Raw genomic sequence first — 144,179 nt, 5'->3', positions numbered from 1 at the left:
CAAGGAGGTAAGAAGATGGAAAACAGGTATAAGAGGCACTCAGTGTTATAGAAAGATAAAAACAGTGGTTTAAAACAACTGGGCTTTTGGCAACCAGAAAAAAATCTCAGATAATAACAGGTATGATAAACACAAAGCTTAAAATGAATGTCTGTTCACATACTACTTGTGACCCACTGAAGCAGTTAATTTACACGAGATTTGAACATCTGAGAGAAAATTGAAGCCATTGTACACAAAGGACTTTTTTCAATAGTCCATTATGATTATTTACTTTGTGGTATAACATATAAAACTATTATAAACTATGGCAGGGGCACCTGGGTGTCTCAGTCAGTTGAGGGTCCGACTTTGGCTCAGGTCATGATCTCATGGTTCATGAGTTCGAGCCCCGCGTCGGGCTCTGGGCTGAAAGGTCAGAGCCTGGAGCCTGCTTCAGATTCTGTGTCTCCCTCTCTCTGCCCCGCCCCTGCTTGTACTCTAGCTCTCTCTCAAAAATAAACATTAAAAAAAAATTTATAAACTATGGCAACAATTTCCCTCAAAATTTTGTATGAATTACTTTAATCTACATAAAAGCAGGTCAGATCCCAACCCCCCAGCCCCCAATCCTAATTCTCTTCCTTCAGGATCAGCTAAGAAGTGATATTTTCTACATAAGAAATAGAAGTTTGGGATTTTATTGAAAAGAGAGGCAATTTGGGAGCTGGGTGATGGGTGATGCAGATGGAGGGTCGGAGGCGAAGCAGGCATCAAATACAGAAAAGGCGATGGAACATCTCTGGTTGTGGAGAGAGGAGCTAGTGAAGAGAAATGTAAGGAGATCCAAAGAAGCCTGACGCTACCTGACAACTTGTCTAGGGTTCTGGTGTTGGGCTACCAACATGTGCCACTAAAATTCTAGAGGAACTGATACATAGTTTACCTTCAGCAAACTATAATTTTAAAGATTTACAGACAGTAGTTTTTACATTTAATCCCATCCACAGTCCAAAAATACTGTACCTAAATACATTTATCTACTGTGTCTTAGGCCTTGCCAAACAGTGTCAGACCTGGCCCTAACTGTCAAATACATGACATTTTCAAAAACTGGTATTTTATTTCCGTTGTAGGACGAATACCTAACAGATTTTTAATAAAACATAAGATTTTCTTACTTTTACAATATAGTATTTTCCCCAAAGCTCTGAAGAGAAAGAGTGAAACATCTTTGCCACCAATAGCTTGGACCTCCTGGTTTTCAAAAACCCTATCTGTTTTTTTTCTTTGTTTTGATTTTGACAGCGCAGCATCTGATTTTAATGAAGATGTTCCTTTTTTCCTTGGCCAAAAACGGTTTTCTCCTAAATAATATACACCCAAGAGACAATATTGGAAATAAAATTAAAATATGAAAAATAAAACTGAGAACATTTTAGGTACAGTTACACTAAATATTCTAATTAAAATATACTTTTCTAATACACAATACTGTAAAATCTGTGAACTAAGTAACAGTCCTCTTTGGGTTACTAAACTATTAAAATGAAATAAAATGTCATCTAAAAGTATCTCATGACAAAAATTTCAAATTTTCACACATTGAAATGACACTAATACAGGCCTATCATCTTGATTTCTCACAGTACTGCCTGTGCAAGGTCCTATCCTTGGTTCATATGTACTAACCAATTTAATCCTCAAAACACTTGAGATTAGGGGAGAACTACTATTATACACATTGAAGATAGGACATATAGGGGCGCCTGGGTGGCTCGGTCAGTTAAGCCTCCGACCTCAGCTCAGGTCATGATCTTGTGGTCCATGAGTTCTAGCCCCACGTCGGGCTCTGTGATGACAGCTCAGAGCTTGGAGCCTGCTTCGGATTCTGTGTCTCCCTCTCTCTGTCCCTCCCCTGCTCATGCTCTGTCTTGCTCGGTCTCTCAAAAATAAATACATGTTAAAAAAAGAAAAAAAAAAGATAGGACATATAAAGAGTTTAAGTTACTAGCTCGAGGTCATCATCTGGTAAGTGATTTGAAACCAGGCAGTATGGTTCTGCAGTGGATGCTTAACACTGATTTGGGCAGTCTTCAATTTACGAATATGCCTGTGTTGAAATTTCATTGGTAAATCTGTTCAAAACTCAGAATGCATCACTTAAGAAAAGTAGCCTGAGGGGTGTGTAGGTGGCTCAGTTAGTTAAGCATCCAACTCTTTTTTTTTTTTTTAAATTTTTTTTTCAACGTTTTTTATTTATTTTTGGGATGAGAGAGACAGAGCATGAACGGGGGAGGGGCAGAGAGAGAGGGAGACACAGAATCGGAAACAGGCTCCAGGCCCCGAGCCATCAGCCCAGAGCCTGACTCGGGGCTCGAACTCACAGACCGTGAGATCGTGACCTGGCTGAAGTCGGACGCTTAACCGACTGCGCCACCCAGGCGCCCCAAGCATCCAACTCTTGATATCAGCTCAAGTCAAGATTTCACAGTGGTGAGATTGAGCCTTGCATCAGCTCAGAGCCTGTCAGCACAGAGCCTTCTTGGATTCTCTCTCCCTCTCTCTCTGCCGCACCCCACAACCAGTGCACTCACTCTCAAAACAAATAAATAAACTTAAAAAAAAAAAAAAAAAAAGTAGCCTGGAAGAGCAGGAAAAACATAGGATCTGGAATTGATTTATTATTGTCTATCTCATTAGGCTGGTCAAAAATTAAATGTAAAAATATATGATTGCTCATACAGTTCCTGACCCATTCAAAAAATATTATTTTCTTCCCTTTAAAATTTCTGAGCTCAGAATAATAATGGTATAAATGGTAGTCAGGATCTCAAACTGGCCTACCTCAACCTTCCCAACCTGTAATTCCTAAGTGAACCTAAGTGAACCTAAGCACCATTTACATTTCTACAGGAATAAGCAGAATTCTACTTTCAGCTGTATTAGGCTGCCTATTTACTTTTCTCTATTGTTATTTTGAAAAACAAAGATGTAGGGGTGCCTGGGTGGCTCAGTTGTTTGAGTCAGTTCAGTGACATCGGCTCAGGTCACGATCTCAGTTTGTGAGTTCGAGCCCTGCATTAGGCTTGCCGCTGTCAGCAAAGAGCCTGCTTCAGATCTTCTGTTCCCCTCTCTCTCTGTCCCTCCCCTGCTCCAACTCTCACTCTCAAAAATAAATAAAACATTGAAAAAAGAAATTAAAAAGAAAAACAGAGATGTAAACTAATGAACAGGCTACACTTGTAGGTAGATACTAGGATTTCAGGTGGATTGAGAGCTCCAAAGATGCCTTTTAAATATTCAAGGTCAATTCCTCAATGTGGTGACTTATTATAATGTTTTCTGATGAAAGACCACGCACAATAAATCATGTACTCTCTTTTTTTTTCTTTAGACTGAGCCGGGGAGGGGCAAAGAGAGAGAGAGAGGGAGAGAGAATCCAAAGCAGGCTCCGCACAGCCTGACAAAGGGCTCAAACTCACGAACCAAACCGTGAGATCATGACCTAAGCAAAACTCAAGAGTCAGATGCTGAACTGAATGAGCCAACCAGGTGCCCCATGTGCTATCTCTTTTAATGTAGCATGACTATGCACCGTTTTTAAAATGAAGTAAATCAATTTATTAAATGTATCTTACATAAATTAAAAATCAAAAGTAAGGGCGTCTGGGTGGCTTGGTCAGTTAAGCGTCCAACTCTGGCTCAGGTCATGATTTCATGGTTTGTGGGTTCGAGCCCCACATAGGGCTCTGTGCTGACAGCTCAGAGCCTGGAGCCTAGTCCAGATTCTGTGTCTCCCTCTCTCAGCCCTCTCCTGCTTATGCGCACGCTCTTTCTCTCTTAAAAATAAACATTAAAAAAAAATTTTTTTTAAGTAATTTAAAAATCAAAAGTAATTGATTACTTTTGTGATCAGCACAATATTATTAAATTCATTAACAGCTGACCATTTATTGATCCCTTAATATGTATCAAGCACTGGAATAAACACTCTACAAGTGCGACCTCACTTATTCTTCACACAACTCTGTAAGAGAGGTTCTCATATAAAAGGTAAGAATATGCAAGCACAAAATGATTGTCATTTGCAAGACTAAGTCACTGGCAAATGGCAGAACAAGGAAGTCTCATCCAAATTAACTTTAAAGGGGCGCCTGGGTGGCTCAGTCGGTTGAGCGTCCAACTTCAGCTCAGGTCATGATTTTGCAGTTTGTGAGTTCAAGCCCTGTGTCGGGCTCTGTGTTGACAGCTCAGAGCCTAGAGCCTGCTTTGGATTCTATGTCTCCCTCTCTCTCTGCCCCTCCCTGGCTCACACTGTCTTTCTCTCTCAAAAATAAACATTAAAATTAAAACAAAACAAAAAAACCAATTAAAAAGTAAAGTAGTAAACCACATAAATAAATCAGGTTTTGTCTCAGGTATATGGATACATACAATGACATATTCACAGGGGTGTGTTTATTGTATGCACATGTACATACATGATTTTATGAAACAATCTCAAAAAAGATAGGTGGAGATAGACATGTATCAGTTGTTAAAATATATTTAGTTTGATTTCATCTCATGAACAATTAAGAGTAAATCACCTAATATAATGCTGTAAGAATTTATCTTTCATAGTTACCTTTTGAAGAAGAAAACTGGAGGCTGTTTATTGCACTTCTGATATCACCAGAACATCCTTGACAGAGCAACTCTAGGGAAGTTTTGTCAGGGACAGTAATATTTCTTCCATTCTAAAATGAAAAAATTACAGTTTAAAAAACTCTTTTCTAAAACAAACCCCCCCCCCCGCCCCACCACCCATTCTCTAAACTAAATGAAAATAAATTAGAATCTTTCAAAGCTGGAGGCTAAAAAGCTTCCTTGTTAAACACCAGTCTGCTCAGGAAGGTCAATGACTTATCATAGATTAAGGTAAATTTTCAAGAGTATAAAATAATTTTACTTGTTTATTTGGGCTAGATTGTATTTTGAGATTCTCTCCAACTATATGTACATACATATATACAAATATCACTCCCTTGTCAGGCCAAGTATAAGACCAGAAAAATTTATCTTTCCTTCTCACCTTAAGAAACCCTGATGGTTTACTGATAACAAGACTTAAGTTGAATTCATGTGACGGCTCATATATCACCCATTTCAGATTTTGTAAAAACTGATTAAAACACAAAAAATAGTACTTTCCTATTGTCTTTGAATATATTTTTATGAATCAAAGCTGTTTCAGAAGTCTTTATGAAAAATTTACTGTTCTAGGTTAGTCTCCCCATATCCTAAACTTTGTCACAATTGTTCATATTCTAGTGAGTATTTTTCCAGACTACTTTCTGTGTAAAAATATCTCTAAGTACATATAGAACCTAAAAGTATGTAAAGACATAGTTAACTTTTTAAAGTTTTTGTTTTTTTGACAGAGAGCGAGCAACGAGCTCATGCAGGGGAGGGGCAATGAGAGAGAGGGAGAGGGAGAATCTCAAGTAGGCTCCATGCAGTATGGCACCCAATGTGGGGCTCAATCCCATGAACCATGAGATCATGACCTGAGCCAAAATCAAAAGCTGTACGCTTAAATGACTGAGCCACCCAGGTACACCCACATAGTTAACTTTTAAATACAAGTAGGGTCATATTACATGTATTATTATTATTATTATTATTATTATTATTATTACCATCATCATCTTTGAGAGAGAGAGTGCCCAAGTGCGGGAGAGGGGCAGAAGGAGAGTGAGAATCTTAAGCAGGTTCCACGCCTGACACAGGGCTCGATCCCACAACCCTGCGATCATGACCTGAGCCAAAATCACGAGTCAGATACTGAACTGACTGAATCACCCAGGTGCCCCTACATGTATTATTCTATGACATGACTTTTTACTTAATACCATTCTCTGCAATCTATAATAGCACCTTTAACTGTACTTCACTTTAAAAAAACATTATGAGTATATTATAATTTACCAGTTTCCCCAATGAGGGACATTACGTTGTTTCCCATTTTTCACCACAAATTTATCTTTGTCAGCAGCACAAATATTTCTGTAAAAGGAGAGTGCCTTTGGGGCGCCTGGGTGGCTCAGTCGGTTAAGCATCTGACTTCAGCTTAGGTCATGATCTTGCGCTCCGTGTCAGGCTCTGTGCTGACAGCTCAGAGCCTTGAGCCTGTTTCAGATTCTGTGTCAGTCCCTCTCTCTCTGATCCTCCCCTCGTACATGCTCTGTCTCTCTCTGTCTCAAAAATAAATACACGTTAAAAAAAAAAAAAAAAAAGCAGAGTGCCTTCAAAAGTCTCTCAAACAGTTACCAATTTTATTTTTTCTACCAATGGTATATGAGAGTGCCTCTTTTCTCCTTCTCTGGCAATCCTTTTTGTTGATTTCTTAAATGTTTTGCAAACTGATACATGAAAAATGGTATCTGGTTTAAATATGAATTTCTTTGGGGCACCTGGGTGGCTCGGTCGGTTAAGCATCTGACTCTTGATTTTGATTTTTAAAAATTTTTAAATGTTTTATTTTTTGAGAGAAAGCATAAGCGGGGGAGGGTCAGAAATAGAGGGGAACAGAGGATCCAAAGTGGACTCTATACTGATAGGCTAACAGCAGTGAGCCCAATGTGGAGCTCGAACCCACAAACCATGAGGTCATGACCTGACCTGAAGTCAGACACTCAGCTGACTGAGCCACCTAGGTGCCCCTTGATTTTGACTTTGGCTCAAGTCATGATCTCACAACTGTGGAATCAAATCCTGTGTCAGGCTCTGCGCAGAGTGTGGGGTCTGCTTGGGATTGTCTCTCTTCCTCTCTCTCTCTGCTCCTCCCACACTCATGCTTTCTCTCTCAAAATAAATTAATAAACATTTAAAAATATATTTAAATATTAATTTCTTTGATTACTAGTAGGGCTAAACACCTCTCATGTTTATTAGCTATTTGTAGTACTCTGAGTATTGGCTTCTGTTCTTAACCTTTTTTTGGAGGCATATATATATATATATATATATATACACATACATATAATTTTATATATTAATACAATATATATTGCATTATATGTATATATGTTACATATAAAGTACATACTATATTCAGCTGTTAATGCTTTATCTCTTACATAAATTGCAAATATTTTCTTCCATTCCCAGGCTTGTATTTTAACTTAGCTTATCATGCCTTCTGTCATCTCCTAAGTGCTTTTTTTTTTTTTTTAATGTTTATTTTTGAGAGAGACAGAGCATGAGCAGGGGAGGCGCAGAGAGAGAGAGAGGAAGACACAGAATCTGAAGCAGGCTCCAGGCTCTGAGCTGTCAGAACAGAGCCCTCCACGGGGCTCGAACTCACGGACCATGAGATCATGACCTGAGCCGAAGTCTGATGCTTAATCAATTGAGCCACTCAGGAGCCCCTCTCCTAAGCTTTGTGAAGTAAATCCAGTGTTTTTAGGACTTCTGTTTCTTGCTTAGGAATACTTTCCTCCAAACCAAAGTCAGTATTTTTTCTTTTTCTTTGATTTTAGAGAGACAGATGCAGGGGAGAGAGGGATGCACATGCAGGGGAGGGAGAGAGGGAGAGAGGGAGAGAGAGAGAGGGAGAGAGAGAGAGGGAGAGAGAGAGAGAGAGGGAGAGAGAGAGAGAGAGAGAGAGGGAGAGAGAGAGAGAGAGGGAGAGAGAGAGAGAGAGGGAGAGAGAGAGGGAGAGAGAGAGGGAGAGAGAGAGGGAGAGAGAGAGGGAGAGAGAGAGGGAGAGAGAGAGGGAGAGAGAGAGGGAGAGAGGGAGAGAGGAGGAGAGGAGGAGAGAGGAAGGGAGAGGGAGGGGGAGGGAGAATCTGAAGTAGGCTCCACACTCAATCCAGAGCCCCATGTGGGGGGCTCCATCCCACAACCTTGGGATCATGACCTGAGCCAAAATCAAGAGTCAGGCACTCAACCAACTGAGCCACCCAGGCACCCCAGAACTTCAGTCTACCTAAAAATTATTTTTGTGCATAGTATAAAGATGCAACCTTATGTCTTTCCATATGGATATCCAATTGTGCAAATACTACTTAATTTTAATAGTCTCCTCTTTCTCCAGTAACGTAAAATACCACTTTCTTATACAGAAAATTGCCATTTACACATACTGATCTATTTCTGTGTTTCTTCTCATTTTATTCTTTTTTGTCTATTACTGTGCCAATATTATGCAGGTGTGATATGTATAATTTTATATTATGCTCCAATACCTACAGAGCAAGTCTCTCTTCATTATTCCTTTATAAAATTTTCTTGCTCATGCCTGTGAATTTCTCTTCCAGATTAACTTCATTTTTATTGTGAATACGTTTATTTTATTTAAAATTTTAAATGAGTATTTCTTTTTGAAAAATTCTAGTATGGTAGTTGCCAAAAAGGAAATGTAATTTAAAATCATGATCCTTGGTAGTTGAAGGAAATACCATGGATGTTAATTACTCTGCATATACAACTGTGGTTGAAATGTGTGATCACACTTTACATACTTAATAATACAGAAAAGACTAAAGACCTTTTTTCTTATAAAAACAGAGAAACATCTATTTAAACTTAAAAAAAAAACAAAAAACCTAAGATATTCAACATTCTTTCTTATAACTAGGGGCACCTGGGTGGCTCAGTCGGTTGAGCATCTGACTCTTGATTTCAGCTCAGGTCATGATCCCAGAGTTCTGGGATCAAGCCCCGCGTCAGGCTCAGCACTGGTCATGGAGCCTGCTTGGGATTTGGGATTCTTTCTTTCTTTCCCTCTGGGCCTCTCCCCTGCTCGAGCTCTCTAAAATAAAAATAAAACATTATTTAATAAAAAAGATGTCAACACTCTTTCTTAATTTAATTAACTGAGGTGCAGAATGCCAGAGATTAAACTCTTAATCTTCCTATAACATCATTATCATCTTTGGAGACTCCAGACAGCATCCTAACAATTGATTTTATAAAAGTTTGAAGGATTTGAAGTGTGCTGGTTATTGCTCCTGTGATGTAACGTATCAACAATAAACTCAATGTATACTAGTTTTAGGTGCACCTGGTTGACTCAGTAGAGCATGAGACTCTTGATCTCGGGCTTGTAAGTTCAAGCCCCACAATGGGTGTAGAGATAACTTAAAAAATCTTGAGGCACCAAGGTGGCTCAGTCGGTCAAGCGTCCAACTCTTGACTTTGTCTCAGGTCATAATGTCACAGATTTGTGAGATTGTACCCTGAGCAGGGAGCCTGCTTGGGAGTATCTCTCTTCCTCTCTGCCTCTCCCCCACTCACTTGTGCTCACTCACTGTCTCAAAAATAAATGAGTAAACTTAAAAAAATAAAAACTAAATTTAAAAATCTTAAATACACTGAAATTTTAAAAAAAATTTTTATTTATATTTAAGAGGTAGAGACAGAACATGAGTGGGAGAAGGGCAGAGAGAGAAAGAAACACAGAATCTGAATAAGGCTCCAGGCTCTGAGCTGTTAGCACAGAACCTGATGTGGGGCTCAAATTCATGAGCTATGAGATCATGACATGAGCCAAAGTCAGACACTTAACCAACTGAGCCACCCAGGTGCCCCAAGTATACTAGTTCTAACATTCTTGCAGGTCAACTACTTAAAGTGCAACATGTTAACTACACAACAAAAAAGTCATGTTATCTTTTTTTTTTTAATTTTTTAACGTTTCTTCATTTTTGACAGACAGAGCATGAGCGGGGAAGGGGCAGAGAGAGGGAGACACAGAATCTGAAACGGGCTCCAGGCTCTGAGCTGTCAGCACAGAGCCTGACATGGGGCTCGAACTCACAAATTGCAAGATCCTGACCTGAGTCAAAGTCAGACGCTAACCAACTGAGCCACCCAGGCACCCCATCTCTCTTTTTTAAAAAGTTTATTTATTTTTGAGAGGGAGAATGAACGGGGGAGGAGTGGAGACAGAAGGAGAGACAAAATCCCAAGCAGGCTCCACACTGTCAGCACAGAGCTCCATGCGAGGGCCAAATTCACAAGCTGTGAGATCACGACCTGAGCCCAAACCAAGAGCTGGATGCTTAACCAACTGAGCCACCTAGGCGCCCCCATGGTATATTTTTTACTATTCCAACACAACTTATTAAAGTGAATGCCATTTGCAATTGAATGATTTGGTCTTTTTTTTTTTTTTAATGTTTATTTTTGAGAGAGAGAAAGTCAGAGTGCAAGCAGGGGAGGGGGAGAGAGAGAGAGAGAGAAAGAGGGAGAGACAGGATCCAAAAGCAGGCTCCAGGCTCTGAGGTGTCAGCACAGAGCCCGATGCGGGGCTCGAACTCACAAATTGTGAGATCATGATCTGAGCCAAAGTAGGATGCTTAACCAACTGAACTACCTAGGTACCCCTGATGATTTAGTCTTAAAAAAATTTTTGAGTTAATGTGGTAAGCTGCTATATGTTGACTATGTCTATTAGTTCTTGATGTTTAGTAAATAAAGTATTTAAAAATAATAATTTGTAGTTATGCTCCTAGTAGAGAATGTAGATTTATTTTCAAAAAGACATAAAAAAAACACAAGTAATCCTACCATCCAGAACTAACCACACTCAGCATTTTTATGTAGTTTCTTCTAGTATGTATGGGTGTAAGTATAACATGCATTCTGCTGTTATTGAAAATTATTTTGTTTTAGCACAGTGAACTGGAGTGAGAACAAAACTTCAAACCTATCTGATACTTAATAGTTGTGAGATATTATGCAAGTCATTTCCCCCCAAAAGCTGTCTCTTCATCCATAAAATGGGGATTATGTACCAATTTTGTACAGTTGTAATGAGGTTTAATAAGATCAGGTATATAACAATACTTTGCTTAGTGCCTGATGCATATTAAGAGCTGAAGATGAATTTTTTTTCATTTTTTTTAAATGTTTTATTTTATTTTTAAGACAGAGAGACAGAGCATGAGTGGTTAGGGGCAGAAAGAGAAGGAGACACAGAATCTGAAGCAGGCTCCAGGCTCTGAGCTGTCAGCACAGAGCCCGATGCGGGGCTCGAACTCATGGAGTATGAGATCATGACCTGAGCCAAAGTTGGACGCTTAACCAACTGAGCCACCCAGGTGCCCCTAAATATATAATTTCTATTGTTAGCATTATAACTTTGTGCCTTACTATTGTTATTATTATTTTAATGTTTACTTTTGAGAGAAACAGAGTATGAGCAGGGGAGGGGCAGAGAGAGAGACACACACACAGAATCCAAAAGAGGCTACAGGCTGTGAGCTGTCAGCACAAACCCTGATGTGGGGCTCGAATCCATGAACCGTGACATCATGACCTGAGCCAAAGTCAGACACTTAACTGACTGAGCCACCCAGGTGCCCCTTGCACCTTATTATTTTTAACTTGACATTAAGTTAAAATACATTAATTCGTATTTTCCAATATCACTAAATATTCTCAAAACACTAATTAATGACATGACACCTCATCATAATAACTGCTCCCTCTATTATTGGAGTCTGCCTATAATTTTTCACTATTAATAGTTTTTACTTATTCAGTTAAGTGCTTTTCATACATACATTTTTTTGTTTGATCCTCAAAGAAACCTCTCTCTTGAAGATTTCCCTCAGTTTCTATGATCCAAGTGGTGCAAAAAAATTTATTATGTTTCATTTAAGATCTAGTTGATTTGTAGTAGTAGGCTCCCCCTAGAACCATGCTGCTGGGAGAAGTTCCATCAATTTATTTTAACATAATGTTGATGTCAAAGATAGAAAAAATGATGCATTAAAAATGACAACATGGGAATACAAGCTGGTGCAGCCACTCTGGAAAACAGCATGGAGCTTTCTCAAAAAACTAAAAATAGAACTACCCTACGACCCAGCAATTGCACTAGTAGGCATCTATCCAAGAGATACAGGTGTACTGTTTCGAAGGGACACATGCACCCCCATGTTTGTAGCAGCACTATCCACAAGAGCCAAAGTATGGAAAGAGCCCAAATGTCCATCGATGGATAAATGGATAAAGAAGATGTGAAATATATACACAATGGAGTATTACTTGGCAATCAAAAAGAATGAAATCTTGCCATTTGCAACTACGTGGATGGAACTTAGGGTATTATGCTAAGCGAAATTAGTCAGAGAAAGACAAATATCATATGACTTCACTCATATGAGGACTTTTTAGAGACAAAACAGATGAACATAAGGGAAGGGAAACAAAAATAATATAAAAACAGGGAGGGGGACAAAACAGAAGAGACTCATAAATACGGAGAACAAACTGAGGGTTACTGGAGGGGTTGTGGGAGGGGGGATGGGCTAAATGGGTAAGGGGCATTAAGGAATCTGCTCCTGAAATCATTGTTGCACTATATGCTAACTACTTTGGATGTAAATTTAAAACAAAATAATAAATTAAAAAAAATAAACATCACTTCCTTGACAAAAAAAAGAAAGAAAAGAAAAATTCCATAGACAAATAACTCAGAGTAATTTATGTCACAGATCAGGGGCTAAGCAAAGGTTAATTCCCCTTGGCTTACAGATGTACAAACCAGTTTAAGAAGCTTTTCTTATATGGAACCAATGATTTATTTGATTTTTTGTTCCCAAACTCATCAGAAAGTTAGTTTATTTTACAGAAAAAAAAGTCTACACCAATTTTTTTCTGGAGGTTTTTCTTTTTCCATTTATATTTATTTGCACACCAACAAAGCTCATTCTGCCAAATCAACAGTTTCAAATATTTTAGACTGTCCTTTTTGGTCAATAACACTGGTTTTGGTTTAAAAGCCATAAAAACCACAGGGAAGAAATATAAATCTGTTTAAAATAGTTTGTATAGGGGCGCCTGGGTGGCTCAGTCGGCTGAGCATCCGACTTCAGCTCAGGTCATGATCTCACAGTTCGTGAGTTCGAGCCCCGCGTCGGGCTCTGTGCTGACAGCTCAGAGCCTGGAGCCTGCTTCTGCTTCTGTGTCTCCCTCTCTCTCTGCCCCTCCCCTGTTCATCCTCTGTCTCTCTCTGTCTCAAAAATAAATAAACGTTAAAAAAAAATTTTTTTTAATTAAAAAAATAAAAAATAAAAAATAAAATAGTTTGTATAGATACAAGCATGGTAATAAAGTTTGGGAATAGTTAATACATACTATTTTTATAATGGCAGTGATAGTAATGTTAACATTAAATAATACCTTAAAGTCTAATAATCATACCACTAAATTAACAGGTATTATATTATTAACATTTTACATTTTCTTCTTAATATAATAGCTCAAAAGAGCTGAATGTTCTGTACCCAAGGATTTCATAATATTTTAATCACTGGATTGTGCTAGAAATAGAGATTTTAAGACCACACAGAACTACAAATGTCAACTTCAAAGCTCAAAAAATCAACTGATGATTAATTCATCAATAAAGTCAAAGGACAAATTTGAACTTTACTTTTACACACTAGACCAATCGTTTGGCTGATGAAACTAATTTGACTGATTCGGTACCTTAAAGGAAAAAACAGGGGCGCCTGGGTGGCTCAGTCGGTTAAGTGTCTGACTTCGGTTCAGGTCATGATCTTGCAATCCGTGAGTTCGAGCCCTGCGTCGGGCTCTGTGCTGACAACTCAGAGCCCGGAGCCTGTTTCAGATTCTGTGTCACCCTCTCTCTCTGACCCTCCCCCATTCAAGCTCTGTCTCTCTCTGTCTCAAAAATAAATAAACGTTAAAAAAAATTTTTTTTTAAAAAGGAAAAAACAATTTACCATTTAAATAATAACTACCATGGTACTGGCTCCTATGAAACCCCATCTGTTTTTATTTGATAAAGTATACAAATAATATAAAACTATAATTACAGTTAAAACATCATTATTTGTCATTGAAAAACATTAAATCACAGAAATTCCTTGGTTCTGAAACTCTCATTTTTAACGAATTGAATTATTCAAGTTAACATTGCAACTGTATACACAATAAAAAAATGTAACTGTGACTCCACAAATAAAAACAGAATTGTAATTTAAAAAAAAAATGACAATAGCCATTTCACCAAAACGTTAATATATCTAATACTACTGAACTGTACACTTAAAAATGGTTAAGACGGTATAGTTAATAACACTGTATTAAATATTTTAAAGGTACTAAGAGAGTAGATCTGAAATGTTCTCACCACAAAAAAGAAGTGGTAATGACACGACTTGGTGGTATTGTGTAATGCCACAGTGGTAAGCATTTTGCAATATGTTAAGTGTATCAAATCAGCGTGTTGTATACCTTAAACTTATGAATGTTGTATGTCAAGTATAGTCCATAATATCAGAAAATACATGGTTAAGATGGTAAATTTTATGTTTCTTACCACAATAAAAATGTTAGATTAAAAAAAAAACTGACAACAGGACAAATGTAGAGTTGGAGTGTTGATGACTCCTACCTAAACATCAGGAAACAGTCTCTTGATAATCGACACAATTTAGAATACTAAGCCAAGGAAAGAACTATTTACTTCAATATGAAAGAGAAAGTGAGGTTTAATAGTAGAAAAAGGTTAAAGATTCTTTTTTTTAAGTAGGCTCCACGCCCACTGTGGAGGCCAACAAAGGGCTTGAACTCATGACCTTGAGACCAAGACCTGAGCCAACATCAAGAGTCAAACGCTTAACCGAATGAACCACCCAGGCACCCCCGGATTTCTAAAACTATTTCCTGCCTTTCCTAAAATGACAGGCCTTACAAATGTAATAAAATATTTTAATTCTAAAAACTGAAATAATATGAGTCTCTAACTCTGCAAGTTTCACTTTCTATAAATAAAATGTAAGATTCAGATTAATCAGTTCTTAAGAGATTTACCTTATTAGCTTCCATGGTCACTATTCGATTAAGAAATTTCATCATAATTGTTGGTGCCACAGGGTTAAAACTGTCAAAAGTTTTATAAAGAAAGATAAGGGTTAGATGATTACCTAAAAATATAACTTGTGAATGTGAGCATAACAAGAATTTCATTCTTACCTAATGTTTGATATAGCACACTCTTCCTGAATTTCTTTGGGAAACAGTAACCTTTGATTATTATCTCCACCAAGACTGTCAGAGATTATAAATATTAGAGGACACCGACCAGTATGCACATATTTCCTAAAATAAAGTATAGCAATGTTGAAATTTAAGCTATTGCCATTTAATTCAAAGTTTGAGAAAACTTCACTGAAACTCACCTGAGAATTTCATGTAAAGTATGAGAATCTCGATAAAACTGGTTAGGTAAATCCTATTGAAAAATGATAAATACTAGTTTAGTTTTATTCTTGTGTAAATTTATTTTCAGATTTATATTTACCAAATTAGGAAAAAAATGTCACCTATTCAACGTAGTGTAACTAGAACTTTTATAGAAATAAAGGAAAACATGAAAAAGCTGATGTCCTATCCAGTAAAATGCATCAATGGGAAACCCAAGTTTCAGTTCAAATTTCTTAAGGTCACTACTAGTTACAGTATTTTCACTAAGATACCACTTTCTAAAATCCTTCCTTTTTTTTTTAAGTTTATTTATTTTGCAAGAAAGAAAGTGAGAAGGGGAGGGGTAGGGGGAGGGAGGGAGGGAGGGGAAGAGAGGGAGGGAGGGAGAGAGAGAGGGAGAGAGAGGGAGAGAGAGGGAGAGAGAGGGGGAGAGAGAGGGGGAGAGAGAGGGGGAGAGAGAGGGGGAGAGAGAGGGGGAGAGAGAGGGGGAGAGAGAGGGGGAGAGAGAGGGGGAGAGAGAGGGGGAGAGAGAGGGGGAGAGAGAGGGGGAGAGAGAGGGGGAGAGAGAGGGGGAGAGAGAGGGGAGAGAGAGAGGGGGAGAGAGAGGGGGAGAGAGAGGGGGAGAGAGAGGGGGAGAGAGAGGGGGAGAGAGAGAGGGGGAGAGAGAGAGAATATGAATGAATCCCAAGCAGGCTTTTCACTGTCAACGCAGACCTGATACTGAGCTTGAACTTACGAATTGCTAGATCATGACCTGAGCCGAAATCAAGAGTCAGATGCTCAAATGACTGAGCCACCCAGGCACCCTTCAAATTATTTCTTTTGCTTTTTCCACACTTACATCATTAAAATTCTAAAGTTCATCAACTGATAGCTACTCTATTCAAGTTTACTGGAAAAGACCTGAGGTTTCTGCTATCACAGAGCCTTTACATTATATTTTACCACGATTAATACTATGGAGAGAGTTAACGCCACTATCAGTAAGATATATCTTGTAATTATTTACTCAATAGTTAGTAGGATCTCAAAATTTGTCCGTACTTCAACCAGAATTATCCTCTTATCAGTTCTCAGATCATCTCCAAGCATCTGTAGTTTGTTATATTTTGTTGCTCTTAGCAGAAACTCTTTAAAAACTGTTATCTGAGATTGATAGGGAAATACTTGGAAGCTTGATTCTGAAAGAAAACACATTCAACATTTTTACTCTCAACAAATTATGCACACATCAGCACCACACATATGTACTTAATATACATATATATGTTACTGAATACATTCACATATACCTGAAGGAGCTCACAAAATTGTAGATTTTTTTCTAATTAGGCAAAACTGTTCAAATTCAAAATAAGATATACATTTCAAAAAACAAGAGTCATCATGGACCACAGTGAATTTTCTATACCAATGAATGTAATATGGAATTAAATAACTTCAGAATACAGCTGTCAGTATAATAGTCACCCAACTGGTAAAAACATTTATGTCTTTGCCTGTAAAATGAAGACACTCCAAATGAGTGTGCTATGAATCAATTGATCAGACTTAATTCTCAAAGAATCCCATTCTCCTCTACTGGAGGCAACTTTCCCCTCTTCTCTTGAAATTACTACTCTCTAAAACTGGGAAGTATCAAAGAAAATGCTCTCATATGGTTTCATTTGATTGCTATTCTTATTTTATGAAGTTATTAATAGTGGTCAGATGTCAATCTAGCATACGAGTGACAACACATAATTTCTTCTAAAAACATATACCCAAAAATCTTGGGAATCTCAAGAATATAGATGGGGAGTTTCTTTCTTTCTTTTTTTGTTTTTTTTTAATTTTTTTTAATGTTTATTTATTTATTTTGAGAGACAGAGACAGAGCATGAGCAGGGGAGAAGCAGAGAGAGAGACACAGAATCCGAAACAGGCTCCAGGCTCTGAGCTGTCAGCACAGAGCCCGACACGGGGCTCAAACTTACAAACCGTCAGATCATGACCTGTGCCGAAGTCGGACACTTAACCGACTGAGCCACCCAGGCACCCTAGATGGGGAGTTTCAAACCTCCTTTAAACATAGACTTTTCCCACTATTTCCACTACCTTCACAGCAAATCTTACCAGAATTAAAGATCTCCTTGAAATCATCTTTTTGGAAGTCTGGTAAAATTGGATTGATCCACTCTTGTACTTGAATACCATGCTCCTTTGATAGTATTTTTAGAGTTGTTGTTTTCCCACATCCAGGAGGACCTGTTATTAATAAAACAGATCCACCCTAAAACCAAATACAAACATTAATAAAAAATCAAAATCACCTGGAATGCTAGAGTATTTTGTTTGAATTTTCTTTCTAAATATTAATTACTTCTACAAATATTTACTAAATTTCTGGTATAAAGTGACTAAATTTTACAATGATGCTATCTGGATTATACCAACTGTATAAAATAAATCATAAGTATTTTATGACTATAAAATAAGATAGTCTTTTTCCTAAAATTTAAGTATAGCTTCTGATAATTCTTCCATTCTTGCATTATGTCCCTACTAAGGTCTACTTAGCAGCTAAATTAAAACAACTAAATGTCAATTAGATTGAGCAGGTAATGTCTGAAACAAATATTTTTAGAGGTTACCTGAATTCAAAAACCCAATCTTAATACAAACCTCTCTTTCAATTATACACTTTAGTATTAAATAAGTATAATATCCTTATAGGAAGATCTTCGTTTGGATATCAAATTTTTTAAGAAATGTGTATTAAGAAACATCTTTTCCAGAATTAGAACTCTAAAGACAGACTAGAGGTTGTAGGTCACAGTAATATCTCCTCATATTATCAATCTGATAAAAAAGTTAAATCTAAAAAAATATCAGGGGAAGATTTCCTAATCCCCTGGTGGACTGTAATCCTTACTCAACTGTTTACCTTTACTAACTAGTATAAAAAGGGCTCTTGTACTTGGCCCCAGAAGAGAACCAGTCCCATTTTTTAAAACAAATAAGTGCATGAATTATAGTGCTATCTATCGGCCATGATTTTAATGATTGAAAAATATGGGGCACCTAGGTGGCTCAGTTGGTTAATCATCTGACTTCAGCTCAGGTCATGATCTCGTGGTTTTTGAGTTCAAGCCCTGCGTCAGGCTCTGTGCTGACAGCTCAAAGCCTGGAGTCTGCTTTGGACTCTTTGTCTCCCCCTCTCTCTGCCCCTCCCGTACTGGAGCTCTATCTTTCTCTGTCTCTCAATAATGAATAAGCATTAAAAAAAAAAAAAAAAAAAAAAGTGTAAATAAATAAATAAATATATATATATATATGTATGTTAAACATGGTGTCTTTAAACCAAAACAAATATAAAACAAGGTTATATATTGATGACTTGATGTAAATATGGCCAGAGGAAGATTCTGCAGGAACCTAACTACTTATTTCTCTCAGGAACTATGGTTCAGTATTCGCTGTTTCTAGTAACTTTACAGGACATGCCTAATGTAAGTAATGAGAACTGACTACCACCAAGCAGATTACTTTTAAAAAAAGAAGAGGAAGATCAACATGGGCACCCATGTATTTTTCTTATGTAATAAAGTTAAGTGTCTTGTTTTTTGATACAGTGAGCACAGCCACATAGCAAAAGCTTTGCTTCCAGTAAGAGAAGTGGGAGGTAGGTAGAACACTAAAGCATAAAGACTTGTGTGTTAATGTTCCCATCGCCTAAAATAGAGTTTTTTCTTTTTTTTATTGAAGTATAAATGACATAACCTATTAGTTTCAAGTGTACACATAATGATTTGATATTTTTATACACTATAAAATGATGACTATAAGTCTACTTATCATTTCACCATACAAAGTTATTAATTATTGACTATATCCCCTATATACATTTTCATCACATTGTAATAGTTTTACCATATTTTAAGGAAAGATGCTGCCCTGAAAAATTAAATTCAGCAGATATTTGAAGTACTTACAATAAATTTAAGAAAAAATAATTTTAGCTTGCCCACAGAAAAATCTAGAAGTCACCAAATTTTTTTTTTGAATAAAAATGTCTTGTAATTACTGACATCATTGGACTTTTGTATAATAAAGAGTGTATGATTGGTAACACTCTAACTTCTTGGAGGGAAGAAGCTTTTAAAATTGTAGAGGAAATATTTTCCAAAATACCAACATGTGCACACACATACCTAAGTTCATTAGAGTATTAACAGTAACACAAGTAGGTTTAGCACATGATAATGTTTACACTATCAAAGTATTGGTAAGTGAGACAACATAGTGAACACTAAAAAGATATAAATATTAGCCCAGCTAAGAAAATGCCTGGATGTAAGAAGTGTGTCAGGGAAACTGCCCAAGAATCTGTACTCACAAAAGAGAGAGGGGAGATTTTTTGAGCCAGCAGAGGAATACCAATGCTGACACTGCAAACCTACCTTAAATACATTATCTCAACACTAAACCAAATGGTTAGATCCACAGACCAGACAGAAAAAACCTCAATTCAAAAGAGAAAGACCTGTTACCACTGGAGGCAACTAAAACACAAACCCCTTCATCTCAAAGTTGAAAACTAAAGGCAATCCATTAAAATCTATCCTGTGTTTCCAATTGGAATTGTATTTAAATTTTTTTTTTTTTCAACGTTTTTTTTTTTTTATTTATTTTTGGGACAGAGAGAGACAGAGCATGAACGGGGGAAGGGCAGAGAGAGAGGGAGACACAGAATCGGAAACAGGCTCCAGGCTCCGAGCCATCAGCCCAGAGCCTGACGCGGGGCTCGAACTCACGGACCGCGAGATCGTGACCTGGGTGAAGTCGGACGCTTAACCGACTGCGCCACCCAGGCGCCCCTGGAATTGTATTTAAACGTAGTTACATAGCCCCAATTAACGTTGGCAAACTTCTGTATAGAAAACTGCCAGCTAACAATTATAGAAAAGTAGAATTTAAAAATCACCATTTTGCAATCTTAACAAAGTAAACTGATTCAGGCAGAGACTGCAAATGGATGCTAAAGCATTTTGGTGAAAGGCTGCTGGGGAACTGGACATATAACATTGTCAAATTTTCTCCCCATAGATTATATGGCAGTTGCAAGGGAAACTTTTCTCACAATGAAGATTTTTTACTATCATTTCCTTAATTTAGTGAAAACTTAACATCAAAGACAGTAGGAAAACCAAACATCTTTTCTCATATGGGACAACATAAAACATACACCATACAACACAGAATATTCTTACAAAAATGTTCAACTTGAGTCTAATCAAGCCCTTAATTCAAACTTCCAGATTACAGGAAATGCAGGATAGAAGAACAAGTTAGACATCATGAAGAGGAAACAATCTGACAAATTTAGAATGTGAGAGTTCTGCGTATCACCAGGCCTGGTCTCTTCACAATGTCTTAGAGAAAAAGAGAGAGTGAAGTGTACCGTTCTAGATTTTAAAAGACCTAAGAGGTGTAACAATCCATTGCAATGGGTGTTCCCTGATTAGATCCTCGTTGTAACAAATCAGCTGTAAATGACATTTTGGAGACAAATGGATAAATGTGCATATAAAATGAGCATTAGATAACATTAGGGAATTATAACTAATTTTGTTAGAGTAATGGTACATATAGTTAATTAAGAAAATGTTTATTTAAAAAAAAGAGGCATACTGATGTTTCTAAAAATCTGACTGAAATGTCACTTACCTATAATTTACTTTAAAATACTTGAAAGTGAAAAATGACGGGTACTTTATGGGAGTTTTTTATTATTCTACTTTCCTTTACATTTGAAAAAATCTCAGAAAAAGTAAGTTTAAAAAAAGAGAGAAAGAGAGGCACCTGGGTGGCTCAGTCAGTTGGCTCAGGTCATGATCTCGCGGTTTGTGAGTTCGAGCCCCACACCGGGCTCTGTGTTGACAACTCAGAGCCTGGAGTCTGCTTCAGATTCTGTGTCTCCCTCTCTCTCTGTCCCTCCCCTCTTCACACTCTGTCTCTCTCATGAAATAAACAAACATTAAAATAAAAAAAAAAGGAGAGAGAGAAAGAATATTCTAGCTTGGAAGCCAAGAGTAATTACAGAATTAGGAAGTGAAACAAAAAAATTAGCCTTAAAATGAATGACTGTTTCAGGCTATATTTAATACAAAAACTAGTAAGTGATTTGCCTCTTGCTTCAGCAAGAGATGATCAGATATGCTAAATATGCTAGCACCCTAACCGGTTTATTATGCTTTATGATGACTTATGAGGGCATAAATGGGAGACAGGTTTAAGTAAAGGAGAAAACTCAAAGTCTGAGTCTTTTAGTAAAACTTGAAGCAGTAAACCAAAGACTTTTAATGTATGTGATCTGGACTTAATGAATAATGTCATCCTAAAAGTTTAACTTCTTACAACCAACCATAAATAGGAGAAACATTTGATGTTAATATATTGTAAAACACATTTCTTATCAAATTACCTGTTTTGGTTGCCTTTCTAAGACTTTAGCTTTTAACCAGGTTTCAACTTCTTCAATTTTCTTTTTATGCACAGCAAGTTCATGCTAAAAATTTCAAGTTTAAAATAAACAATTTTAACCCAAGGATTTTTGGTACATTAGTACACATTAATCTAAATTAAGCATTTTTAATGAAAAAACTAGCAAACAAGTAACACATGAGGTAACTAAAAGTCTTTGTTATTACACTTAATTTTTTATATTGTTATGGAAAAATTCCGTTCTTACGCGGATACCTTTTTATGAAAATTTGGAGCAGGTCTGGAATTTTATAATTTTTTTTAAATCCTCAAATACATTTTGGGAAGGGAATAAACAGAGGGAGGTGTTATACTTAAGAAAAAAATAAACAGATCAATTCTATGTTGGGTTAAATTAAATCTAACACAAATAAGCAATGGTCCAACTTTGGAAGAACTTGAGAAATGCTAAACAACGGAACATAAAAAAAACCTAGGAACTATTGTTTTTTTCTAATTCATTCATTCAGATTTTTATGAGTAATCATCTGAAAATGCACATTCCTCTCCTTCCTGAAATTAAATTACGTACACTTGTTTGTATCCTACTTAGTACCTGAGTTTCTGGTTTGTATTTATCCACCCATGGTTCGTTTTCAGATAAATAGTCTTTTGAATTTTCTGGACCATAAATCTGTTCTGAAGACAGTGGCTTTTCTCTTTTTCTAGCTGGAAATCTGCTACTTTCTAATCTGGAAGGCACATTTTTTCTTCTGTGACTTGCGTTATTCACATGTAACGACGTGGCAGTAATAGAGATGCCTGTATTCTCTGAAAAATCATCAAATGATGGGTCTACCCAATCTGTTACCTGAAAAAAAGAAATGTAAATATATTTTCTGCTTCTATTCCCTATGTAAGTAAGCTACAAAAAATATATTCATATACTTGCAATATCTCAAACAAAAATCTCACAACTTAATTCTTTAAGTAAATCTGGCTTTATATCTATTAGTTATTTTTTTACTTCATGCTAGGTACAAATGCATACTTGTTCACTTAACCAAGATAATGATGAATGCCATCTAAAGGAATATAGAATACAAACGTAATTCTTTTTACTAATTACAATATTCCCAGTATAGAATAGACTGATTATTCTTAAACTCATTGGTAGACTAAAACAAGAATATTAAAACTAAGTACCAAAAAAGAAGCAAAACTAAATAAGGAAATAGACTGTTAAAATATATATATTTTAACCATAAGAAGAGTGATACTTCTGCCTTGACCAGATTAATACATTCACAAACTAAGAACCACTGCATACTTATCCAAATAATCCTTATCAGCTTTGACTTTTATGAAGGTACAGTCTAAGAATCCTGATGCTATGAATAATTTGTTCTTTTTTTAAGTTTATTTATTGTCAAAGAGAAAGAAAGCACCAGTGGGGGAGGTTCAGAGAGAGAGAGAGGTAAGAGAGAGAACCCCAAGCAGACGCAGCATTACCAGCACAGAGCCCAATGTGGGGCTCCAACTCATGAGCCGTGAGATCAGGACCTGAGATGCAGGCGTATGCTCAACTGAATGAGTCACACAGGCACCCCGCTATGAATAATTTCTAATTATGACTTGATTATATTTCTCTTTAGCCTGTAAAGCAAATACTATTTTCAATAAAGGGAGGCAGGCTTTCCAAGGAGGATGATCTGTTTCTTAGATTTGTCTAGGAAAACAGAATTGGGATAATAGAACAGGAAAATCAGTGAGTTCTATCTCATGTGCTTCTGGTCTCTAGAAACTGTTGGTCTCTCTACAGTTCCCTTTATCATCAACTTTTCTTTAGAATCCTTTGTATGGATACACAGAGAAAAATGACGAATTAAGCAATTTAAACCTAAAAATATTTAGGGGTGTCTGGGTGGCTCAGTTGGTTAAGCGTCCAACTCTTGATTTCGGCTCAGGTCATCATCTCACACTCGTGAGATCGAGCCCCACGAAGGGCTCTGTGCTGACAACGCAGAGCCTGCTTCAGATCCTGTGTCCCTCTCTCTCCACCCTTCCCTGGCTTGTGTGCTCTTGCGCTCTCTCAAACATAAGCAAACATTAAAAAAAAAAACAAAACCTAAAAGTATTTGGGAGTATTAAAAAGTTCTTTTTAGTAACTAAAATTTTTAAGATGAAATTTCTTAACATTCCTACAGTGTAAATCTAGAAAAACCTAGCTTAGTACTGGCTTTTGAAATTCCCTGGCTGGGTAACAAGGGGAAACCTAGGGTACATTTTCATTGAATACTCAGCCATAGTTGTGTACCACATATTAGACAATGCTAAGGAAATGCAAGTTGAGATTTAGAAGTATTTTAGGAATGAAAATCACACTTCACTCCCACTTTAAGGACAAAAAGTTAGGAATATTATCACCAGTGGGTAAAGGAATGAAGACCTGTGGGAAAAAAATTCAGTCACAGCCACCTAATTCATTTCCTCTTCTCCAAGACTGTTAGTGGCAATACAATTTTGGCTCTTTTCTTGTATTTTAAGGGTATGTAAAAATATCATTTGCTATAGTAAACCTTTTGATAGCAAATCTGATATCGCAATTCTTTTTTTTTTTTTTTTAATGTTTATGTATTTTTGAGATCAGGGGAGAGGCAGAGAGAGAGGGAGACAAAGGATCCAAAATGGGCTCTGCACTCACAGCAGACAGCCCAAATGCAGGCTTGAACTCACAAACCACATGATATCACGATGTGAGCTGAAGTCAGGTGCTTAACTGACTGGGCCACCCAGGCGCTGTAATTCTATTTTCTTATATGTATATTTATTTTTAAGAGAGAGAGAGAGAGACAGAGAGAGAAAGAACGACTGTGCGAGAGCACAGGAGGAAGGGAGGGGCAGAGAGAGGCAGAAAGAGAATCCCAAGCAGGCTCTACACTGCCACTGAGAACCTCACTCAAGGGCTCAAACTCACAAATCATGAAATTATGACCTGAGCCGAAATCAAAATCAGAGCCTTAAATAACTGGGCCACCCAGGCACCCCTGATCTCATAGTTCTGATCTACATGTTACTTATACACTTTACAGTTTTATTTCTTATATAAATGTGGACTCCCATCTACTGGGAAAAAAAAAAAAAAAAGACTGAGAAAGAGCAAAGTTTAATCACTTATTTAAGATCAGAGAAAAATAAGACCCACCACTAGAAAACAGGTACCCTGCAAATGAGTATGATACCACCTGACCCCCGACCTACTCTACCCACTAGCCTTAGTGAGAACTAAGGTTTCTAAGAGGCACGGCTTGTTGTTATGCTTTAACACCAACTAAGACTCATATATTTCTTTTTCTTCTACTGACCTTTCATTTAAGAGTTTTCAGGCTTTTCTTTGCAACTGAGATTTTAATCACTTTTTTAAAATTGTTGTGGTTTTAGTCACTTCACAACTTACTATCACAATTTTTAGATCATTAATTACATCACATACTGGGCATTGTTACTTTGATGGCAATAATAAGTCATTAAGAACATACACAAAATTTACCATTCTTTTTGGACAATTATTACATGGCCATTTTAGTGTGTCATACCTTTGTGGAAGATACCTTTGGTCTAAGAAAAGTTTTTGACATTATAAACTTTAATAGTTCCCATCCGTAGTATACAACCTGTAGTACATTAAAGTATACTTCACCTAGAGAAAAAAAAGAAAAAAATTTCAAAATAGGAAAAACTGTAATATAGAGGTATGGTGACATATACCATTGTAATCAACAGTATAAGAGAAGTTCAAAAACTAGCGAAAGATAACATAACAAATATATATAACGAAGTCAAAATGCTACAACAAAGTGTACTTTCAATTACTACAACGTCAAATAACCTACTTGTGTTAAGTGTAGTCTTTCACATGTACTCAATAATATATTAGAGAAAACAGAAAAAACACATACTTCACATTTTGTCAGTAAAAAAAAATCAGACAATTCTATTTGTGTTCTTATGGTGAAAATTAAAATTTCCTTCATTTTAAATTACCACTGCAGGTTTTTTTCCCCCACAAAATTAAAAAAAAAAAAAAAAACTGACCACATAACAAATTCATACTTCCACTTATTTTGGAAAAAGAGTTTAAATCTAACTGTATAATAACTATAACTGTTTTCCTTAATTGAACATACTAGGAAATTTGGGGGTAACACTGTATTTTCTGACTTTAATAATTCTTTAATGTTTATATAAACTAGTGAATTCACCAATTTTAAATTAGCTACAAGCAAAGTTTAAGGTCTGCAAACTTATAAATTGGAAAGTGTATTGGGCTTTATGGTTTGGATGTACACAGTTTATATGTGTAATAGCTTCCATACACGATAAAACAAACTGTACACCCCCCCCCCCAACACACACAAATTGTTCATGATTAGATAGGTTTTTGCTTTGGAGTTTCAGAGATACATAGGTGGAAAAAAACACCTGTTGGATAAATATAGCTGGCAGGTCGAAATAAAAGATGCAGACTGTTTTTACGATCAGGACTCTGGTCGCTCTTTGGAAACAAGACTGACAATTACCTCCTTTAAAAAAGAAAAGTAACTGTCCCAGATGATGGATGCCAGTTTCCTGAAATGAGACGTCAGAGGTAGAAAAAACCTTCAAGAATATTTCTGGCCTACTCACCCTCCCACCCCCCGCCACACACACTGCGGGGAGATACTAAGACCAGACATTCGTCAAACGTCAAAGCTACTAATCAGCCGAGATGCGTTCGCGTGCCCCGACCCCAGGCCAGAGTTCTGCACCCCCACCCTCTCATCTCCAAATGGGATGGGCAGGTCGGGAGGAGGAGCTAAGAGAGCTCGGGGAGGCGTTAAGGCAGAGATGGGTTCGAGTCTCTAGAACATATATATACTAAAGCCGCAGCCGCGGCGGCCTTACTTTCCGGGAGCTGCATCCCCCTCGTGGGCGGAGAGGAGCGGAGGAGCCCAAGCTCTCCACCAGCGGAAGGGCAACCACCTGGCCCTACCCGGGCTCAGCGCCGAGCCTCTCAGAGGTCCCGCCTCCCGGGGACCTTTTAGACCCGTCGGCGCTTCCGCGACACAGGCAGAAGGGCGGCCGCCAACGGTGCCTGTGACTTAGGCATCTACCGCATTGCCTGACCCGAAACGCGGACCTGACCTGTGCCCCAGCCTGGGACACTGCACTGAAAACGTGCTATAGAAGGCCAGGTAACCAATGTTCAGTGACTAGGCGGTAGAGATGGGCCGCGAGCGCCGCGCAGGGCCTCGAGAACCTCGAGGCCGCTGGCGCTTGCCGCAGCTCGCCCCTTTCGGCTCCTCCCTGTCGTGCGTAGAGTGCGTGAGCCAAGGCGCCCAGAGCCAGCGCGGTGAGGACCATGTTGCTTCCGAACATCCTGCTCACCGGTCAGGCGCGCGGCGGGGAGGCGCTGGGCTGCGGGCAGGCCACGGACCTGAGTGCTCTGGGGCGTCGGGCGCCAGAAAGGGTGCCGTGCCGTTCGGTGTTTCGAGGCTAGTGGAGGGCCGCGCGGCGTGGCTGTGGTCCCGGCCTCGAGACCTGGTCCTCCGACCGTTGCGGGAGGCGGGGTGGGGGCGGGGAACGTTATTCTTTTGGCCTGTGGTCACTCGGTGAGGTAGGGAGAGAGAGAGAGAGAGACCTGTCCTGGTCCCTTTTCTGGCAAGAAATCTGATTCTGCCGAATCTTTGGGAATCTGGTTTTTGTTTGTAAAATGGCCGTTGATTTTTTTCTTTGGTAGGGTTGTGTTTAGAGTTTTAAGCGAGATAACGTAAGGCAGTCATTTTGTATTTAATGCTGGATGCCTCGTCCTTAGGCCTTTCTTGGCCATGTTTCATTTTCCTTGGTGTCTGATAATCACTTTTGGGTAAAAGGGTTCGGATATTTGTGACGTAGTTTGGTTAACTTGCTGTGTACGTTGAGTTAGCGTCAGAAGCTCTTTTCTGTTTGGTTTTTTTTTTTCCTTTCAAAAAGAAAAGGCACCTACTGAGCATCCCTGATCGTTTCTCTTGTTTAGATGCACTCTAAAGTTCCTGGGATGATAGTTTCGTCCCTTCTCGGTCTTTGTACCCGTATGCAGGGCGCTTGTTATGCGGGAGGCCTACTGAACTTTCGCATTATGATTTTAAAGACTATTGTTAGCTGTTTAAATGTTTATTAAATTGTAGTTAATAGCATCATGGGGCATTCATGCAAAAGTCAAATGGGTGTAAATGGTGTTGGAACACAAAAATTGAGACGCTCTTCCTGGCAACAAAGCAGAAGTTTACTATTTAACAAAACATAATCTTGTTGACAGCGCCCACGTCTTGTCAGTTTTTGAAAGCTACAGATAGTAATCTGTTTACCTATTATGATTCCTTAGGGGAAGATACTACAACTTCTGAACTGTTGGGGTCAGCCAGGGTCCTGGTATTTTAGTATCCAGCGGTACTGTCAAAAACCTAAAGGTGAACATTTTAGGGAAAACACAGTAGTCCAGGAAAAAACAAACAAACACAGGATAGTCCAGGGTTCAGACTTGGTGTATTACAGTGGACTTGTAAAAGTTCTTGTCCTGTAAATGGAGGCATGATTTGTCTCTGTTATCTTTAATTATTATAATGACCAAGTTTTATAACTTCACTGGCTCTAACCTGTTCTGAGCTGAAAATTACACATTTGATTATTGTGAAATAAAATAGGTGTAAAAAAAGGAAAAGTGAAGAACAATGCCTAGTACTGCTATTTATCTGAAAGGCAATGAACGTATGGTGTGTTTATTACATAAAAATGCGTGTAATACATATGTAATATATATATACATATGCACATATGTGTATATATATGGGTTGCCATATATATAAATACACGTGTGTATACACAAACACCTATGCATTAGGATTTCTTGAGAAAGATAAAAGAAACTGCTTTTCAGTGGTTATCTCTAAGGAAGAGGTAGTGGAGCCAGTAGTGGAAATGAGATTTGTCCCTCATACTGGTTAAATTTTTTCCACGAATTAATTTCTTCATTTTTTAAAAATGAAAGCAAGTAAACGATGGTAATTTGAGATCACTAGTGTTATTATTGGAGTATCTGTTATGGTGGCAGGCAGTCTGTGAATTGGTATCAGAATCACCCAAGCCTTACTCCTGATAGATCAGATATACTTGGCGAGATTATGCTATCCAGCAGGCTTTGAGTAACTTTGACTAGGTCATAGTGTATAGTAATTCACGGAGGATTGCTAATTAGGAAATTTTTCATTTCAGTTGTTAAGCACTTTAAGAAGGGTAGATAGGTGGCTGAAGTCTAATAAGTATTTTATGAACAGTATTCTTCTGTGGCTTGTCTTACAGGTACACCAGGGGTTGGAAAAACCACCCTAGGCAAAGAACTTGCATCAAGATCAGGACTGAAATACATTAATGTGGGTGATTTAGCTCGAGAAGGTAAGGGATACTTTGGTGCTAGTTTTTGTTTTTTTGGTTTTTTTAAAGAGAGTAGATAATGGAGTTAGTACTATATTTGTGAGAGGTACAGAAGGCAGAGACCGTGCTTTTAAGGAATTGATGCTCTGTTGAGGACCCATAGAAAGAGAAAATAAGTGTATAATACTGTGTTCTGGTTGTTTTGGCTGTTACATCCCATCCTCCCCTGCCCTCTTGGCCAATAGTTTTTTGTTGTTGCGTTTTGTTTTTGTTTTGTTTTGGGTTTTTTTTTTTTGAGTGGTAATAATTGGGAATGTTTCCATGAAGAGATGGGATTTGGGGAGAATGTTTTTGAGATGGACAAACACATCTAAGTGTGGGTACTACTAAGCGTATCTGTGGAGATAGTATATTGCTCTCACTGGAAGGACACATTATTTTGAACTCAGTCAGTAGGACATGACTGTTCTTTTTTTTCTTAGAGTCATTTGATAGTTGCATGCCTACACACAACTGAACATTATTCTGAAGTGATAAATGTTTTTATTTATTTTACCGTTTCCCCCAGTCTTTTATCACTCCCTTATTTGTGTCTTCATTTTTGTATATCCTGTAATGATTTGGATAGGGTGGAAACTCCATAAACTTAAGTAAAGGGGACTTTTAAGTGTGCCTCATTAAAATTAAAAAGATTTAATATTTAAAAATTTTAAATATATTTTCACAATTTTAACAGTATTTAAAATTTAGAAAGTTCCTGACAGTTGCTACTAAAGTAACTATTTCAGGTTTGATCTAATGTACATATTTTTTTCAAATGATCTAAAGTCTGATCAACGGATATCATGGATTCTGGCAAGATGGCTTCTCCCAAGAGCATGCCGAAAGATGCACAGATGATGGCACAAATCCTGAAGGATATGGGGATTACAGAATATGAGCCAAGAGTTATAAATCAGATGTTGGAGTTTGCCTTCCGATATGTGACCACAATTCTAGATGATGCAAAAATTTATTCAAGCCATGCTAAGAAAGCTACTGTTGATGCAGATGATGTGCGATTGGCAATCCAGTGTCGTGCTGATCAGTCTTTTACCTCTCCTCCCCCAAGAGATTTTTTATTAGATATTGCAAGGCAAAGAAATCAAACTCCTTTGCCCTTAATCAAGCCATATTCAGGCCCCAGGTTGCCACCTGATAGATATTGCTTGACTGCTCCAAACTATAGACTTAAGTCTTTACAAAAAAAGGCATCTACTTCTGCGGGAAGAATAACAGTTCCGCGGTTAAGTGTTGGTTCAGTTACTAGCAGACCAAGTACTCCCACGCTTGGCACGCCAACCCCACAAACCATGTCTGTGTCAACTAAAGTAGGGACTCCAATGTCCCTCACAGGGCAAAGGTTTACAGTACAGATGCCCACTTCACAGTCCCCAACTGTAAAAGCATCAATTCCTGCAACATCTGCAGTTCAGAATGTTCTAATTAACCCATCATTAATTGGGTCCAAGAACATTCTTATAACCACTAACATGGTGTCATCACAAAATACTGCCAATGAATCAGCAAATGCATTGAAAAGAAAACGAGAAGAAGATGATGATGATGATGATGACGATGATGATGACTATGATAATTTGTAATCTAGCTTTGATGCTTGTAACATGTGTACTTGGTCTTGAATCCATTGTACTGAGATTAAACATGCATGCTGGGTGTTTTCATGTTGTGTTGTAGAACATGTAAATTGTATTTAATGAGTAAATATAGTTACCCTCTCTGAGTTGTTGGATTTTCTTTAATAGGATTAGTAATGGTTTTTCATCAGCCTTCAAGTGTAAAAAATAAAGTTGTTCATCAATTTGTTGGTACTTTGGCAATTATGTTTTTAGAAGCAGTTTTCTTTGTGTCACCAACAGGAATAACCCTAACAACAACTTGAAGTTGTTGTGGCCTATTCATTACCACTAGAGTGTTACTTCTGGTGTGTTCAGATGTTTAGATCACAGTATGATCCCTAGTGTATAAGTCAGTCTCATAGAACCGTGTCTCTTTTGGAGAGACCACTTCATCTGTTTTGATGAATAATCTGTCAGTTAGTAACTTCTTCCTAGGTCCTATTTTTTTATTGCTTTGGTTGTATTTAAGGACCTTTGATGGGTCTCCCATTATCGTTCCACTTTAAAATTGCAAAAAAATTTTTTCCAGTAGGGCACCTGAGTGGCTCAGTCCTTAAGCATCTGACTTTGGCTCAGCTCATGATCTCATGGTTGGTGAGCTTGAGCCCCACGTCGCATGAGCCCTGCTTCAGGTGAGCCCCATGTTCTCGTTCTCTCTCTCCCTTCCTCCCTCCCCCTCACCCCCCCAGCTCCTGCTGCTCCTGGGATTCTCTGCCCCTTGCTCACTTGCCTCCCCCCAATATCTTTTTTTCCCCCAGTATCCTTTTTTTGCAGGTCAGTTTTGTACATCTTAGCTTTGTCATATTCTTGATGCTGTAAGTATCATGCTCATATTTTTTTTCAGTGTTTTGAGAGAGTGCATGCGTACACACTCAACTAAGGGAGAGGCAGAGAGAGAGGGAGAGAGAGAATCCCAAAGAGGCTCCACACTCAACCTGGAGCCTGATGTGGGGCTCCATCCCATGACCATGAGATCATGACCTGAGCCTAAACCAAGAATCAGATGCTTAACTGCTGAGCCATCCAGATTTCACTCATGGTGATATTTTAATCCAGGTCTGGTATTTATAGTTCATAAAATTTAGGTATTTATTTGCTGTTGTACAAGGCTAGTCAGTCTCCCCATTTTATACCTATATAAAATCTGGTTTTCTTCCTTTGCCTGTTGAATTTGACAAGTGATTTCACAGTCCCATACAGTTGTCAGTTTCAGTCTTGTCTTCCAGTTTATCTTACCCACTGACTTTAACATTTCTAAATGTAATGAAGTTGCTATATAATTTATCACGAATAGTATGAGAGGAATAATAACACTAGACGATTGGTTCCTGGTGTACTTGTACTCAACACTTTTAGCCAGTGTATGTACACCTAATGGAGTATATAGTCCCAAATGTCCTCTGAATTTTATTGATGAGATTGTTTCATAAGATAGAATCTAAGCCTTGGGTTCCCCCACTTCTCCCATAACGCCGGATAAAGGATTTCTGGTCTCTCTTAACATGGTGTTAGATAAAGTACTCTATGAGGTTTTTCATAATGTACCAGATTGTTCTTTTCTCCAGATGCTATTTGAATATATCTGAAAATCTTAACTAGAAAATATACTGAGACCCCTACCTGTTCATTTTTCTCAAATAGTGATGTATTTTAAGAGAAACCATGTAATCATCTGTAAAGGAAAGGTTCCCAACTAGGTGTGATTTTTGCCTTTCAAGGGACTTTTGGCAATTTCTGAATACTTTCAGTAGTCATGACTGGAGTGGAAGCCAGGGATTCTGTTGAACATCCCACAATTCACAGAATAACCCTCCATTCCCATAAAGGAATTATCAAGCTCAAAACGTCAGTATTTGAGATTGAGAACCCTGCTATAAAGCAATAAGACCAAAACAACCCACTTGTTTTAAATAAATCTGTCTAAATAGAATTTATTGCCATTCTAGTAACCCTGTTGAGTTGCTATATCATTTGTAAGAGACTTATGCCATGTGGAACCAAGGTAGGAAAAATTAGGTAAGGAATTAAGCTTAATAAAATGGGGAGTCCTAAATATGGTATGGCTAAGAATGCTTTTTTACCCTGTTACTCCAGTCTCAGATTCTTCCTTTCCCTTATGCAATCACTTAATTACTTAACAGCATCCTTAATTTTCCTGCCACAAGTTTATCAGTCTTCAGCCTCTGCTCATAAACCCCAGGATCCCCATATGTCTAGACAAAGTGATATAATTCTATTAACGGTGGGTCCATTTGGAACATTGTTATGCATAGCTGAGCCTTCAGCACTTAAAATCTTGATCTCTTTCTAATCCAGGAGTTTGTCGACAAACTGCTGTTTTTTATAGAAACCACATTAGCTGAAGACTAGCGCACGAAGCATGAAGTGTTTGCTATCTGGCCTTTTACAGAAAACGCTTGGTATCCCCACTCTAACCTCTTTATCCCATTTTTTTCCCTCCACTGGAAGCTACCCCTGGAAGGCTCTGAAGCTAACCTCCCTGGTGGCCCCTCCAGCACTGCTGTCTCCCAGTCTGCATGTGATCCTCCTACATACACGTCTTCCCCCATAATTTCACTGCAACTGTATTGTAGTTTTGCCCCTCCCTTTAGTAATCTCATTCACTCTGGACTAGTTACTCCCTTTTAAAAGAGCCCAGTTTCAGGGCACCTGGGTGGCTCAGTCGGTTAAGTGTCCAACTTCGACTCCGGTCACGATCTCACAGTCCATGAGTTTGAGCCCCGTGTCGGGCTCTGCTGACAGCTCAGAGCCTGGAGCCTGCTTCGGATTCTGTGTCTCCTCTTCTCTCTCTGCCCCTCCCGTGCTCATGCTCTGTCTCTCAATAATAAACGTTAAAAAAAATTTTTTTTTCAAGATCCCAGTTTCTAGACACCTACTAAAGGTAATCACCTTCTTGACAGTTGCCAGACCTTTTCACAAACTAAAACATTTAAGAAGCACATGCTCTGAAATCCTGACTACTTGCTCATGCTTGATTCTTGTTCCCCTCACATAGAAACACAAACATGCTAACACAGATCCACTTGCCCCGTAAATCTTAATGGTTTGCCTGAAAAATCCCTATGGTATCCCTATCCTATTTTCAAGCCCATTTCTCCTGAATCTCCTACTCTTTAGTATCTTTTCCTCTTCTATGCCATTATTACGTCCTTTATAAAGAAGAGGGAGAGGGAATAAACAAGACTTGAACTTTTTCTGATAAAGTCCATCATCTGTAATGTATGGATTATGAACTGGTTTGAGTTTACCTTTAGCCTTACCTGCAGCCACTCCCCTAGGTTCCCTTCATTCTGCGCACAGTGCGCTTGTTCCTCACTGGGAATTGACCTCCAGGTCTTTACAAGTGCTGTTCCCTTTACCTGGAGATGCCCTTATCTGCCTTTTTTTTTTTTTTTTTTTTAATCTGCCTTTTAAACAACTCTTTAAAAGACCCAACTCAAGGGGGGCGCCTGGGTGACTCAGTCAGTTGAGTGGCTGACTCTTGATTTCCGCTCAGGTCATGATCCCAGGGTCGTGGGATGGAGTCCTGCGCCAGGCTCTGCACTAAGCATGGATCGTGCTTGAGATTCTTAAAAAGAGAGAAAGACCCAACTCAAATGTCACATCTTTGGTGCTCACTAACCTCTAAGGATTTATTGTGCTTTTCTCTACATAAAAGGTCAGGTATCAAAGCACTATATCTTTCTAAACCAATTAGCTTCTTGTACTAATTGCATTACAGTTATAAGCTTCTCGTTGGATTGAGGTAAATGTGGTAAACTTTTCAAAGTAAGAAATCAGGGGGTTGGGGAGGGGGTGCCTGGCCGGCCGAGTCTGTAGAGCATGGGACTCAAGATCACAGGGTTGTGAGTTCAAGCCCTACATTGGGCATGGAGCTTACTTAAAAAAAAAAAATACAAAGTAAGAAATCTGAAAATGTTTTAAATATTGGCAATAGCAATGAAATAGCATCCAACATCATTAAAGAACAGCTTTCATGTGAGTATAAACTCTAGGAGGGCAGTTAAAATGTAATGATTTTATTGCTTGACTAACAACAGGTAGGAAGATCTTTTGAGGTAAGAACTTAAGCCGTTTAACTTTGGCAACTAACTTTAAATCATAAAACTTTGTTGAGAAAATTGAATTTTCTAAGCTTTTGGTAGGTTAATCAATTCAAGCCTTTTTATCGTTTCTAGATTAGGATCCTGTACTTAGCTCTAAATTTGACTTCCAACTGAAACTTTGTAAAGGGCATACATAAAAAAATAATAAAGTAGCATACGTTTTTCCGTTTTTTTCAGAAATTTGAAATGAACTTTTTTAAAATGTTTTTTTTAAACTTTTTTTTTTTTTTTAACATTTATTTATTGTTGAGAGACAAAGACAGACAGAGCATGAGCAGGGGAGGGGCTAGAGAGAGAGAGAGAGAGACAAAGAATCCGAAGCAGGCTCCAGACTCTGAGCTGTCAGCACAGAGCATGACACGGGGCCCGAACCCACGAATCATGAGATCATAACTGGAGCCGAAGTCGGATACTCAACTAACTGAGCCACCCAGGCATCCTTTAATGTTTATTTTTAAGAGCTAGAGGGCACAAGTGGGGGAGAAGCAGAGAGAGGGGGACAGAGGGTGCCAAGGGGGCTCTGCACCGACAGCAGAGAGCCTGATGCGGTACTCGAACTCCCGAACTCAGAGACCATGACCTGATCCAAAGTTGGATGCTCAACCGACTGAGTCACCAGGGGCCCCATGAAATTTGAAATGAACTTTAAAGGATTTTTTTTTTTTTTTTTTTTTTTTTTTTTTTGAGAGCAAGCACAAGCCGGGGAGGGGCAGAGAGAGAGAGGGAGAGAGAGAGAATCCCAAATAGGCTTTGCTCTGCCCGTGCAGAGTCCAATGCAGGACTTGATCTCACAAACCATGAGATCATGACCTGAGCCGAAATCAAGAGCTGTACGCTTACCTGACTGAGCCACCCAGGCGCCCCTAAAATGAACTTTAGAATCCATTTCTCCATTCCCTTTGGTACAGGTTATAATTATCACTCACCTAAAATTCTGCAGTAGCCTTGATCTGGTATCCCTGTTTCTGGATTTGCTTCCTTCTAACTTATTCTCTATGGAGAAACAAAAATAATTTTTAAAAATTTGTAATTGATCCTGTCATTTCAGGCTTAAAATGTTTTAATGATTTTACTTTGCCTTAGATTAAGTCTAACTCTGCAACCCTTTTTGATCTGGCCTCAATTTACCTGACCCTTTATCACCTATTTTATACATAGTCTAAGAAACTTTCCCTCCCTTAAGTCTTGCCCTCTTAATTCTGCCTTTGAATATCGTTTTTCTCTGTTGAAAATAGTCATCCCTACCTTTTTTCCCTAGGTACCTGCTTCAAGTCTCCACTTAAAAGTCACTTCCTCCAGGAAGCCTTCCCTAATGTTCCACGTTTAAAGTATTATCCTATTATAATTTCCAGGTTACTTTGTCCTCTCTAATTTTATTGTAAACTCTTTAAGGGAAAGACTACGTTTGCCTTCTTGGTCATTTTGCTCATTATTAAATCCTTATTATCCCTACAGGCACTTGTACATGGTAGGTATTTGATAGGTGTTTTTTGAAATGAATGTTTTAAAGGTTGGATTACACTATTCAACTACATTAACATGATTTAAGAAATCCTGCATTTCAGCATTGTGGTATAAAGACTTTAATTCTCTATTTTAGAGTGGTTGTCTCTATTTTAGATAGCATATTTTTTAACGATTTCACTAGTCTTGAGAGTTAAGGATTTAAAATATGAAGGAACCTCAGTATTTATCTACTGCAGATTCCTACATAGTATGGAATCAACAGTAGGTATTAGATTTTGTGGCATTGTGAAAATAATACACCAAAAAAGTACTCCAAATCCTAATTTATTTCCATTTTTGTATTTCTGATCTTTGGCCCTATTACAACTTTGAATTCTGCTTTTTATGTTTTACCCTTTGTGTCATAAGCATTTATCATGTGTGACCTAGTCCATAGTACATAATACTACCTAATATTTATTTTATTAACTTTAATTACATAATATTTCATCAAACTAGTAAACCGAGATATAAGTTTTTCCTATTGTTGAATGTTTATCACTTAAAATTTTTTCTGGCTAGAAATTAAATGGTAGAGGAAATCTATGAATGGATATGACATTTTTATTTTTAAAATTATTTTTTAAATGTCTTATTTATTTTTAAGAGAGTGTGAGTGGGGAGGTACAGAGGGAGGGGGAGACAGAGGATCTGAAGCCGGCTCCATGATGACAGCATAGAGCCGGACGCACTGCTCAAACCCATGAACTGATCAGATCATGACCTGAGCTGAAGTTGGACACTCAACCCAGACACCCCTAAAATTATTTTTGAAATACATTTCCAATTTATTATATACATATATGATTAATGCAACAGGCATAAAAAGGGTAATTTTATATTTCTTTAATAGCCGGTAAAGTCCAACATATTTTCATCGTATGTTTATTAATTATTTTCATTGTGTGTGAATTCCTTTTTGTTAAGGTACGTATTTTTAATCTTGATTTTGAAGGTCATTATGTAATCTACATTTCAGGCCTTTGTCCTACTATAAAAATTTCTCCCAGTAGTTGTTTTTATTGCTACATTATTTTTCACTGAACAGAGATTTAGCATTTTATGTGTTTTAAAATGAACAAACTCAAATGAATCATTCCTTTACAGATTAAATTTTCCGCTAATTGTCTTTGAATTAAACAATTGGCTCTTTAATCCAGTTTATAGTATACAGGATTTAGATTATTTGTAAATCATTATCCAGTTTTCCCAATACCAAGGCAGTTTAATTTTTTTAGCTAGAGTATCTGGTAATTGCGCAGTAATCCAGGGAAGCAGATGGCACAGGGAGGTGCTTGAGGGGTGCTCACGTGGCCAGAATGAGTCCATACACTGTCCTGGCAGGACAAAAAGTTGCAACTGTCTCTGTGCCTCCCATTGACCCTCAGAACTACCCTTTTATTACTTCAGAACTCATGCTCATTTTAACCTAATTTCAACCTGTGCCAAAATATTGAAGGGAAAGATGTGGGAGGACTATAGCATGCTCTTAGAGATGGCTCAAAGGATGGTCTAAGCCTTATTACGTATTTCTTAGAGATTTAGGTGAGCATAGGATTATGTCTCACCTTCTAAAGTAAGACTTCCTTTGAAAGCCAGCTTTGATTTGTTGGAAAATTCTTACATGAGATTTAAATCTGCCTTCTTTATAACTGCCCATCATTCTTGTTTTGCCTCCTGAAATGTTTATTCGACCCATGGGTTTTGAGGATCCTGGAAATCTAGAAGTAAAAATACTGTTCAGGAGCACTTGGGTCAAACTGACTCTCCTTTCCCAGACCCCACGAAGATGGGACCTGTGTGACTGAGGGCTCATTTTTAGAATTGAGAAACTGCTGTTGCTTCTACTAAGTTCCATCTCCTTAGCCTAAAATATTTGATAATCTGTTGTTAATGTGTGCGAGTGTCTGTATCCCTGTGTCCCCTCTTCCCACCAAATAGCTCAACAAAAATAATGCAGTCCTCTTCTATTAGTCCCACAAATTCTGAAATCATTCATTTTTTTTAGTTGGTTTCAATTTTGATAGCTAAAATTGTATCAGATATATTGCTATCCAAGTTTCCCTCTAGGTAAAATTCTGATTTAATCAGCATTGCTCTTTACATTTGGTGTCCGTGTGACATCTGCTGTCTGTTAGTGCCCTCTCTAGTCTCTCAAAGAGTAATTGATGGTATATTTCCTTTCCTAAAGTCTAAAATTAATTGAAAATTACTGACAGTGACTTATAAAATACTAGTTTAATAAGCCAGTGTAAATCTCTTTTAGGGCAGTTATATGATGGCTATGATGAAGAGTATGATTGCCCCATTTTAGATGAAGATAGAGTAAGTACAAGTTTTTTATAAAGTATACTTTTTAAAATTTAATAGGAAAGTTGACCTCATTTTTTTTAAAAGGAGCATTCTTTCTGTCCCTTTCTTACAGGTAGTTGATGAATTAGAAAACCAAATGAGTGAAGGTGGAGTTATTGTTGATTACCATGGTTGTGATTTCTTCCCTGAACGCTGGTTTCATATAGTTTTTGTGCTGCGAGCAGATAACAGTGTATTGTACAAAAGACTTGAAACAAGGTAAGAAAGGAAAAACACTGAATTCTTAAAGTATGATATAACCCTTTATTCAGATTCCTGAAATTAGCCAGTACAACCATGATAAAGGATTCCTTTCGAATATGTGACTATTGGTCTCTCATTATAAACCAAGTCTGTATGGTACCAGCGCTCTGAATCTAAGAGAAAAAGATACATTTGTAAAACACAGGTAATAGTTTATAACTGAGTAAATGAATACTGCAACTGACAGTTTAAATAAAATATACCGTAACAGCAACTCTATTTAGTCATGATGTTTCCTTAATGTAAAACCTTCCTGGGAAAACAACCAAGCCAATAACATACTCTGACTGCTGAATGTACATTACCCGCTCAAAATATCCGCACAACATGAATGGGAAAGTTTATGAAAAACTGACAAGATAAATCAACATTTCCAACCTTTAAAATATATTTTGAGTTGGTCCCTCCAAGAGAGCATCAGACTTAATCCAGAATAAACAAAAAAGAGGAATTTTTATGGGAAACATTTTTCCATTGTCTTTTGAGTCAAGCTGTAGGAAGATGGAGGTTCTAGAGGATTTATGGGGCAATCTCAGAAGGAACGCTTCAAAAGTTTCCCTAAGTTCAGGTTTAGAATTCGTAGTTCTCAATGACAGTAGTCAGCTCTGACTAACCATCACTGGATAGGATACTTGTAAAATCCTTACACCAAGGAGTATAGTAGCAAATATATGGGGAAAGTTGGAGCTAGACCTAAAACCGTAATCGTCTTTTTTAGGCAGAGAAAAGACATTAACAGTGTTTTAACAGAGAAGTAATGGAGACCAATTGGTACACATTCCTTTCTGCAAACCAAACAATTTAAATTTTTTATTAAAAATTATTGTTTTGGGGCACCTGGCTGGCTCAGTTGGTAGACCATGCAACTCTTGATTTCAGGGTTTTAAGTTCAAGCCCCATATTGGGTGTTGAGATTACTTAAAATCTGTAAAAGAAGAAATTTACTGTTTTGGAGCACCTGGCCGGCTCAGTCAGTGGAGCATGCTGTGCTCGATCTTGGGGTTGTAAGTTCAAGCCCCACCTTTGGTATAGAGATTACTTAAAAATAAAATCTTAAAAAAAAGATTTCTGTTTTATATAAAGAGCCAAAGACTAAGATATGAAAAAATTTGAGAGAGCTTGTCTTGTTTTTAGCCATTGAAAAAGTTACAAAGTAATCAATCACCTTAAAAAAAAATAACAGCTTTACTGAGCTAAATTCACATACATACAATTCACCCATTAGAAGTATACACATTTGTTTTTAGTATATTCACAGAATTATGCATCTGTTACTACAGCCAATTTTAGAAAATGTTCATTGTCTCCCTCCTCCCCCAAAACCTGTGCCCATTAGCAGTCACTCCCCATATTTCCTCTCAGTCCCCTGGCCCTAGGCAACCAGTAATTGACCTTCTGTCTCTTTTGGATTTGCCTATTCTGGACATTTTATGTAAAAGAAATCTTACAGTACATGATATTCTGTGTCTGGTTTCTTTTATTTAACCTAATGTTTTCAGAGTTCATCTATGTTGCAGCATGTATCAATACTTCGTTTTTATCCACTTACCAGAATATAGACATTTGGGTCTTTTCCATTTTTTGGCTATTGTAAATAATACTGCTGTGAATATTCGTGCCTGTGATTTTATGTGGACATTATGTGTTCAATTATCTTGGATATGAAATTTAAGAATAGGATTGCTGGGTAATAAACTCCATGTTCAACCTTTTGAGGAACTGTTAGACTGTTAGCCAAAGTGGCTCTACCAATTTTCCTTCCTAAGAGCAGTGTTTGAAGGCTCTAGTATTTCCACATTCTCGTGGACAGTTGTTATGTCTTTTCATTGTAGCCATCCCAGTGGGTATGAAGTAGTATCTCATTGTGGTTTTGATTTGCATTTCCTTGATCACTAATGATATTGAGCATCTTTTCATGTACTTATTGCTCATTTGTCTGTCTTCTTGGAAGAAATAGCTCTTCAGACCCTTTGCCCAGTTTTTTATTGGGTTATGCTTCCTTCTTAATTAAGTTGTAAGAGTTCTTTGTGTATTTTAGATGCAAATCCCTTATCAGATATATGATTTGCAAAAATTTTCTCTCATTCTGTTGGTTATGTTTTCATACAGTTAATCATCCTTAAGTAGTTTGATTTACTTTTTTTTTAAATGTTTATTTTTGAGAGAGACAGAGTGTGAGTGGGGGAGGGACAGAGACAGAGGGAGACACAAAACTTGAAGCAGGCTTCAGGCTCCATGCTGTCAGCACAGGACCAGATACAGGGCTCAAACCTACGAACCGTGAGATCATGACCCGAGCTGAAGTCAGATGCTTAACTGACTGAGCCATCTAGGCACCCCATAAGTAATTCAATTTACTCTTGATTGTTACAAGGTTGAACTAATATGAATTTTTAAAAATCTTTTTCATTAGCTAATTAATTAGTTGGCTAATTTACATATCTGCCTAAAGATGATGTAAGTTAATTTTTTTTTACATCTTTGGAATTGGTAAAGCACAGATACATCTCTCTGTATGATCAAGTACCCAATTAGTATATAGTGTTCCTATCAGAAGTATTTAATTTTTTTAAATATTATTTTTTTATTTTTTGTAAAGTTTATTTATTTTGAGAGAGGGCAAGTGTGAGCTGGGAGAGGGCAGAAAGAAAGGGAGACAGAGAATCCCAAGCAGGCTCTGCACTGTTGGCACACAGCCAAACGTGGGGCTCGATCTCATGAATCGTGAGACCATGATCTGAGCTGAAATGATGAGTCAGACACTTAACTGACTGAGCCACCCACGCACCCCTAAGATTTTATTTTTTAACTAATCTCTACACCCAACACTGGGCTGGAACTTACAACCCCAAGATCAGGAGTTGCATGCTCCACCCACTGAGCCAGCCAGGGGCTCCCCATAAGTATTTCATTTTTATACACTACCTCGTTGTTTTATCTGTCTATATCTTAATTCCTCTAATTTCTTTTGAAATCTAGGACCAAAGTTCTACACTTCTTATTTATCTCATAGCTCAATATCTGGCTTGAGGTAGGTAGATATGTTTGCTAATGAAATGGATGACAAATTTTGGGGGCTGAAATTAAGACAAACCTAAACATTGGATATTAGTTTTAACTTCTTGTCAAAAAAGCCTCTCAGGGCACCTGGGTGGCTCAGTTGGCTAAGCATAGGACTTGGGCTCAGGTCATGAGCTTACAGTTCATGGGATCAAGCCCTGCATTTGGGCTCTTTGCTGACAGTGCAGAGCCTGTTTAGGATTTTCTCTCTCTCCCTCTCTCTCTGCCCCTCCCCTGCTCATGCTCTCTCTCTGTCTCTCAATAAACCTTATATATTTAAAAAAGTCTCATATTGGGGCACCTGGGTGGCTCAGTCGACTTTGGCTCAGGTCATGATCTCATGGTTCATGGGTTTGAGTCCCATGTCAGGCTCTCTGCTGACAGCTCAGAGCCTGGAGTCTGCTTCGGATTCTTTGTCTCCCTCTCTCTCTTCCCCTCCCCTGCTCACTCTCTGTCTCTCGCTCAAAAATAAATAAACATCAAAAAAATTAATAACTAAAAAAAAGTTTCATATTTACAGGTGCCAGTCTATTTTATTTAAATAAATAGACTACAAGGAGTATTTTTGCATGATATTTCATGTATTTAAAAGTGTCCGGTTTCTCTTGTGTTCCTAAAACTCCAGTTAATGCCATTCAGTTTGCTGTTTTTTTATCTTCTCATTGCCTTCCAGGGGTTATAATGAGAAGAAGCTAAAAGATAATATTCAGTGTGAAATTTTTCAAGTTCTTTATGAAGAAGCATTAGCATCCTACAAGGAAGAAATAGTACATCAGCTGCCCAGCAATAAACCAGAAGATCTAGAGGATAATATCAATCAGATATTGAAGTGGATTGAGCAGTGGATTAAGGATCATAGCTCCTGATTTACAAGACTACTAGCCACTTTACAACCACTCTTGTTATATCTCTGCCATATTGAATAAATTGTCTAATTGTCGGTAAAGCTTTTTTATTAAAATTGAGCTGCAAGACTAGTAGATGGATGGCCTAAAGGTTTATGTGTGGGCTTTCTTTCTCCATGAGAAAGCAAAAGTCTCAAGTATAGTATGTATAATATCATTAAGGATTGATAGTAAAAACTGTTCATTTTAAATGCTTCAACAGCTAAAGAATAAATAAATCTGACCACATGGGTGGCTATCTTTTAAGATAGCCCAGGGGCTCCTGGGCGGCTCAGTCAGTTGAGCTTCTGACTCTTGATTTCAGCTCAGGTCATGATCACAGGGTCATGGGATTGAGCCCTGTGTAGGGCTCCATGCTGAGTGTGCAGTCTGCTGAAGATTCTCTCTCTCTCTCTCTCTCTCTCTTTCTCTGCCCCTCTCCCCCGCTCACCCCTCCCCCCATCTCAAACACACACACACACACACACACACACACACACAAAGAAATGGTAATACTTATACTCTACAAAAACTGGAAGGTACAAAAGGGTATACTGGAAAGGTAGGTTTCCCTTCCAGGCCACCCCTTATTCTTCAGCCACCCCAGGTCCCCTCCCTTTAAGAAGTAATGTTTCTGGTTTCCTAAGTCTCTTTTGGAGAGATTTTATGCCTGCAAAGTATGTATGTTTGTGTACTTTAGTTGCTTTAAGCATGTGGTAGCATATTATATACACTCTTCTGTATCCTTATTTTCATTTAATATATTTTGGAGAGTATATCATCTCATAACATACAGACCTCCCTATTCTTTCAAATTAAGATAAAATTTTACTTTATGTGTTTTTTAAAATTTTTATTTATTTACTTGTTTGTTTATTTATTAAGAGAGAGAGCGTGGGGGCCCTGGGTGGCTCAGTCGGTTAAGTGTCCGACTTTGGCTCAGGTCATGGTCTCGCGGTTTGTGAGTTCAAGTCCCGCGTTGGGTTCTGTGCTCACAGCTCAGAGCCTAGAGCCTGCTTTGGATTCTGTGTCTCCCTCTCTCTGCCCCTGCCCCCCTAAAGAAATAAATAAACCTTTAAAACAAAAAAAAAATAAGAGAGCACAGGGGAGGGGCAGAGAGGGAGAGAAAGAATCTCAAGCAGGATCTACACCCAATGCAGAGCCCAACATGGGGTGGGGCTCGATCTCATGCCAATGAGATCATGACCTGAGCCGAAATCAAGGGATGGACGCTTAACTGACTGAGCCACCCAGGTGGCCCCAAATTTGTCATTTTATTTATTTTTTTTTTTTATTTTTTATTTTTTTTTTTTTCAACGTTTTTTATTTATTTTTGGGACAGAGAGAGACAGAGCATGAACGGGGGAGGGGCAGAGAGAGAGGGAGACACAGAATCGGAAACAGGCTCCAGGCTCCGAGCCATCAGCCCAGAGCCTGACGCGGGGCTCGAACTCACGGACCGCGAGATCGTGACCTGGCTGAAGTCGGACGCTTAACCGACTGCGCCACCCAGGCGCCCCAAATTTGTCATTTTAAAGTGCATAATTGGGTGCGTGGGTGGCTCAGTTAAGTGTCTAACTCTAGGTTTCAGCTCAGGTCACAATCTCACATTTTGTGGGTTCAAGCCCCACATCGGGCTCCACGCTAAATGGCACAGAGCCTATTTGGGATTCTTTCTCTTCCTCTCTCTCTGCCCCTCCCCTGCTCACTTGCACTCTCACCCAAAAAATAAACTTAAAAAAAAAGTGCACAACTAGCTGGCTTTTATTATACTCACAAGATTGTGTAATCATCATACTTCAACCATCACTATCTAATTCCATATGTAACATTTTTATTACCCCACCCAGAAAAAGTCCAGTACTGTTAGCAGTCACTTTCCATTTTTCCCTTCTCCTAGCCCCTTGGAATCACTAGTTTACTTTGTCTGTATGGTTTTGCATATTCTGGGCATTTCATATAAATGGAATCATACAATATGTAGCCTTTTATGTCTGGCTTCTTTGACTTAGCATATTGTTTCCAAGGTCATCCCTATTGCAGCCTCTACCGGTAGGTACCTCATTCCTTTTTATCAAGTAATATTCCACTGTATGTACCACCTCTTGTTTATCCATTCCATCATTTGCACAATTGGGTTGTATCCTTTCTGGGTCTTATGAATTATGTTATGAACATTTGTATACAGGTTTTTGTGTAGATGTAGGTTTTCAATTCTTGGGTATAGAGGGAAATTTCTGGGTCCTTTCGCAACTGAGTTTAACTTTGCGAAAACACCAAACTGTTTTGCAAAATGGTTGCATTACTTTACATTCCCCTCCCCCTGTCTACGTAGTAGGGATCTAATTTCTCCACATCCATGCCAGTACCTGCTAGATGAACACTTGTTCATCTAATAGCCATCCTGTGCATGTATAGTAATATTTCATATTAGTCTTGATTTACATTTCCCTGATGACTATTGATGTACCTACTAGTCATTCATACATCTTCTTTGGATCCCTATTTTTTTTTTTTTTTTAAGTTTTATTTAAGTAATCTTTACATCCAATGTGGGCTTGAGCTCACGATCCTGAGATTAAGTCACATGCTCTTCCAACCGAGCCAGCCAGGCACCCCTGGATCCCTAATCTTTTTAAAGCTTGCACATAAGTCCATATAGGATGTGCTATGATTGGTTTAATCTGTCCCCTACTGATAGACTTTTAAGTTGTTTCCAGCTTTTTACTATTACAATGTTGCCAAGAATGGTAAGAAAGAAAGGTACCTGGGAGGCTCAGTTGGTTAAGCCTCTGGCTCTTGATCTCAGCTCAGGTCATGATCTCATGGTTCATCGGATCAAGCCCCACGTCAGGCTCTGCACTGACAGCAAGGAGCCTGCTTGGGATTCTCTTTCTCTCCCTCTCTGCCCCTCTCCTGCTCACATGCTCTCTCTCAAAATAAATAAACTTAAAAAAAAAAAAAGGGTAAGAAAGAATAACATGTATATTACATGTATATATTACATGTATCTTACATGCCAAGCACTCTTAAATACATTTCAAAAGTGAACTCTATTAATCCACATGATACCATCTGAGTTAGGTATTATTATTTCCATTACAGGTGATGGAAACAGGGCACAGAATGAAGTGACACAGTCAAGATCGCAGGAAGTATCAGAGTCAGGAGTCTATCTTAGCAGGCTCTTACCCATTAAGTTATACTGCTTAATGTACATGGAACTTGGCACATGAGTAAGTTTATCTGTCCAGTAAATTCCTGAGTAAATTGTAAGCAAAGATAACATTTAGTAGATTCATTTTAATAATCATATATTGCCTATTATATACATGCAAGACTCCAACCAAATAACTGGTGGGGAAAGCCTCAAGTTCTTGACCTTCAGATGATCATAACCCAGTATACAAGGAAGATATACATACAAATGGGCCCTTTAGACAAATCAGGTAGACTATGGCAAATGCCCTACTGGAGATTCTAACAGAGAGAATAAAAGAGATAACTGTTTCCTACTATGAATATCAGAAAAGGATAAATGCTATAGGATGCAGGGCTTTGAAGAATGAGTATAGAGGTAGAGAAGAGAATTACTCAGACTAAGATAATAGCACATAGGTGCTATCCAGTCAAATCACATATAAAATGAGGATAATTACATCATAGGGCTATTGTAAGGATTAAATAAACAGTGTTTGGCACATACTGTTATTATTTTTAGTAATATTAATGGCTGTTTTGAGAAGACAATGTTCTTTTCATTACTAGAATTCACTAAATTATCAAGTGGTTGCTAATTATCTTAACAGTAAAACTCAAAAGATTTTCCTTCAACAGAAGGGAGATTATTATCTAAAAGGGAATCTAATACAGAGCTATACACCTTTCAGGAATTTTAATTAAATATTAATTAATTAAATATTAATATAATTAAATAAATTAAATCTTAATATACTCATTTCAGCTCTAGGTTTTTATTTGAAACTAGTGATAGTGCTTTAACATGTTGTTACAATTATTTGAAGGTTGTAGAAATAACCCCATTTACTGTTTGTCTTTGGTTTTATTTAACCTACTTGTTTGGTTTTTAACTTAAGTAGATTGGTTTAAAATAAACCTAAGGAGGGGCGCCTGGGTGGCTCAGTTGGTTAAATGTCCGACTTAAGCTCAGGTCATGATCTCACGGTTCATGAGTTCAAGCCCCACGTCAGGCTCTGTGCTGACAGCTCAGAGCCTGGAGCCTGCTTCAGATTCGATGTCTCCCTCTCTCTGCCCCTCCCCTGCTCATGCTCTGTCTCAAAAATAAAACATTAAAAAAATTTTTTTAATAAAAAAAATAATAAAACAAACCTAAGGAGATAAAAAGTGTTCTAAATTTTAAATCATTTTATGTTTCTGTAAATAAGACTTCTTAATAAGATATATTTTGTTCCTCGTGAGTACCTTAACCAGCTTTGAAGTATGTATAACCACTGATTATTTTCCTTATGCCCACTCTTGTTGGTATATTTTTTATTTTTGTGGGCGTTTAAAAGGGGTTTAGCCTCACTTCATCTGTATTTCTTTTGAATGTTCTACCACCAATCCCTACCAACATTTAAATTTGTTAGTTTCTAACAAAAAGTCATAGGGGTCAGGGGTCCCTGGGTGGCTTAGTCAGTTAAGTGTCTGACTTTAGCTGAGGTCATGATCTCGGGGTTCATGAGTTTGAGCCCTACATCAGCTCTCTGCTGTCAGCACGGAGCCTGTTTCTGATCCTCTGTCTCCCTCTTTCTCTGCCACTTCCCTGCTTGCTCTTTATCTCTCTCAAAAATAAACATTTTTTTTTTAATTTTAAGAAAAAAAAGTCATAGGAGTAAAAACTGCTAAGAAGCATTTATCCTTTCCTATGGAGTGGGGAGAGTCCAAGGTAAAAAAAGAATCACGGTTCTTAGTAACTTTTTTTTAAATGTTTATTTATTTTGAGAGAGAGAGAGAGACAGAGGACAAGCAGGGGAGGGGCAGTGAGAGAGAGAGACAGAGAATCCCAAGCAGACTCCACGCTGTCAGCTGAGAGCCCAACGCAAGGCTCAAACTCATAAACTGTGAGAGCATGATCTGCACCAAAATCAACAGTCAGATGCTTAACCGACTCTGTCACCCAGGCATCCCAGTTCTTAGTAGTGAAAAACAACATCCTGAAAATCATTTATATATGCCTATTTATATGTATAAATCGGCTTTTATTTAAAATTTAGTTCCTTAACACTTTTGATGACATAAATCCCTTTGACAGTCTGATATAAGCTATGAACCCACTTCCTCTAAGTAATACAGATATACATATTAATGTAAAATACTGTTTATGTTTTTCAAAGACTCAAAGACCCTTGAAATCCATTCAGAGGTTTGTTGTCTACGGAATTTATTATTATGGAAGGGAGGATTCAAAAAAAAATAATTTGTTACACGAGGCTAGCGAATAAAAAGCCAAGTGATCATTTGCTCATCCTCGGGATCCTCACCAGTGCATTAAGCAGAAAATAAATAAAAGACATACAGAGCTGTCAGGAAAAAAATAAGGTATTCTGAGGTAACATGATAATCTGTGTAGAAATTCCAAAGAGAATCTATACAAAAACTACTTGAACTAATAAGTGACGTTAACAAAGTCACAGGATATAAGACCAATACACAAAAACTACTGCATTTCCATATAGCAGTGACAAACAATTGGAAATTAAGACTAGAACAATACCATTTACAATAGTACCAAAAACATGACCTACTTAGGTTAAATCTAACAAAATATTTGCAAGATCTGCATACTGAAAATTCAAATGAAAGAAATCAAAGATCAAAAAAAGATGTATAAACCATGTTCATGAAATCGAAGATTCAATATTATTAACATGACAATTTTCCCCAAATTGATCTATTAATCCAGCCCCAATCAAAATGCCAGCATACTCTTCTAAAGTAAAAGTTGCAGGGCGCCTGGGTGGCTCAGTCGGCTAAGCATCCGACTTCAGCTCAGGTCACGATCTCACAGTTCGTGGGTTCAAGCCCCGCATCGGGCTCTGTGCTGACCGCTCAGAGCCTAGAGCCTGTTTCAGATTCTGTGTCTCCCTCTCTCTCTGACCCTCCCCCGTTCATGCTCTATCTCTCTCTGTCTCAAAAATAAATAAACGTTAAAAAAAATTTTTTAAAGTAAAAGTTGCTGAGTGCCCATTTTGGCAGCACATACACTAAAATTGGAACAATACAGTGAACTTTAGCATGGCCCCTGCACAAAGATGCCACGCAAATTTGTGAAGCGTTCCATAATAAAAAGAAAAATTGCTAAGCTGATTCTAGAATTTATATGGAAACATGTAGGAGCTAGAGTAACCAAACAATGCTGAAACAGGAGAACAAAGTTAAAAACAACCCTGGTGTACGTGATTTCAAGATTTGCTATAAAGACTAAAGCAAGACAATGTGGGACACTAGAATGATGGACACATAGATCAGATCTTGTAACAGAAAAGACAGTCCAGGAAGAAATCCATACCTAGACAGGCGATTTTTGATGGAGGTGCAAAAGGAAAATCAATGGGGAAACTAACTTTTTGACAAATAATAGGTATACATATCAAAAATTGAACCTCGGGGCACCTGGCTGGCTCGGTTGGTAGAGCAGAAGACTCTTGATTTTGGGGTTGCGAGTTCTAGTCCCCACATTGGAAGTAGAGATTAGTTAAAAATAAAATTTAAAAAAAAGTGAACTTCAAACTTAACCACATACCGAATTCAAAATTCAAAATGTCTCAGAGACCTATGTGTAAAACCTAAAATATATAAAACTTCTAGATGAAAACATACTAAGAAATTTTAGTGCTCTTTGATTAGGCAAAGATTTATCTGATAGAACACAAAAAACACAAAGCAAAGAAAAAAGAATCAATAAATTTGACTTCAAAATTTAAGACTCTTCCTCTCAAAAGACACCTAATATTGGGGGGGCCTGACTAGCTCAGTCAGGAGAGCACGCAACTGGATCTCAGGGTCATGAGTTCTAGCCCCAGGTTGGCCATGGAGCCTGCTTAAAAAAAAGACTTAAGAAAAGCAGCAGCCACAGATTAGGAGAAATGTAAACACACATATGAAACAGATTTGTATATAAAATATACATGATACTCTTGGGGCACCTGGGTGACTCAGTCGGTTAACTGAGTTGCAGCTCCATTCATGATCTCACGGTTTGGTTTTTGAGATTGAGATTGAGCCCCGTGGTGGGCTCTGGGCTGACAGCACTTGCTTGGGATTCTCTCTCATTCTCTCTCTCTGCCGCTCCCCCACTTGTGCACATGTGTTTTCTCTCTCTCTCTCAAAATAAATAAACTTGAAAAGAATGAAATGTACTCAAGTTGGTAGATAGAAGTTTTTTTAAAGACATTCACCGCACATTTATTATGCAATAGTTTAGCAGCATTGCACATAAAGGGTGATGAAAGCCAACTTTAAACTCATGCATTTTTTCAGGGGCACCTGGGTGGCTCAGTCGGTTGAGCGTCCGACTTTGGCTCAGGTCATGATCTCACACTCCGTGAGTTCGAGCCCCACATCGGGCTCTGTGCTGACAGCTTGGAGCCTGGAGCTGGCTTCAGATTCTGTGTCTCCCTCTCTTTCCCTGCCTCTCCCCTGCTCATGCTCTGTCTCTCTCTGTCTCAAAAATAAATTAAAATATTAAAAAAATAAATAAATAAACTCATGCATTTTTTAAATAAAAATTTAATATGCATGCATTCAAATCTATGCTTTCTGGAGAAGTCTGATAAAGAAAACAGTTAAAATATTTTTAGTGGGAAAGTTCTGAAATATTTTTAAGGTTAAAGAAGTCTATTTTAAATCGGTCAAAGTTTTAAGTGAAGAAAAACTATTTTTGGTTTGCAAAGCTATTGAATATGCTAGACTAGTAGGCAAATTGACTTTAAAATTATAAATATATTAATCTCTACTGGCACAAGAACAGACACTCAGATCAATGGAACAGAACAGAGAACCCAGAAATGGACCCACAAACATATGGCCAACTAATCTTTGACAAAGCAGGAAAGAATATTCAGTGGAATAAAGACAGTCTCTTCAGCAAGTGGCACTGGGAAAACTGGACAGCAACATGCAGAAGAATGAACCTGGACCACTTTCTTACACCATACACAAAAATAAAATGGACCTCAATGTAAGACAGGAAGCCATCAAAATCCTCGAGCAGAAAGCAGGCAAAAACCTCTCTGATCTTGGCCGCAGCAACTTCTTACTCAATATGTCTCTGGAGGCAAGGGAAACAAAAGCAAAGATGAACTACTGGGACCGCATCAAAATAAAAAGCTTCTGCACAGCGAAGGAAACAATCAGCAAAACTAAATGGCAACCGACAGAATGGGAGAAGATATTTGCAAATGACATACCAGATAAAAGGTTAGTATCCAAAATCTATAAAGAACTTCTCAAACTCAACGCCCAAAAAACAAATCATGCAGTGAAGAAATGGGCAAAAGACATGAATAGACACTTCTCCAAAGAGGACATCCAGATGGCCAACCAACACATGAAAAAATGCTCAATATCATTCATCATCAGGGAAATACAAATCAACACCACAATGAGATACAACCTCACCTGTCAGAATGGCCAACATTAACAACTTAGGCAACAACAGATGTTGGCAATGATGCAGAGAAAAGATCTCTTTTGCACTGCTGATGGGAATGCAAACTGATGCAGCCACTCTGGAAAACAGTATGGAGGGTCCTCAAAAAATTAAAAATAGAACTACCCTACGACCCAGCAATTACACTACTAGGTATTTATCCAAGGGATACAGGTATGCTGTTTCAAAGGGGCACATGCACCCCAATGTTTATAGCAGTTCTATCAACAATAGCCAAAGTATGGAAAGAGCTCAAATGTCCATCAATGGATGGATAAAAAGATGCGGTGTATACATACACTCACCCACATATATATATACGTATACATATGTATACATATATGTATACATATGTATACATATGTATACGTATATATACACACACACACACACACACATACATACAATGGAGTATTACTCAGCAATCAAAAAGGATGATATCTTACCATTTGCAACTACGTGGATGGAACTAGAGTGTATTATGCTAAGCAAATTAGAGAAAGATAAGTATCATATGACTTCACTCTTATGAGGACTTTAAGATACAAAACAGATGAACATAAGGGAAGGGAAATAAAAATAATATAAAAACAGGGAGGGGGACAAAACATAAGAGACTCTTAAATATGGAGAACAAACAGGGTTGTTGGAGGGGTTGTGGGAGGGGGGATCGGCTAAATGGGTAAGGGACATTAAGGAATCTACTCCTGAAATCAATGTTGTACTATATGCTAACTTGGATGTAAATTAAAAAGATAAATAAAAATTAAAAATAAAATAAAATAAATACATTATATCTCTTAAGATAATCTTAAATCTCTGAGCATCTAATATGCACAGAGCACTGATCTTGTTCTAAGTCTGGTTTTCCATATAAGTAGGGTATGTTTACTTGGGGGAAGTGGGTGGTTAAGGGAAGTATGGGCTGAATCTGGAGAAGAGGAAGAATAAAAGAAGTCTACTAAGGCAAAGAAGGGTTCACTTGTTTGTTTCTAATCCAGAATAATCTTTAAATCCAGCCAAAGTTATTTCAACTATGTTGGTATTAGGAAATACTATCAAAATCATTTCACCCAGGCACTGAAGCTATTTGATGGGGTTTCAAGTGATGGCGGGGTTTGGAGGTGACAGCCAAGAAAGAATTCTTGAAGATGTTTTTGGTGCAAAAAATGTGATTTTATTAAAGCACGGGGACAGTACCCGTGGGCAGAAAGAGCTCCACTGGGGTTGTGAGGAGTGACTAATTATATACCTTCAGGTTGGGACGGGGTTAGGGACAGTGTTTTGGAAGCAAGGTTTCCAGAACCTTGAGGGGCTAGCTGTTGTTAGAAAAACATTTATTACTGTTAAGTAAAACCTCAGACATGAGACCCTTCAAATATATAGAAGGAGCCATATGCTTGGAGTATAATTGCCAACATATATTTGGGGGGAAGGGGGTAAAGATAAAAGAGGTTTGCAAAGGAATTTCTATGTGTTTAAGAAGACTCACAGGGGGCAGAATAATGTTAAGCAAGATTCCCTTTTATCCCCACCAAAGTACCATCATTGAGGCAGCTGAGCTCCTAAAAGGAGGTCACTCTGCCCGCTTCAAGGACTTGTCAGTGGGCCCTAAGCAATATGGGAATTTTTCATTTGCCTTTGTTTCCCACATCACCATGGCAAGCACTTGAAACCCCTTCATCTTGATGAGGGTGATATTAAGGCTCCAGGAAACGGAGTCTATAGGTTTCTGGAGGTTAGACTATGGATAAGATTGTGTTTTCCTTGCAGTTTACTAAGTTATCTGTAAAATGAAGGAGGTTCCTGTCCTACATGACTGTGATCTCTATCAGTCAACCATTTGCTTTCCTTTCCTTTGGTCTTCGGTAGCCATGGGCATCTGGAGTATCACACATATCCCACCTTGGAGGGTGTGAGGGTGTATGTGTGCGCGCTGTTATAGCCCTCAGCTTGCCACACGCTCCCTCATCACTACTGACTCTGAATGTTCTGGAGGGTGGGGGATGGGGGGTGGAGGGCAGGGCCCGCCTCTAGAAATCCACGGAATCAGTTCCCAGTGGCAGCTCTTTCCGCCCCCCTCTTGTTCCTTCCCACAGCCACGCCTCGGCCCCAGAAGTTCCTCTCGCCGGTAAAGCCCTCCTCGGTTCTTAGTACGGGAAGCCTACTTTCCCGGTCCACCTGCGCCGCGGAACTGATTCCCCTCGGATCCCTCTGTCCCTTACCCCCTACACACTTCATGTTTGCACCATCTCATTTTCACCTTTACTGAGCGCCCGCGGTCTTGTGTCTCTCGGTCTCCGCGCTAACATTTCTAATTCGGTGGCTCATAGGGGGCAAACCTCAGGCTCTGCAGCCGGACGGAGCTAACATCTCCCGCGTCAACCGATCAGCTCAAGCAGGCAGCTGACCAGACCAGCGGGGCCCGACTCCGGGCGGCCTCGCCCCTCCTTCCGGTCCCCGCAGCGCGCGTGGTCACGTGGCTGGAGGGCGGCGACGCGCGCGGCGGGGAGGCTCGCGCCAGGTGAGCGCGCCAGGTGGGGTGCGAGGGCGGTGGGGGTCCTGGGCGCCCGGCGGGATTCCCTGGTCCCGTCCCCTGGTCCGGTCCCCGCGACGGGCGTTGCGAGGGCGCGTGGTCAGGCAGGGCTGGTGGGAACGGCGGGGAGGACCCGGGACCCGGGCTGCGCAGATTCGTGCAAACCCGGCAGGTTGTGGACAAGTTGGCACACTGGCTGCTTTTTTCCCCCCTAACCGCTAGTTTAATGGTCTCGTCTCTCGTTAAAAAAAAAAAAAAAAAAAAGGAATAGATTTGAAAGAATCTGTTTCTGCCTTTTCCCTCTCCTGCTTTATTATTTTTTCCTATTAGTATTGAGCCTTAAAAATACGTGTCCTGCACCAGAAAAAGGACATCAGTAGAAATGGCTGCGGAAATCCCAATAAAGTCTGTGGTTTAGTTAATTCCATGTGTCAATATTAACTTCTTAATTTTGGTAAATGTTAACATTAGAGGAGTGTGAGCACAGGGTATACAGGCGCTCTGCACTATCTTTGCAACTTACTGGAAATCTAAAATTATTTTCATAAAAAGTTTAAAAACATAGTGCTACAGTGTTGTGTAGCAGGCCATTGTTCACCAGGGAGGGCTCAAGTTAGTTCCTCTTTGCCAAGCCTGACAGGAATTGGGTGTCTGTTTGACCATTGTGTTTGCTAGGGCAAATGTCAGGCTAGTGGGTGTGGATGTTTCTAGTCCAAGATTTCTGGGCAGGAGTCTGTTTCTTCATTTCGGTCTGTCAGCGTTCTTTGGACAGGTCAGTGAGTTAAGGATACATCGAGCTACTGTAGGGGCGTGTGCAATACACATGTCAGGAAAAAGGACTATTAAAAAGGTACAGGGATGCCTGCCTGGGTCTTCTGTGAGAGCGGTCATGAGTTCAAGCCCCGTGTTGTGTGTGTAGATTACTTAAATAAATAAAAACTTAAAAAAAATTAAAAGGTACAACACAGAGCTAGGAAAGCTCAGAGATCACGTCTGGCTCAAGGGTGTCAGGAGGGCTGCTGGGGGGAGTGGCTGTCATTAGCTGCGGGGGACTACAGAGGAGTCAGCGTTCCTGGCGTGGAGATGAGCACCAGCAGACTTGAAGGTGACTGATTGCCCGGAGGAGGCCTGGGCACAGGTGCAGTCCTTTTTTTTTTTTAATGTTTACTTGTTTTTGAGAGAGACAGAGACAGAGTGCAAGCTGGGAAGGGGCAGAGAGAGAAGGAGACACAGAATCTGAAGCAGGCTCCAGGTTCTAAGCTGTCAACACAGAGCCCAATATGGGGCCCAAACCCACAGAGAGATCATGACCCAAGCTGAAGTGGGACGCTTGACTAACTGAGCCACCCAGGCACCCCGGTGCAGTCCTTCTTAATGGAAGCACAGAACATGTCCAGGAAGCAGTGACAGCTGACACGTGAAGTAAAAATGAGCCTCGTTGTAGATAACAGGGTGACACTTTAATTATATATGGCATGGGAGCCATGGAATGTTTTAGGGCAAGAGGGGGGCATCTCTGGATCTGTGCTTGGAGCAGCAGTGTATAGGATGGCTTGGGGACTATTGGTTTCACCTGGAAGAGGTAATAAGAAATCCAGCCAGGGCTATGAAGTTAATATCCAAAGAATATGGTTTCAGGAGATTTTGTGCGCCTAGACATCTTGGCATCTGAAGGGATCAAGGAAAAGAGAAATCCCAAAGTTTTGGACCTGGGTGTTTTGGAGCATGGTTGAAACGTTTGCAGAAATAGAGGACTCAGGATGAGATAGATCTAGGGTGGGAGTGGGAGGGCAGTGAGTTTGTTTTTGAACAGCTGTGGTTTTTTTTTTTAATTTTTTTTAACGTTTGTTTATTTTTGAGACAGAGAGAGACAGAGCATGAATGGGGGAGGGTCAGAGACGAGGGAGACACAGAATCTGAAACAGGCTCCAGGCTCAGAGCGGTCAGCACAGAGCCCGACGTGGGGCTCGAACTCACGGACTGCGAGATCATGACCTGAGCTGAAGTCAGACGCTTAACCGACTGAGTCACCCAGGCGCCCCTCAACAGCTGTGTTTGAATTGCTGGCAGGATATCCAGCTGGAAATGTGTAAGTGTGTTTAATAGTGGAAGCCAAACAGAGCAGGACAGAAAGAGGAAAAGGAGCCTGAGCAGGCAGACATGGGGTGGTTCCTCATTCCTGTAGGGTTTGAGGGGCTAAGGTCAACCAGGGGCCTGGGCGTGGCAGATCAGTAGTGTCACAGCTTCTGCACAGGTGGAGGAGACCCAGGAGCAAGACTAGATCTTGGATTTAGCAATTAGGAAGTCAGTGGTCCCTTTTCAGAGAGTTGTTTTAGTGAAGAAGTAGGAAGATTGCTCACTGTCTGTAATTGGTTCATCCTGTGGCCTTTCCCAAGCGACCAGAACACCGGGCCAGGAGCCAGAGATATGGCTTCTAGTTCTGGCTCTTCCACTACCCGTTGTAATTTTGGGCCAGTCATGCATAGCTTTTACTAGCATAGAAAAATAAAACCAGAAGGACCCTTTTATTCCTAGCAACACTTAATAGTCCAAAGAACTAGTGTCCCATGGGGCACACACTGGGAAAAGATGATCCAGAACCATAATTTTAGAGTCCTAAAGAACCAGAACATCTTGTCCAATCCTCCCATTTAACAATGGGACTAATACTCCCAAACTCTAATTCAATAAACATTGACTTGAAATATATCATATCAAAGGTTCCCAAAATAACCCTATAAAGTAGTAATGCTTAAACTCATTTTGGAGATTGGAAAACGTGCTCTGAGAAGTTAAATGACTTGCCCGAGATCACAGAGCAGCACTTGGTGGAGTGAAATTTGAACTCAGACCTCCTGAGTTAGAGCCTTCTCTGTCACACATCCTGCTGGGCCTCCCTGGTTGTCAACATTGAATATACTTAAAACTGGCTGAGTGGAACATTAGTAACTTCTAACATTTTCCCTTTCTTAGAAGAAACGTGTTCTGAAAGTCAAGTTTGGCTTATTAATGTTAAGTATATAAAAAAGGGGAGAGTATACAGCCACCAGTTCCCAAAGTTACATTTTTTAAAACAGTAAGAGTATTGGATCATGGGAAAGCTCATTATGTTAACTGTGAATAGCAGAAAGGCTAGAAAGACCAGACCATGATACCTGAATTTGTGTGGCACATTAAAAAATATTCTTAGCCACGCAGCCCAGCCACCAGAGCCTGCTGCTACCCAAGGCCCAGGTGATGCCTGCAACACATGCTTCTGGGCAGAGACAACCATGAGGGCCCAGGCAAGTAGATGAGACAGGCCTGCACGGGAGAATGAGCTGGAGTGAGTGCCATGCTCTCATCCACGGCTGCTCCAACAGACACCCTGTAGAATCTGCCAGGCCAGGCCCCACTCAGCAGGCTGGGCCCCTGTGTAGGCCAGGATCTGGGCTCCAGAGGATTGGGGGCTCTCCCATCCCAAGAGCCCACCCTGTCCCACCTCCTAGGAGCCCAGGGTCCCAGGACTGAGCCCCACCTGGGCTTTGTGGACAAGAATTCTGGTCACCCAACCCCTCCCTACTCCCAAAGCATGCTAACCCAGCACTGGATTGGGAGCTGGGCAGGGCTGGGGCATTTGGGTTTGGGGTTGGGGCTGGCCCCAGGATCACCATCCCCAGGAATGCTAAGACGCAGGCTCCAGGATGGACCATTGATGTACAATAAAGCTCAGATGACCTTTCCAAAAAATTACATATATATTCTTAGCTAATCCTGTGATTGCTTACTCTTTCCTCTTACTACTTTTTTCCTTTGTGTTGACCAATTTCATTTTCTCCACTGCTGGCTGCCTAGGAGCATACCCTCCTTAACAAAGGTGTGAGAGTGCATTTATAAGCAGGAGTTTGCATTAGAGGTAAAACATAGCTCCTTAGGGATTATTTCCTGTCTATCTTGATGAATAAAAATAGAAAAACTTACTTATTTAGGAAATAAACTTGTAAAAGAACAAAGATGATTTTATAAAAATTTGGGGGAAAAAAGATTTTTACTTTTAGTACTGTTTGATGTCATAAATGATAGAAACGTGGTTTATTCTGATGTAACGCTCATTCAGATTCTTCCAGTGACAGAAAGCAGTAGCTAAGAGTGTCACAGTGTCTCTGACATTAGGAGTCAGGATTCAGAATCTGGTTCAACCTCTCGTTAGCTAATTGTCTATATTTAATAACACTATTGTCTTGAAAGGTGAAGATTAAATGGAATAATCTAAGAAAAACATTAAAATAGTGCCTAGCACACAGAAAAGAAGCAACAAGTGCTATTATTATATCATTGAAAAAGAAATTCTTGCTGATTTAGAGCATCCAGCTTAATAATTTGCTTATCTAGGAGGATACAATTGATCAACACATTTCTCATCTTGTCCCCTAATGCAGTTAAAGGTCCCTTATTTTTTGTGTTTAAAAGTTTTTAAACCTATTATCGAGGCATAATTTACATATAAAATGCACCATTGTTAGAATGCTGAGTTTTGACAAACCATCACTCTAGTCAAAACCAAGACTTTTCTACCACCTCCCAAAAGTTCCTTCCTGCCCTCTGCAGTCAGCCTTCCACCCTAGGCAACCACTGATCTGTTGTCCGTTATATATTAGTTTTGCCAGGATTTCACAGAGGATGGGCTTCCTGTGTTAGCATAATGTCTCTCAGACTCATCCACGTTGTAATGTCTCTCAGACTCATGCACGTTGTTACATGTATTAGAAATTCATTATTGCTGAATATATTCTGTTGTATGGACTTAACAATTTGTTTTTCTGTTGTACATCTGGGTTTCCAGTTTGGAGCCCATTTGAGTAATGCTGTGAACAGTCATCCATACATCTTTGTGTGAACATATGTTTTCATTTCCCTTGGGTAAATATCAAAAATACAATTGCTGGATCACTTGTTTAAAGGAAACTACCAAAATTTTCCACAGTGGCTGTACCATTTTATACTCCTGCCTACTACGTATGTCTATATCCCCAGCAATACTTAGAATTGACACTGGTATGTAACAGACTGTCATTGTAGTTTAAATCTACAATCCCCTGACAACTACTGATGTTGAATGTCTTTCTATCCAGTTATCTTCTTTTATGATGTTATGTCTTCGAATCTTTAAGCACCTTGGCTTTCAAATACTGAAAGTATATGGTACTTTAAACCCTAAAAACAACAGAAACCTCTTCAACTATGTGTGTGTAGGGGGAGGGGGGTGGTTAAGTTTGTTTATTTGTTTTGAGAGAGAACTCATGAGAGCACATGGAAGGGGCAGAGAGAGAGGGAGAAAGAATCCCAAGCAGGCTCCACACTGTCAGCACAGAGCCTGATGCAGGGCTCAATCTCACAAACTGGAAGCCAAAATCAAGAGTTGGAGGCTTAAACGACTGAGCCACCAAGGTGCCCCATTTGTGTGGTTTTAATAGTGGAAGAATAAGAGAAACATCTCACTAAAAAATGCAAGTTTAAGATTCAATTATTTTTTAAAGTCCTGGTAAGCAATTATTTAAATAGGATATATTTAGAAGAGATGTCAGATGTATGTATGTATGTATTTATGTTTTTTGTTTTTTTTTTTTTTAATGAATCTTGGGGCACCTGGGTGGCTGAGTCTGTTAAGTGTCTGACTTCGGCTCAGGTCATGATCTCACAATTCGTGAGTTTGAGTCCTGTGTCAGGGCTCTGTGCTGACAGCTCAGAACCTGGAGCCTGCTTCAGATTCTTTGTCTCCCTCTCTCTCTGTCCCTTCCCAACTCATGCTCTGTCTCTCTCTCAAAAACAAAGATGAAAAAAAAAAAACAATAAAAAATGAATCTTGAGAAGAGGATGAGATATTTCTAAACAACTACAGCAAAACAGCTATTCTGAAATGCCTGGTGGTGAAAGTTCTTCCTGTACTACTGTGTATAAGAGAACAAGGCTGAGCATTTAAGGTGCTCTGCAGCCAACAGGTAGGTGCCTACAGTGGTCCTTTGTCTTCACATGGGGAGGGCTCAGTGGTGGTAATTTCTCGGTAAGGCATTTTTATCTGGAATGTTTTCTTCTGGGAAGAAGGGCAGGCAGTTAGCTTCCCAGTATTCAGGTTGGAGTCTTGCCTAGGTGACTATTTTTCTGCCCTACAGGAAGGGAATTTGTTTATTCCTTCATTCACCTTATTTAAAAAGTATTTATTGAGCTCTGATTATGTCTCAGATACTGTTTTCAGCATTGGGAATGCAGTGATGATCCCAAAGACAAAATTTTCTACTCTTACGGACCTTACTTTCCACTTTGGGCCATCTTGAGCAGGTTTGGGCTCTGGCAGAGGAAAAGTTTTAGGTCGCTCGGCCTTTTGAGAGGCATCATAGGCAGGGCAGAATCACCTTTGGCTTTGCTAGGCTCCCACTTCTGTACTACCTCCTGCCTTTCAGTGGTGTGACTTGAAAAATGAGTAAAATATGGAGGGGTATGTTAGAAGGCCCTAAGTGCTAGGGGAAAAATAAATCAGGGAAGCAGGAGAAGGAGGAGTTTGCAATTTCAGATCTGGTATCAGTCACTGAGGTGTCACTGAAGGAAAGACCCTTAGGAGGTGAGGAACCAGTTGAGCAACTGTCTGGGGAAGAGTTTTCCAGCCAGAGGGAACCCCAGCTCTGCACCAGGAACGCTGGGGAAGCCAGCCAGGGTGGCCAGCCTAGGAGGGCATGCAGTCAGAGGCGAGCCATCAAAAGGACTTTGACTTCTATGCTGTGTTGTGAAAACAGTGGAGGGCCTTGAACACACAGTCTGATAAAGAGAGGGGGTACTTCCTTCCTTCCCACCTATCATCATCTCAGGTACAAAAACCCTGCTGTGTCTGCAGAAAAACAGAAGATGTTCCCATAGTACAGAGGGCTACAGGACAGGCTATAAGAGCCATGAGCACCTGAAGTGCACGCAAGGCCATGAAGGGACGGGGGCAGGGTGCTCTATGTACTCCCTGCAAGTTCCGTTTTGCAGGGATTCCCTGAATTTCACGTAGCTCCTAGGCTGGTGAAAACCAAACCCCTTCTCTTTCCTTGGCAAAGTCTGATTTGCTTTATCCTGATCAGTAGATTACTGGGTTCAGTAAAAGGTTTTCCTGCTTCCTTACAATTCACTGCAGTCTTTGAAATAAGAGGCTGATCATTTCCTACCTAAAAAGTCCTTAAATGTTAAACATCTTGAACCGGATTGCAAGAGATGTTTGTGTGCTGATGCATCGCTGGGATAGTCGTGCCTGTATAATAGAGAAAGAAACTTTTCTCCCCTCGAAACCCCAACTTTATTATACTGATGGTTTTTAAATTGTTTCTCTTAACCACAGATACCCTGTTTTTCCTTATGTTAAATACGGCATCTGGCTGATGAGCAGGGTGGTGAGGCCGCCGAGTGAGGCAGAGGTGCCGACCTGGGAAACCGAGGACGATGACATGGCAGAAGGCGACTTAGGGTATGGCCTCGGGAGAAGGCCCAGCAGTATTTATGAAGTGCAAGTTTCACATCTGTCTACATCTAGAAAAAGATCGGATGGAAAGAACTTTAGCCCTCCCCCCTTTCCAGGAACGAGGGAAGAAAGAAGTGGTGCCATTTTTCAGTATTCCAGGCATAAGAGCTCCCAAGATACACACCCTGAAGAGTCCAGCACTTCCCACCACAGAAGACAAAGCAGCACTGGTAAGAATGCCTCGATCCCTCTCCCTCCTTCTTCTCCCCTGTGGATTTCATCAGTGCCTCCACCCTTGCAATACATGACAATAGGTCACTGTAGTGGATTTTGAGAATTCATCTTTATTTGCCTCTTGGGATTGGTGATAGTACAAAAGTAACTCATGTTTTCATTTCCAAGTATTGCACAAATTGTGAACTACAGTAGTTATTCTGCATTAATACAGATATGTTAGTGATATCAGTGATTACCTACCTTGCTTTTGTGGGTGTGTGATTTAGTGGTGTGCGTTATCTTTTTTTTTTTTTTTTTCTTATTCAAGTATTTTTTTCTTATTCAAATATTTATTTGGTACCTGTTAGGTGCCAGGGGCAGTTCTAGGCTCTGGGAACAACATTAGTGAACAAAATAGTCTCCATGTTACAGTTCACATTCTAGTAGAGGAGAGAAAAAATAAATCTCCCAGTAGTTAAGTGCAGGCATAGTGAGTATCTGGAGGGGTCGGGGCATGCTATTTCAGGCAAGGGTCAGGCCAGGGTCACCTCTCTAAGGAGGTGGCTTTTGAACACTGGAGTGAACTGATGCCCAAGCCTGGTACTTATCTGGGGAAGGAGTATTCCAGGCAGAACATGTATGCTTCTGGTTATTTTAGGAATGTCATGAAATCCTCCCTCTAAAAATTAATCTTTTTTAAAAGTAACTTTTATACCCAACGTGGGGCTTGAACTCCTAACCCTGAGATCAAGCGTTGCATACTCCATGGACTGAGCCAGCCAGGTGCCCCTCAAAAAATGAATCATAATTTATCATAACCCAAAATCAATTATGCCATTTATTAAGGAAAGAACAAAATTCAGAATCACACTGTGATAGAATGTTACAACTCCAAAATGGTTGGGAGCCCAGGGGTGACTCCATGCCTACATGGTGGCACAGCTTTTATCTGGCTGAATCTTTTGTAATCCATGTTGTAAAACTTCCCCCACTAGAGTGGAACAGACACAAATTAGAACAACATGAAAATAATGTAAGAAACATGGTTTTAGATTTGCCAAAAGCATGTAGCAGATGGGGATTTTATCACCATCTTTCAGAATCCTTCTTGAAATTAGCATGGGATTATTTATATATTATTCTTTAATTCCTCATCCCGTATAGAGGATGGGTTCTGCTTTGCAAGCAAGATGTTGAAAACAGTACATGATGCTAAAATACCTTTATAAAAATATGAGGAAACCACTGGGATATAAATATGTGACAGTAAAAGTATGAGCTCCTGTGTTGTTGGGTTACAGACTTTTATCTCAAATTAGCCTGGTCCTAGGTAAGGATATTGTATTGGTTTCTTATTGCTAATAGGTCATTTCCAAGTCACCACAAATTTAATGCCTTAAAAATTTTAACACAAATTTATTATCTTACAGTTCTATAGGTCAGAAGTCCAAAATGGGTTTTACTGGGCTAAAACCAGTTGTTGGCAAGGCTGCATTCCTTCTGGAGACTCTAGGGGAGAATCCATTCCTGTGCCTTTTCCAGCTTCTAGAGCTCGCCTGCATTCCTTGGCCCATGGCCGCCATCCTCCATCTTCAAAGGCAGCAATGGCTGTTCAAGTCTTTCTCATACTGCTTCACCCTGACACTGACTCTCCTGCCTCCCTGTTTCACTTATAAGGACCCTTGTGAGTACAGTGGGGTCCCCTGGATAATCCAGGTAATTAATTTAATCCAGTCCTTAATTTAATTACACCGAAAAGTCCCATTTGCCATGTCTATCCAGGTTCTGGGGATTAAAATGTGGGCATCTTTAGGGCCCTTGCTCTGCCTACCACAAGGATTACTACAACGCAACATGTCATTGCCAAACCAGTGTCACTTGTCCCTCCTTGGAGCCCCTGTCATCAGAGTAAAACCAAGATTTAGGTTTTGCGTTGGAAACCGCCATAGTGAAAGTTCAGAACAGCAAAGAAAAAAATTGTTTCGAGAAGTTTTTAATGTCCCTCAAAATACTCTTTCTAAAAAATCTTTTCTTCCTTTTACTTCTTCTTAATCTTCTTGCTTGTAATTTACCACTTTAATGTTTTTCTATTGCCAGTGAGACCACAATGAAAATGAAGCTCCTGGGAAGCTCAGTTTAATGTGTCAATTGATCACATTAAGGAGAGAATAATTGAAGTTACAGGAGACTTCTAGTCATTCTCCTTGGAAAGAAATTAAATTCAGGTTATTTCTTAGATATTCATATCACTGTATTGATCAAACTTAAGCCAAACACCAAAATTTATTTCACTCACCAACATTCATGTTTTTAAGTACTGTTTTGCATGTAATAATTAACCAATTCATTAACAACAGTTTAGTAGAGACTCCTTTTTTTAAAGTCTTTTTATTCAAAAGTATGTGTCTTTTCATTTGTGAAATGTTTTAAGCTACCTATTTTTTACCATGATTTGGTTTGTTACAGTTCTTTCCTCTTGGCACAAAGCTGCATTTGATATTTTATAAACAGATGTGCTGTACTCAACTAAAGAATGTATTGAAGTGGGTTTTTTTTTCCCCCTTAATAGATTCTAATTCAGAATTGTCAAATGTCGAATTAAAGCAACGTCTTCATGATGCTTTAGAGGTAAGTCTTGTGGCTTCTATAAAAAGTCTCATGAGGCACTTGGGTGGCTCAGTCGGTTAAGTGTCTGACTTCGGCTCAGGTCATCATCTCACAGTTCATGAGTTCAAGCCCTGCGTCAGGCTCTGTGCTGACAGCTCAGAGCCTGGAGCTTGTGTTGGATTCTGTGTCTCCTTCTCTCTCTGCTCCTCTCACATACTCTCTCTCTCAAAACTAAATAAACATTAAAAAAAAATTCTCATGAGAATATAGCCCACTGATGGATATTTTAAGTAATGCTAAAATTGTATGGAAGGCAATGTTGGCTTTCCACATATTCTGCATGAGCCACAGTGTAAAAAGCTCATAACTTTCAACTGGCCTCCTGTTTCTTATCCTCATCTCTCAAGAAAGCTTTTTACGTAAACATGCCCTCCAATTCACCTCTCACCCCTAATCTTTCATGACTTCTCTAATCTGCTCCTGGAGAGAACAGTTATAAACTTCCTTCCATCTGTCTTCCCTGTGCGTGAGGCTTGAAATAAGCTGACTTATTTTAACCTCTTTGAAATCAGAAGACCAGAAAGTATTCTAGGTGCTATGAGGCCCTGCTGACAGTAGGAATTTCTATGCGGGGTGCCTGTCTTTTGGGAAGGAGGAAGCCCATCTTAGAGTGTGTGTGTGTGTGACTTCTGGTGAAAGCTACCATTTTCGTTTTCTAGGGCTGCTGTAACAAAGCACCATAAATAGGTGGCTAAAACAACAGAGATTTTTTCTCAGTTCTAGAGGCTACCAATCTGAAATCAAGATGTCAGCTGGCCATGGCCATGTTCCCTCTGGAAGGTCTAGAGGAGAATCCTTCTTTGCCTCTTCCTAGCTTCTGGAGGTTGCCCCTGACAATCTTGGCATTCCATGGCTCATAGCCACTTCACTCCAGTCTCTGCCTCTACTGTTACGTGGCCTTCTCCCCTTTGTGTCTGTGCCCACATTTCCCTCGTCTTAGGACACCAGTCATTGGATTGAGGCCCATATAATCCAGTATGACCTCATCTTAACCTGATTATATCTGCAAAAACCCTGTCTCCAAATAAGGTCACATTCATAGTACCAGGAGTTAGGATTTGGGCATATCTTTACTTGCTGGGGAGGACAGTTCAACCGATAATAGCTACTATAGCTTTGTGGATGATCATGTGCTTATTTTTGTGCTCTAAAGATTTTTTTCATATTATTAGCTGTGTGGTCTAGAAGGATAAAAGCAAAAGATGTGGACTTGTAGTTACAACTGGACAGTAAGAGTCTCAGTGTAAAGCCTGCCTGGGCCACTTATGAACAGTGGAGGAATTTCAAACCTCTTTTATAAGGTCAAAGTGCTTAGAGTCAGTGCACACTGAGCTTACATGTAAACTATCCACATTTGGGGTTGCATATCTTGCAGATGGGTAGACTAATCTTACTTCTCTCCCTAGGAGGTAGAAATTTTAAAAACTGAACTTGAGGCATCTCAGAGACAACTTGAGGGTAAAGAAGAAGCACTGAAAATTCTTCAAAGCATGGTAAGAAGTTATTTTTAAATTTTTAGGTAGTATGGTTTTATCTTTTAAAACAAAAGCGTCTGTGCTTAAAATAGCTTTTTTGAAGGCGTAGATTTTTTTTTAAACTTTTACTGAGGTAAAATTTATATACCATAAATTTCACTTGTTTTCAGCATACAATTTATCCTTACTGGAGTTGGATAACCATCTCTAATTAGACTAACCAGTCTAATTCTAGAACATTTCCCCAGTATTCCCCAGAAGGAACCTCTAATCCATTAGCAGTCCCTCCCCATTCCCATCCCCAACCTTAGACAACCAGTCATCTTACTGTCTTTTGGATTTGTCTTTTCTATTTTATATGAATGGAACGATACGACATGTGTCTGGATTCTTTTAGTTAACATGTTTTTGAGGCTCCTGCATGGTGTAGCACGTGTCAGTACTTTCTTCCTTTTTATTGCCTAATAATATTCCATTGTGTAGATATACCACATTTTGTGTATCCATTCACCAGTTAATGGGCACTTACATTGTTTCCTCTTTGGGGCTGTTATGAGTAACACTGCTCTATTTGTTCATGTACCAGTCTTTGTGTGGAAAGTTCATTCATTCATTCACTCTATTCATCAGGAGAGCCGAGCGAAGATCTGCTGACTTTTGAACTATCAAATTCTCCATAAAAGGTGGTCTCTGTGGAAATTCTCTGGTTTTCTACTGTCTTAGAATAAAAATGTGAACCTTACTGTGCATAAAGGAGTGATGAGAAATTTAATGTATACTTGTATGATTTTTATTTTTCTTAGGCAATATTTGGCAAAGCCACAAGTCATACTCAAGTGATGCTTCAAAAAACTATGGAACAAAAGAGATCCTTGGAGAAGGTATTTGCCACTTTTAGTGTAGACTTGTTCAAACTACCAAGCTTTCAAATAGCATTTCCTTTAAAAACCACAAGACTAATGGATGTCTGTTTGTTGTGCTTTTTTATACAGTCCCGTCCCTTTTGGAATTTATAACCCAAAACATATTGTTACATGGGCAAACAATTAAGATTTCTTTTATTTCCTCATTTTAAGGTAGTAGGAAGCTTGACACTTACTATAAATTTTCTTTTCTTTTGCTCCTTCTCTGCTTGTTTGGCAGAGCCTGCCTCTTTCTGACCACCTCATTGTCACGAAAATAGTAGTAAGGGGTCACCTTGGAAGGTCTTGTTCTGTTCCTCCTGAACCCTCCCTTGATGGGAGTGTCCTGGGCTCACACTCCCAGGAATGGATTTTGCTTCTGGGTCTGTATAGGTTGGGGGTGGGGGCGATGAGGAATCTAGGTTCTGAGAAGCAAATTTTGAAGCTAAACAATGTGAAATTTTTCTCATAGTAAGTAAGCTTTGGCAAAGCTCTTCTTGAGTGCTAAAGAGGCATGTTGTACGTGTTTTTAAATGTCATAAACTCTTTTTGAACAATAATTAGTTTCTCTTTAACCTATTTCTGTTAAATGATTAAATGATTTATTTCAGCTATTTACAACGTCCTGAAATGATTTATTTGTAGTAATTTTCCATGAAAAGTCCTATTTTCTTTCTATAGGAAATAAATGCCTTGCAATGGGAAATAGAATTTGATCAGAATAGATTTAAAAATATAGAAGAATCATGGACCCAAAAATATGACAGGTTTGTATATTTTTATTCTGTACTTTTTCTTTGGAAATCTCTAAAGTGTGTATAATTTATTTACTTACATTTTTATTTTTTTAATATTTAAATAATCTCTACTCCCAATGTGGAACTTGAACTCATGACCACAAGATCAAGAGTTACATGCTCTTTTGACGGAGCCAGCCAGGCACCCCATAAAGTGTGTATAATTTAAATGTAGCTTAGGCTTTCTTTTCTCCTTCTGTGAGCTAACCATGAATATTATAAAATTCTTACTGCTTATCCACTTCACTGTTCCATATTTTTCTGTTAGTATTATCTTTTTATATAATATAAATAAACTATATTTTATTGGGCTTAATGCCCACAGTAGGGTTTGAACTCATAACCCTGAGGTCAAGAGTTGCATGCACTCATTACCAACTGAGCCAGCCAGCTGGGTTCCCCTATAAACTGTATTTTTTTTAAAAAAATTCTTTTTTTTAACGTTTATTTATTTTGGAGACAGAGCATGAACGGGGGAGGGTCAGAGACAGGGAGACACAGAATCTGAAACAGGCTCCAGGCTCCGAGCTGTCAGCACAGAGCCCGATGCGGGGCTCGAACTCACGGACCCGCGAGATCATGACCTGAGCCAAAGTCGGCTGCCCAACCTACTGAGCCACCCAGGCGCCCCTAAACTGTATTTTAAAAAGCAATGTAAGGGGCACCTCGGTGGCTCAGTCTGTTAAGCGTCCAACCCTTGATTGTGGCTCAGGTCATGATCTCACTGTTTGGGAGTTCGAGCCCCACATCAGGCTCTACACTGTGAGACTGGAGATCCTGCTGCTTGGAATTCCTCCCCTCCCTGCCCCCCACATCCACCCCTGCTCTGCTATTCTGCTCAAGCTTGCACGCGCTCTCTCTCACAAAATAAACTTAAAGAAAAAAAAAAAACTTTAGGGGCGCCTGGGTGGCTCAGTCAGTTAAGCATCTGACTTCGACTCAGGTCACGATCTCATACTTCATGAGTTCAAGCCCCGCATTGGGCTTTCTACTGTCAGCCCAGAGTCCACTTTGGATCCTCTGTCTCCCTCTCTCTCTACCCCTCTTCCGCTTGCACGGCCGTGCTCTCCCTCTCAAAATTAAATAAAGATTAAAAATAAAAAGGGGCACCTGGGTGGCTCAGTCAGTTAGGTGCACAACTTCTGCTCAGGTCATGATCTTGCAGTTTGTGGGTTCAAGCCCCACATCAGGCTCTATGCTGACAGCTCAGGGCCTGGAGCCTGGTTTGGATTCTGTGTCTCCCTCTCTCTCTGTTCCTCCCCCACTCATACTCTGTCTCTCTCTCTCAAAAATAAACGTTAAAAATAAAAATAAAAAAATTTCCATTTGCAACTACGTGGATGGAACTGGAGGGTATTATGCTAAGTGAAATTAGTCAAAGACAAATATCATATGACTTCACTCATGAGGACTTTTAGAGACAAAACAGATGAACCTCAGGGAAGGGAAACAAAAATAATATAAAAACAGGGAGGGGGACAAAACAGAAGAGACTCATAAATATAGAGAACAGAGGGTTACTGGAGGGGGGATGGGCTAAATGGGTAAGGGGCATTAAGGAATCTACTCCTGAAATCATTGTTGCACTATATGCTAACTAATTTAGGTATAAATTAAAAAAAAAAATTAAATTAAAAAAAATGCTAGGCAATAAAATAAAAAATAAAATAAATAAAAAATAAAATAAAATATAAAAAAAACTTGGGGTGCCTGGGTGGTTCAGTCGGTTAAGTGACCAACTTCAACTCAGCTCATGATCTCATGGTTTGTGAATTTGAGCCCCATGTTGGGCTCTGTGCCTGGAGCCTGCTTCAGATTCTGTCTCCCCCTCTCTCTATCCCTCTACTGCTCACATTCTGTCTCTGTCTCTCAAAAAAAATGAATAAATGTTAAAAAAATTTTTTAAATAAATTAAAAAATAAAAAAACTCTAGGGCACCTGGATGGCTTGGTTGTTAAGCATCTGACTTTGGCTCAGGTCATGATCTCCTGGTTGGTGGGTTTGAGTCCCACATTAGGTGAGTTCTACCTCTCTGTCTCTGTCTTTCCTTGTGCCCCTCACTTATTTGCTCCCTCTCTCTCTCTCCCTCTCAAAAAAAACAAAAACAACAACAAACAATTTTAGGGGTGCCTGGGTGGCTCAGCTGGTTAAGCATCTGACTCTTGGATTTGGCTAAGGTCAAAATCTCACGGTTCATGGGTTCGAGCCCTGCCTGTGTCAGGCCCTCTCCTGATAGCATGGGGCCTGCTTGGGATCTCTCTCTCCCTTTATATCTGCCCCTCCCCGGCTTGCTCTCTCTTTCTCTCTCAAAAAATAAACATAAAAAAATAAAAAGCAGTGTAAGAGCCATGTTTTCCAAGTTATTTTATCATTGGCATTTGTTTTTCATATATCTTTTAAGCAATTTTTATTAGTATGAATTTATTTAGTAACTTTATTTTTTAATTTTTTAAAATCTTTATTTTTGAGAGAGAGAGCGACAGAGCATGAGCAGGGGAGGAACAGAGAGAAGGACACACAGAATCATAAATAGGCCCCAGGCTCTGAGCTGTCAGCACAGAGCCCGACGCAGGGCTCGAACCCACGAACTGCAAGATCACAACCCGAGCCGAAGTCAGACGCTTAACTGAGCCACAGACGCCTCTATTTAGTAACTTTAAATTATAACATACACATATTATAAAGTCAGTCACTGATAAACTGATTTGATATCTGGGATTATAGATGGCTTTAATACCTAATTTTTAATTTATTATTAACTTTTAGTCTGAGATAACTGAACATGTATAGAAAAGTTGCAAGAATAGTACAAAGAAATCCTGTATATCTTCAAGATTCTCCAAAGTAGAACCCTTTACCACATTTGCTTTAACATTCTGTCTTCTTTATAGTTACATATGTGGATACAGATAGATATCTGAGCCATTTAAGAGTAAGTTACATATAAGGCCTCATTATTCTAAATACTTCAGTTTGTGTTTTTTAAAAAGGGACATACTCGGGCTCTTGGGTAGCTCAGTCGTTTAAGCGTCTGACTCTTGATCTCAGGTGGGGTCATGACCTCCCAGTTCGTGAGTTTGAGTCCTTTGTCGGGCTCTGTGCTGATTGCTGGGAGCCTGCTTGAGATCCTCTCTCTCCATCTCTCTCTGCCCTTTCCCCGCCCATGTTCTCTCTCTCAAAATAAAGAAATAAAAAGGGACATAACTCTGTCATAACCATGGTAAAATGATCAAAATTAAGACATTAACCTAATACTCTATTTTTTTAAAGTTTATTTGAGAGAGACAGAGAGAGTGAGGGAGGGGCAGAGAGAGAGAGAGAGAGAGAGAGAGAGAGAGAGAGAGAGAATCCCAAGTAGGCTCTGTGCTGCCAGCACAGAGCCCGATGGAGGGGTCTGAATCCACGAAGCCCTGAGATCATGACCTGAGCTGAAACCAAGAGTCGGATGTTCAACTGACTGAGCCACTCAGGTGCCTCCTAATATTCTTGTTTAACCTACAGCCCTTATTTAGATTTGCTAATTATCCTAGTAATAATACCCTTATATCAAAAGAAAAAAATTCCTGTGTTCTAGGATCCAGTCCAGAATCACGCATTGCATTTGGTTGTCATATCTAAACTTCCGTCCCCTTTAATCTGAAACAGCTATGAGGAGTAAGGGAGAGCGAAGGAAGGGGAAAACATCTGGAACATTTATCAGTGCTTCTTTGTCCTTGACATTTTTTGAGGAGGACAGGGTGGTTATATAATACACTACATTGGAAATGTCTGGTGTTTCTGAATTCGATTCAGGTTATGCATTTGGGGCACTATTACTACTGAAACAATGTTGTTATTAGTGCATCATATCAGGGACCCTGCAATGTGGATTTGTCCCGTTCCTCGCATATGAATGTTGACTATTTGGTTAAGGGGTGGTATCTGCCTTCATTTTCCACTATAAAGCCATCCTTTTCCCCCTTGTGATTAGTAAGCATCTTGTGGGGAGATGCTGTGAGATTATGTGATTTATTGGATTTTCACCCACTAGTTTTACATCCACTGCTTATTCTGCCTGAAGCAGTCATTACTATGACGGTTGCCAAATGGTAATTTTCTAATTCTGTTATTCCTTCTATATTTATTTGCTGGCATTTTAAGAGCTTTTTTCCTCCCCCATTTGTTTATACCAAAATGGATTCATGAATTCTTGCATTATTCAATGGGTTACTATCATAATTTCTTTTTTGCATACAGTTTTCCAACTTCAGTCAATGGGAGCCCCTTCAAGCTGGCTCCTGTGGCTTTCTGACCTCCCTGTTATTGTTGGAGCACTTTCTTGCTTTCTGGTACAAGATGTAATAGGCCACTATGCTTACAATATTGGCATCTTTCCAAGGATTCCTGGTTCCTTTTAGGGGGAATGGTGTTTAGAAATCAAGATCTTAGTGCTAGGTGTGCTTATGGCTACTGGAAGTCATTGCTAAGAGGTCCTCTGAGAGGACGACTGGAAATGCACACGCACACACTGACATATACATCTACCTCTTCATCGCTCTCTGTTCAGAACCCTTGAGTTCACACCCATATCTTCAACTGCAACCCACCACCACAGGGTGCATTTGAGCCTTGCCCATTTCCATATTTGTAACTTCCAGTGAGAAACCTGGCTCTTTTCACCCAATGTTTACTTATTTGTTGTCACAGAATACGCAGAAAGTAGCTTTAGAATTGCTAATACACACCATTGCAAAATCAAACCTACTAACTAGAGTTCAGTATTTGGTTGCAGTTTTGTTTCTCGCCTGAGGGGATCCAGTCAAAACAAGTGTTCAAAACTGACTTTAGTTTTTTTTCTCTTTCTGTGGTTATACAATTCATTTAAGTTCATTTGTTTTTATCTATATTCTGTTTTAGAGTTGTTTCGTCATCCTTGTTGATTTATTTATTCGTCTGATCTATTTTTGATCTTATAAAACACTGACATGCTTCCAAAAGTCAGAACTATTCTGAGGTATACTCAGAAATGTCATTCTCCCCCCAGGGCCCCTACCCCATTCCCAACCTGCCATCTTTCCTTCCCCTCACTATCTATATAGATAACCAGTTACTGTTTTCTGATTTATCATTCTTCTGTTTCTGTTTGCACAAATTGGCAGATATGTTTGTTTTCTTATTTCTCCTTCTTTCTTACACCAAAGAACAGCTGACTGTACATATTCTTTTGCACTGTTTTTTCTTTTTAACAATATATCCAGGAAACCACTCCATTGTGTGGATGTGCCATAGTGTACTCAACTATTCTCCCATATAGAGGCACTTAGATTGTTTCCAGTATCTTGCGGTTGTAAACAGTGCTGCAGTAAACAGCTTTGACATATATATTTTTGTGTTGTTGGGAGATGTACTTCTGGTGTAAATTCTTAGAACTGCTGGATCAAAAGGTCAATTCATATGTAGATTTATTAGATGTTATCAAATTCTTGTCTGTAAGGCTTGTACCACTTTGCATTCCTACTAGCAATGCATAAAAGTGCCTCCTCAAGAGAATGTCACAAATCTTAATTTATGCCAATTTAATAGTGTTGTCTTGGTTTTTGTATTTTGTTTTTGTTGCACAGAATCCAGAAAATTCTGATTCAAACACCCAGATTTGCACCTGTCAGTAGACTGCCTTTTAGGATATTCTTCAATTAAGCAGAACTAGCAAAAGAGGTTTTATTATGAAGTCTGCACAAAAAGAGAGTGAACCAGACAGCAAAGCATGAGCAGGAGAGGGGCAGAGAGAGAGGGAGAGAATCCCAAGCAGGCTCAGCACTGCCTGCGCAGAACCTGATGCAGGGCCCAATCTCAAGAACTGTGAGATCATGGGGGCGCCAGGGTGGCTCAGTCGGTTAAGCATCCGACTTCAGCTCAGGTCACGATCTCACAGTCCGTGAGTTCGAGCCCTGTGTCGGGCTCTGGGCTGATGGCTCAGAGCCTGGAGCCTGCTTCTGATTCTCTGTCTCCCTCTCTCTCTGCCCCTCCCCCGTTCATGCTCTGTCTCTGTCTCAAAAATAAATAAACGTTAAAAAAAAAAAAAAAAAAAGAACTGTGAGATCATGACCTGAGCCGAAATCACGAGTCAGACACTCAGCTGAACCACCTAGGCGCCCCTAAATTTTTATTTTAAGTAGGTTCCACACCCAATGTGAGGCTTGAACTCATGACCCTGAGATCAAGAGTCGCATGCTCTACTGAGCCAGCAGCCCCTCTCCTTATTATTTTTTATTTTTTAATTTGAGATACTTCTGATTGTTTCTCAGATGAGTATACAGAAGGGTTAAGAGTATGTCCAGAATCTTACCATGCTCTAAATTGTTTTTGTTTTGTGACACATATAAGTTCTAGCTTGTTTTGAAGTAGGAAAAATTTTATCTGGGTTTTTGTTTTCTGATTATGGGATACAAATATTCTCATTCAACAATGAAATGTTAGGGGTGCCTGGGTGGCTCAGTTGGTTGAGCGTCTGACTTCAGCTCAGGTCATGATCTCAGTCCATGAGTTCGAGCCCTGCGTTGGGCTCTGTGCTGACAGCTCAGAGCCTGGAGCCTGCTTCAGATTCTGTGTCTCCCTCTCTCTCTGCCCCTCCCCTGCTCATGCTCTGTCTCTCCCTGTCTCAAAAATAAATAAAAACATCAAAAAAATTAAAACAACAAAAACAATGAAATGTTAATGTTTTAGTTATTTGGAGGGTACTTTTTTTCCAGGCTAAACTGTGAAAATGCAGTCCTCAAGGAAACTCTGAATGTAAAAACAGAAGAAATTAAAATGCTGAAGTCGGAAAATGCACGTAAGTGAAGAGCATTATTTTGATGATTGGTTAAGAATATTATGTTAAAATATCAGTTTTAGTGTCCTATGTTAAGAACATACGTATCAATAGACAAAGTGCTATTATTTAGAAGTAACATACTTCCAAGAAATGCATCATTAGGTTTTTTTTAATGAAAAAATTTTAAGATGAAATTCACATATCAAAATTAACCATTCAAAAGTAAATAATTCATAACACTCACAATGTTGCGCAATTATCTAGTTCCAAAAGATTTTCATCACTCCAAAGTAAAACCCTGTATCCTGTAAGATTTCTCCCCATTCTCCCGTTATCCTTTTGTTTTTCTACTCAGTGTAAAACAAAATGGTAGAGCACCTCATATTTGAGAAACATAAGTACATGTTTTTTGGGGGGACATTAGTAGGAATGTATTCTAATAGTATTAAGGCTAATACTAGCACTCTTGCTTTTTCAAGATATTGACTGACTACAGACTTGAAAGTTTTTACCTATATGTGTGTACACACACACCCCTTATGTAATAAGTCACCTTATGACAAAAGTTAATAAAAGAATTTAAGATATCTTAAGAATATATTTCTTAAGTTTATTAATTTATTTTGAGAGAGAGAGAGAGAGAGAGAGAGAGAGAGAGGGGCAGAGAGAGTGAATCCCAGGCAGGCTCTGCACTGTCAGTGCACACCCCAAGGTGGGACTTGATCCCACGAACCATGAGATCATGACCTGAGCTGAAGTCGTACGCTTAACCGAGTGAGCCACCCAGGCGCCTCCAAGATGTTTTAAGAATATTAAGATGGCATCAACTTTTTATATAATTTTAAGAGATGTGTTGTTTCTTCCTTCTTAGCAGAAACTGTTTTAAGGTAGTGGCTTGAAGGAGACAAAGTTCTGAATCAGGTCATGGGCCTGAGAGGGGCACTTTCTGTAGTCTAGTAAGTGAATAGTGGCAGAGCTCCTGGGTGAGAACTGCACAGAGAAAATGGTGCTTCTCCATACCTGTGATTAGAGCAGATGGGAGATTTCACCTGTTAGGTTAGTTCAGGAAAGCAGCAGCCTATAACCACATCCACTCCCTCTCTACCACCTCACTCTGCGACAAGTCAGGGAGAAGTCACGATTTTCTGTTCCAGGATGTAGGACCGCTCTTGTTATAAATGGTTGAGAACTTGTGAAAACTCATAATAGAAGTCTAATAGAGTTTGGATAGCTGGTCCATTTGACATTAATGTATGAGATCTCACCATCTGGTGGTCTCAAGATCTAGCAAGTGCAAATAATTTGCATTTGTATGTTCTTTGAAAATCCTACAAATTTTCTTTGAGCAAATGAAGACCAGACTTTGGACACTTCCACATTAAATACAGTAACATTTCATCTAGTGTTAAGTGTCTGTTATCTCGTTTGATACCCACTATTTTATCAGATTTTCTGGCTGTGCAGTTTTGGTAGGCAACGTATGGTAGGCAGTGTATGATGTTGGTGTAACCAGTAGCTTAGGTGAGGCCGGAGTCAGACTGCATAACTAACACTCTTCTTTGGCCCTTCCTAGTTTTAAATCGACAGTATTTGGAGGCCCTCGCCATGCTGGAGATCAAACAGCAGATGGCAGCTCAGGAACACAAGTGCCGTGATAAATGTGGTTTTACAGAGGTTTCAGGTCTTGAGGTAGGTAGGCAGGTATGAAAGATGAACAAGAGGGAGATTTTCTACTTCCCTTTTCCCCATCACCGTCTGCGACATGTTCTAGAATAGCACTATACTTAGCAATTTGAGACTGAGGGTAAGAGAGGCCCATTGGTTTCCCCAGGACAGTTCCTCAACCTTACTGGTACCATGCATTACATTCTGGTACACTAGGACATGTGCTGGCCACTTCCTGCCCCATTTCTTATTTTTATAGTTTTAGCATAAGCTGTGTTAGCTGTGTTTCACATGACACAATCACAAGTATTTTTTTAGAAATGGAGGGATGATTATTTTCCTGACATATTAAAATTCATTCATCATTTTTAAGCATGCACCTCTCCCTGGTGGGAGCTGGCAGGAGTAAATGCTGGGCAGCCAGGCTAAGCTCATTCACAAATCAACAAGGTAGATTTTAATATTACTTCAAGTTCCTGGCAGGGATTCAGACCATAGAAACTGGTGCCAACTTAGAAGTTTTGGAAAAAGAAAAGAAGCAAGGTAGAACTCCTTTATGGATTTGTTCCAAGTAGTAACATTCTTTCCTCATTTGTGGTTGGATCCTGAAATCCACCTGTCAATTTTCTTCTATTTTTGTTTCTCTTTCCAATTTCTTTGAATTGCATGCTCGAATATAAATGTGCATGTGTGTAAGTGCCCTTGCGTTTGTGTGCAGCTAGGTAGTGCGACCCTCAGTAATGGGAGTAATGTTTTCGGGTTTAAAGCTTGCTGTCCTCAGAGCCTGCCTTTGCCATGGTCCCGGAGGGAGTCCCTGTGCTTGTGCCAAAATGGCGGCATCGGCTCGGAAAATGCTTCTTAAGCTCAAACAGGAAGTAAGTACCATATTATCAAAACACTAAAAGCTTTTTTTTTCTCTATTGATAGAAGGGAAATATCTGCAATAATTAGCTTCCTTTTAGTAGTCACTGGCTGTGGAACTTAGGCTTACTTTTATGTGATAGAATTAACGTACAAACTGGATTTTATTTACATGGTTCCAAAATACAAATAGTACTTGGCATGATACTATGGCAATATAAAGTTGTTTGCCTAAGTTTATAGTTAATATTTCCTAAGTTTATGTTTCTTTTCTCTATAAATGGTCCCCAAATTACTCTATTTATAATTAGAGGAAAAAGCTCATGCTTAAAATCACTAGGATCCACAACACTGATAAATGGGGAGATTAACATGAAGCTTAGCAGAAAAACAGCAAGGTATACTGAAGGGACCTTTGTACCAGCCAGACCTAGGTTTGAGTCATAGCTCTAGTATTTTCTACGTGTGTGGGTTTGGACACATATGTTAAAACAGAGAATAATAACTAGTTATTGGGCTGTTTTGCGGAAATAGAAGAGGCAGACATTTAATGTTTAGCACTGCACCATGCAGGTGCTGGCACTTAAATGACAGCTGCCATTATAGTTAGTTATAATAACAAATACAAACATGGACCATAATTTTAAAAATATTTTACCTTTATTGAAGGTATGGAATTTCAAGTCTTCAGACATAGGAAAAATAACAGCTAAAAATTAGCAGTTCATTAAGACAAGCATAAGATTACAAAGATCAGTCAGGGTCAGTTATGGCACGTACCTAAAAGGTGAGATTCATAATTATTTTCAGTGATACTGTCTAGACTGGCCCAAGGCAGAATGGAAATGCAGCCTTTGGCATCCTCCCTTCTTACTTGTTGGGCAGGACACACACAAGGCCTTTCTGTGGTAATGAGGTAAGGTCCAAGAAGTGGATTAACAAGGAATGATCGGGCACCAGGAAGGAAATTTCTGGTAATCTAGTTCAGAGTGGGCAGCTACTGTAGAGGGGAATCAGCAAGTACTAATTAGTTTAAGCACATGAAATAGATCAGACTGACAGATACATGCTAGGCAGGGAGACTACATTTGCTAATGTTACTCAGCATTCAGGCAAGAATTGTTCTAGTTTTGCATATGACACCTGTCAAACTTTCTTTCAAAACTAGTTGGGACTTTTGCAGAAGAGTAAAGAAGAAGCTTACATAATGGCAGATGCATTCAGAATTGCATTTGAGCAACAATTAATGAGGAAAAATGACCAGGCACTAAGATTGACACAAATGGATAAAATGTGTAAAAAAGCAACAAAATGGATAAATTGGAAGCACCTTAAGGAGGATGGTAAATATGAATTATAATGGCAATAATCAGGTACAATTTTAGTTGTTTTTGATTATAATCAAAGTTGATTATGCACCGTTAAATGAAAGGAGAATATAATTAAAGTCTCACAGTTGTGATTTATTACAAAATTTAGCAACTATGGGAAGAAAGGGGGGGTCACTGGACGTTACATATGCAGAAGAAATATTGGGATCACTAAAACCATAAAACAGTAGAATCTTTTCTACTACTCAACTATCTCATTTAAGCTACTTAAAAAAAAATTGTTCACTTATTTTTAGAGTGTGTGTGCACACTAGTTGGGGAGGGAGGCAGAGAGAAAGAGGGAGAGGGATAATCCCCAGCATGCTCCAAGCTGTCAGCACAGAGCCGGACACAGGGCTCAATCTCAAGAATAGTGAGATCATGACCTGAGCTGAAATCATGAGTCAGATGCCATGGGGTGCCTGGGTGGTTCAGTCTGTTAAGTGCTGACTTTGGTCATGACCTCACTGTTCATGGGTTTGAGCCCTGTGTTGGGCTCTGTGCTGACAGCTCGAAGGCTGGAGCCTGCCTCAGATTCTGTGTCTCCCTCTCTCTCAGCCCCTCCCCTGCTCGTGTTCTATCTCTCTCTCTCAAAGATAATTAAAAAAAAAAAGAAAGAAAGAAAGAAAAGACCCTTAAAGCCACCCAGGTGCCCCTCAACTATCTCATTTAAATAAGACCATGTTTAGTGGGGAAAGTTTATGAGTGCTAGGTGATTAAAGGGAAACTGCCTAGATGTCATAATGAAAATAGTTAAACTCAGGGGTGTCTGGGTAGCTCAGTCAGTTAAGCGTCTAACTTCAGCTCAGGTCAAGAGCTCACAGCTTGTGAGTTTGAGACCAGCATCTAGCTCTGTGCTGACAGTTTGGAGCCTGGAGCCTGCTTTGGATTCTGTGTCTCCCTACCTCCCTGCCCCTCCCCTCCTCACGCTCCATCTGTCTCTCAAAATATAAACATTAAAAAATTTTTTAAAAAAATAGTGAAACCCAAACATGAAGTATATCTAATTAAACTTTGCTGAAATGTGTGATTCTAAAAGGAGATAGAGGAGTAGAGGAAAAATCTTAAGTTGGAAATATTAATAAAATACTTTTATAAAAATGAAACAAGTTAAGGGTTAAGTTTTGTTCACATACCTATCAAAAGTTCATGGCCATTTTTCAGTATTGTACTGGTGTGAACAAAATATATAAAAATGGAATAAAAGAATAAAAATGACAGTTGGAAGTAGATCATCCAATAAAATCAAAGTAGCTGTTATTTTTTAGAAATTTTAGTTTCTCTAAATGTTCAGTATCAGTTTTTATTCATCAGTATTATTCAGTGCAACTCATACTGCTTCAATTTAAAATTCCAACTTGAAATCTTTTATTAGTCAAGAAAGATTATATAGTGAAGTTTGTAGGTTTAGATGTTTTAATATTGAAATTCTGAGATGACTATATTTCTAAATATTTTCTAATATGTCAAAACCAATAATCCTAATTCCAATCTTTCTCGTGTTCAGATGAACTTTGGAAATATGAGTCTTAGAATTTTAAAAATGAAACTTTTAATAAGATACCTATTTTTAATTTTTTCTCAAGTAGTACATATTCCTAATAATATACAGGTCAAGTGATGTGAAAATAAAATAAAATATAGGGAAAATATAAATAGAGGGAAAATAAAATATAGGGAAAATAAAAAAGGAAGCGATAAACAAGAACTATGAAAGTAGATAGAAGCAGATCATAAGACTTCTGTATTTAGACTGTTTATCAGGTGGAAGTCAGGGCAACACAGGAAATCGTAACTCTCAACACTGACTCTTAAGGAGGCATTCCACACTGTCCTGAAATTAATTTCTAAAATGGTTTTCTGACATGAGACTTACAACAAAAATCCCTGAGCTGGCTAATGTCATGTCTAAGTCCCCAACAATCATTTATGATAAATATAAAATCAGCATTTATATGGCTGTTATCTATAATAATCCCTTGATAAAAGCCAAAGGTATAACCTTAGTGCCCAACTCAATGTAGGTGATTCTGCCAGGCAAATATGCAAACATAGTCCATATACTTAGTCTTTTAGGAATTGATGGAAAATGTTAATATCTAGTTCTTTCAAGGACCACAAATGTGTAGGTCATCTTCACGCACCTCTTCTAAGCTAAGCCCTTGATAGGAGCTGGACTGCCGAATTTTCAAAGGTGTTCTCTTTAAGCACAACCTTGGTGTTCTGTGATGTGAACTGAAGGCAAATCCCTTTGGAAATGTAATTTAATTGCTTGTTTGTTTTGATGGAAGATGAGGAGAAGAGTTATGGGAGAAAGAAAACGAAGGGCAAGGCATGGTTAGAACAATCTTATGAAAGCCTGCCACATTCTGTCATCTGCACAGAAGACCACCCACTGTGTGCGTGGAAGTTGGCCAAAAAGGTAATGCTAGACAGACAAAATGGGTTTTTCCTAAGAGGTAGATTAATATTCATTTCAGCACTTGAATACATACTCATTTTATATTCTAGAACGACTGCCTTTCTTAGCTAATGACAAACTTGAAAAACTTTTCCATTAAAAATATGATTTGACAGATATAGCTCCTGATCTTTGTTTTCCATTAAGGCCCTGAAGAGACTGGAAGCAGAATTTAAAATAACTGATTCATCTCCAAAAGGCCTTTACAAGTCCATACAAGTGTCAGTAGCTCTTTGTCAGTTTCTTTTTTTTAATGTTTATTTCTGAGACAGAGACAGAGCATGAGTGGGGGAGGGGCAGAGAGAGAGAAAGGGAGACACAGAATCTGAAGCAGGCTCCAGGCTCTGAGCTGTCAGCGCAGAACCCGACGCGGGGCTTGAACTCACAGACTGTGAGATCATGACCTGAGCCGAAGTTGGAAGCTCAACCGACTGAGCCACTCAGGTGCCCCTACTCTTTGTCAGTTTCTTAGTGACAAGACTGATTCATTTTATTCATGTATTTCAGTAATCTGAAGAGGGACAGGACGTTGCCATAGGTCAGTTTCTTGTATGTGGTTAACATCTTAGAAGACATTAACTTTTCTTGTTGATATGGCAGCTTAGACGAGTTCTGAGAGATAGGTTATAGCATATTTCTTTTTTTTAAGACTACAAATAGAGATGCAGATTCATTCACTCATCAAAGCTAATGAGCACATCAACTTGTCTGGCTTTTCTCCTTTTGTCGAAGTTGCTTGAGGAAGAGGTCAGTGAGTGAGCCCCGGTAGCTGTGGTTTATCAGAATTGGGTGGAAAGGGAATTGTCTTTTATCTGTTCTCAGTTTTCCATTAGACCATTTGCAGAGCATTCCAAAGGCATTCTTGATGTTTTCTTTGTATAAATCCACAATTTTGGTACCTTCTGCTATAAAACTGCATCCTTTCTATAAAGAACATCATCAGTGTACACATTTCAAGATGTGGACTTTTAAACATTAGGTCAGTACCTGGGCTACATGTTTGTTTGTTTTTTTAATTGTGCTAAAATATACATAAATTTACCATTTTAACCATTTTTAACTTTAAGTAGACTTCATGCCCAGCATAGGACTTGAACTCATGGCTATGAGATCAAGACCTGAGCTGAGACCAAGGCACCCAGGCATCCCCCATTTTAACCATATTTAAATAAGATTAACTTCATTCACACTGTTGTGTACCCATCAAGACCATCCATCTTCAGAACTTTTTCATCTTTCCAAATAGAAACTACCCATTAAACACTAACTGTCCACTCCCTTCTCCCAGCCCCTGTGCTCTATTATTTAATGACACAGCAATCCTGAAGCATGGAGGCTATTATTCTCATTCTAGAGTGAAGAAAAAAAGCACGGAGACCTTGTCCAAGGTCACTGAGTACGGGGCTAAATGAGGATTCAAGTCCAGGTCTTTCTCCTCTAATGCAGGATTTGCATGGTTTAGAGACCACTTGTGGTCTGCAGACATGTTTTGTTGGGTCTACATAGCGTTGTCAAATAATGTTGGTAAGTGGCTGACATTTAACACTGGAAGACTTCACACACACATCTGGATTGCTGCTTCCTCTGGAAGACTGAGATGATCTGGTAATGTGGGCTGCATGCTCTCTCAAGGGAAGCTATCGCTGGGAGCCGAGGAGTAGAGCGGCAGGCAGGGCATTGCTCTGGGTCCTTACACTGTGACCCACTCAACCTCCGTTTGCCATCCTGCCTCTCAAGTCTGTGTTCTCTTCCCACTACACTGATGTCTGACTCACCAGACTTCTCCAGAAGAGAACCACCTCTTGACTGATTTACAAATGAATTATCCTTGGTTCAGACTTACCTCTTTTCCTGGAAGTATATGAGTGAGGGTTTTTATGTTTCAGTTGATTTGCATGTTCAGTTTTAGGATTACCATCACAAGGAAGTAAGAAGACCTTAGGGCAGAAACTGTTGGGTATGCTCCCTTCAGAAAACAGTTCTAAGAAGACTGAAGACCAGGATAATCCTCAGGAAGTCTTTAAGATGCTAACAGAGTTGGTCAGTGTTTTTGCTTTCTCTTGTTAGAAGTTGTGGTTAAGCTAATCTTTTTGTTTCCTATTAATTCAACTCTTTTTTTAAAAATTCCGTTCTTCAGTACTCCGTACTTGCCTTTTATGCCCTTTTCTCAGCTGAGGTATACCATCCTCCAGTTTTGATCTTCATCTCCTTAAATTCCCTGCATGCTCTTCCCACTTCTCCCATCCATGTTCTTCCTGTACAAGTTAAAGCTTCACCTCTGAAAAGAGGGGGCTCCCTGTAATTAACTGCAGGTACCTCTGTCATCTGCATTTACACATACATTCCATGACAAGACCTTTTACTTAATTCAGGAATTTTTAAAATGTACAAGGCAACTTTCTCACACATTATATCTTGAATCATTATCCCTATTTCATATGACTAAACTAAAAGACTCATGCTATATGAACATACTTATCTATACAAGAGGGTTAAAGTCATTTATTCACATATAAATATATTTTAAAAATTTCACATATAAAGAACTTAAGCCTTCTCTTGCAGGGGTAATTACATATTGATATTATTTATACACACACACACACACACACACACACACACACACACACACCCCACGTGTATGTTTTTCCTCTCTCTTCAGATGACCTACAAAAGTTTCAGCAGAAGGAAACTTCTGTTCTTCCTTAAAAAAAAAAAAAGTCCTCAGTAATGTGTAGCATAATACTTGGGGATTGCTAGATTAACTTATTTAATTAATGTATTTACATTGACTGACTTAACAGATTGAAGACAGAACATTCTGAGAAAAAGTCTTCTGATTATAGCTCTATATGCTGTGATTTATTGACTAACTGGCATATTTTTACTTTTTGTCCAAGTAGTTGAATGACAAAGAAGAAGCTTTGGCTCATCAAAGAAAAGTTAGTTACATGCTTGCTCGGGCATTAGAAGAGAAAGACACCACCTCAAATGACAATAAGGAAAAAAATCTTGTGAAAGACAATTTTCCATTAAAAAATGCATGGGGGAAAGCTTCAGAATTCCCTGTACTGCATGATCCTGTGTTTTCAAGTGTTCACATTTTAAGTTCTGCGGGCTGTCTTTGTTCAATCCAGCACCCTCACAGAGATCAGCACTGCACAAGAACTCTCAAAAGATCCTGTTCTTTGCCATCAAATATCATGTTTTGAAGATAAATCAGTTGAAATCAGACCTGAGAGCTGTTTATATTATGACACTTTAAAAAAGGACTGTACAAATGTTGCTACATCTTCAGAAGTTATATGTTTTATGGGTATTTCTAAGTTTTAGAAGGTAGCTTAAATACTCAAATGTTTTCTACAAGAAATTTATTAATATTCTGTGTTGATGGATTTTATAAATTACATTAGTATGCTTTATTAAATTTTCAGTATTTGCCAACATCTTAAAAACAAGAAAGTGATTTCTGAGAAAAAATATTAAACTATTTTGATTGACTAAAGGGATCTTTGGCTTAAGCAACAATATAAATTAATGCTCTAAGAAATAACAATGCCTAGGAGTGGCTGCATGATAATTTTTGAAATACATGTATCTTGTTTTATTGCTATTTTTCAGGATTTTCATTTGCCAGAGAAAGGTTACAACTAATAATTTCCTTAAGTTAACTTCAATAAAAAAGTTATCATGGTGGGACTTTGGCAGAAGTATATTCAAAGCATTGCTAGTTACCTTTATAGCTTCTTTTTTTGTTGGTGTGATGACACTTTGGAGCCAGAACTGTGCAGAATTCTAGCACTCACACCATTCTTTGGTTTTGATGCTGAATTTTAAGGTATTGCGTAAAATCTTTAATACCTTCTGGGAATGTTGCTATATTAGTAATATCACAATTATGCCAAAGGAAATGCATTACACTGTCAGAAGTTTTAGAAGTTTTGTAAAACTTTAGTTATGATCTCTAGTAAAAAAAAAAAAAAAAAAAAAAAAAAAGATATATGGCTACATTGAATACTACTTATAGATGAGGTAACAACAGGGTAAAATGAAGTAACAATATAAAATAGAAACCATTTATAGTTGTGTTAAAGCAAGAACATTTAGTTGGCTTTAATAAATATTAATAAAAGATGAACTTTGGCAAATAAATTTTGAAAAAAGGAGTAATGATGAGGAACTACTGTTATTAGACATTAAATTGCATTCTCCTGGTAGTAATATAAAGATACATTATTTAAAATAGTGTGGTACCAACAGGTCAATGGAATATGATAAAGAATATACACAGAACTAATACATATAATAACTTAATATGAAATAAAAGGTAAGGAAAGCAAAGATTTGGGCATGTTCAATAATATCTAAGTGTAAAAAACAGTAAAAGCTAGAAATGTTCTTTTTTAATGTGTGTATATGTGTATTATATAAAATGCAGATGCTTAAACTGCTAAAATTTGGAATACTCCCCAAATGACAGAGAATCTAAATCAACAGTTCACAAAGAGGGATTATATATGGTAAGCAAATGTGAGGAACTATTCAACAACAGTAGACGTTTAAAAAAAGTAAATGATAATGAGATACCAAATTAGGAAAGATCACAAAGATTACGTGAGTGCTAGAGATGATGAGGGGAAACAAATACTTTCATACAGTGTTGATGACCGTGTATATTTGAGAACCTGCATTCAATTTTGGGGGCATATAACTCAGAAGTGAAATTGCTAGATCATATGAAAATGCCTTTAAAATTCTTTTAAGCAAAGACTACAGTTTGTCATAGCAGCTACACCACTTTACATTCCAACCAGTAGTACACAAGGGTCCTAATTTCTCCATATCCTCACCAACACTTACTACTTTCTATGATTTTTTTTTTTTATATATAGTAGTGATCCTAATGTGTATGAAGGGGTATGTCACCGTGGTTTTGACTTGCATTTCCCTAATGATTAGTGATGTTGAGCATCTTTTACATGCTTATTGGCCATTTCTAGATCATCTTTGGTGAAATGTCTATTCAAGTCCTTTGCCCATTTTTTAAAATATTTTATTGTTGAGTTATCTTTTATCAGATATATGATTTGCAAATATATTCTTCTGTTCTTTTCACTGTGTTGCTTAACACTCCTGTGATACATACAAGTTTTAAATGCTGACGTAGTCCAGTGTCTTTTTTTTTTTTCTTTTTTCAGAGAGAGAGAGCACGTGAGCAAGGGGCAGGGAGACAGGGACGGGGAGAGAGAATTTCAAGCAGGCTCCACACACAGTGCAGAACCCAACACAGAGCTCCATCTCATGACCCATCATGACCTGAGCCAAAATCAAGAGACAGACACTTAACCCACTAAGCCACTCAGATGCCCTATGTCTTTTTCCCCCCCACTTTTCTTGCCTGTGTTTTGGGGTCCTATCCAGGAAGTCCTTGCCAAATCTAATGTCATGAAGCTTTTCCTCTATATTTTCTTCTAAGAGTTGTTACAGTTTTAGGTCTTGAGTTTAGGTCTTTGATCCAATTGAGTTAGTTTTTATATATGGAGTAAGATAAGGGGAAGTATACTTCGTACGCAGCAAGGAGCCCAGTGTGGGGCTTGAATTCACCACTTTGAGATCAAAAGCTGAAATCAAGAGTCAGATGCTTAACTGACTGATCCACCCAGGCACCTGGGATGGGGTGGGGTGGGGTGTGGAGAGTTCTTCATTTTTAAGAACTGAATAGCTATTGGGAACACAGTGGAAATATGGCAATATCAACATTATTGAAAATACATACTTTACGATTCCCCCAGGTACTGCTATAAAGAGATTAAAATCCCAAGTAAATTGACCTTAATATATGGATAATCCAATCAGGTGACCTTTTTTTTTTTTTTTTTTTTTTTTGAGACAGCAGACTTCCCTTTTTGGTAGCAGACAAGAAAACCAAAAAGATTCTAAGCACGGCTGCTGGCTTACAGATGGAGAATGCCATGTGACAAGGCATGTGGACTGTCTTAGGAAGCTGGGAAAAGCCTTGGCTGACAGCTAACAGGGACAGAAAGCATGTGCATTAAAATCACACGAACTGAATAAGCATAGAAGCAGATTCTCCTCTAGAAACTCAGATAAGAGTCCAGTTCAATGGACACCTTGATTTTGACCTATGTGAAAACCACTGTTGAGCCAGGTCAGATATCTCTGGCTTATAGAACTATGAGCTAGTAAATTTGTGTTACTTTATGCTGATACACTTACGGTAATTTTTATACAGGAAAGAAAAATAACAGTCCATAAATAAAGCATAAGAATGTAGTGTTGTATACATAAGATAGATGTATGTTTATATATTAGATGGCTGTTAAATAAATTAGATATATATGTATTAACATGGAAGAAATAAAAAAAGCTTTGAGTAAAAATAAATTATAGTATGAGATAGCCTATCATTCATATAAAACTTGGAGACTCAAAACAATACTGTATATTACTACATGCATTTTTATAAAATAGCAGGATAAAATCATGGAAAGACCCTCATTTCCTGAGAGTCGCTTCCCTTTTGGGAAGCCAAAAAGGAAAAGAATGGAATGGCATATTAAAGGGACCTCAATTTCATTTGTAGTTTTATCTTTTTTTTCCTATTTAGTATATTAACATTTGTTAACTCTAGGTCGTAGGTATATGCTACATTACTACTACTGCTTCCATTTTTAAATACTACCTCTACCCCTACTACCCTATTTTTAAATACTACTATAAATCTGTGAAGCTAGACGGGCCAGGTCATCAAAATAACTGATGATTATTTTTATTAAGGTTTCCTTAATGAATTTTCAATTCTACGTTTCAGAGAATTGAATTTAATCTTACTTTTGCACTCTCATCAGAAAAATCAGAATTAAGTTTGTTTTAAAATACATTTAATAAAAATAATCCAGTTTTACATATTTTACATGTGTAGAATATTTACAAATTCCTTCTACAGCATTCACTTAACGTTTACTATTTTTCCATTAATTGCCTTTTGGACTATTTCCTTCAGTAGTAAAATACTGTCCAGTGATCTTTGTAACTAAAAAATTAGCTTCTTGGGTAATCCTCCTAGGTGAAAAAAAAATGAGGTTGTTCACATTTAATCTTATGGCAATTCTAACCAGTCATTGCATCCAACTACATCCAATATATTTTACTTGCTTTGATTTGCTAATAGCACTTGTTAAACATTAAGCATGTAGTATACCGATAAAAATTTATGAAGAAAATAAGGCACACATTGATAGTTCGTGCAACGCTGAGGTATACTCAGAGTATACTTTTTCCATGAGTCAAAAGTATACCACATCCTTTTAAAATGTTTGGTTTAATTATTTTCAATGGAAACAAATATGGCTAAAATACCACATTCTCTACCATACACTTAAAAAAAAGCAAACAGCTCACAATCTACATGTCTTAGCTGCCCCTCAGTCACTAGCTATACATTACCTACTTGGAGTTTTCTGAATTCATTTCATTTCTTATGAAAATGAAAGTTTTACCTTGTTCCAAGGCCTGTGTTCGCTTCCGTTTTGTTGCTACAGCTGGATTTGACTGTTCCTTTAAAGTTTCCAGTGGACAGTTTGGTCTTGGCAGCTGACATCCAGGTGTTGGCCCTGGCCGATTACTGAAATACTTAGTTTTCAATGCCTTTAAAGAAAAGATACCAAAGAAAGTAGGGTTTTAAGTAAGTATCTGAACTGTTTATGAAAATCAAAACACCAGAATTATTGAGAACATTAAAAACACTATGTGAATGCCCCACTTCCAACATGAAATTAATCTCAAGAATTTGGATGAGCAAATTACTACAAAGAAACATATAATGGTTTAAGATTGGTTGAAAATTTCATTACCTTAAGAAAAAGAGACAACCTTGTAATTTTTCTACAGTGAACAGCCTTTATATTAAATATGAAATATCCCTAGTTAAGACATGTATAATTCAGCTCTCTATACATAAGGGGCTCTATAGTTCAACATGTAAAGACAGAAACTTGCTTAAAAAGAACTTCAAAGTCTGTCACAACATGTATGTGTATTCAAATTCCAAAGCCTGTAAATACAGATTTTTTTTAAAGTTTTTTAAAAGACGCAACAGGCTGGTAACAATGTACTAAAATCCAACAATTTACCACAATTAAAAATTTTACTGGGAATGAACTGAACAAGGTTATTTCTACATAATACCTGGTCAATGTTCTATTCTATGACATGATACTTTCTTTACTTTGGTCCTGAATTCCAATAAAAATAGTTTTATTCTAAATGACAAATTTGTCAAGTTCATACATTATTTGCATAGTACAGCTCAATAGGCACAAAAATTCCTTTTCAATAATCTTTTCAGGAATATAAAGAAATTCATACAAACTTTTCAAGCATTTCCTCTCACAACATTATTTTACACTATTTGCAGTGACAATTTAGATTCCTTACTTCAAGAGAGTTGCATTTCTAAAGTATGCTTCCAAATCAGCAGTTCCCTAAGTAAATTAAGCTAATCCTGAGCTATCAGAGATTTAAGAAAGGGAGACTATCTCATTGCAACTTTAAGACAGATATCCATGAGTCAAAACCCATTTTAAAAAATTCATTCTGGGGCACCTGGGTGGCTCAGTCAGTTAAGCATCCGACTTCAGCTCAGGTCATGATCTCACAGTTTGTGGGTTTGAGCCCACCATTGGGCTCTATGCTAACAGCTCAGAGCCTGAAGCCTGCTTCAGGTTCTCTCTCCCACTTGCGTGCGTGTTCTCTCTCAAAAACAAATATTTAAAAAATTAAAAAATAAACATTAAAGAATTTTTAAGTAAAAAAATTCTATCAAAATATAACCCAAATAAGTTGTACAACTAGTATTTTTCTATAAATTTTTATTTACATGTTTTATATTTTGATTTTTACTATTAATGAAAACAACTTTCTAGATAATCTGACCTTATCTCAAATTTCTTATGATGAAGGTACTGTGTGTGTGTGTGTGTGTGTGTGTGTGTGTGTGTGTAAAGGTTAACGATAAGGTACTTATTTGAAATGAGAAGAGTGCTTCTAATCGTAAAATATCTAGCATGTATGTATGAAGGTAACACGTACTGCCAAAAAGAGAAGGCCTATAGAAGTAAATGCATTAAACAATGATCTGGTAGTCTGTAATAAACTTAAGCGAAAAAATATCTATTTTATATTCTTGGTATATTGTGCGTAGATATGAAGACTTGTGACATTTCATTTAAATCAGGGTCTTACTTTACGAAGCCAAATCATTGTACTGTGTGGCATTTCTACACTTCCCTGCCACAATTTAAAAAAAAAAAAAACTTTTTTTTTAGTGTTTAATTATTTTTGAGAAAGAGAGACAAAGCCCAAGCACAGGAGGAGCACAGAAAGGAGACACAGAATCCGAAGCAGGCTCCAGACTCTGAGCTGTCAGCACAGAGCCCAACACAGGGCTCAAACCCATGAACTGTGAGATCATGACCTGAGCTGAAATCAGATGCTCAACCCACTGAGCCACCCAGGCACCCCTCCCTGCCCCAATTTTAAGTGTTTGTGACACTAATCTTTTTTTGTTTTGTGCTTGTTTTTAAAACAAAGACAATGGATTTTTTTCTTTCAAAATCTAATGTTCTTTTGTTTTTGTGTTGGACAGTATTTCTTCCTTCTTATGGAAAAGCAGATATTCTTGGTCTTCTAATTTTTTTGAGTTTGATTCTTATTTCCCTTAAGTTAGGGTCAGTATCGATGTCTGTTCTATTCAGATTATCTTTCTGTCTCTTGTAAGCATACAGTTTTTTCTATTTTCAGGGCACCTGGCTCGCTCAGTCAGAACAGCATGTGACTCTTGGATCTCAGGATTTTTAGTTCAAGCCCCACACTGGGTACAGAGATTACTTAAAATCTTTAGGGGTGACTGGGTGGCTCAGTCAGTTAAGCATCCAACTCAGGATCTCACAGTTTATAGGATCAAGCCCCGCATTGGGCTCCACACCGGCAGCACCAAGCCTGCTTAGGATTCTCTCTCCCCGCCCTCTCTCTCTGTCCCTCCCCCGATTCTGATTGCTCCCTCTCTAAAATAAAGCAACTTTAAAATAAAATAAAATCTGGGGTGCCTGGGTGGCTCAGTTGATTAAGCATCTAACTTGGCTCAGGTCGTAATCTCACAGTCTGTGAGTTCAAGGCCCACATTGGGCTCTGTGCTGAAAGCTTGGAGCCTGGAACCTGCTTTGGATTCTCTATGTCCCTCTCTCTGCCCTTCCCCTGCTCGAGCTCTGTCTCTCAAAAATAAATAAATAAACATTGAAATAAATAAATAAAATTAAATAAAATCTTTAAGAAAGAAAAAGAAGGAACTATACCATTTTCTCCCCATTATCACTTTCTGACTATGACAATGATCAGCATGCATACCGAGACTACATTTCATGGGGAAAAAAAACCAGAACACTTTTGGCATTAGGCTTGGCATTAATTGAAATATCATTATTTTAACAAGTACAAAGCCATTCTTATTGTTTCTTCTCTAGGTAAGCTACTTGAAAGCCAATTAATTATGAAATAAATACGTATTTATACGTTCCTAAGCAAAAGTAAACTCTCTTGTTGCATATGCATGATGTAGTTTAATACCAGTCTGAATGGGGCTTGTAGCTTAGGTACAAGATAAAACTTATAACTCCTTAAAACAAAAACACATCTTTACAGTATTTAAAGAATGTTAGAAAATCTTATGATACTCTATTTTATCAGTGTCAGAGTTAAGATTATCCTCATATTTCCTAATATAAGAAAGATATGCTAAAATACCTGTGTGGCTGTAATTCGAGTACATGGGTTAAATAAAAATAAGCCTTGTATGAGATCTAACAAGTCGTCTCCTGCTGCAATGAAGATGTGTTGTAACGGGATTCCAGGAAAACTCTTAAATGTCACGAAATCTGGAAGACTACACATGTCCTGTAAAAATATTTATAATTCAAACTTAAGGACTGAAAGTCATATACATCTCAAATGAAGAACTAAAACTGTCAAATGATCTATCTAGAAAATTCCAAGAAATCTATTTAAAAACTCCTAAAATTACTGAGTAAAGCAAGGTTAGAGGATACAGGATAAAGACACAAAAATCGATTGTGGTTCTATATACTGGTAACAAACGTGGATACTGAAATTTAAAATGCCATTTAGAATAATTCAAAAAGAATAATCAAATACATGAAAATCTAACAAAACACATAGGACACTTATACTAAAAGCTACATAACTGAGGTGCCTGCCTGGTTTAGTTGGTGGAGTGCTCAACTCTTGATCTTACAACAGAGTTCTAAGTTCGAGATGCAAGTTGGGTGTAGAAACTAATTAAAAATAAAATCTTAAAAAAAAAAATGATGAGGCCTGTCCTATTCATGGATTTGGAGATTCAATTTTGTAAGGATGAGAATTCTCCTCAAAATGATATATGGAGTTGAAGGGAATTCTTACCAAAATTCTGACAAAATCACTTTAGATTATTCTAAAATGTATGTGGGAAGGCAAAAGAACTGTCATAGCTATAACAAGTTTGAAAAACAACAAAAGTGGAGGAATCAATCTACCTGATTTCAACACTTAATGCATAGCTACTTTAATTAAGACTGTGGCATTAAGCAGAAGGACAGGTATAGATCAAAGGAACACAAGATAGAACCCAGAAACAGATCCCCACAAATATGCCCAACTGATTGTTTTGATATATTGTCTTATTTTATTCAAATAATAAACCAAATATAAACAGATGTTAAAGACTGGTCTTTAAACATTCTAGTCAACAATGCCATGCTTGCCTATGATCTCAAAGACATAAAACTATATCCACACATCAGTGGTCACCAAAACATTCAGCCTGTGAGGCTGTTTGAGAACTCTTTTGACTATTTTTTCCAAGCTCTGAGTAACTCCAGGAATCTAAGCAGGGATAAGAGGAACCAGCTCAATCTTGGCATACTGCCAAAATGTGGCCAATCAAGCTTTAAGTGTCCACCAGCACCTGGGCCTTCTCCAGGTTACCAACAAATTAGTCCATGGTTCCAGGATGGAAAGTCCACTGCCCCAGACAGCTGATGAGTCTACCCAACTGACTTTTTTTTTTTTATGTTTATTTTTGAGAGAGAGACAATGTAAGCAGGGGAGGGACAGAGAGAGAGAGAGAGGGAGACACAGAATCCGAAGCAGGCTCCAGGCTCTGAGCTGTCAGCACAGAGCCCGACTTGAACCCATGAAGTGGGAGATCATGACCCGAGCCAAAGTCGGGACTGTGAACCGACTGAGCTATCCAGGCGCCAACTGATTTTTGACAACAATGCAAAGCAATTCGATGGAAAGATAGTCTTTTCAACAAATGGTGCTAAACCAACTGGACCATACACAGGCCAAAAAAAAAAAAAAAAAGACCTTTGATCAAAGTCTCACACCTCATACAAAAATTAACTCAAAAAGGATCACATACTGAAATGACAAATGTAAAACTATAAAACTATTTATAGTTTTAACTTTTTTTATAGTTTTGTTGAAAAATCTTTGAGACAGGCAAAGAGTTCTTTAACTTGACATCAAAACAAGGATTTGTAAAAGGACAAACTGATAAAATAGATTTCATCAGAATTAAAAACCAAACAATCCAATCACAAAATGGGGACCTGGCTGGCTCAGTGGGTAGAGCATGTAACTCTTGATTTCAGGATGGTGAGTGAGTTCGAGCCCTATGTTAGGTACAAAGATTACTTTAAAAAATCTTAAAATACAATTCATTAAAAAAATGGGAAAAAAACATGAAGAGACACTTAACTAAAGATATACAGATGGCCAATAAGCACATGAAAACATATCCAACACCATCAGTTATTAGGGAAATAATTAAAATCACAATGAACTGTCACTACACAACCATCAGAACACTTGAAATAAAAAAGTGACAACACCAAATGCTGGAGAGGATGCAGAGAAAATGGGTTACTCATTTATGGCTGGTAAGAATATAAAATGGTACAGCCAGTCTGAAAAACAAATTAGCAGTTTTTTAAATTAACTACACAGCTACCATAGAGCTCAGCAACTGCTCTCCTGAGCATTTAGTCTAGAGAAATAAAGGCTTATTTTTATACAAAAAAAAAAACCCACAAAAAAACAAAAAACAAAAACAAACAAAACCCTACACATAATGTTTATAGGAGCTTTATTTTTAACAGCCCCAACTGGAAACAACGAAGGAGTGAATGGTTAAACACTGTGGTACATACATACCATTCAGCAATAAAAATGAACAAATTACTGATATATACAACCTGGATGAATCTCCAAAGAATTATGCTGAATGTGAAAAAAGGCAAACCTAAAAAGTTACATAGTATGCGATTCTAGTTCTATTCTGGAAATGACAAAGTTACAGAAGGGAGAGCAGATTAGTGATTGCCAGGGATTAAAGAGGGAGGGGGAATGGAAGGAAAGTAGGTATGGCTAAAAAAGGGCAACATAAAGGATCTTTGTGGTGACGCCCCTGTATGTTAATCCTATCAACGTCAGCATGCTGGTCATGATATTGTACTAACTGTGTACGAACCTGGGTAAAGAGTTCAAGGAATATCTCAATTATCTCTTACAACTAAAATCTACAATCATCTCAAAATAAGTATAATTTTCAAAAATCTAAGGAAAATATCAGTAAAGCAGTTACTGTTTAGCAAATCATGTCTGGGGCGCCTGGGGGGCTCAGGTGTTAACCACTTCAGGTGAGGTCTTGATCTCACAGCTCTTGAGTTCGAGCCCCACGCTGGGCTCTGTGCTGTCAGCTCAGAGCCTGGAGCCTGCTTCTGTGTCTTCCTCTCTGTCCCTCCCCTACTTGCACTCTGTCTCTGTCTTGCTCTCAAAAATAAATAAACATTAAAACAATTAAAAAAAAAAAGACAAAAAATCATGTCTAAGAGGGGAAAAAAGAAAATCATGTCTAAGAGAAAAGTACTGTACAGAGTAACATGAACATGGCTCTGGAGTCAGACAGATCCACATTGCACTCCTAGCTCTGACACTGTGTGGCCTTGGGTAAGTAAGTTATTTATCCTCACTAAACCTCACTTGTCTCAAATAAACTGGGACTAACAGTACCTACTTCATAGGATTGTTGGGAAAATGACATATAATTTATGAAAAGCCTGTCATGATGGCATATAATGTGTTTAATAAATGATAGCTACTAAAGCATGTTTTACAATGAGTACATATAGCAAACTTTCAATTAGAAAGTTGAGGAAGTAACAGCACAAAAAAAACTCCTTACACTAAATTTCAGCGTCAGATAATTTTATCAGTTTTAACCAGAAGGCAGAGTCTGATTAAAATTTATCTTTTGTAGTAGTTATTTATTCTCCAGGAGATGGGGCTATAACAGGAAGGAAAATCTAAAGGTTTACAGTTTTAATTTAAGAATAGTCAAGTGAGATTATCTTACTAAACTATGATATATATAATTTAGCAACTTAAATTGGTGTAAATTTTACTCACGACTTAGATTTTTTTGTAGACAATATAATGGATTAAAAATATGCACAATACTGAGACATCTTAACTGTTAGTGAAAATTCTACAAATACACCCTAAATCCACCAAGATGTTGATGAACAAACATGAATACCCATTAAAATAAAATATGCAGCTATTAAAAAGAAAAACGTCAGAATAAAAAAGAAAAAGGTCAGGTATAAACGTTAAGTAAAAAGATCAAGTTGGTGGCAAAAAGTTTATATGCCATGATCCTATTTTTATTAAAGAAAAGATAAAATATGTAATTGTGTAAGTATATGTTTATGTATGTATCTTCACAGCAAGACGTTCCACCAAACTGACAGTGATTAACCCTGGGATGGAGGAAGGGCAACATGTACGTGGGAAGCTGGATACCATACCACAATTTTAACTTTCTACTTGGTATAAATTTTGCAGAGTATATATTACTAGTAAATTAAGACGTGAATACATTTCTTTAAGAAATACGTACATGACAACAACATATAGAATCCTAACTACATTAAAGAACATGTATGAAGGCTTACAGGCCACTGTTCCTCAGTTGGTGTGCCCAAAGTTTCAAATATTCTTGTCAGTTGATCAAGATCTGAATCTCCTGGCAAAAAAGGAACCTGAAAGAGAGCAAGACACAGGTATTTCAAGGTGTTTTGTAATAGTTACACAAATAATACTGTAAACTTAATAAGAAAAACTAAACTGTAACAAAAATCAAAATATAGTTTGAGGTGTACTGGATATGGCATTATGTCCTACACTGCCAACCAAGTAAGCAGTACCATCCTGCTCATTTTATTCACTCTTTAATAATCACCATGTACATGATCTCATAGTTCATGGGACCGAGCCCCACTTCGAGCTCTGCGCTGGCAGCTCAGAGCCTGCTTGGGATTCTCTCTTTTTGCTACTCCCTCGCTCATGTGCACTCTTCCTATCTCTGTCCCTCTCTCAATAAATAAATAAACATTAAAAAAAAAAAAAAACACCATGTAATAGGCACTGTGCTAATTAAGCCCTAGGTATTTAAAGAAGGAAACAAGACAGTCCTCACTCTCCTATGGGGTAGATGTGGGGAATGCTGGTAATACAAATAAGGGGGTCTTTACAAGATGATGTTTTCAGTGAGAGTACAGGATTCTAGCCCACACAGAATAGCACCTAACCCACTTTAGCTATGTCAAGGAAGGCATCCTAGAGGAAGCAGCAGTGAAAGCTGAAAGATGAAAAAGAGTCAGAGGAAAAGTCTAAAATGGAGGAAAACTATTCTAGCTAAAGTGAAGGAGAGCAAAGGCTGACAGGCAGGCAGAACATATTTACATTACAATCTAATTTAAATAACATCTTGGCATGCTAATTCTCTGAAGAGGTATAATGATGAACTTTAAAAGGTAAGTGATTACAAGTTAAAAATTAGAAGCTAATAAATAATTAAAATCCTTGCTATATATAGACACTACTTTCCAATTCATTCTCAAACATCTGTGTAAATATACAGAAAAGTAAAAAAGAATTTACTGTGAATAACAGGCCTTTCACAGTTAAACGCCTTCAAAAGTTTATAAACAAAGACCAGATTAAGTACCAGGTCTCCAACACTTCTACTACTGTGGACCACTACCAATCGCCCCCAACACTGCCAAAAAAGCATTTAACTCTGCCAGTTATCGATTTACTCGAGCTCACCCTTTTTGCCTTCTCTGAGAAAATAGATGTAGGTCTTTAACTATTGTCCTTTTGGGGGCTCCTGGGTGGCTCAGTCAGTTAAGCATCTGACTCTGGCTCAGGTCCTGATTCATAGTTCATGAGCTCAAGCCCCGCTTCAAGTGAGCCCTGCTTCTTTCTCTCCCTCCTTCTCTCTGACCCTCATGGGATTCTCTCTCTCTCTCCCTCTCTCTGCCCCTCACCCACTTGTGCCCTCTCTCTCTCAAAAAAAACCACAAAAAACAAAAACGTATTTTTCTTTTGCCAGCTGAAGCTCTGACAATGGAGGCTGCTGGAGGAATATTATTGGAAGAAGACTTTTGCTTCCCAGGTCCAGCTCGCTGGCCCAGCACACCCCCTGCAGTACTCTGAGCTTCTCTAGCAACAGGTTCCTGCCACTGTGGGCAGTTTCTTCATTGCCCAATGCACAGAGCAGCTTCCCTCTAGAGAGGGTTGAGTAGCAGTGTGCCTCCAGAAAACCTCCCCTGAACAGCTTTCCTCCATATGCAAAAGAAAAGATTTCCAACAAGTTCTGCCAACACAGCTCCACGGCAACTTCTATGTCATCCAGTGAGACACAGTGTGTGCCCTTTTCATTTTTTTTTTTTAATGTTTTATTTTTGAAGGAGAGAGGGAGACAGAGCATGAGCGGGGGAGGAGCAGAGAGAGAGGGAGACAGAATTCGAAGCAGGCTCCAGGCTCTAAGCTGTCAGCACAGAGCCCAATGCAGGGCTCGAACCCACAAACTGTGAGATCATGACCTGAGCTGAAGCCAGATGCTCAACCGACTGAGCCACCCAGGTGCCCCTAGTGTGTGACCTTTCCAACAAGGTCTAGATCTCAGTCCTTGGGTCCTCTTCCTTGGGTGCTCTATCTCAGTCCTAGGGTGGTTGCTCCTTCTGTGTGCTATTCCTACATTCTTCAGAATTCAGAGTAACTTTCTATTAGTCAACCTTCATTATTCCAATTTCTTATAACTAATTCTTTATATTAAACTTCCCTCTTTAAATTAATGTGTGGTTTCTTTTTTCTGACTGGATCCAGATTTAATACAACTCCTATGTATAACATTGCACTATTATATATATGAAATGTGTACCCAGAAAAAGAAACTTGAACTTATATTAAATAACGTTTTGCAAGTATTTTTAGGCATGTTAACATTTTCTTCTCATACCTCAAAATATTATCTCCTACTTTGCAGACTAACAATGTAAAAACTGTACTCAAGGGACACTCGTCATGATAGCCTTAGTTTCATGGGCAAGCTGGCACTTTAATTATATTTTTTAAGAATGAGTGTTTAGGGGGGCGCCTGGGTGGCGCAGTCAGTTAAGCGACCGACTTCAGCCAGGTCATGATCTCGCGGTCCGTGAGTTTGAGCCCCGCGTCAGGCTCTGGGCTGATGGCTCGGAGCCTGGAGCCTGCTTCCGATTCTGTGTCTCCCTCTCTCTCTGCCCCTCTCCCATTCATGCTCTGTCTCTCTCTGTCCCAAAAATAAATAAATAAAAAAAAAACGTTGAAAAAAAAAAAAAAAAGAATGAGTGTTTAGGTATGATGTAAAGTATTTTTTTTAAGTTTATTTTTGAGAGATACAGAGTGCATGGGCATGTATGTGCATGTGCAAAAGACAGCAGGGGAAGGGAAGAGAGGGAAGAGAGGGAAGAGAGAGAGAGAGAGAGAGAGAGAGAGAGAGAGAGAGAGAGAGGGGGGGGGGCTTAACTGAATGAGCCACCTAGGTGCCCTTAAATTTTTTTAAGTATTTATTTAAAGTAATCTCAAGGCGCCTGGGGGGCTCAGTCGGTTAAGCAACCAACTTCAGCTCAGGTCATGATCTCGCAGTTTGTGAGTTGAAGCCCTGAGTCAGGCTCTGCGCTGACAGCTCAGAGCCTGGAGGCCATTTCTGATTCTGCGTCTCCCTCTCTCTCTCTGCCCCTCCGCCACTCACGCTCTCCTTTTCCTTCAAAAATAAACTTAAAAAAAATTTTTTTTTAAATGTAATCTCTACACCCAATGTGGGGCTCAAACTCATGACCTTGAGATCAAGAGTCGTCGCAAGCTCCTCCAATAGGTCCAGCCAGATACCCCATGATGTGAAAATTTTAAATCATAATGGGCTACCTAATGTGTGAACTTTGGATGTCAATTTGAATAAACTATAAAAGACATTTATGATAAAAAGTGGGAAATCTGAACACAGGGTACTGATTTATCCTTTTTTCCTCCCAGATTTCTGGGATTTGTGGCATAAAAAGTATGGTGTGAGAGAATAATAAAATAAAGCTGGTCATGTGTTCAAAGCTGGTGAAGCTGACTAAAGGAAGAGTTGCTTTGGAACTAGAACTGGAAACATTTTCTTTTGTATTATTAATACATACACTGTGCTCAAATATTATTAATAGACTCAGAATAAAAATTATGAGTCTTTGACCCATCATCCCAATTTATTACTAAATAACTTTTGTTCAGTGCCAACTTAGTATTAAATTTCCCTTCTTGTACAATAATTTGGTTTCCCTAGGGGCGCCTGGCTGGCTCAGTGGGTTAGGCAACCGACTCTGGATTTTTTAGCTCAGTTCATAATTTCACAGTCATGGGATCAAGCCCCAAGTCAAGCTTCTCACTGAGCGTGGAGCCTGCTTGGGATTCTCTCTCTCCCCCTCTCTCTCTGACCCTTCCCTGCTCGTGCGCACACATGCTCTCTCTGAAAATAACTAAACTTGAAAAAAATAGCAACTTAGTTTTTCTAGAGGTAAGGATTTCTTATCCCCCCTCACTTCAACTTTTCCCACTGTTTTCCTATGGCAACTTAGTTTGTACCAAAGGATAAGATTCCAGTTATTCAATAAAATTTCTATATGATCAAATCTATCAAAATCCATCAGTTCCATTTTTTTCCCCAGGGACTGCCCTGCTGAATCTCTCATCCCACCTGCTACAATCTGGACTCACCGGGCCTGACACACATCTGTTTCCTCAGAACTTCTTTTCACTATTAAATGGGGAATTCTATTCATCCTTTTCTGTTCAACCTCATGCTCCCTGGATCCCACTTCTTTTTCTTGATTTACTCATGTAACAGTAGAGCATATCTACCAATAAATTCCCAAGAAAGGAAATAGATATAAAATTTTTAGTGTAATAAATTGTGTTTATTCTCAGAGCAAACTCAAAATACAAACGGTAACAGAATTCTATGCTGAAAATCATTTTCCAGAATGCAAGAGTGGTTCAGTCAGTTAAGTGTCCAACTTTTGATTTCAGTTCAGGTCATGATCTCACACTTAGTGTCGAGCCCCTTGTTAGACTCTGTGCTGAGCCTGCTTAGCATTCTCTCTCTCTCCCACCCCACCCACACCCTCCACCCTGCTCGCACTCCCTCTCAAAATAAACACACACAAAAAAAGAAAATCATTTTCTTTCACAATGTGTTCTATAGTCTTCCAGATTTCAACGTTGCTGTTGAGAAATCAGACACTCTTTTCTGTCACTCTCTTCCCTAATCCTCATTATGGTTTCTGTGTAACCTTTGTTTTCCCTCTCTATGGAAATAAAATCTTTGTCTTCTACTCTGGCACTCATAAATTTCATAATGTGCCTTGGCATGGGTCTTAAATACTGTTTTTTGTTTTGTTTTCTGAGAGAGGTAACAAGTGAGTGAGGGTACAAAGAGAGGGAGAGAAAGAGAATCCTACGAGGGGCAGAGAGAGAGAGAGACAGAGAGAGAGACAAGTGGGATCGAGCTCCCCCAGAGTGTGACCTGAATTCAGGAACCTCGAGATCATGACCTGAGCCGAAGTCAGATGCTTAACCGACTGAGCCAGACAGGCAACCTGGTCTTTTTTCATTCACTCTGCAGGGTCTTTTTGGCACTTTGAGTCAATTCACACCTATCAATGCTGGATTGTTTTCTTGTGAATTTCCTATCCTACATTTACTTTGTTCTTTTTTGCTATATTCTAGGATCAATCCTGGATCACTCTGCTAATTTTCTCTTTTGGTTTTACATGATGAAAGAATTCTTGAGCTTACTTTTCCAGTCTTTCCACTGTTATTGTTTGCTTTTATCTTATTTGAAAAGGTTCAAGTATCCCTTATTCTTACATTGTTCCCTTAGGAAGAGTATCATGTTCTTGTTTTACAGATATAGTACTATCCTCTTAGTTCTCTGATGATGTGGGGGTGGAGGGTTAATTTTGTTCTGCTACCTTTTTCCCAAGTTTCTTTTTGATTAGTCTGTCTTTCTAGCTGGATGTTTTCATCAAATATCTGGAAATCCTTGGTAACTATGTGGTAGTCATTGGCTAACCATTCATATTTAAAGGTAAGGTAATAAAAACTCCTGGGCTTTCTCTAAAAAGAATGGGTGGGATGTTTAATGCCAGTTATCTGTGGGTCTATCCTCTGGGACCATTCAGTTCTTCCAGTAAAGGATCTTCTGATCTTTTGCCTGGATTAAAGAGTTACTACAGGTTATTACAAAAGCTATGAGGGTTCTGGGAGCTAAGCAGGAGACTAAATTGAAGGTTTTACTGTTCAGTATATGACTTACATGTAATTTGTATGTTTTCACCCTAGCAACTCACCCACATCCTCCACTATGTCTAAGGACAGCTATGTATGGAGACTTGTGTTTAAATTTCTTTAGACAAACCTATCTCTAGTGGAGGGATAAGTTAGGTGTAAGTCTGGATGGAGGAAGGGAAGTGACCTGGCTGTGTTGGAGACCTTGGTATTAATTGTTCCATATGTAAGTTTCTCAACCAACCCCAGTTTTTAGTCTGACACTTCATTATTGCCACCAATGATCACAAGTGCTTCTCACTAAGCCACTTCAGGATTCTGTGTGTTAAGCGCATACTGCCTCCAGCTGGCATCTTTTTCTGATAATTTCTAGCCTTTCTTCATTTCTGTTTTCACATCTTCTGGCATAGTGTTATGGGCATCTATCTCCTAGTTTCAAACATGGCATTTAAATATATTTTTAGAGATCATTTATAAGCGGGGGTGTTGCCCTGCCATCTCAAAAATCTTTAAGATATAATTACCACTTTATTTTGAAAATGTCTTCCCTATATTAAACATCAAAGCAATTTGACTAAGAAATGCACCGTCATGGAGCACCTGGGTGGCTCAGTTGGTTAAGCGTCCAACTTCGGCTCAGGTCATGATCTCACGGTTGTGGGTTCAAGTCCCATGTTGGGCTCTGTGCTGACAGCTTAGAACCTGGAATCTGCTTCGGATTCTGTGTCTCCCTCTCTCTACCTCCCCCACTTGCACCTGTCTCTCTCAAAAATAAACAGGGGCGCCTGGGTGGCTCAGTCAGATGAGTGCCTGACTGCAACTCGGGTCATGATCTCACGGTTCGTGAGTTCGAGCCCCGAGTCGTGCTCTGTGCTTATGGCTCAAAGCCTGGAACCTGCTTCTGATTCTGTCTTCCTCTCTCTCTGCCTCTTTCCCGCTCACACTTTGGCTTGCTCTCTCTCAAAAATAAAAATAAAAAAAGAAAACATTAAAAAAATAAACATGTTAAAAAAAAAAAAAGAAATGCACTGTCATGTCTGAGCAGGTAGTGGGTCCAGTATGTAACCCACAACAATCAATGGTTTTTTTTTTTCTAGTCATGAATAACTACTTCTGGTTTTCATTTAGTAATTTCAATGGCTATATTTAATACTATGTATAATACATATAAGTCCATATCAGGGCTCTTTTCCAATCTCGTTCTTAATAGCTAATAGTCTTAACCAATTTTCATTTGCTAAATATGGAATTTGGGCTAGTAAGTCATCCATATTTAGTTAACACAACTGTATAATGTTCAGATAATATATCTACATATTACAAACACAAACATTAAGCCTGTGCTTCTTATTGTTTTTTCCTGTTCTAAAACACCTTCTTAGAGGATACCAAAATTTCACCAACACACAATTGTGACTAAGTATGTGAATGAAATCTTTTTAGTTTTAGGAAAAAGAATCAAATTAATCCTAAAAAGAAGAGAGATGCTGACTCCAAGAGTACTAAGATTAAGGAAACCAAGAGGGACATCCCTCTGGTTCTTTTCAGTTTGATGCCATTCATGAAATCTTTTATTCATTTTATTTTTTTAAATGTTTATTTTTGAGAGAGAGACAGAGACAGAGACAGAGAGAGAGAGAGAGAGAGAGAGACAGAGCGTGAGTGGGAGAGCAACAGAGAGAGTGGGAGACACAGAATCTGAAGTAGGCTCCAGGCTCTGAGCTGTCAGCCCAGAGCCTGATGTGGGGCTCTAACCCACAAACCATGAGATCATGACCTGAGCCAAAGTTGGATGCTTAACCAACTGAGCCACCCAGGTGCCCCATGAAATCTCTTCTTAAATTGAGTTCATATTCATTTAAAAAAAAAAATTATAATGGAGAAATTTATTTTTTCTTTCTCATGTCTTTATAGGGAGGCAGGGATCATAAACCAAGTATTAGAAGACCGGCAATGTTTTAATGCAATAGACATAATCAACAATATAGTTCTTGAATAACTAGCACACTTTAGCCTCTAGCACCTTGTATACCAATGAGTCTATGCAAAACCAACTGATGAAAACTGTGGTCTGAGCTAATACAGCTCAAATGAAGTATTAGAATGACAGAGTGAAGCCAACAGGTCTGGATCCTGATCATTTAAATGAAACAAAAGAAGAGCAGGCAGTAATTGGTTGATTAACCTTTGTATCACCATATTATCCCTAGAGAAGGCTTTAATACAGTCCTGAAAGATGCTCAGTGTCCTTACGTAAGGCATAAAATGTTCTTCCCAAACTACAGACTTCTTTATAAACTAAAATGATATCCTTGAAACTATCTAGATCAGATATAAGACAGTTGCTCACTAGTTAATATCCCAGCTTAGATTTTCTATTAATCATTGTCTCAAAATATGATTATGAAAAAGAACATACGAAGATCATAAATTAAATGTGTTCTTTTTCATTTAATAATCACAGAGGATGTTAAGACCGCAGATCAATTTGCTTCTAAAATGATTTAAACAGGAGTGCCTGGGTGGCTCAGCCGGTTAAGTCTCTGACTTGGGCTCAGGTCATGATCTCATGATTTCTTTGAGTTCGAGCCCCACACTGGGCCCTGTGCTGACAGCTCAGAGCCTGGAGCCTGCTTTGGATTCTATGTCACCCTCTCTCTCTGCCCTTCCCCCACATGGACTCTTTCTCTCTCTCTCAAAAATACAGTTAAAAACAATAAATAAAATGATTTAAACAATACTGACTACTTTGGTTGGACATAAGCTTATTTATTGTTTATAAAATATAATATAAAGAAAACAACACTTTAAAAAAGGCTGAATGCTGATAACAGCAAATCTTTTGAACTAAACTGCATTCAATTGTTTGGATGGCAGGATCTCACCACAGATTCAGAACTGTGTGGACAGCAATTCCATGAATATATTTTTTAAATTTTTTTAATGTTTACTTATTTTTGAGAGAGAAAGAGCGTAAGTGGGGGAGGGGCAAAGACAGAGGGAGACACAGAATCCGAAGCAGGCTCCAGGCTCTGAGCTGTCAGCACAGAGCCCAATGCGGGGCTCAAACTCACAAACTGTGAGATCATGACCTGAGCCAAAGTAGGATGCTTAACCGACTGAGCCACCCACGCGTCCCAATTCCATGAACATTTTTAAATGAGCACAGAAGAATTTAAAATAGAAAACATTTGAAAAATAGCAAAATAGGAAACATTTTTCTTCAATTGTGCAGGACTAAAGTATGGCAAAATGGTACAGTTCTTCATCAACTGGAACCATTAATTTCTTCATAACCTTCAAGCAACAAGGCCAATGGCTAATAAAACTCCAACTGTGATTCCAACCAGGTCCACAATTTCTAATCTATTTATTTAAACTATTTTTGTATTTATTTTTTTAGTATTTATTTATTTTGAGAAAGAGAGAAAGAGACAGAGACAGAGAGCACAGGAGGGGTAGAGAGAGAGAGAGAGAGGGAGCTAGAGAACCCCAAGCAGGCTCAGCACTGTCAGTGCAGAGCCCAATGCAAGGCTCAATCCCTAAACCGTAAGATCATGACCTGAGCCAAAACCAAAAGTCGGATGCTTAATCAACTGAGTTACCCATGCGCACCTATTTATTTTAATTTCAATTAGTTAACAGACAGTGTAATATTGGTTTCAGGAGTAGAATTCCTCACTTACAACACCCAGTGCACATCACAAGTGCCCTCCTTAATACCCATCTCCTATCTAGCCCATTCCCCACCCATCTTCCTCCATCAACCCTCAGTTTGTTCTCTATCATTAAAAGTCTCTTGTTAACCTGTTCACTCTTAACTGCTATCTCTCTACTTACTTTCTCAATGGAATGATAAATCATAATATTAGGGGCCAAGGAATTCTGGCTTTATCTTGGTAATGAATGAACTGTTTGGGGGAACTAAATGATCCTCAAATGTAAATTTCTGGTAAATTCTTTGTTTTTGTGGGTAGCAGAGCCAGCTGATCCACAAGACCCATTACTAGCACATGGATTACTATTCATCTTCAAATCTAAATGTGTGAGGGTTTCTTCTGCAAGCACCCAGAAGAATGAGCTTCTCAAAATGATGCATATAACTCACGCTAAACTAAGAAAGATATTTAAGAAGTCAACTTTGCAGGGCATTTGGGTGGCTTAGTTGGTTAAGTGTCCGACTTCATCTCAGGTCATGATCTCATGGTTCGTGAATTCAAGTTTTGCATCGGGTGAGCTCGAGTCCAGCTTCAGGTAAAAACACGAGTTCTGCTTCAGGTGAGCTCTGCTTCTCTTTCTCTCTCTCTCACCCCGCTTCAGGTGACCCCCTTTCTCTCTCTTTCTCTGCCCCTCGGAGGAATGTCTCTTGCTCTCCTCTCTGTCCCTTGCTCTCTTGCGCCCCCTCTCTCTCAAAAACAAATAAACAACAAAACAGTAACTGGTGTATAGAAGCTGTTTTCTGTGTTCAAGAAACTAAAAAGCTGTATTTTTGTGCCTTGGGTTTACATTTCTTTAAATACGTATCACTTGAAAACAGTTGGGGTTGGAATACCTGGAATATAAGGAGGAAAAAACTCTCAGCTTCAGAAGGACTCCCCAATATTCCTTTGCTGTCATCATTCAGAAAGGCTAAACCCAACTTTATAGCTAAAGAAAAGTTTCTCATGCACCATCTTTGTCTCCACCAGGGTAGGAGATGATGTCTTGTTTTAAGATGGTCTCAGTTGAGAGGAATGCTCTGTTGAGAGCCGAATCCTTGGTTGAGAGGACCAACATGTCTGCTTTGTTTGAAGAGAACTAAAATAATCTTCTCACACAAGGTTTAGTCATATAGTGCAGCTGCAGTGGCTGGTTTTACACATCTCTTAAAGTGTAATTTTAAACAGCCCCAAACTAAAAATGTCCCAGGACTACAAAAGTTCATCCTAACACATTTAGTTACTGCATAGATATTACCATATTATGGCCTAACGAAGATTTTATTATAGTTGTATTTCAGAACATAGAAATGACCTATAATAAAACCTTCATTGTCCTAAATGAGAGATCTTCTCACCTCACATCAACATTAACAAAAGGCTACACTGGGGAAGATGGCTTTTTTTTTTTAACTGGTCAGCTTGTAGGCTTTTTATTATAAGAATGGTGCTCCTCTTCGAGAATTATCAATGGGAAGATAATCTTACCCAAGTTATAAGAATACTGATTACAATACTGTAGTGTATACATCAATCCTAGACTTACCCTTAGAAGCAACTCTGCCAATATACAGCCGACAGCCCACATGTCCACACCTACACCATACATTCTAGCTCCAAATAGTAACTCGGGGGCCCGATACCACCTGAAGAACAAAAAGAAATATTGTAAGTTTTGTTTGTTTGTTTATTTATTTATTTATGAATGAGACAGAGAGAGAGCATGAACAGGGGAGGGACAGAGACAGAGGAAGACACAGAATCTAAAGCAGGCTCTAGGCCCTGAGCTGTCAGCACAGAGCCTGACACAGGGCTTGAACCCACAGAGCACGAGATCATGACCTGAGCCAAGTCAGACGTTTAACCAACTGAACCACCCAGGTACCCCAGAAATATTTTAATTTTAAAATGAATTTTAAAATAATTTAAAATGAATTTTAAAATAATTTAAAATGAATTTTAAAATAATTTAAAATGAAATTATTAAAGTATTTCTTGGAGAAAACTCCTCAGCGAAACATCATCCCACTGATGAAATTCATGTTTACAGATATAACTCAAGAAAAACTGGCTGTAAAACCAATCAGTTCCATACTGGAAATTAAACACATCCTTGGTCCATTCACTCTTCCACTCTTAGATGACTGACACCTTCTTTCTCCTGAAACTTTCAATACCATCTTTCCCCTAAGCCTATAATCCTACTTCCAACTTCACTGAAAAAAATTCAAGTAATGGGAAAAAAAATTGTTTATTCAAAAGAAAAAAAAATTTTCTACAGATTCACCTACAGTCATTTGTATTCACACAACCTGCCTTTCCATCTGTAACTACAGCTAAATCATCCCGGACTGTTTTTTTTTGTTTTGTTTTGAAATGTTTATTTATTCTTTTTTTTTTTAAATGTTTATTTTATTTTTGAGAGAGAGAGAAAGAGAGAGAGAGAGAGAGGCAGAGCACGATCAGGGGAGGGGCAGAGAGAGGGAGGGAGACACAGAATCTGAAGCAGGCTCCAGGATCTGAGCTGTCAGCACAGAGCCCGACGAGAGGCTCGAACTCAAGAGCTGTGAGATCATGACCTGAGCCAAAACTGGACGCTCAACCGAATGAGCCACCCAGATGCCCCTATTCTGGACTATTTTAAAGCCAGTATCTCAACTGTGGGTATGAGAGACCTTGCTCTCTTATTTTTTTTTCTTCTTTTTTTTAACATTTATTTATTTTTGAGAGAGAGAGAGAGAGAGAACATGAGTGGGGAGGGGCAGAGAGGGAGGGAGACACAGAATCTGAAGCAGGCTCCAGGCTCCAAGCTGTCAGCACAGAGCCCGATGCAGGGCTCGAACTCACAAACCGTGAGATCATGACCTGAGCCGAAGTCAGCCGCTCGGCTGACTGAGCCACCCAGGTGCCCCTCTCTTGCTTATTTTAAAGAATACTGAAATCCTCTCCATTTTCTCCCACATCAACGTTTTCTTCTTCACTAGACTTTTACCAATAATGTACAAACAACATTATTTCTTCAGCCTGAAGAAATAAACTAAAAAACAAAGTAACAACAAAAAATTCTCTGGACCCTACCTCCTCCAATACCTGTCTACACATTCTCTAGTTATTCTGAAAAGCTGTCTGTTCTTATGGTCTCCAATTCCTACTCTCTTATCCTTTCTTTTTTTTTTTTTTTTTTAATGTTTTATTTATTTTTAAGAGAGAGAGTACAAGAGAGGGAGAGGCAGAGAGAGAGGGAGACACAGAATCCACAAAGCAGGCTCCAGGCTCCAAGCTGTCAGCACAGAGCCCAACGTGGGGCTCAAATCCACAAATAATGAGATTATGACCTGAGCCGAAGCCAGACACTTAACCAACTGAGCCACTCACACCCAGGCTGCCCCATACTTTCTTATCCTTTTAAACCCTTTCACAGAGGAAATTTCAGATCCTTAAAATAGACTTGGAAATTAACAAATGACATCCTGACTAGAATTATAAAATCTGTCCCTATCTATTTCATTTGATTTTTTTTAGTTTTTATACATAAAAAGTATAAAACATGAGTACTAAAAACATGAAAACTCCAGTTATCAATGTACTGTTTTAGAGAATTTTTATTCATACTGAATGATTTAAAACATGAAATCACTTAATGACCTATAAAATAAACACAACCCCCCCCCATCAGGTAAATATGTAAAAAAATAGCCACTACAGTTCCAGCCAACCTAACTAAAATGTAGAAGTGGTATAAATTAGTCCCAAAACTTGTTAGGTAAATGTCTGAAAACGGACTTAATCGAACTCCATTTGAAAAAATGGCTGTATTTTTTTCATTGTGGTTAAACGTAAAGAGGTCCATGTTTTCAGCAAAACACCACAATTCCTGAACTCTGCCGAGATATATCAAAGAAGCCAAATGATGCTCATTTGTGATTAATATCCTACACAACAAGGGGCACCTGGCTGGCTCAGTCGGCAGAGATAGGACTCTCAATCTCAGGGTCATGAGTTCAAGCCCACGTTGGGCCCACGGAGAACTTGTTTAAAAAAAAAAAAAAAATCCCACACAATGTAAGTTTTCAGTGTTTTAAAAAATTCTTACCTGGTTACAACCTGATGTGTATATGCTCTATTGGGGCTCCCAAATGATTTGGCCAGGCCAAAATCTGCCAGTTTTAGAACTCCATTTTCATCCAGCAACAAGTTATTTGGTTTTAGATCCTGTACATGGAGGTTTTAAATAAATACATAAGCAGGGCACAAGAGAATATTATAACAATACACTTAGTTGGCTTAACTTTAAACTTTGTAATAACAGGGTAAACCCCAAATTTAAATAATAATCAATATTTTTCTCACTGATATAAAATCCTACCAAAGAAAAATTAAGATTGGTTATATTACTTTGGTGAGACCTTGGATCACTGAGCTTCAATTTACCTACAAGGTTGCTGTGAACAGCCTAGTGTAATGACTATGAACTCAACAAAGAGCTGCTGCCATCTGAACTTTGGTAAATAAAAACATTGTGCATTTAGACAGGATGAGGAATATATCCTTCAAAATCTATAAGGATATTAGCAATAACCTCAAAGGGATCCCAAGTTTAGGATATGAGGATTACTGACTACAAATTATATATTCTCAGCTATTTATCTAAACAGAATATCTAAGAACATCTACTTATTAGATAATCAGTCTTGTTTCAATAGCTGGATGTTTCTAACAATGACTCAACTATTTCAGAAATTTTATTACTTCATAGATTTTTAGAGTTCTTAGAAATTTTGTTTTTCTAAAACAATTTTAGGATTGTATAATTTAATCCAGATTCTCACTGTATTTTTTTTTTCTGTCACAACAATACAGCACAAAGAACACTGGAGTTAACCCAAACATCTAGATTCTAATACTCTGTCAGTTACCAGCTACTGACCTTGAAAAAATACATATAACCTTGGTCAGGTGACTTAGCAACTTAGCTCTTCATCTATGAAAAAAATGAACTGGGTCTCTTCCATTTTTAAATTTCACATAGTATTTTAGAATCCTCATAGCACCACCTCCTGGAACAACTGAAGGGAACACAGAGGAAGAAGGTGGGATAAAATGGGGTCCAGCTATATTTTTAACAATTTACATATTCAGACCATTTATGTAATAATTGGCTACATAAACCTTGACTAAAATATAAAGAATCAATCATACTTGGATAAAAACCTTACCCTATGTAGAATCCAATGTTGATGTAAATATTCTAACCCTTGAAGAGTCATTAACATGTAGGCTTTGATGTGTGATGGTGTCAGCACTAGACTATTATCCTTTATTATCACCTGCAAAGCCGGTATATAATACACAATTATTCCAAATAAATTATATCACACAAAATCATTTACAGACATAAAATCAATTTATCCATTCTACAGAACAATCTCAAGAAAGACTGCCTAACTCTCCTTAGGAAGCACTGTCAGAATTTCAAGTTACATGGTTAGAAAAATATCTCTTCTGGTGCTTTCTCTCCTCCTGTTCTGTTTAAAAGATTTCACTATGTCACTAATAGTGAACATCTGTTGTTTTGCTTGCCCCAGGATGTACAGCCCCTTCTGATAACAGCATTCATCATTTGTTTGAATGTAAAACAGGACTGACCACTACCTGTGGCCTCTAGAGCTAGATACAAGACCCAGGCACAGGCAACCACCAAACTGAAGCCTGTTATCCAGGACACTGGTTTAGGGATGGACATGTGATCCTAGACAAGCTAATTAAAGAGGCCAAGTACTTCTGCTAGAATGAAAAAGGACAAAGTACCTTCTCTTTCTTTAGAGATTAATAAACTCTAAGGATCTGAGCCTGAAGTGCCTGAGCCACTATAATGAGAAATTAGGCACTATATTGAGAAGGAAGGCAACAAAGTAGAAAATAGAGCTAAGTTAAAGTCCAAGACTGAGTTTTGATGGCATTATTTGTGAACTGTACTTAAAGGAAGTTTATTCCTAGATTTTTAAGTTATACTAGCTAAAAATACCCATTTTATTTTTTTAGAAATCAGATTTGGATAAAAGGTATCCAAACTGGCAAGAAGAAATAACTTTCATTGTTTGCAGATGACATAATACTATATATAGAAAACCCTAAAGATTCACATAGTATTTAAAGAACTACTAGAGAGCCTAAATGTCCATCAACTGATGAATGGATAAAGAAATTGTGGTTTATATACACAATGGAGTACTACATGGCAATGAGAAAGAACGAAATATGGCCCTTTGTAGCAACGTGGATGGAACTGGAGAGTGTGATGCTAAGTGAAATAAGCCATACAGAGAAAGACAGATACCATATGTTTTCACTCTTATGTGGATCCTGAGAAACTTAACAGAAACCCATGGGGGAGGGAAAGGAAAAAAAAAAAAAAAGAGGTTAGAGTGGGAGAGAGCCAAAGCATAAGAGACTCTTAAAAACTGAGAACAAACTGAGGGTTGATGGGGGGTGGGAGGCAGGGGCGGGTGGGTGATGGGTATTGAGGAGGGCACCTGTTGGGATGAGCACTGGGTGTTGTATGGAAACCAATTTGACAATAAATTTCATATATTGAAAAAAAATAAAAATAAATAACTACTAGAACTGATAAGTGAATTCGGGAAAGTGGCAGGATACAAAATCAATATAGAGAAATCTGTTGCATATCTAAACACTAATATGGAAGTAGCAGAAAGAAAAATTAAGAGAACAATCCCATTTGCAAAAACAAAAAAAGAAATCAGATTCAGGTAAAATATGCCCCTTTTGGTGCATAGTTCCATGAGTTTTAACAAACATATCCAGTTGTGTAATCACTACCATAATCAAGATAAGAGTTCTATAACCCTCACTCCCACCCCCAATTGCCTCAGGCCTCACTGTACCCAGTACTTCCCTCCACTCCAATCCTGGCCACAACTGATCCAATTTCTATTCCTTTAGTTTTGCCTTTGCCATAATATCACATAAATAGAATCATATAATACACAGCCTTTCGAACCTGGGTTCTTTCATTTAGTACAATGCATTTGAGATTTCTCTATACTGTTGCTTAATTGAGTAGTTAATTTCTTTTTATTCCCAAAAAGTATTCCATTATATAGATATACCACAGTTTGTTTATATATTCACTAGACAAAAGTGAGTACTGGATTGTTTCCAATTTGGGCAATAATGAATAAAGCTAAACATCTGTGTACCAACTGATTTCTGTGTAGACAGGTTTTTGTTTCTCTTGAATGCCTAGCAGTGGTATTGCGAGATCGTACTTTATGTGTGTGTTTAACTGTTTAAGAAACTGCCAAACTATTTTCCAAACTGGCTGTGTACCATTTTGCATTCTCACCAGCAGCATATGAGACTTTCAGTTGTTCCACATCCCTGGATTGTCAATTTTTGAGATTCAATTAATATTAAGAAAAACCGTAAAATTTTAATTTCTCAAAAACAAAAATTTGGCTTTCAAAAAGATGATATTCTGTAATAATATGGAAATTCTGAAAGACCTGATACTCATTTATCTAAAAATAATGTCAATAAAGTATAGGGAACTTGGTCAACAAAAATGCTTTGAAATCCAAATCTCTGTATCTAACACTGGGAATATGGCTAAATGACTCAAAAGATCTTTCACTTAAGAATACTCGGGCACCCGGGTGGCTTAGTCAATTAAGCGTCCAACTTCAGCTCAGGTCATGATCTCGAGGTCTGTGAGTTTGAGCCCTGTGTCGGATTCTGCACTGACAGTGTAGAGCCTGGAGCCGGCTTTGGATTCTGTGTATCCTTCTCTCTGCCCCTCCCCCACTCACACTCTGTCTCTGTCTCTCTGTGTCCCAAAAATAAATAAACATTAAAAGAAAAAAAAAAGAGTACATTCACATTTAGGGGTGCCTGGGTGGCTTAGTCAATTAAGCGTCTGATTTCTGATTGCGACTTAGGTCATGATCTCACAGTTGTGAGACTGAGCCCCGAGTAGAGCTTTCAGCTGGCTCTGGAGCCCACTTGAGATTCTCTATCTCCCTCTCCATCTGACTCTACCCTGTGTGCTCAAACACAAATGCTCTCTCTCTCTGTCATTCTGGTGGGGGCGGGGGAGTACATTCACGTTTCAACAAAATTAAGCATTCCTTTGACTAACAGTATCTTTAAACATAGAAAATAAACATTTAGGTTCTCTTTTGATTTAGAGAGAAAAAAAATTTCTCTACGAATCTTAATCTTACCTCCAGATCAGTTTCCATAAAATCAAAGACAAGGCTAATATTAGATTTATGTCCAAACGCATCAAGGAGCTGCAAAGTAGTATTAAAAAAAAAAGATCAAAATCTGATTCTCTATTAAATACTTGAAAATTATACCAACCAAAGTAGTTTCAAAAAATTTAAACTAGCATTGGACTGCTGATATTTCCCTGTTAAATTTGAATTATTTTATTAAATTTGACATTTATCCTTTTTTCCCCCCTAGGAATTAGTACTTTGAAGCACAAAAATACTAAACTTTAATATTTTTAAAAAGTCACTAGAAGTCCCTGCGTGGCTCAGTTGGTTAAGTGTCTGATTCTTGATTTCAGCTCAGATCATGATTTCAGGGTCATGAGATCCAGCCTCGCATCAGGTTCTGTGCTGAGCATGGAGCCTGCTTGAGAATATCTATCTACCCCTCTCCTGCTCACGTGCTCTCTCTCTCTCTAATAAATAAACAAACATTTTTTAAAAAGTCACTACTTAAATTCTCCTCCAAAATTTTCAGTTATAATTAAGAAATCATTAATGAAAATCTCACCTCAGTCTCTAATTCAGAAAAATTACCATGCTCAGTATTTAAGAAAATCCTATAAATAGCAGTGGCAGCTATAATTCATTATATGCCATCTCTATGCCAGGCACTATTTTCCAGGTACTTTGCACACATTCAATAAATTAACTAGTCTCACAACAACCCTATGAGGTAGAAATTATGGCACAGAGTTGTAGGGAGCTTACTCAAGCTTATGCATGTTAGAGCTCTCTAGGCTTCAAAATAATTTTTGACAAAATTAAATTTATTTCATCAGTTGTACGGTTTTAAAGACACTGCCTCCAGTTCAATTAGAACAAAAAATACATTTCGGCATGATAAACTTTTAAGCTTTTTTACAAGGCTCACCTAAAACAACTCATCTTGCTGAGCCTTCAATCAACAACTACCACATTCAGAAATGGCAGGGTCCCATATCCCAGAAACAACGTAGATCATACTCACACCAATTATATTAGGATGACTTAGCTCCTGTAATAATTTTATCTCTCTTAAGGCTGTTCTATTTATACCTATATAAAAAAGCAGAGCAAAATGTGAAAAGCAATTCTGAAGTCTCATATCTTCTTACAAACATATTTTTTGGGGAAAGGTTAGTCTTTCGGGGAATAGATATGCATATTCTACAGAAAAATAAGGGCTACTTTGCCAATTTTTATGACATCTGGTTTTCTTTTATACTGCTTTATTTTGAAACTAGCTTCACACAGACTATGATAAATGATGACAAAAAGTATTCACTTTGCAGCATATCACTTTAGAAGACTGCTGGAATAACAGGTGTCATCTTGTAACATGAAGGCAATATGTCAAGAGCTTCCTCCTTCTTACATTATGAATATTAGCAACAGATTCTTGATGGTAACAGCAAAACAGTGGTAAGACAGTATCTTTCCCAAAACAAAAGATAGAATTCCTAATTTAAAATAAGATCTGGTACTAGCTGTTAAATAGATGATGGATCCTTTTTATAAAAACTAGTTCTCGATGACTAAATAAGACTTAACACTATAGCACACAAGGGTGTGGAAGGGATAAAGATATTTTCCTCCATACATTTATTCCAGAGAGTTTTCTGTACTTCTATGAAGTTATATCCTGAATTTTTAAAGTAATTAAAAGCTAAGATAAAGAATAAACTGCTTACAACAACACGTTAAACAGTAATGAAGGCTGCAAGACAAGCCACTGATAAATAACTTTGCTATGTTCCATTTACTCAGATGACTTGAGTGACTTACATGACTCTTAACAACCAAATGGTGGATATCACCGATATCCTGTCTCTATCCTGAGTCCACTCTTCTAGCACCCTGCAAAAACTCTACCCAGAGCCACTTAGAACACTAATACTTGAACTTCCTCAGTGAGAAGAAACACTTATCCTGTTTGGTCAGATTACATTAAATACTCACCATCTTTAGCTTCTGATCTATGTCCAAGTTTAATCTGGTAGAGGGGGAAAAAAAAACAAACACTAAAAATGTGTTAAATTATTTTAGACTTCATGCATAAAATACAAACACTTAAAATACATAGCCACAGTAAAAACATGTAGCAACTTACATGTAGCTAGTAAGCAAGAAGAGAGTCCAAATCACGAATTTGAAAAGCAAAATTAACAATATAAGAAAAGGATCAAGTACCTACCATTCCTCACTCTTTAAGTTTTTAAGTTATACATTCAAATAATGGACTTAAGAAAATAAATGTCTCCTGTATCTTTGCAAGATTAAATGTGGAAAAGTAACTGAGGGCATCCTGATTAACAAACAAAAATATCACTTCAAGGTAGCCTATTTGGGAGGAAACACATAACATATAAACATAAAATAACATGTTTTAAAAAAATGTTTATGTATTTTTTTTTTGAGATAGAGGGCCCACACAAGTGGGGGAGGGGCAGAGAGAGGAAGACAAAGGATTCAAAGGCTGCTACATGCTGACAGCAGTGAGCCCAATATAGGGCGTAAACTCAAGATGCACAAGACCATGACCTGCGCCAAAGTCGGATGCTCAACCAACCAAATAAGCAACCCTGGCGCCTCTAAAGTAACATGTTTATTAATATGCCCAATAATATGCTCTTAGGGAAACAGTTTCTAAAAAGCAAAATTACAAATTAGGAATACAAAAAATGGTTTAACTGTTGTTACCATTAATAAGTGTAACAATAAAAAAATAAGTATAACAAATTGCATTAATAGGTTCAGGCTTACACCAGTCTCTTACTCACTGCTTTATACAATGACTAACTGCAATCAAGAATACTAAAAAACAAAACAAAATAAAAAAGAACTACTTCTGAAAAAGCTATTGTACCTAAAAAACTAAATACAAACTGATTGCGGCCACTGTGGAAAACAGTACAGAAGTTCCTCAAAAAATTAAAAATACAATTACCACAGGATCCAGTAATTTCACTACTGGGTATTTACCTACCTAAAGAATATGAAAACACTAATTCAAAAAGATATATGCACCCCTGTGTTAACTGCAACATTATTTACAAAAGCCCAACAAAAGCAACTCAAGTGCCCAAGTGTCCATCTACAGATGAATAATAGATAAAGATGTGGTACATATATTCACAATAGACTATTACTCGGCCACAAAAAAGAAAAGAACAAAATCTTGCCATTTACAACAACATGGATGGATCTAGAGGCTATAACATTAAGTGAAATAAGTAAGAGAAAGACAAATACCGTATGATTTCTCTCATACGTGGAATTTAAGAAGCAAAACAAACTCAAATAAAAAAGGAGACAAACCAAGAAACAGACTCTTAACTACAGAGAACAAAGAGGGAAGGTAGAGAGAATGGGTGAAATAGGTTAAGGGGATTAAGAGTACACTTATGATAAACTGTAAGTTACATATAGAATTGTTGAGTCACTATATTGTACATCAGAAACTAATGTAACACTGTATGTTAGCTATACTGGAATTAAAAAAATAAGATTCTTGATAATGATAAAAAATATAGATTAAAAGACATAGAAAGACATCTCCCTAGAATACTACAGACACAACTTTTTATGTAAAGATAGACTAGTATAGCATCAAAAAATATAAGGCACTTTAGGAATAAATCTAACAACAGATGTGCTAAGCCTTCCAAAACTAAATTATAAAAGAATATTAAAACATGCTTAAAAATGAGACCAAAATAAACAAATGCCACATTCATGGACAGCAAAACTCAGTACTATCATAAATATACCAAATACATAAATTTTCTTTAAGTTCAATGCAACCAAATCCAAATCTCAACAACATTTTTTAAAGAACAGTGACAGGGGCACCTGGGTGTCTCAGTTGTTTAAGTATCTGACTTCAGCTCAGGTCATGAACTCACAGCTCATGAGTTCAAGCCCCACATAGGGCTCTGTGCTGACACCTCAGAGCCTGGAGCCTGCTTCGGATTCTGTCTCCTTCTCTCTCTGTTCCACCTCCGCTGGAGCTCTGCTTTTCTCTCTCTCTCTCCCAAAAATAAATAAAGATTACAAAAATTTAAAGAAGAAAGAAAGAAAGAAAGAAAGAAAGAAAGAAAGAAAGAAAGAAAGAAAGAAGACAAATCGATTCTAAATTCTACATGGGATATTAAGGAGCTAAGAACAATTTTAAAAATTATTAATTTTCTGGATTAAAAAAAATTTTTTTTAATTTATTTTTGAGAGAAAGAGACAGAGCAAGCAAGGGAGGGACAGAGAGAGAGGGAGACACAGAATCTGAAACAGGCTCCAGGCTCTGAGGTGTCAGCACAGAGGTGGACGTGGGGCTTGAACTCATGAACCACGAGATCACCACCTGAGCCGAAGTCTGACACTTAACCGACTGAGCCAGGAAGGTGCCCCCAAAATTATTACATTTTCCAACCACAGGAAAAATACCTTAGTTTCATGAAGTCATCTACTTCATCACCCAGATTAAACAATTATCAGTATTTTGCCACACTTATTTCATTATTATTATTTTTAAAATGTTTACTTTTTTTAATGTTTGAGAGAGAGACAAAGCGCGAGTGGTACAGGGGCACAGATAGAGGGAGAAAGAATCCGAAGCAGGCTCCAGGCTCCGAGCATTCAGCACAGAGCCCAATGCCAGGCTCAAACTCAAGAACTTCAACATCACGACTTGAAGCCAAAGTCAGAGACTTAACCAACTGAGCCACCCAGGTGCCTCAATGTTTATTTGTGAGAAAGAGAGAGAGAGTATGCTAGCGCATGCAGGTGGTGGAAGGGCAGAGAGGGAAACAGAGGATTCCAAGCAGGCTCCATGCTGACAGCAGAGAGCCCAACATGGGGCTCGAACTCGCCAACCATGAGATGATGATCTCAACCAAGTTGGATGCTCAACCTACTGAGCCACTCAGGTGACCCTCACTTACTACATCATTAATCTCTGCCCCCCTTTCTGTTGGCTAAAATGTTTTAAAACAAACCTCACATTTCATGTCATTTCATCCCCAGGTACTTAAGTAGGCACCTCTAAAATAGACATTTTCTTACATATGCAAAATGCTATTTCATACCTACAAAATTATTAATAATGCCTCAGCACCATGTAATATCTAATTCATATCAAATTCTGATTGTCAGAAATTTCCCAAATGGCAGATAAAGTAGACAAGGTAATTTTGAAGAAAAACAGGTATGTGCAACTTACCAGATTTCAAGCCTTTTTATAAGGCAGTAATAATTAAAGACACTATAGTACTTGAGCAAGGATGGAAAAAAATCAATCAATGGAAAAAAAGTACGGTGCCCGGAAACAGATCCAAGTATATAATGGAACATGGCACTACAACTAAATGCAGAACTTCGTGTTACAACTCACCAGGAAAAGGACAGACTATCAATTATGCTGGGTCAGCAAGGAAAAAAATACTGGATCCTCATATTACACAAAATAGAAAAATTAACTCCAGATGGAACAAAGACCTAAGTGTGAAAAGCAGTATTTTAAAATATTTAGAAAATAGAATCCTTTACAAACTGGAGGTTGGCAAGCATACAAAATGGAAACCCATGAAGGAAAAAAATGGACAAATTCAACCAGAACAGAATTCTAAATTTCTGTGCTTCAGAAGATACCATATATAAACTAAAAGTCTAGTCGAAGACTGGGAGATGATATCTGTAGTTCGTATTTTTGACAAAGGGTCAATGCCCAGAATATATAAAGAATTCCACCAAATCAACAGGAAGGAAAAAATGTAAGCAAGCTAACAGAAAAACTCATAGGAGAAAGTCTAAAAAGTTAATAAATCTAAGAAAGGATGATCAATCTAACTGGTAATCAGAGAAATTGAAACAATTATTTTAAACAATTAATTTAAACAATCATATACTATTTCTTTTTTTGTTGTTTTTTTGTTTTTTTTTAATCATATACTATTTCTGATGCAGGTAATTGACAAATGTTGTAAAATCTGACAATACAAATATGATAAGAATGTGGGGAGGAGGTCAAACTAGTCCAACCACTTTGAAGAGCAATCTAACAATATGTGGTGAGGCTGATGCTATATATTCCCTAAAAGAATAATAATTCATAGTTGGCTTCAAATAAGGACATATTCTCTAAAGAAACTCACATGAATAGGATATAGACATATGAATGTCTATAGGGCTATTTTAAGGGAAAACATAAAGACAACAAAACAGCCTAAATGTTTATCAACAAGAATTTGGATGGGCAAATTTTACTGTAGTCATATGATGAAATCTAATCACCAATGATCATAAATAAACCAGATCTACAGTATCCATGTAGAAGATTTCAGAAATAATGCTGCATCAGAAAAACAAACTGCTAAAGAAAATTTATATATGGGGGGTTAGGCAGGCAGGCAGCCAGCCAGCAAGTAAACAAAATACTCCAAAAGGCCACTAATACAGGATTGGTTAAATAAATTGGGAAACATAAATTCAGTATGGTCTGTTTAAAAAGATGAGGTAGAGACCAATGCTATTTTATAAATTTCAGTAGAAATTAAATATTCCACTTACCTCTATGACATCTTAAAAGTCCAAGATACAATAGGTGAAAGAATACAGAATATTCATTTTTTGTAAAATTAAGCACAAATGTTAGTAAATGAACGAGTAAAAATTTTGAGTGTTGGGAGGGGAAGGTCCAAAAATATCAAATCTATAGCAGAAAGAATGCCTAAAACGAGGTTTGGGGGAGGGGGGGGGGTGTCTCAAGAAATAACGATGTAAGCAAATTATTTAATGAAACAGAAATAAGTAAATACCAGAAAGGGGTGCCTGGCTGGCTCAATAGGTGGAACATGTGACTCTTGATCTCAGGGTTGTGAGTTCAAGCCCCAAGTTGGGTGTAGAGATTGCTTAAAAAGAAGCAAATTTTGGGGCCCCCGGGTGGCTCGGTTGGTTAAGCATCCAACTTTGGTTCAGGTCATGATCTTGTGGTTTGTGGGTTTGAGCCCCGCGTCAGGCTCTGGGCTGACAGCTCAGAGCCTGGAGCCTGATTCGGATTCTGTGTCTCACTCTCTGCCCCTCCCCTACTTGCACTCTGTCTCTCTCGCTCTCTTTTATCAAAAATAAATAAACATTAAAAAAAAAAAAAAAAGTAAATACCAGAGGCAAATTATAGGAGTTGAAAGTGATTGCTCCAAGGAGTGAAAAACAGGGCTAGAAGAGTCAAGCACCTTAAAAAGCCTTGGCCTTTTATTTTAAAACCACAAAGATGTATTATTGGAAATAAAAATTAAATGTAAAGGAGCACCTGGCTGGTTCAGTAGGAAAAGCATGTAACTCCTGATCCTGGGATGGTGAGTCAAGCCTTATACTTACTGGCTGGCAGAAATTACTTAAACATGATATTAAAAAAATAAATGTACGGGGCACTTGGGTGGCCCAGTCGGTTGAGCATCTGACTCTTGATTCTGGCTCAGGTCTTTATCCCGATGTAGTGGAATCGAGTCCTGCATCGGGCTCCATACTGAGAGTGGAGCCTGCATAAGACATTTTCTCTCTCTCTCTCTCCCACTGCCCCTCTCCCTTGCTCTCTCGCTCTCTCAAAATTAAAGAAATAATAAATAAAAGAAGATTCCACTGTGAGTCACCGTCAAGGGGTAAAAGTCTATCAAAGAGAAACAGGATGGATTTTAAATCCTAACTTACGTTAAAAACAAGCAAAAAAAACCCCAAACGAAACAAACCCCACTAGGATTTTCAGACAACTACAGAACTCAATATACTAACACTAAAGGAATTATATCAGTCTGGTTAATCATTTTTATTTTTTATTTATAGTTTTTAATGTCTTATTTTATTTTTGAGAGAGAGCATGTATGCGTGAGCACGGGAGCATCAGAGAGAGAGAGAGAGAGAGAGAGAGAGAGAGAGGGAGAAAGACGATCCAAAGCAGGTTCTGCACTGACAGCAGAGAGCCCACAGGGGTTCAAACTCACAAACCATGAGATCATGACCTAAGCTGAAGTTGGACGCTTAAGTGACTGAGCCACCCAGGCACCCCAGGTTAATACATTTTTAATAAATGTCTACAAAACTACTGGCAACAGACCAAAGTATTATTTGAGTGGAAGTAGACACACAATAAGTTGATAGATAAGAGGACTTCAGATTTTGATAAATGTTATGAAGATAACGGAGAAATATGGCAAAGAAGACAAGGGTGACCAGTGAAGGCCTCTATGTGGAACAGACATGTGAGTGAGTTTTCAAGATTAGGAATCAGTCATGCCAAGTTTTAGAGGAAAAATATGCTAACCAGAAGGCAGCATATGATGCTGCAATGATCCTGGGAACGAACTGAATTTAATGTGTTCAAGGGACAGAAAGGTCAGTGGGGCTAGAATATAGTGAACCACGGGTAGAAATAAAAACATAACTTCAGAAAGGGTCAGAATAGATTAGGCTTTTACACAGGAATAGCTACAGTGCTGGATTACAGAACATAAATTGGGAAATGAAGCGGAGAGAAGCCAGAAAAAGTGAAAAGACAAAAATAGCAAAAATAACTGTGCAAAGGGAGATAGGAAGTCAGGCATTAAATGAATCAGGGGGATATGCTTCAAAGGAGTTAGGAATTTTGAATGAGAAACAGATTCAAACAGCAACAGGAACAATAAGAAGGTGGAGATCACCTCCCCCAACAGGCCCTGAAATGTGACAACAGCCTCTCTTTCAGAGGGTTACTGATTTCAGTAGCACAGGAAAGAACATGCAACCTGGCATCAAAACACCTGGATTGAAATTCTAGTTTTATCAGTTAGGATCTGTGTCAGCTTGACGAGTTAATCTTTCTTAGCTCAGGCATCTCAAGTATTATATAGGGATACTTTATTTCACATGGCTATTTTGAAGACTAAAAGAAAAAACCTAAGTGAAAGTGCCTGACATGTAGAAAATAAGCTAAATATGACTGAAGTTTCTTGAATGAATCCAAGTCAAAAAGCTACAAAAATAATTTTTTAAAATGATAATAATGCTCGTAAAAGCCTTACATGGAAAATCTGTACACAGAAAATACAGATGAGGGGCGCCTGGCGGGGGGCGGGGGCGGTTCAGACCATTAAGCTGTAGGACTTGATTGTGGCTCAGGTCATGATCACACGCTTTGTGAGTTCGAATCTGCTGACAGTACAGAGTCTACTTGAGATTCTTTTTCTCCCTCTCTCTGCCCCTCCTCCCCCTCTCAAAATAAACTTAATAAAAAAAAAAAAAAGAAAGAAAATACAGACGATGCACAAAATGGATGCAGGTGTGGCAGAAACGGTGACCTGGGAAGATAAGGATATTAAAATAGTTCTAAGGACCCAACAGATGAGTCCTTGTCCCCCTTACCCACGTCTGAGTTTAAAAAGCAAACGTAACATACAGCTTCCTCTTTATTTCAACTAATGGAACAACAACAAAAAACTAGTTCAACCGAGTTCCATCTTGGAACACAAAATACTAATAAATTCTACCTTCCCCGAAAATGACATAAATAACTCCTCATGAGCAGAGTACGGTCAAGAGTAGTAAAAAGCCCATGCAAGAGCTCACACACACAGATATGCTCAGAGACTCCAGGAAAAATAACAGACGGTAACTCACTTTCTTAATGGCGACAATTTGGTTGGTGTTCTTGTCTCTGGCCTTGTAAACCGTGGCAAACTAGAGAGAAAAGCAGAAACAATCTAAGTTCGTGGGAGCTCTTTTGTGTTTGCCTTGTCACTTTTTCAGATCTGGAGAAGCAAACACCCCACGGCTGTTGAAGATGCGCGGCTGCTTGAAACGTGGTGAGGTGATAAACTGCCCGTTCCAGTCTATTCTTCAGAAAGGGAGGACCACTCGGGAGCTCTCCTCTAGGGTACACACACGGGCAGACTCGCCCAAAAAGAAGGAGAAGCCAGGCCAGTCCTCTGACTTCCACCAGAAAACGTGCGAGTGTGTCAGGCGGCTCCGCGCTCTCGGCTCAGGTCCCCCCGAATCCCGCCCGGGAACCTCACCTGTCCCTCCCCGAGGAAGTCCAGTTTTTCATAACGCTTTGCTCGCGACTTCACGTCCACCGCCATCCGTCGCACGAAACCCGACTCCAACTGTAAAGGGCGAGCTCCCAAGACAGCAAGAATTTAAAGCTACCTTAGAGCCTCCAACAACCACTTCCGTTGACGGGGAGCCGACGCTTTACTAGCTCCGCCCCTACTTCCGGTTTGAGCTGGATGCTGCTAAGTCCGGCCAGAGCTTCCCCTACGGAAGCTGCACGAGTCAGGCCTGTTGGCGTTTCCGCGTAGTCCGCGCCGCGGCTCGCCACAGCCTGCTGGTCCCGGAAGCGGAATGTTTTAGGTGGTGACTGTAACCCTGTTACGGTTTTAAGTTAGATATTTCTTTCACTACCGGAGACGGGTCAGCGTTCTGCTACGATGTTCTGAGTTCGGGGCTTAACGTATGAGTGTGGAAGGCTTGACCTCTTTATGCCGAATCTCGCTTTCTGGTAATTGCGCAAGGGCGTCAGGGCGCCACGGTTGCTATGGACGCCTAGCATCGCAATCTCAGGTTACTTAGAAGAGAACCCAGTTCCTTAGGGCTGGCCAAGTGGCGTTCTTACTTCAGTCCTTTGTAAAGAAGCACTACCGGGAGAAAAAATTCCAAGTCAGCTGAAGAATTTTGTACTGTGGAACAGACATCTGATCATTGGTTTTCTACTTTGTAGAATGGAAATAGGATACATCATAAGTGGTTTTGAAGAGTAAATCAGATATCCAGAAAGTTTAGACATAGTAGGTGCTTATTAACTGTGAGCAGTACTCAACCTTGATTCGCACAAGTTTTCAACACATTAATTCACTATTCAGCGAATGTATATTGAGTGCTATGTGCCAGGCTCTGAGAAATCTGGAGGGAAAAGGACAAGGAACCATGCTTTCCAATGGAAGGAGATAAAATATGGTACACAGAATTCAGTCCTATAGAGATAATAAAGCAGGAAAAGGGATATAGTAGGGCTTGCAGTTTTAAATAGGTATTAAAAGGGGCGCCTGGGTGGCTCAGTGGGTTAAGCTTCCGACTTCGGCTCAGGTCGTGATCTCTCAGTCCGTGAGTTCGAGCCCCGCGTCGGGCTCTGTGCTGACAGCTCAGAGCCTGGAGCCTGTTTCAGATTCTGTGTTTCCCTCTCTCTGACTCTCCCCCATTCATACTCTGTCTCTGTCTCAAAAATGAAAACAAAGGTTAAAAAAAAAATTTAAATAGGTGTTAAAAGACATCACTGAAAAGACACTGCCAAAAAAAAAAAAAAAAAAAAAAGGCCACTGTAGAGTTTTCAGCAAAGTAATGTGATCTGATTGTTTTAAAGTTCACTATGGCCCTTTACACTGACAGCAGTATAGACTTAAAGGGGCAAGAAAAAAATCAAGGCCTGTGAAAGAATTATTGCAGTAAGCTATGTAAGGTGGTATCATTTTGGCTTCTAGCCAATAAGATTTACTGACAGACTGGATATGGGTTGTGGGGGGAGGAAAAACAAAACAGTAATTCCAAGGTTTTGAGCTGGAGCATTTGTTGTTTCTAAGAGTTGCGAATATTCAGAGTTGAAAAAGGCAGAATACCAACACTCATAATTTAGTCAAGGTAATGTAAAGGTTGAGTTCTTGCTCTGGATCTAGACTGCCTGCATTTGAGTACTGGCCCCACAAATATTCAATCACTAGATTTATTACTTGGGCAAAGTATTTACCTTTTGGTTCCTAGTTTCCAACTATTCATTGGGTTGCTGCAAGTCTTAAATGACTTCACATTTCCAAAACCCTTAGAATAGGGTCTGACAGTGCTGTTTGTCATTGCGTAACTATTACTGGTCACCTTCCAGCTCTTTGTCACTTGGGTTTTTATTGAGCTCTGATATGTTCATAGGCAAACTTCTCATACATTACACAAACACACCATCTTTACCATTGTCTCTTAATTGTGTCAAGTCATACCTAATAATATATGGGAATCACAGAATTTAAAGTTCCCTCAAAGTTCCCTCACTTTAATATTAATTTAACCTCACTTGTAGTAGCAATAAGCTAAGTAGTGAGCTAAATGTGATGATACACCTGTGAGGCTAGAGGCTCCAAAGTATATCATGGCATATGAATTGATGATCACATTATACTATGCTGTTGACAAGGTAATTCCTATCTGGGGACATTTTAAGTAGGGTAAAAAGGCAGTTGTTTAGGTCATATTCTGGATTCATTAGGTCACTGTATGCATAAAATACCTTTTGTCATCTGTATAGCATTATACAGTTTAGAAAGCACTTGCACCCATTAGCAATAGCCAGCTTTCATGATGGCCCCAATGAATCTTCCATTCTGTATCAATGCGCTTGTGCAGTCTCCTCTGACAGTGAAACAGGCTGTTCTGTGTGACCTGTAGAATATGACAGAAGTGAGTGTTGTAACTTTTCAGTCTGGATCATAAAAGGCATTGCTCTGCCTGCCTTGCAAGCATAGATCATTTGCTCTGGGGTAAGTCAGCCACCGTATCATGAATTCAATCAGGTAGCCCTGTGAAGAGGCCTATGTGGGGAAGAACTGGGGCCTCCCGCCAACAGCCAGCATCAACTTGCCAGCCACGTGAATGAGCCACTGGAGGTAGATAATCTAGCTCCAGTCAAGCTTCCAGATAACCGCAGTCCTCTCTGGCATCTGATTGCAGCCTCATGAGAGACACTGAGCACAACTGCCAAACCAAACGGTCCAGAATTCCAGACCCAGAGAAACCATGAGCTATTGATTATTGTTGTTTTTAGCCACTACATTTTGGGTATTTAGTCATTAAGTTTTCAATTGCTACAAAGTAATACATACTTTGTATGTACTGATCACTACTGTGATCCCGCCTATCACACTGTATAGTATTGGAGAGGAAAACTGAAAAACTTGAACAAATTCAGCAATTTGCTGATGGTTACACATTTTAAGTGCTTCACTCTGAAATGAAAATACAGGCTATTTAAAGCTAAGCCAGAATTCTTTCTATACTATCCTTGTTGGGAACTCATCCTGTGACACCAACTCCCACTGAATATGCCTTTTTGTCATACTTGTGTTCAAAGATTCTATAAAAGTGATCTATTTTTTCACTGCAACTTTCATGGTAGGATCTGTAGTAAGGTGAACTTCAGACAGTTCTAGTATGGGGTTCCTGACTGCTGGCCCACAGTAGTACACAAATCACTCTTCATTACTTGAACCCACTCTGTTTCTGAAAGCAAAAAAAAAAAAAAAAAATTGTCCTTGGCTTCCTTTTACTGAAATGAAAAAATTACAGAGAGAAAAAAGAGAATGGTGATATTTTTTAACAAAACTTTCCAAACAGGTTTAAAAAAAAAAATCATGAATCATGTTATGAATCACCAGAATAGCTTATTGCTACCACCAAATACCAGTCTCATATTTGATAATTGAGATGGGCAATATTTATATTAGGCCACAACCCTGGAATAGTAAAAAGAAAAAAAAAAAGAAAGAAAAAGTAAAGCTTAATTGGCAGGCAACTAAGCGATACTCAACAATTTGACTCGGTCTATTGCCCACTAGCTACCCTTACTATTAAGGATGACTTCTTTAAAGCACATTCTAGAAATCATTCAAGGTATGGAAGAAAATTTATTTAGCTTTGTGAGGCTTTAGTTTCACAATAATACATACCCTTGGCATTGTAAGACCTTATTAAAGTTTCATAAATTGCCTTAATAAGGTAAATATCTAGGTTGATTTTAAGAGGCTTTCAGACATTAAGTTTGAGAAAGTTAGTGGTTATCAGAATTTGCACACATGATGACAAAACAGTAAAATAAATCAAAGAATAAGACTTTCTCAACACCCCTAATAACACAGTAAGTTGCAGTTTCTATTCAATGTTATATGTTTCTATGTTATATTCATTTTCTTCTGAATGTAGGTTACAAATAATCTTTTGTATTAACTCCCAGTTTTACTACCACAAAGTCACCTGTTTTACCTTGGCTGTGTTTTTATTATTTAGTGTGGGATATGGTTTTTAAACTAGTTATACTCCAGTAATTTTGTGAATGGAAAAATATAAAGAAAATTAAGAACAAATAATGGAGTCATTCTTTCACTGATCCTCATCCAACTTCAGGAAAATCACTTCCCAAAAGCAGCAATTCTATCTGATAAATCTTTCCATGTCTTAAAAAAAACTGAGGGGCGCCTGGGTGGCTCAGTAGGTTAAACTTCTGACTCTTGATTTCGGCTCAGGTCATGATTTCATGGTCATGAGACTGAGCCCCACATCAGGCTCCACACTGAGCTTGGAGCCTGCTGAAGATTCTCTCCCTCTGCCACTCCCCCAGTTACGTATGTGCTGGGGAGGGGAGGGGAGGGGAGGGGAGGGGAGGGAGGGAGGGGAGGGGAGGGGAGGGAGGGAGGGAGGGAGGGAGGGAGGGAGGGAGGGAGGGAGGAAGGAAGGAAGGAAGGAAGGAAACTGAAACAAAAGTGAAATTATGGGAAACCTATGACAGTATACTAGATATTGTGGGCTTTTAATAGCTCAACACTGATAATACTTGATAATCAAGAGTAAATTAATAGGCTACATTTAAAAATGTATACTTTAATAAGTATATAAACAATTAGGTAAGCTTGTGTAGAAGCTGACCAACATACATATATTAGGAGATACAAGTGTCCATCTAAATTTTCTATTTCATTTTTTTTAACAGAATATTTATTCAAGTTGTTTAATGTAGCTTCTCATGTGCCACTTTGGAAGTCCTTTATTGTAAAGACTATTCCTTTGATGGCAAACAGCAGCCACACGGTCAGTGATTATTCCGGACCTCCACGCTGAAAAGGAAAAAATAAAGCAAAAAGATTAGGTTTAAATTTACAGAAGAAATCTTTTCATGGACATTATATAAATTTACACCATTTTAAGCAAATGATCATCAGGTGTTCAATAACAATTTCGGTTTTTCATTGCTCTTAGGCCCTTGTATCAATGTTGTAAACAATTTCTGATCAGGAAGGAACTCAAGGTTGACCTTGATTGGTGATGCTCAAATTTCTTGGCCTCATAAGCCCTTCACATTGAAAAATTACCAAGGACTCTACTGAGCTTTTTTTCATGTGGTTATAGCTATTGCTACTTAACATATTATACTTCTACATATATATTCCTTCAGGTACTTTTACTGAGGGCTTGTACATGGTTTATTTCTCATAACCCTGTCCTAACTGATTATCTTGGTCTTAGCTATGGACCCACTGTGACAAGGAATGGAAAGAACAAGCATATGAAATTCCAAAAGCCAAAAATGTTCAGGTGTTTTGCACAGTACTATGATAAAGAGCGATGACATACTTGGATAAATTCCATTTCTTCTTGAGACACAAGCTTCCTTCTGTATTTCTGAGGTAATGTTTTTATTATTTCTGCAGTGTCTGGAGGACCCTGATGCATCAGCAAATCTGGTGATTTACTTCCCTTAGAATGCTGTGAAATTGAAGAAGAGTGAGATGGTAGTCCTGCTGATCTCAACACTTCTGATACTGAAAAAAAATGTAATTAGAGAAATAAATTGCTCAGGTGTCTTAGAAAACTATTTTGAATGATCTATTATTGAGTAATCAAGTCATTCTTCAAATGCTGGGTATAATTCTAAAATGTATTATTGAGTAGCTATAAATTGGGTAGCTATAAATAATTTCAAAAAGTTCTTTTTAAAACAAATAAGGAAGAAGCTTTAAGTTAATGAATTACTAAACTGAACAAGTTTATAAAATAATAAAATTTCTAGGTAGTAGAGTATAACCCATATGAATAATCTACACACTTAAGTTTTGTCATATGGTGGTGTTTACAGGTAATATAATAGGGAATAAGAAAGTTGGTATATGAAGATAAGTTTTCTCAATACCTTTATACTTCTTTATTCACCTATATATTTTTTAATGTTTATATATTTTGTGGGGGGGGGGGTGTGCATGAGCAGGGGAGGGGCAGAGAGAGAGGCGACAGAGGATCTGAAGTGGGGTCTGAGCTGATAGCAGAGAGCCCGATGTGGGGCTCGAGATCATGAACTGTGAGATCATGACCTGAGCTGAAGTCAGACACGTAATTGACTGAGCCACTCAGGTGCCCCCTTTATCACCTGTATCTTAATTCTTTAAGAGTTACAATAAGTTAGGGGCATCTGGGTGGCTCAGTCGGTTAAACCTACAAAATCCGCTCAGGTCATGATCCTACGGTTCATGGGTTCGAGCCCTGTGTTGAGCTCTGTGCTGACAGCTAGGAGCCTGGAGCCTACTTTGATTCTTTGTCTCCTTCTCACTCTGCCCCTCCCCCACTCACACTCTGTCTCTCTCTCTCAAAAATGAATAAACATTAAAAAAAAGTTACAATAAGTTAAATTAAAAATATCCCTATAAAACTTCTTCCACTCCTCCCTGAATTAAAGATTAAATATCTTATAATAAAAACAGGGACAATCATAATGATCAATGAGTAATGTATAGAATTGTTGAATACATTGTACATTGTAAGTTAACTATACTGGAATTAATTAAAAACAACAGAGACAAAGGATTTGCTAAAAGTGAGGGATAAGGGGAAAACAGGACTTGTTCAGAATCTTCAATTACTTTATAATCAATGATTGCTCAGGTCTAAGGCAGTCTGTATCTACTGACTGAATGAATATATCAGTCAATGAAAGAAAAGGTTAGCTGGGAGAAAAATATAAGAATGGCTACTGTGGGGGTGCCTGGGTGGCTCGGTTGGTTGAGCATCCGACTTCGGCTCAGGTCATGGTCTCGCGGTCCGTGGGTTCGAGCCCCGCGTCGGGCTCTGTGCTGACGCTCAGAGCCTGAAGCCTGTTTCAGATTCTGTGTCTCCCTCTCTCTGTGACCCTCCCCCATTCATGCTCTGTCTCCCTCTGTCTCAAAAATAAATAAACATTAAAAAAAAATTTTTTTTTAAAAGAATGGCTACTGTGCCTCACAACCTCTCCAATGTAAGCACGAGAGAATCTTTTAAATAAAGGACAGAAGAAAACAAAGAACAAAAATTTCCCTGTATAATCACAATATCATTAAAAATTCAGAGACGGGGCACCTGGGTGGCTCCGTCGGTTAAGCGTCCAACTTTGGCTCAGGTCATGATCTCACGGTCTGTGAGTTCAAGCCCCGCATCGGGATCTGTGCTGACAGCTCAGAGCCTGGAGCCCGCTTTGGATTCTGTGTCTCCCTCTCTCTCTGCCCCTCCCCTGTTCATGCTCTGTCTCTCTCTGTCTCAAAAATAAATAAACAGGGGCGCCTGGGTGGCGCAGTCGGTTGAGCGTCCGACTTCAGCCAGGTCACGATCTCGCCATCCGTGAGTTCGAGCCCCGCGTCAGGCTCTGGGCTGATGGCTTGGAGCCTGGAGCCTGTTTCTGATTCTGTGTCTCCCTCTCTCTCTGCCCCTCCCCCGTTCATGCTCTGTCTCTCTCTGTCCCAAAAATAAATAAAAAACGTTGAAAAAAAAAAAATTAAAAAAAAATAAATAAACATTAAAAAAAAAAAAAATTCACAGACAGGGGTGCCTGGCTGGTTCAGTTGGTGTAGCACGTGACTCTTGATCTCAGGGTTGTGAGTTCAAGCCCCACAGTGGGTGTAGAGATTACTTCAAAATAAACTCTTAAAAAAAGTTCAAAGACATGTTCTATTGAGTCACTACCTTTTTAAATGGAGGTAATAAGAAGTTAATTTCTGCATGTGCAACTTAATAAACTGTTTTGATCTAAGCTATAATGGTCTCCCTGATTTTAAAATGTGAAATAATGCCTATAATAGAATATTCACGTATAAATATATCTGTACCTAATTTTTAAAAAGCCTAAAACACAACTTACCATTGGGTTTAGGATTGTCTCTTCTGTCAGGGAACCTTATTAATGGAGTATGTGGCTTGACTACCTAAAGGAAAAATAAAATATATGGAAAAAAAAAAAGATGAAGCACTAAACTCATTAACTCTATAAAAAAAACAATGTACTGAACTTCATAGATACCTTTGTTAAAACAAAATAACTTAATATTTGACAGCAACTTGAATATTGCTATTTTACTCTTCCCCAACTAGGAAAGCTGGTCTATGAACTTTTAATTTTTCTTATCTACTCTTCATAATACCTTTGGACTTTACACATTAGAAGACATTTTACTATACTACCAACTGACCTCAAAACAACCCTATGAAAAAAGATGACACAGATTTTATGTTGTATGACATATATTACCCTGCTGCTGGGTAAGAATTAGAAGTGTCCTGACTTGTATTGAATGTTGTTTTCCTACCACGGCCAATTATCTAGCAGTGCAGAACAGGATAAAAAGCATATTGAAAATTAGCTAATTTAGGGTGACTAGGTGGCTCAGTCAGTTGAGTGTCCGACTCTTGATTTTGGCTCAGGTCATGATCTCACAGTTCATGGGATCGTGTGCAGACAGCCTAGAGCTTGCTTGGGATTCCCTCTCTCCCTCTCTCTCTACCCCTCCCCTGCTCATGAGCTAAGTAAATAAATAAACTTGAAAGAAAGAAAGAAAGAAAGAAAGAAAGAAAGAAAGAAAGAAAGAAAGAAAGAAAGAAAGAAAGAGAAAGAAAGAAAGGTAATTTAAAAAAACCTTTTTCCAACTATAAAGTAACACATGCTCTGTGTAAAAACTTTGGAAGAAATGGTGAAAAGCCACAAATAAGAAAACACAGTCTATAATCCCCAAACCCACAAAAACCAGATTAAACATTTGTTGGCCCTTTTAGTCTTTTTTCTAAACCCATAGAAACACATATTTGCGAATATTTTTATTTATTCATTCATTTATTGTAATTTATTTTAATGTTTATTTTTTGAGAGAGAGAGAGAGAGAGAGAGAGAGAGAGACAGACACACACATAGAGAGTTTCTGCCTGAGTTCACTCAGGCAGAAAAATGAACCTGGACCACTTTCTTACACCATACACAAAAATAAACTCAAAAATGGATGAAAGGCCTAAATGTAAGACAGGAAGCCATCAAAATCCTCGAGGAGAAAGCAGGCAAAAACCTCTTTGATCTTGGCCTCAGCAACTTCTTACTCATCATGTCACTGGAGGCAAGGGAAACAAAAGCAAAAATGAACTACTGGGACCTCATCAAAATAAAAAGCTTCTGCACAGAGAAGGAAACAATCAGCAAAACTAAAAGGCAAACAACAGAATGGAAGAAGATATTTGCAAATGATATATCAGATAAAGGGTTAGTATCCAAAATCTATAAAGAACTTATCAAACTCAACACCCAAAAAACAAATCATCCAGTGAAGAAATGCGCAAAAGACATGAACAGACACTTCACCAGAGAAGACACCCAGATGGCCAACTGACACATGAAAAAATGCTCAACATCACTCATCATCAGGGAAATATAAATCAAAACAACAATGAGATACCACCTCACACCCGTCAGAAGGGCTAACGTTAACAACTCAGGCAACAACAGATGTTGGCGAGGATGTGGAGAGAAGATCTCTTTTGCACTGCTGGTGGGAATGCAAACTGGTGCAGCCACTCTGGAAAACAGTTTGGAGACTCCTTGGGGCTCCTGGGTGGCTCAGTGAGTTGAGCGTCCGACTTCGACTCAGGTCATGATCTCGCGGTCTGTGAGTTTGAGCCCCGTGTCGGGCTCTGTGCTGACAGCTCAGAGCCTGGAGTCTGCTTCGGATTCTGTGTCTCCCTCCCTCTCTGCCCCTTCCCCACTCATGCTGTCTCTCTCTCTCTGTCAAAAATAAATAAGCATTAAAAAAAATTTTTTTAAAGAAAGTCCCATCTAAAAAAAAGAAAAAACAGTATGGAAGTTCCTCAAAAAATTAAAAATAGAACTACCCTATGATCCAGCAACTGCACTAGTATGCATTTATCCAAGGGATACAGGTATGCTGTTTCAAAGGGGCACATGCACCCCAATGTTTGTAGCGGCACTATCAACAATAGCCAAAGTATGGAAAGAGCCCAAATGTCCATCGATGAATGGGTGAAGAAAATGTGGTATATATATATATATACAACAGACTATTACTCGGCAATCAAAAAGAATGAGATCTTGCCATTTGCAACTACATGGATGAAACTAGAGGGCATTATGCTAAGCGAAATTAGTCAGAGAAAGACAAATATCATATGACTTCATTAATATGAGGAATTTATGATACAAAACAGATGAACACAAGGGAAGGGAAGCAAAAATAATATAAAAACAGGGAGGGGAATGAAACATAAGATACTCTTAAATATGGAGAACAAACAGAGGGTTACTGGAAGGGGGATGGGCTAAATGGGTAAGGAGCATTAAAGAATCTACCCCTGAGATCATTGTTGCACTATATGCTAACTTGGGTGTAAATTTAAAAAATTAAATTAAATTAAATTAAATTAATAAAAAACCCAGATATTTGCAGGGTATTGCTGTTTTACCCCTAGAATTCTAGATAATGCTATAGAGGAACTTCCTGTTTTAAGTTTGTTTATTTTGAGAAAGAGAGAGTGCACGAGCATGGGAGGGACAGAGAGAATCCCAAGCAGGCCCTCCTGTGCTATCAGTCCACAGCCCGATGTGGGGCTCAATCTCACAAACCAAGAGATCATGATCTGAGCCGAAATCAAAGTCAGATGCTTAACTGAGCCACCTAGGCACCCCTGCTAGAGAGAAACTTAAATGGACCTTTCAGCATGAAATTTTCTGAATATACAATGCTAAGACTCTAATGAACAGTACTATTTTCAACTAAAGTAATCTAGAAGTTGCTCTGTAACTAGTGATATTGAGCTGTATGTTTATCTCCAAAATATTTGTATATATGTACTATATAATACATTAAAAAAAATTTTTTTAATGTTTGTTTATTTTTTAGAGAGAGACAGAGTGAGAGCAGGGGAGGGGCAGAGAGAGAGGGAGACAAAGAAACTGAAGCAGGCTCCAGGCTCTGAGCTGTCAGCACAGAGCCTGATGTGGGGGTTGAACTCATGAACTGTGAGATCATGACCTGAGCCAAAGTAGGACACCCAACCAACTGAGCCACCCAGGCACTCCACTACATAATATACATTTCATATGAATACGGAAATAAATAGGCTTGTTGGGACTGGCCTGAAAACCCCACTATAATTGTGCTCCTGTGAGAAAATGCTGGAATAGAGTTGTCTCCCTCAGCATAAGTTCACAGTCAAGTCTAATGGTAAAAAACAAAACTCTAATGTCACACTGTGTGTCAATCTGTGAGACTGAGCCCCATGTCCGGCTCCATGCTGGGCAAGAAGACTGCTTAGGATTCTCCCTCTCTCTCTTCTCTGGTCACACACATTCTCTCTCTCAAAACAAAACAAAAATGAAACCCAATTCTCCCTCTAGTAACTATTTCTTCCTTTTCATAGCCAATCTTCTTCAAAGAATGTTCTATCCATACGCTATCAACACCTCATTTAAAAGCTTTAAAAATGTTCAACAGCTTTCAGGATAAACTTCAAGCTCATATTTGGCATTCACTAGGCCCATCCTGATCTGCCTCTCCCTCCCTCTCCAGCCTCACTTCTCACTTCTGTCTTCTGCATCTTTTACTCCAGGTATTCTGAAGTACTTTTCTGTTCCTAGATCAATAAGCCAATGATTAGAGGACAGCTAATCTCCTGCAAAAGGCAGAGTCGGAGAACTAGCACTTCTGCAGTACTGCCAGGTATGCAGTAAATGTTGAGGAAACACTTGCCAAGTGTGAACAGAGACCATTTGTAAGACAGGACTAACTGTATAGGTATGGGAGTATGTATACACACACTTAAACAATGATACGTACACAAGAGAGAAAAATCCATTTCAACAATGCTTACGCACACTTAAAAATATGACATAATATGCCCTTATAGATTAAATTGCCAGACTGGTCTCCTCTTTTTTTTTTTTTTAAGTTTATTTATTAATTTTGAGACAGAGCACATGCGTATGAGAAAGCAGGGGAGCAGCAGAGAGAGGGAGAGAAGAGAATCCCGAGCAATCTACTCAATGTGGACACAGAGCCAGACTTGGGGCTCAAACCCATGAACTGCAAGATCACAACCTGAACTGAAATCAAGAACTGGATGCTTAACTGACTGAGCTGCTAGGTGCCCCTGGTGTCCCCTTTTTTAAAAGGCATTTTCCTAAATATATGAGTAGAGCCAGTACTGTAATAAACCCTAATAAACAAAAAATGAAATAAACCCTGATAAACACATTACACAATTTCAACAGCAATAGAGACAATCTTAATTCATCACCCCTTCCTCCATTAAACAAATCCCAACCCTCTCCTCTAACCTGTTAATACCTTCCATATGTATCACTAACATAAAAAGATTTTTGTCAAACCATAATCTCTCCACATTTTACCACAATAAATTAAAAATAATTCTTTAATATCATCTAATACTTAACTTATGCTCAAATTTTCCTCTCTCAAAATCTGCTTTTTATTTATTTTAAATTAAAAAAAAATTTTTTTTTTAAGTAGGCTTCATGCTCAGTGCAGAGCCTGAACCCACGACCCTGAGATCAACACTTGAGCTGAGATCAAGAACTGGACGTTTAACTGACTGAGCCACCCAGACGCCTCAATATTTACTTAAACAAAAATTTTTTTTAAATGTTTATTCATTTGTGAAAGAGAGAGAGACAGAGACAGAGACAGAGCGTGAATTGGAGAGGGAAAGAGGGAGACACAGAATCTGAAGCAGGCTCCAGGCTCAGCTGTCAGCACAGAGACGTGGGGTTCAAACTCATGAACCATGAGATCATGACCTGAGCCAAAGCTGGACGCTCAAATGACTGAGCCACGGAGGCGCCCCAAAATTTGCTTTTGAATTCTAAATGTAGGGGCATGTGGATGGCTCAATTGGTTAAGTGTCTGACTTTGGCTCCAGTCATGATCTCACGCTTTGAGAGTTCGAGCCCCACATCAGGCTCTCTGCTGTCAGCACAGAACCACTTCAGATCCTGTCTCCCTCTCTCTGCCCCTGCCCCACTCACTTTTCCTCTCTCTCAAAAATAAAACATTAAAAAAATTTTTAGATTCTAAATGTAAACACAAAGAAGCAATTCCTTTTTTTTAAATGTTTATTTTGAGGGAGAGAGAGAGTGTGTGTGCAGGTGCGTGCACAGGTGTGCGTGCAGAAGACAGGTGGAGAGAGAGGGAAATAGAGGATCCAAAGCAGGTTCCACACTGTCAGTAAGTCTGATGTGAGGCTCAGACTCACCTTGAGACCACGACCTGAGCCAAAGCCAGCACTTAACCGACTGGGCCACCCAGGCACCCCCAAAGAAGCAATTCTACCTGTGTATCAGTTGGGTAACATAACTAAGGGGGGAAAAAAGGAACTAATCCAAATAACTTTCATAGTACTTATACTCTGTACTTTCATCTAAAAGCAATGATAATAATAAATACAGTCCTAAGAAAACTTGAACTTTTTACTTAATATGTTGGTGTTGGTAGCTGTATAAATATAGCAATTTTGAAACCATTTTGAATCTATTGTAGGACTCAGCAAATGAGTACATGTATTTACAGCGATGTTTGGAGGAACCAGGGATTTGCCTATGAGAGAAAGTTTGAGCCACCCAGGCACCCCTATAACTTATTCTACTAAAATTATTTCTGAATACCTTATAGTCGAGCCAAATTTCTCTACTTAATATTGACACCATGCCTTATGAATTCCCATCAGTTTGTGCCAGTTTGTTGAAATACTACTCTTTCTTTAAGGTATGAATTAAGAGCCAAATTCTAAGTTCTATGGAGGCACCATGTCTGGCTTGTTGGTGCTATAGTCTCAGCACTGAGTACAGACCTGACACAGAAATACTCAATAAATTTTGCTAAGGTTATATGTAATTATTGCATAATGTTAGCAAAAACCACTTTGTATTACGAATATGAGTACAAGTCTTTGCAGCTCTGTTAGAGGAAGACAGACCATTCCTTACGGCGCATCTCACAGTATCTTTTTTTCTTCCTTATCAGTAGTTAGTAGTTCATTACTGTGTGCTATTCCATTTTAATAAATCTACCACAATCTGTTTATCCTCCTAATGGACATTTGGATTTTTTCTGGTTTGGGGGTCATTATGGCATAAAGTGGCTAGACATTTTTATCTAAGTCTCTTTGTAGGTATACGCACTCATTTCTCTTGGGTATAAACCTATAAGTAAAACTGCATCATAGGGAAGCTATATTTAATTACTGGAGACTAACAAAAGTTTTCCAGAGTGGCTATTCCATTTATACCCCTAACAACAATGGATGAGTTTCAGGTGCTTCACACTGTCATCAGTACTTTTGGTACTGACAGTTTTTAAACTTTGAATAATTTTGGTAGATGTAGTAGTACTTCCTGGTTTTAATTTGTATTTTCCTGGTAAGCAATGAAGTTCAACATCTTTTCACAGACTTGTGTATCTTCTTTTGTGCCATTTCAACTTTTTAACCCATTTTAAAATTGAGCTATGTATTATGAACATGTATGGTTATACATTACGGATACCAACCAGTCCTTTGTCCAATGTTCTCCTAATCCTCATATTATCTTTAATTAGTTAATGCTTAATATCTACCTACTGAATGAGTAATAGAATCATTATGCAATGGGACCAAAGGCTAGGATCTAAGATTATCTTTTCGACTGAAACAACTTTAAGAAAAGGTCTTTTTAAGACATGTATTGTACAAAGGGAAATGCACTTCTTATATCAAAGTTAAAAACCATACAGTACACTTCCAGAATTTAAAAGAGATTGTGTACAACAGCCACAAAAGTGGAGGTTGTGTCCCTTTATATACCAACTTTACCTGTCCTATTTAAGTTAGCGATCACAACTGAAGAAGCAAATACAAAAGCTACCAGGAGTTACTTATTGATGTGTGGATTAACAAAGTTCCTCTAGCTACCAATACAAACTCAGGGCAAAAAAAAAAAAAAAACTTGGGTAACAACAAAACATGTTATTACAAACAAACTTAAATAATATATATTTCCCCCCCTCCAATTGTCCCCATCCAGCCTGTAACCAGACGCTCGGATTGGTGAGGGAGAATACGCCTGGGGTGAGGACTCCGCCCGCGGGGCCAGTTCTCTGGCCATTCCCAAGACCTTGAAGGGACACTGGGTCAGATGCACCGTTCGCTTCCTTCCACGCGCCGTTACCGCCTTCCTTCCGATTGGTTGATGCGGGACACCACAGACAATACTAGACGCCGATTGGCCGAGACTACTGCCAGGGCAGCCTAGCCCGCAGACTCCTCTAAGAGGGCTACTGAGGTCCTGGCAGGATACAGTCCAGGGACCGCGCAGCAGCTCTTTGCCTACGTGCTCATACACAGCACTCCCGCGGCCTGGCTCGAACTCTCAGCTTTGGTCTCCGGCTCATTGCCCGACTCATTGGGTTCTAGGTCCAATTTTCACACATATCCTCGGGCGGTGCCGCTGGCCCTACCCAGGGCCGCGGTCACCGCGCAGCCTCCGCCACCGCCTTTTCTTCCCAGCGCCTTTGCTATAATCAGCACCATCCCTACCGCCCACGGTGCGGAAAAGTGACCAAATTTCCTTACCTGAACGACCCTGCTGGCAGACGCCATCTTGCTGCCCATCATGACCCCGAGATGGGGCAGCTTCCGGGGCGCTGGCTAGCCGCAGAGATAACAGGAGACCTGGGCAGCTGGGGGCGGGGCCTGCCTGTGGCGTCATGGAGGAGGGGCGAGCGTGCGCTCGCGCCGGATCCTCCTCCACTGCGTAGCCAGCCCACGCTGGGCGCCGACCCGCCCCGCCTCAATTCACGCCTAGGAACTACCCCACGTGCTTTCCATTGTTTTGTTTTGCCCGCGAAGGTTTGTGATGTTGGGTTTGTTTTGCTAATCAGCTCATGAGTAAACTAGGGCCATTTCCTTTCCAGATAGCCAGTTTCTATTTTAAGTAGAATCCAAAATTTAGTCTGAAACCGAATAGCTAATACAAAGTCATGTGGCATCCTAAAACCAACGAGTTCGTTAAACTTAGGAGTTAGTGGCAAGCTCAGAAAGAGCAGGCATTTCGAGGTCTATACAAGGCTACCTCTTACTCTCTGCCTTACTGGCGTTACTTGATACGGTCTTGTTTTCTCTGCCATTAGTCCTGATATTAAACTGCTGCCTGATTCCAGTATGAGAACTCAAAAGTTCATTTTTCTTTTTTAATTTTTTTTTTTTGTTTATTTTTCAGAGAGAGAAAGAGAGACAGAGTATGAGCAGGGGAGGGACAGAGAGAGAGGGAGACAGAATCCAAAGCAGCTCCAGGTTCTGAGCTGCCAGCACAGATCCCCACCAGCCGTGGAGGGGTGGGCTTGAACCCACCAGCAGTGATACCATGACCTGAGCCTTAGACACTTAACCGACTCAACATAACTCTTCAATATCATTCCCTCAAAATTACATGAAATTTTGTGAACATTAATTTTTATGTTGTTATAATTTCTGATACACAATATGTTGTGGCCATTTAACATAATTTTGTAGGTAATGTAGCCATAAACTACTTCAAGTACAGCGACAAATTTGTTTTGACCTAGGTTGGCGGCTTCTGAATCTGGGAAGAGTTTTAAAAATACTTTACCGGGGGCCTGGGTGGCTCAGTCGGTTAAGCGTCCGACTTCGGCTCAGGTCACGATCTCGCGGTCCGCAAGTTCGAGCCCCGCATCGGGCTCTGGGCTGATGGCTCAGAGCCTGGAGCTTGTTTCCGATTCTGTGTCTCCCTCTCTCTCTGCCCCTCCCCCGTGCATGCTGTGTCTCTCTCTGTCTCAAAAATAAATAAACGTTAAAAAAAAATAAAAAAATTAAAAAAAACTTTACCAAGCGCCAAAATGGGCCCTTCTAATAAAATTTAAACTATGCTGAAACACTAGTTTCACCCATCCAACTGGTCAACATACATAATTTGGGTAACACATTCCTGGGCGGCTGTAGGGAAAGAGGCACTCACACACATCATTGGTGGGAGCAAAAGATGGTATTTGAAAACTTACATACTGAATGACTCCAACTATATGACATTTTGGAAAAGGCAAAATTATGGAGACAGTAACAGGATAATTGATTGCCAGGGACAAATAGGCAGAGCACAATGGTTTTTAGGACAGTGAAACTCTTCTATGATACCGTAATGTAAGTATGTGTCATTATACATGTTAAAATCCATACAATGTACCACCTTTGAGGGATAATGACATGTTAATATAGGTTCAGTTGTAACAAACATACCAGGCTAGAAGGAATGGTGTTAGTGGGTAAGGCTGTGAATGTGTAGGAGCTGTAAGTATATAGGAACTCTACTTTCTCTCAATTTTGCAGTGAACCTAAATCCAATAAAAATAAAAATAAAGCCTAGGCCAAAAAAAATCTGTTTTGGGGCACCTGGGTGGCTCAGTTGGTTACGCATCCATGTCTTGACTTTGGCTCAGGTCATGATCTCATGGTTTGTGAGATGGAGCCCTACATCAGGGTCTGCACTGACAGTGTGGAGCCTGCTTGGGATTCTCTCCCTCTCTCTCTCAAAACAAATAAACTTTATTTTAAAAAATTGTTTTAAGTCACCACTGATGAAACCAGATAATGTGTTCTTAAAGCTCAAAAGTGGTGACTATAGTAGGTAATACTGTATTGTGTAACTGAAATTTGCTAAGTAGAACTTCAAATGTTCTCATCAAAAAAAAAAAAAAAAAAAAGAAGAAGGTAAATATGTGGGGTAATGTGTTAACCCAACTGTGGGAATCTCTTCACGATGTATATCAAATCATGTTGTACACTTTATCTTACAACTTTGTCAATGACCTCAATACAGGTAGAAAGCTCAAAAGCAGCAGAAGCTTAGATTTCTAGTACAGAGAGAAAAAGCAAGTTTCTATGTAAATATCTACATCAGATTCTCATTCTGAAGTCATTTAAAAGGCACAGACTTTCTGGGTTACTTTTATAAATAAACATTTTTCATTTTCCTTTATGACTGTGTTTAAGAAATGAACATGGACAAAGAAGTGCCATGATTTAGAGCCTTTATTAAAAAATAAACTTTCTAGGGGCACCTGGGTGGCTCTGTCAATTAAGCGTCGACTTCAGCACAGGTCATTATCTCATGGTTTGTGGGTCCGAACCCCGCATTGGGCTCTGTGCTGACAGTTTGGGGCCTGGAGTCTGCTTCGGATTGTGTCTCCCTCTCTGCCCCTCCCTGCTCATGCTCTCTAAATGAATAAATAAGTAAATAAATAAATAAGTATAAACATTAAAAATTTTTATTTAAAAAAAAGTTTTAAAAATAAACTTTCCAGGGCACCTGGGTAGCTCAGTTGGTTGGGCATGCAACTTTGGCCAAGGTCGTGATCTCATGGCTCAGGGGTTCAAGCCCTGCATCAGGCTCTGCACTAACAGCTCCGAGTCTGGAGTCTCCTTTGGATTCTATGTCTCCCTCCCTCTCTACTCCTCCCCCACTTGTGCTCTCTCTCAGAAATAAACATTAAAAAAATAAACTTTCCAACTCCTCACATACACAACAGTTTCCTGGGAATACTTGGTGACAAATTCAGAAAATGTCAAATGCAGTGCAAATTAATGGTCACATTGGTATGGATTTTGTTTGGGGGAGTCAGGAAAATAATGACTTTTCTCTAATGTGGGCTCATTTATTTATTATTTTTTAAATTTTTTTTTAAGGTTTTTTAATTTATTTTTGAGACAGAGAGTGACAGAGCATGAACGGGGGAGGGGCAGAGAGAGAGGGAGACACAGAATCGGAAGCAGGCTCCAGGCTCCGAGCCATCAGCCCAGAGCCCGCCGCGGGGCTCGAACTCACGGACCGCGAGATCGTGACCTGAGCCAAAGTCGGACGCTTAACCGACTGAGCCACCCAGGCGCCCCAATTTTTTTAATGTTTATTTATTTTGGGAAGAGAGACAGAGTGCAAGCGGGGGAGGGGCAGAGAGAGAGAGACATAGGATTCAAAGCAGGAGGTGGGGCTCGAACCCCGGGAAACATGAGACCCTGACCTGAGCTGAAGTTGAACACTTAACTGACTGAGCTACCCAGGCGCCTCCTACTGTGGATTCATTTCTAAGTGTTGACATTCATACTCCTTCACAGAATTCTCATCCAGCTCCCTTCTGGATTAATTCTAGGATGAAGATGATAAAAGAAGTTAAAGTGAAGGGAGCAAATTGCCTTAACCCCCAAATCCTGTCTTCTCTTCCTACTGCCGCTCGGTTTCTATCAGCCACCATCAGATCTGTAATCAGATCATAAGATTACTTACCCCATTCAGACTCTCTGATTTTTGTCTACACCCTCAATTCTATTATTTGACTATTTTCATGGACTCGGAGCACACCAACTGATTCTACTTCTTGTATTATATATTCTTCTTCCTTTTTTTTTTTTAGGTTTATTTATTTTGAGAGAGAGAGAGAGAGAGCAAGTGTGAGCAGGGGAGGAGCAGAGAGAGAGAGGGAGACAGAGAATCCCAAGCAGGCCTCATGACCTGCACGTGGAGCCAACACAGGGCTCAACCTCATGACTGCAAGATCACTACCTCAGCTGATATCAAGAGTTGGATGCTCAACTGACTGAACCATCCAGGTCTCCCTTGTATTATGTATGTTCTTAATGTTACTATCTCTGGGCTTTTGACTCCTTTCTTGTACGGTATACCCTGTTCCTGATATTGGCTGTAGATCTCTTAGGCAAAACCATGAATAACAGCCTTCTGATGTAATGCAATATGAAGTACCTAGTCACAACTGTAATTTTTCTTGATAAAAAAGTTTGAGGGATGCCTGGGTGGCTCAGTTGGTTAAGCATCCAACTTCAGCTCAGGTCATGATCTCATGGTCTGTGAGTTTGAGCCCCGCGTTGGGCTCTGTGCTGACAGCTCAGAGCCTGGAGCCTGCTTCAGATTCTGTGTCTCCCTCTCTCTCTGCCCCTCCCCTGCTCATGCTCTGTCTCTCTCTGTCTCAAAAATAAATGAAGGGGTGCCTGGGTGGCTCAGTCGGTTAAGCGTCCGACTTCGGCTCAGGTCATGATCTCCTGGTCCGTGAGTTCGAGCCCCGCGTCAGGCTCTGTGCTGACAGCTCAGAGCCTGGAGCCTGTTTCAGATTCTGTGTCTCCCTCTCTCTGACCCTTCCCCATTCATGCTCTGTCTCTCTCTGTCTCAAAAATAAACGTTAAAAAAAAAATAAAAAAAAAAATAAATGGAAACATTAAATTTTTTTTTTTTAAGTTTGAAACTACAAAAAAATTGAAACTACATTTAGTAAAGCAGATCTAAGTCTTAGTTTAAAGGAATACAGAGGTCAAACAAGCTACATAAACTACTCGGAAGCAATCAGACAAATGATAATAGAAAATGGTCTACAGGTCAACAGGTTTCTTTACGTCA

At 38.7% G+C, this 144,179-nt stretch overlaps 6 protein-coding genes and 1 non-coding gene across 22 annotated transcripts in view; 4 read left to right on the top strand and 3 right to left on the bottom strand.

Moving 5' to 3' along the window:
* The window catches only part of RAD17 (RAD17 checkpoint clamp loader component), a 38,479-nt gene extending 11,132 nt beyond the window's left edge, over window positions 1-27,347 (bottom strand). The window contains exons 1-12 of one of the 5 annotated variants that reach the window (XM_015536560.2): window positions 26,622-26,814; window positions 26,258-26,306; window positions 25,274-25,377; window positions 22,294-22,548; window positions 21,679-21,762; window positions 17,328-17,484; window positions 16,258-16,394; window positions 15,189-15,241; window positions 14,983-15,108; window positions 14,821-14,890; window positions 4,610-4,721; window positions 1,161-1,346 (exon numbers count right to left, since the gene is read on the bottom strand). In XM_015536560.2, the coding sequence (XP_015392046.1) occupies window positions 1,161-1,346; window positions 4,610-4,721; window positions 14,821-14,890; window positions 14,983-15,108; window positions 15,189-15,241; window positions 16,258-16,394; window positions 17,328-17,484; window positions 21,679-21,762; window positions 22,294-22,548; window positions 25,274-25,315 (1,222 nt within the window). In that variant the 5' untranslated portion in view covers window positions 25,316-25,377; window positions 26,258-26,306; window positions 26,622-26,814. The other 4 variants (XM_042987778.1, XM_042987780.1, XM_007079869.3 and 1 more) reach the window with 4 other exon arrangements.
* On the top strand, window positions 26,921-43,094 carry AK6 (adenylate kinase 6). Of its 3 annotated transcripts, none has more exons than XM_015536565.2 (5): window positions 26,921-27,069; window positions 29,055-29,147; window positions 38,705-38,763; window positions 38,864-39,009; window positions 42,788-43,094. In XM_015536565.2, the coding sequence occupies exons 1-5, from the start codon at window positions 26,943-26,945 to the stop codon at window positions 42,978-42,980; spliced, it is 618 nt and encodes a 205-aa protein (XP_015392051.1). In that variant the 5' UTR covers window positions 26,921-26,942; the 3' UTR covers window positions 42,981-43,094. The 3 variants fall into 3 exon arrangements, with proteins under 3 accessions (XP_015392051.1, XP_042843780.1, XP_007079935.1); XM_042987846.1 differs by lacking the exon at window positions 42,788-43,094 and adding an exon at window positions 42,034-42,107; XM_007079873.3 differs by having other exon boundaries at window positions 26,992-27,106.
* TAF9 (TATA-box binding protein associated factor 9) lies at window positions 27,252-30,909 on the top strand. The gene is made up of 3 exons (XM_015536564.2): window positions 27,252-27,333; window positions 29,055-29,147; window positions 29,955-30,909. The coding sequence occupies exon 3, from the start codon at window positions 29,972-29,974 to the stop codon at window positions 30,767-30,769; it is 798 nt and encodes a 265-aa protein (XP_015392050.1). The 5' UTR covers window positions 27,252-27,333; window positions 29,055-29,147; window positions 29,955-29,971; the 3' UTR covers window positions 30,770-30,909.
* A 6,107-nt stretch (window positions 43,095-49,201) lies between the features above and the next one.
* LOC122232073 lies at window positions 49,202-49,308 on the top strand. Its single transcript, XR_006209410.1, has one exon. It is a non-coding gene; the product is annotated as a U6 spliceosomal RNA (small nuclear RNA).
* A 4,430-nt stretch (window positions 49,309-53,738) lies between these two features.
* CCDC125 (coiled-coil domain containing 125) lies at window positions 53,739-84,876 on the top strand. Of its 2 annotated transcripts, none has more exons than XM_042987781.1 (12): window positions 53,739-54,196; window positions 61,557-61,906; window positions 64,462-64,520; window positions 65,966-66,052; window positions 66,838-66,915; window positions 67,618-67,703; window positions 74,462-74,544; window positions 76,100-76,215; window positions 76,959-77,066; window positions 78,221-78,395; window positions 82,787-82,923; window positions 83,787-84,876. In XM_042987781.1, exons 2-12 carry the CDS (start codon window positions 61,597-61,599, stop codon window positions 84,093-84,095), a joined length of 1,548 nt encoding a protein of 515 aa, XP_042843715.1. In that variant the 5' UTR covers window positions 53,739-54,196; window positions 61,557-61,596; the 3' UTR covers window positions 84,096-84,876. The 2 variants fall into 2 exon arrangements, with proteins under 2 accessions (XP_042843715.1, XP_007079942.1); XM_007079880.3 differs by lacking the exon at window positions 53,739-54,196 and adding an exon at window positions 60,072-60,186.
* CDK7 (cyclin dependent kinase 7) lies at window positions 61,669-124,059 on the bottom strand. Of its 9 annotated transcripts, none has more exons than XM_042987797.1 (12): window positions 123,685-124,056; window positions 123,290-123,349; window positions 115,610-115,643; window positions 114,639-114,706; window positions 113,618-113,686; window positions 110,591-110,701; window positions 109,468-109,586; window positions 106,921-107,020; window positions 95,979-96,065; window positions 91,705-91,854; window positions 88,404-88,551; window positions 61,669-61,744 (listed from the first exon to the last, which is right to left on the bottom strand). In XM_042987797.1, exons 1-12 carry the CDS (start codon window positions 123,748-123,750, stop codon window positions 61,713-61,715), a joined length of 1,044 nt encoding a protein of 347 aa, XP_042843731.1. In that variant the 5' UTR covers window positions 123,751-124,056; the 3' UTR covers window positions 61,669-61,712. The 9 variants fall into 9 exon arrangements, with proteins under 9 accessions (XP_042843731.1, XP_042843726.1, XP_007079941.2 ...); XM_042987792.1 differs by lacking the exon at window positions 61,669-61,744 and adding an exon at window positions 62,187-62,883; XM_007079879.3 differs by lacking the exon at window positions 61,669-61,744 and adding an exon at window positions 62,898-64,095 and having other exon boundaries at window positions 123,685-124,055.
* Window positions 124,060-128,128: 4,069 nt separating this feature from the next.
* Window positions 128,129-139,482, bottom strand: MRPS36 (mitochondrial ribosomal protein S36). The gene is made up of 4 exons (XM_007079881.3): window positions 139,337-139,482; window positions 131,580-131,643; window positions 129,053-129,240; window positions 128,129-128,535 (listed from the first exon to the last, which is right to left on the bottom strand). The coding sequence occupies exons 1-4, from the start codon at window positions 139,376-139,378 to the stop codon at window positions 128,518-128,520; spliced, it is 312 nt and encodes a 103-aa protein (XP_007079943.1). The 5' UTR covers window positions 139,379-139,482; the 3' UTR covers window positions 128,129-128,517.
* Between the last annotated feature and the right edge of the window lie 4,697 nt (window positions 139,483-144,179).

This window comes from Panthera tigris, chromosome A1 (genome assembly GCF_018350195.1).
Source record: "Panthera tigris isolate Pti1 chromosome A1, P.tigris_Pti1_mat1.1, whole genome shotgun sequence".
NCBI classification, from domain to species: Eukaryota; Metazoa; Chordata; class Mammalia; order Carnivora; family Felidae; genus Panthera; species Panthera tigris.
The sequence above is the reverse complement of the archived record's forward strand: the minus strand, read 5'-3'. Positions and strand labels throughout refer to the sequence as shown.

Coding starts and splice junctions, on each gene's coding strand:
- MRPS36 (XM_007079881.3), bottom strand. CDS start 139,378: ATGATGGGCAGCAAGATGGCGTCTGCCAGCAGGGTCGTTCAG. Junction 131,644..139,336: donor CTGCCAGCAGGGTCGTTCAG/GTAAGGAAATTT, acceptor TTTTTCCTTTAG/GTAGTCAAGCCACATACTCC. Junction 129,241..131,579: donor AGACAATCCTAAACCCAATG/GTAAGTTGTGTT, acceptor ATTTTTTTTCAG/TATCAGAAGTGTTGAGATCA.
- CCDC125 (XM_042987781.1), top strand. CDS start 61,597: ATGAGCAGGGTGGTGAGGCCGCCGAGTGAGGCAGAGGTGCCGACCTGG. Junction 76,216..76,958: donor CAGAGGTTTCAGGTCTTGAG/GTAGGTAGGCAG, acceptor TCGGGTTTAAAG/CTTGCTGTCCTCAGAGCCTG. Junction 82,924..83,786: donor TTAAGATGCTAACAGAGTTG/GTCAGTGTTTTT, acceptor TTGTCCAAGTAG/TTGAATGACAAAGAAGAAGC.
- AK6 (XM_015536565.2), top strand. CDS start 26,943: ATGGGCCGCGAGCGCCGCGCAGGGCCTCGAGAACCTCGAGGCCGCTGG. Junction 27,070..29,054: donor AGGCGCCCAGAGCCAGCGCG/GTGAGGACCATG, acceptor CTTGTCTTACAG/GTACACCAGGGGTTGGAAAA. Junction 39,010..42,787: donor TACAAAAGACTTGAAACAAG/GTAAGAAAGGAA, acceptor ATTGCCTTCCAG/GGGTTATAATGAGAAGAAGC.
- CDK7 (XM_015536566.2), bottom strand. CDS start 123,750: ATGGCGGTGGACGTGAAGTCGCGAGCAAAGCGTTATGAAAAACTGGAC. Junction 114,707..115,609: donor TAGATCAGAAGCTAAAGATG/GTGAGTATTTAA, acceptor TTTTTTATATAG/GTATAAATAGAACAGCCTTA. Junction 109,587..110,590: donor AACATTGGATTCTACATAGG/GTAAGGTTTTTA, acceptor CTCCATGTACAG/GATCTAAAACCAAATAACTT.
- TAF9 (XM_015536564.2), top strand. CDS start 29,972: ATGGATTCTGGCAAGATGGCTTCTCCCAAGAGCATGCCGAAAGATGCA.